General features: G+C 36.2%; 4 protein-coding genes across 6 annotated transcripts; 2 read left to right on the forward strand and 2 right to left on the reverse strand.

The window, feature by feature from the left end:
* Positions 1 to 742: 742 nt before the first annotated feature.
* On the reverse strand, positions 743 to 8,586 carry LOC149957297 (uncharacterized). Of its 2 annotated transcripts, none has more exons than XM_090164771.1 (6): positions 8,534 to 8,586; positions 6,824 to 6,933; positions 6,337 to 6,752; positions 3,717 to 3,931; positions 2,437 to 2,714; positions 743 to 975 (listed from the first exon to the last, which is right to left on the reverse strand). In XM_090164771.1, the coding sequence occupies exons 1-6, from the start codon at positions 8,582 to 8,584 to the stop codon at positions 756 to 758; spliced, it is 1,290 nt and encodes a 429-aa protein (XP_090020897.1). In that variant the 5' UTR covers positions 8,585 to 8,586; the 3' UTR covers positions 743 to 755. The 2 variants fall into 2 exon arrangements, with proteins under 2 accessions (XP_090020897.1, XP_090020898.1); XM_090164772.1 differs by lacking the exon at positions 743 to 975 and adding an exon at positions 2,184 to 2,273.
* Positions 8,587 to 17,226: 8,640 nt separating this feature from the next.
* LOC149957298 (uncharacterized) lies at positions 17,227 to 68,780 on the forward strand. 2 transcript variants are annotated; one of them, XM_090165505.1, is made up of 12 exons: positions 17,227 to 17,314; positions 17,385 to 17,421; positions 21,926 to 21,964; positions 31,102 to 31,278; positions 31,392 to 31,442; positions 39,339 to 39,518; positions 60,183 to 60,221; positions 64,155 to 64,331; positions 64,471 to 64,521; positions 65,170 to 65,349; positions 66,875 to 67,291; positions 68,297 to 68,780. In XM_090165505.1, the coding sequence occupies exons 1-12, from the start codon at positions 17,297 to 17,299 to the stop codon at positions 68,737 to 68,739; spliced, it is 1,809 nt and encodes a 602-aa protein (XP_090021631.1). In that variant the 5' UTR covers positions 17,227 to 17,296; the 3' UTR covers positions 68,740 to 68,780. The 2 variants fall into 2 exon arrangements, with proteins under 2 accessions (XP_090021631.1, XP_090021632.1); XM_090165506.1 differs by lacking the exon at positions 39,339 to 39,518.
* LOC149957299 (uncharacterized) lies at positions 32,540 to 33,915 on the forward strand. The gene is made up of 2 exons (XM_090165507.1): positions 32,540 to 33,242; positions 33,302 to 33,915. Exons 1-2 carry the CDS (start codon positions 32,900 to 32,902, stop codon positions 33,847 to 33,849), a joined length of 891 nt encoding a protein of 296 aa, XP_090021633.1. The 5' UTR covers positions 32,540 to 32,899; the 3' UTR covers positions 33,850 to 33,915.
* Positions 68,781 to 90,767: 21,987 nt separating the features above from the next.
* Positions 90,768 to 112,236, reverse strand: LOC149957300 (matrix metalloproteinase-17-like). Its single transcript, XM_090164773.1, has 9 exons — positions 112,176 to 112,236; positions 110,027 to 110,343; positions 101,491 to 101,786; positions 98,834 to 98,992; positions 98,675 to 98,766; positions 95,702 to 96,151; positions 93,972 to 94,119; positions 93,093 to 93,353; positions 90,768 to 91,060 (listed from the first exon to the last, which is right to left on the reverse strand). The coding sequence occupies exons 1-9, from the start codon at positions 112,176 to 112,178 to the stop codon at positions 90,945 to 90,947; spliced, it is 1,842 nt and encodes a 613-aa protein (XP_090020899.1). The 5' UTR covers positions 112,179 to 112,236; the 3' UTR covers positions 90,768 to 90,944.
* Positions 112,237 to 144,179: the final 31,943 nt, after the last annotated feature.

The following is a 144,179-nucleotide window of genomic DNA, read 5'->3' on the forward strand; positions in this document are numbered from 1 at the left end:
ACTTCTTTGAACTCGATTATGAAGAATAACATTAAATTTAAAAAGCTTATATGCGCTTTAATCAATGATTCGTTACTATGATCCAATAAATTATCCATCACTTATTTTAGGCCTTTGCTAGAATCACGTTGGATCTCTCACACCAAAATAAATGCGAAAAAACCTTCCAAGTTCTGCTGATAAATATCGCCAAGTGAAAACGCATTGACGCTGGGAGCGTGCGAAACGCCAAAATTCGTACCGCCGACTTCAACCTTTCTGCCGGTGATTTTCCACCAAGTGAAAACCGGGCTTAATTCATTTGATTATTAAACACGAAAGCGGAAAAATACCGCTTTATTTAATTAATCGATCACTGGACGACTGAAGTCAGTAAATAATAATAATAATAATAACCAGCTAGGCTAATACCCAAGGCACCACCTTAGGCCCAAGTCATCTAACGACTTATTATGCCTTTAAACAGAACAACCGGTAATTGTTTTTTAGTTTCTTGATATATCCCAAAACTCAAATAATATAACAAAAACTCAAATCGAAAAGTTTATAGGTGGAATATTTTGGCTTTGTGATGGTACAGAAATTATTTCTACGCCATTTGACACATTTTAAATGCATTAAACTACGCGTACAAGTAAAAACGACAAACTACTTTTGGGTGGAAACACTAGATTTTATTTGTAATTATTGGTGGTATTTTGGCTGATAGGCCTTCAAGGAAAAAAGACAACTTAAAACTCACTAACGGAAGTACCCTAACCAAATAACACGAACGGCATAATTTCCAAACAGATGGCGATGCAGGACAACGAAACACCGAGAAGCCAAACTTTGAAAACTGGGAACAAAAAGTCAATGTCCATTCGCTGGGCGGTACTGAAAGTGGCTCCCTTCAACGAGGTCAGCTTTCTGGCTCTGAACTCTTCCAATCGTTTCAATGGGCCGCTCTGTTCAGTCTCCGTGAATCTTGTAATTCTGAGACGACAAAAGACCAGGACAAAAGCGAAATTTTAATGAAAGTCTTTAAAATTTATTTTTAGTTTTATATAATAAAGGAGAAGTATGTCAACAAATCAGAGGCGTGTTCTATGGGTCCCAATGAGCAAAAAATGTTCTAAACACATAAATCAGCTTTGGCCACTTGTTACTCACTGGGAATCATGGATCACGTCCCTAATTTTTTTATATACTGAACCGTAACATCATGTACATTGCATCATTAAGAAATAAACTATTTTCCTATTTAGCGTAAAACTGTACCTTTTTAGATAATTTTCAAAGTTGGCACGTTATTTCAATAACAAGAGTGGTTAAATTTATAATTGTAATTTCCAAGACACCGCCAAAAACCAAAGTCGCAAAGCAGACGAGTATTACATATTCAATGTACCATAAGTCCAGGGTTGGCACAATTTTGACAAGGGTGGAAAAAGCTAGATTTTTCCGCGGTTTTTTCCACCTATTGTTTTCCTGTTAAAAACCGTGTGGAAAATCGTACTTCCATGGTTTTTCCACCTCTAGTGGCAAAATTCCATAAAAAAATAAATATTAAAAGCAGTATATTCTTCTATTCTATTCACTCTTCTTTTGCATTTTTTTACATATCTCCTATTTGCAATGACCAAATTAGTCACTTAATAGATATATCAATGATTAATTTAGCGTTAAAAGAGTTTTTTCCATTTTTTCCGGATTTTACCAAAAACAGGTTTTTGCCAACCCTGACCATGACGGTCAGTAAACACATTTGCGTACGTCATTATATCATGATTTATAATTGTTTTTACATGCGAATATTTATTCAATGCTCTTACAATAAAACTCGGCCATTTAATGTTTGGTATTGATATTTTATAGAAATATGGCGCAACAGCACCGATAAGATCTTAACAAAACGACATATTACACTGGCATGTGCTCCTTAACGAGGCGCTCTTGAAGACCGAAACCCCATTCTATTTGAACCCCGAATCCCCAAGGTCACTTGAACACTGAACTCCCGAGCACACTTGAAAATCAAACCCCAGCTCACTTGAAGAGTGAACCCCTAAGACCACTTGCTTAAAGGCATTAAAAGTTGATAGTTGGCTTGAGCCTTAGGTGGTCCCTTAGATATTTGCCTAGCTGATTATTATTAATTATTATAGTGAGCACCCAAGCCCACTTAAACATCAAGCCTTTTATCTTACTTGAGCACTGAAACATCTATTCCTGTTGATCTCATGTTAGAACGTCAAGTCTCCGAGCTCTTTAAGCCGCGGATTTCTGAGACTCTGAGAATCGTCAATAATTTCACAATTTTGCAATTTAATTTCCCCCTCACTTATTTCAAAGGCTCAGAGTTCTAAAAGCTTATTTGGCCCTTCCAATAATTTTAGAGACGGATCACAGTCCCATACATACAGTCCCAACGATTTTCAATTAAAAGACACTTACCGATAATCACAAATTTCTAAAATGGATCTCGAGAGATTCGGATTCAGTTGAAAGTGATACGTGGAAAAGTGAAATTCGCTGTTTCCGATGGAGATGGTCATGTTCTTGGGCAAAACACCGTCCAACTCGAAAATAGCGTTGTTGGCTTTGTTCTTTTCCAAAAGCAAAGCGCCGTTTCCATTGGTCAAGTATTCCAAGGTTTCGTCCATAGAATCGAAATACAAACCTATGGTTTCCATCCGTTCTACTAGTGCGTCATAATGATTCCCCGGGTTTCTCTTGAAAATTGACAAAAATACAAATTTTAAAAGTGCAGAAATAATATGTTATGTTGTTTTTAATAACATAGACACAAAGTGAGCCTTACACATATTTTTAATTTGAAATTTTATCTTTTAGATAACCTTTGTTCAAATTACTGTTTAATTTTATACAAATAAACTGATGGACCCGAATTATAAGCAAAGCCCCATTTATCATATGTTATTGCCAGTCAGCACTCCTACCGAGAATCCAAAACCATTTCAACCCAAATACTAACCACGTGCGTACAAATGTCACATTCATTGTATTTCAAAGAGCGGTTCTATGAAATACCTTGCCATCTTTAGGGTAAAGAGCAGGCAAATAAGGGTTTTTGAACAGGACGTGCAGTTGTAGTGTCAGGGTCGGTCAATTGCGCTAGAGGAGCCGGGTTCGATACCAGCTTGTGGCACTGGGTGAAAACTCAGAACAACTCCTACTGCGTTGAGATTTTAATTTATCTCCTTACTGGTTTAAGGGGTTGTCCCTCGAGTTCTTTGGTCTCCCATACTTTAAAAACTTGTTGATGTTAACGGTAATAGTTAGTGTAGGAAGCTGTTGGCTCGCGTGGCATGAAGGTCTTTCCACCACCCTCCTACGCATTGTAACCCGGTCACCTGAATTAATGGCTTTAAAGGCCTCTAGTTGACTTAGGCCTAAGGTGGTGCCTTGGGTACTAGCCTAACCTAGCCTACCTGAAATATATAATAGTTAGGTGGAATTCTTTAAAATAACGAACACCTTGGCTCATCAAAAAATATATTTATTTTTTAATACATATAGATATATATTTTTATACATTTATGTATTTATATATATTTATTTTATACATATATATATTTATGCATATATATTTTTATACACATATATATATATATATTTTAAACATATATATATATTTTAAACACACACATATATATATATATATATATATATATTTATATGTTTCGGTTGAAAAATAAAACGTTGTAGAATACCGTAACATGTCCCATTAGCACGCCCGAAGTGGATATCATCGGAACCATAGTTTCGTCATCAAGTAAATCGTCAAGGTTGTTGACTCTCTTGGAATCCAACATCATCAGTTTACTTTTCATGTTCCCCGAATAAGACCTCATCAGCACGAATGATGCTAACATCCAACCGCAATACAAGAACCTCAGGCATTGCAAATCGAACATATCTTGGGTTGCTATGTGATGTCGAAACAGTATTGGTTTGTGAAAAAAATAATCACTTAAGTGATCAGGTGTAAAAATCGTATGTAATTAAGAAAAATAACTAACAAGGAGACATATCCCGAAGTGTAACCCACCGATTTTGTTCAAACTCGGGGGATTGGTAGACCTTGATGTATCATGAAAAATCCTAAAGGGAATTTATTCAATGGGCAACCGTTTTGCCATGGCAACGAAAAATGTTTTTGACAACAACAAATGGAAATTTTCCCATTGAAAATAACATGGGATTTTGACCTCAAATTGATCAAAAGTTGATCAATTTTGATGTTTTTTTTTGTCAATTTTTATCGATTTTTTCTATTTTTGGCATTTTCGAAATTTTGAAATTTGTTCAAATTTTTCACAGAAGGGGTCCTAGGAATCGGTCAGAATCCCATGTTATTTTCAATGGTAAATTTCCATTTGTTGTTGTCAAAAACGTTTTTCGTTGCCGTGGCAAAACGGTTGCCCATTGAATAAATTCCCTTTAGGATTTTTCATGATACACGAAGGTCTACCAATCCCCGAGTTTGAACAAAATCGGTGGGTTACACTTCGGAATGTCTCCTTGTTAGTAAAATCATTAATCTTAAAACTTTTAAAATTATAACAAAAATATTTAATTAAATTGGTACTAGAATAATAATTTAACTTAAGCTATTACCCTACGAATGCGATGTACTATAAATATTTTTACTAAATTTTCCAATGTGGAAACTAAACTATATGCTACTGGAAAGTTGTCGAAGCTCAATTTTAATTTATCATTATGTTATTATCTAGGTTCCTTATGTGCCATTAAGAAAAAAAATGTTGGCATTCGACCGATTTGGTTGGAGGAGCACCATTTATTGTCAAGTTGCGTAATTGAGCTGCTCGCACTTAATCTGGACGTAGATGAAGGAACATCGCCTGCAATACAAACAGCCATAAGGATTGGTATCATAATAGGAATAATAGAAGACTAAAATAATTAGCGCCACCTGCCCGCTAGCGCACAGTTCTACAAAAATAAATAAGAATATTATTTTTACTTCCGGCCGGAAGCACGGGATAGACTTTTCAAAATTTAGGGATTTAGCAAATCGGCGAAATGAAACAAACATCATTGCGCCAACCACAACTGTAGATATTCGAGTGTTAATAACTCTGATATTTCGCTTTTTCGTTTTCCTAAGGGTTCTTTAAGGTCAATATTACCGTTTACGTTTTCATTCATTTCTTATGCACTATATAGAACGATATCACCAAAGCCTTTGTCACTTTAATCATTAAATGGATTGAAGTGTGCAGCGCTAGGCTCTACTTATCTGGACGATATTCAGGATTGTTAAAGCTGGGGTCGTTCGGAAATTGGAACAACAAGAACGAAATTATAAATAATTATAAGTTATTAGTCATTTATTATTTCTTTGGGCGATTCGTAAATCCCTCAATTTTAAAAACTCCGTCGGACGGCGGATCCGCCAAAACAAAATATTCGTACTTTTTTGTAGTACGGTGCACTGGCGGGTAGTTGGCGCTAATGTAACCCAGTCTATCAAATTTCCTATTAAGATGCTAATCCTTGTGGCTGTATGTATTACAGGCCATGTTCCTTCATCCATGATCTGGATTTCAGATTGATTTTATTTGGCCTTTTCTTCTACAGTTCATCTCTGGAGAATCATTTCTTGATCAAAGCCGTTTCCGTCGAAACTATCGCTTTTTCAGTTGCGATGGTTTGGCCCTGGTCCACGCGATAGTTGGTAGACTCGTAGAGGTTAACGTGGCCCGCGTTCAGTGGAGTATTTGTTGCAGAGAGTCGTTCAACGCAGCAATGTGGGCTCTGTGTTGAAAAATTTTGTTCCTAGATCTTAGGTGGAAGACTATTTGTGCTTAATGTAATTTTTCCCAATTGTTTTCTTTGTTTGTGTGTTTTATGTAAATAACTTTTCTAAATTTAAAAACCTTTACATGGCGAAGCAGCTCAAATACGAAATTTTTGCCAATTTCCAATGAGATAATCACGTATGATAAATGGATGGAACGTTATAATTTTGTAAGGTTATAAATAACGTTCTGATCCTGATACATTTACAATTTAGGACTTTCATAACTTTATAAAAAGTATCTCAGGTGGGCGTTGTAAGTGTCACTTAGCCATCATTTCCATCATTTTAATCGATACGCAAATTCTTTAAATGTCATTTATTACACTTGTAAACCTGTGATAACTGTATAATTTTTAATTTTCAGATAGGCTCAGAATTAATATTTTTAAAGTCGATGTTTCACTGGCCGTATGGAAAAATTAAATGATTTAGATAATAATTTTAAACATTCAATTATAAACAAACTAATGAAAACGTTAAATAAAATAAAATATATACTCAACGATTCTGAAGAATTTCCGCCACAAAATTCCACATTTCACGAAATAAATGTTGAAAAATGTCATACATGTATTTGTGGCTACATCCTCCATACTTCAAAACTGCTAAAAAGCCGGACAGAAGTAACATGAAAGCGGCGGTGGTCGTCCAGACATCAGGACTTAGTCCCATAATCGAGTAATGAATCTGTCCCTCTTTTTCGGTATCCACCGTGGTCAATATGACGTAACCCGTTCCCAGGCACATGGGAGATATGTGCACCCCCTCCAATTGAGGCGCTAGTCCAAAGCCCATCAGCTTCGCATAAAAATCCAACCAGCCTTTTCTGACCACTGCTTCTAACATTGTCTGTTCGGGTAGTGATGAAATGTCGGGCAAGTTTTTCGACTTGAAGTAATACGGATCAATAAGAACAACACTGAAATCGAATACTAAACCGTAAATTTATATTGCGTTATACAATTATTGAAAATTAGAAATATGGATTACCTGGTGTTTTCAATATTTAAAAGAACGTAACCAGCTATTTGAATCTCGAGTAAAGAATATGGGTTGTATTTTGAATTTTCGACAAATTGTGTTGCGCTCTCTAGTTGCTCCTGAAAAATATGGAACACTTTTATTCATGGAAGACTTTTATTCGTGGAAGACTTTTATTCATGAAAGACTTTTATTTATGGAAGACTTTAATTTATGGAAGACTTTAATTTATGGAAGACTTTTATTGATAGAAGATTTTAATTTATGGAAGACTTTTATTCATAGAAGATTTTAATTTATGGAAGACTTTTATATCATGGAAGATTTGAATGTATGGAAGACTTTAATATATGGAAGACTTTTATTCCTAGAAGATTTTATTTTATGGAAGACTTTTATTCATAGAAGATTTTAATTTATGGAAGACTTTTATATCATGGAAGATTTTAATGTATGGAAGACTTTAATATATGGAAGACTTTTATTCCTAGAAGATTTTATTTTATGGAAGACTTTTATTCATAGAAGATTTTATTTTATGGAAGACTTTTATATCATGGAAGATTTTAATATATGGAAGACTTTTATTCATAGAAGATTTTAATTTATGGAAGACGTTTATATCATGGAAGATTTTAATTTATGGAAGACTTTTATTCATAGAAGATTTTAATTTATGGTGGACTTTTATTCAGAGAAGATTTTAAATTATGGAAGACTTTTATTCAGAGAAGATTTTAATTTATGGAAGACTTTTATTCAGAGAAGATTTTAATTTATGGAAGACTTTTATTCAGAGAAGATTTTAATTTATGGAAGACTTTTATTCAGAGAAGATTTTAATTTATGGAAGACTTTTATTCAGAGAAGATTTTAATTTATGGAAGACTTTTATTCAGAGAAGATTTTAATTTGTGGAAGACTTTTATTCAGAGAAGATTTTAATTTATGGAAGACTTTTATTCATAGAAGATTTTAATTTATGGAAGACTTTTATTCATAGAACATTTTAATTTATGGAAGACTTTTATTCAGAGAAGATTTTAATTTATGGAAGACTTTTATTCAGAGAAGATTTTAATTTATGGAAGACTTTTATATCATGGAAGACTTTAATTCGTGAAATTAAGCAAGGTTTAAAGTTTTACGAGCTCACAAAGTAATTTTATAATGGTTAAGATAAACTACATGTAGCGGGTGTTTTACCAATCGCTTTGTTGTTAAGAAAAAGCGCTTTCTGAATATCTGACAAACGATAAACCAGTGGGGAAAAAGTGGCAGGATATTGCCCAATATCACGGTGTTGATATGCCGTCATACAGACTTTCTTGTATCACACAAGTCTGATATTGGTCAATTTTATGTCATCCCATTTCGTTTTTATTTCGGTCTATTGTTAGGCAAGCGCACTAAGAACAATTGACTGACTCGAGTAGCTTCACACTTATATTCACAAAACCCAATCAAGCAAAAAGTGTTTTCTTCACTACATCAAAGAATATTGGATATCAGATAACTTTGATTTCTTTACACTGAAGGTAATATGGTCAGAAAATGTATATGAAAAAATTTGTAAACCGAATGATGTTGGTTATTTTTTCATATTTTTCAAATTGATTTAAAAGTAATTAATGACTATACTTGTAATGCTTTCCCTGTCTCTCACTACAATACATATTTTTCGATTATTTAAAATTAAAAACAAATATATTTTCTTACGGATCTTACAGCAAATCTCAGTAGGGAATTGCTGTTATGCGCGACTTCCATGTTGAAACGATATCTTCAAATTTTCGACGTTGTTTTAAGACAACCTACGTATAAAATCATGATTCAAACATAATTTTCTCTAAAAAACCCAAATCTGGTTGCTTGAACAAAAATTTTACTTCCAAAGAATCACCTTGAGTTTCAAGTCGAAAATTGACCGTCGTCAAGAATGCATTCAATCCCTAATAATGAGTTTATGTCATAAGCCCGTGGTACCATGGACCAGGGTGGGAAATAAGGATTTTTTTAAAAGTGGACGGGTGACCAGTGACCCCCCTGGCCTAGAATAAATAAACTGGACCATGACCAGGGCACGTCGTATACTACATTAGAATAACGTGTTTTTACTTTTAACCGTTTTTAATAGGGTGAATTCTAGGGCTGTGATATTCATAGAAATATAAATGAGACTAGAACCACTGCGCTATCCGGTAATCTCAAGGGAAACGGGCACGCTATAAGGCTTCTATGAGAGTTGAATCGCTACTAATCCACGCAGGAGTGCGCCATCTATTTAAAAAAATGAAACTTTAAATGATTTAAATTAGATGGCGTGCTCGCTCAAAGAATAATAATATAGCGCCACCGTGTGGAGCACTATCAATCAAACCGGGTAAATAATATAATCTCTTCAATTTTTCGAACTTTAGTCAAATCTTGACGGGTCTAAAAAACATCAAATAATCGTATATAAAGCCGTTGCCGTGAATATGGAAGATTAGTCTTTCTTAGTTCTTGGCGGTGAGACGAACTACTACAGGACGGGGTCCTGGTGTCGGTCAAAAGTTATGAGGTAACTTTGCGGTTTTAATTAGTATGTTCGGTCTTCGGTCATTGGAAGAGTTAAATTGTGTTTCGCGTTTGGAACGTGAGCGAATGGACTTAAGTGTATACCCTTGAAATTATCAACTCAACCTGTGAGGCTAATTAAGTAGATTGGAAGATATTAGTAGCGAACAGCTCTCAGCTGTTAATTAAGACAAGAGTTTATAGTAAGGTAGTTTGAATTTAGTTAAAATTACTCGGTATAATTTATGATATTTACGTAAGTGTAAGTGTGTTTTGGTTTATTTTTCAATCACGATGAACTAAGACAAATCTAGTTATGGACACTTGAGTACCAGTTCTGCACAATTACGTAGGAGGGATATATATTGTTGGGTTATTGATGAAAGTTAAATCTAGAACGTTACATAGACTGTTCTGAATTAAAATAAACATTTATAATTTTGCATAATTCTGGTTGCCATTTCATTTCTAATCACTCGCCCACAACATTACAGTTCTGGCAATCCCGAATCAACTAAATTTGCGATATAACGGCGACGGGAAATTATTCTCGCAAATTTATCGCGCGGCCTTAGTTTATCGAAATTTTGTTAAAATAATATTCCCTATCGTTTAATTAAAACCGGCCCTATTCCGTTAAAATTATAAACCAAAAAGCGAACGGTTGTTATAATACCCTCTGTAGCTATTTCTTTCATTAAAATTTGCTTTGTATTATATTCAACAATTCAATTGTGCATTGTTATTGTACGTCTAACTCACTGTTGTAACTACTTATGATATTCTGAATAAATAAAAATTTGTCGTTTCGTCTCAATTATTCTAATTATAATTAAATTTTATACCGGGCGGGATAGAACTGGGATAACATTTTTAACAAATAACTCTAAATTGCGGAGATATATATTTGAGGGTTAACTCGAGAAAATAATACCACTAGGTACAATTCTTCCGAGGAGAGGTATATTTTGGCTTGCCAACTTGTTTCTGAATTACTCGACTCGACTTGAATACTCGATGAAAAAAATGTTGTACTCGATACCCGACTCGATTGCCTAAAACCACAACTAGCACAGCCCTAATGAATACACAGACCTTCAAATCCAAAGACTATTAATATAACATTTGGACCTACCAATTGCAAAATATTCAAGCAGAATCCGAGGGGCTGATCACTCCGCGTAATCGGTGTACGGAGCCGTACCTTTGACTGTACTAATGGGATTACGCGTAATCTTTTAAGTCCCTGCCTTTGGCAGTGGTAATCTAAGCGTAATCCGGTGTACAGATTTTCTAAGAGTGGTTAGCCCCTCGGCAGAATTACTTAAAACAATTAAAACTTCTCGAATTAATTAAGTGGTCCAGTAGACCACTAACCCCCCTCCAATTTAATTAATAAACTGACCCAGACCATTTTTAAACCGGTCATTTGACCACTGCCACCGCCTTATTTCCCACGCTGCCATGGACTCGGTATAATAGAGTAAAGGTGGTACCATCCCCACATAGCTCGTAGTGAAAGTTCGTCTGCTTTTCAATTACAAATAGTGAATATAGACGGCAATACTCTTGCGTGATGGAATGCTACGAAAAATTTTAAGTTTCTTTACCAGGAAAGCGATTATGGGCCTTAAAATATCGGCATATTATTAAGTGCATTAACTTTTTCATGCTATCGTGGAGAACCCAGAAATTTCAACCGTAGACCGGTTTCTCGTTTTTAGGCCTCATCAGTACTGTTTACGAATTCTGGAATACCTGGAATTGTTGCGGTGTACATTGATTTAAAGTTAATAAGAACCACCACCAACAATATTTTAATCGTTTTTAACTCTAAGGTTTATATGATCCGAGTTTCGAATCTTTATTTTATTCTCGAAGCCCTGCAGGTCCCGTTTGGTCGTTACGTTTTTAAATATCTTGTAATTCTTCTAGGTCTTGGTTTTTCTACTACTTGTATGATGGAATCCTTTACATTTTCGTGTTATACTTCAATTTAACATGATCTATATGAGGTTACAAAACAGGTTTGGGTGAAGGTTTGTCATTAATGAATTAATGAATGTTTTATTTCCTTTCCCAAATTGGGTCCCTTTTTTATCTGCATGGGAGTAACTATGCTCAGTTGCTCACAGGTTATTACAATTTTGCATTTTAAAGATTAATATATATATATATAAATTTAAAAACACAAAAGCGGGAAATTAAGAAATTTAGTCAATACTACAATTAAAAATATTATTATTATTATTATTAACATTGTATATTTTTTTGATATTTTCAGTCGGAATATTGTTTTCAGGTCTACTGCATGGCGGATTAAAATTTCCTTTATCAGAAAAATGGTCCGATTTCCTATTTAGTACTGACGAGACCCAAACGGGCCAAACTGGTATACTCTAGAAAGATCTCGTTCAATTTCTTGATTTCGACTAAAGTCTAAACTTAGAAACACGGTCAATCAAAAAAGGTAAGAAAAAATCAATTAAGTTTAACTAAGGCATCCAAGTTGTTGTGAATATGTAGGTTAGGGTTTTAGCAGGAAATTAGTAGTGTGCATGTCGTTATTATTAGTGTTGCGAGTTATAGTATAGTGTGTATGTAGTATTATTAGTGTTTCATGTTATGATAGTGTGCGTGTTATTAGTTGCTGTTGTAGTGTGTTTATCATTACCAAGTAATGGTCAAATTAAATATAGAACCTGGTTTGGCAAATCAAGTTCGCTCTTTTTTCTCTAACCATAGATTAACAATAACTCACAGGGATAGTTATCTTACATAGAACTATCATTGCCAGCCAAATATTCGTTTGCTACAAACTCTTCCGCCCCTTCAGTCCTACACTCCCCACTTTCGGGTAAACCAAAAACGATTCAAATCCAGACATAGTAACGCCATCTCGTGTCTGAAAACGACATTATGGTTTTTTAATATGGTTTTTAAAAATGGCGATTGTCAGTAAAATTGGTCCGCAGATTATTTTATTCGGAATTCAATAGGATTTGTCAATGTTTAAGCCGTAATTTTTTTATATCACATAGGTAAAAGTCATTAGCTTTACATTAATAAAAATTCAACAGTTATTGGATTCTATTATTCTTATTATAAAAAAAATTTACCCGATGAAAACATTTTAAGTACTAAAACAGAAAAAAAAATCATTAAATTTCGCGACGCCAAAAAAATTGCCCGTCTGACCGCCGAATTGAATCGTTTCCGCTTAGGCCTAGTTCTGATTTCGCTCGCTAGGACCGATGGCGTTTGAATCAAACTTATTTTCGAAGATAACTATCCCTGTGAGTTATTGTTAATCCATGCTCTAACTGAATACTAAAATATATAAGTTAAGTCTACCCACAAGCCGTCAGTTTTAGTTGAGTAGTGGTATAGAACATTGGAAACGATTTCTGAGGGGGTAGTCTGCAAAGGTAATGCCCCAAATAACGCAGTCGTAGTAGCCACCTAACAATTTCATTACAATACCTAGGCTACAATAAACATTATCGATTACATAGTGGAAATGTTTAAAAATCATCAGGGTTGGCAATTTTTTTATAAAAAAAATCAAGTAAATCAATTATTTTTATTTTAATCAGATTTTTATTAATTTTTTGATTTTTATGATTTTAATTAAAATTTCAAAGTTTTATATAATTTAGTACCATATTTTTACCTAAAACAATTTTTATTTTATTTTTACTTTACAAATAAAATTCGACGGGATCTCCACCTACAGGTAGAATCCAATGCTACATTGGGGTGGAAGTACAAGAAAGATTATATTTAAACCTAAATTATAGCAATTGGCGAGGTTTTTCCTTTTTCAAAAATATTATATAAAAATTGATTTAAATCAATGATTTTTTTGATGGCTTAGCTCTGATTCTTTAATTAGCTGATCATTTGTACTACGCCCACTCAGAACAGCTCTAATATGCAAGGACGTATATAAGGGGGGGGGGGGGGTTAGAGGGTTCAACCCCCCCCCCTTAGGACTCAATTTCTTTCTTACGAAATTAAATTTTGCAAAACAATATCAATTTTGTTCTTTGTTTTATTATCATTTTCTCGCAAATGTATTAAAAAAACTTCGTTTGATACACGTGCGGAAATGTCATTTTCACTCGTCCCGAGTCTAGCCAGTACTTTAAATATGCGTTATTGCTGACGAAAAATTTCGCGCTCGCTGCGCTCGCGATGTCATCTGGTTGTGTTATAACCCGTCCCTTCCCCCTTAGACTTTCTATATCTACGTGCTTGCTAATATGGTTGAGTCAGCCCACTGCTACTACGAATTACTGATATTAAAGTTCAGCATTTCTCGATTTAAATCAATGAGAACTCTTTGAACGCCTGGAAAGTGGAAACTATGTAAGTATAGCCCTCATCGATTGGGTTTTTAAAAGAATACAAAAGGCTGACTTTTATAGTCCACCAACGTGAGAAAAGAACATTAAAAACCGATCGATTCCATTAACGTGTTCGAACAACGAATGAAATGTAAACCATTGCTTATTTTTTCGAAGCAAAATTTTTAATTCAAAGTGTGTCGTGATGATTATGTTCAATCTTGACCCAAAAATAATAAGAAACCCCTTCAGTAAAGCACCACTCAGTAATTTAACCATTATTTGCCTTTGTATTTTCTTCCAAAAACAATCAATATCAAAATAATACACAAATCAAATTTAGAATGCTAGAAATATATTTCTTAATTATTTCCTTATTAGAAAATTCTATTAAATCACAATAACAAATCTGTAGCACGAGTTTTTTTTTAAATGTACTATAGCTTTAGAATATCTTTAGATAAATAATCCTTATGCTTTGAGTATAGCAAATTTTTAGATTGATTGGTGTCTCTGAAGGCAAAATAATATGGAGTATATCTTCAGAGCTATTATTTTCTTTAGAATAACTTGGGCATTATCTATAGAATCACTTTAGATTGACGGTCTCTGATGATGGTTTATTTGTAAATCTATAGATTCTATAAAGTCGCTGTTCTAAATAACTTTTCATAATTGCTTTGCAATAATTTATTTTTGAGTTGAAACATTTAATATAAATAAATTAAAATTTACGTACCTCAGTACATCAGTTCTTCGGAAGCAAAATCAGTAGCGTAGAAATAAACACCTGCTACTAGAGAAGGACTACCTAATAATTGCTAAATGCCAAAATTATAAATTTCTGACGGCTACATTACAATTTACTAAACTTAAAACGAGTGTAAACATACCTACAGCCTGTTGTATTTACCCTTGCACTTAAACTGTTTGCCCACCGACGGCGAGCTGTTGGTTTCGTCAATAAAAGGCTAGGAGTGAGCGAAGTCGTGACTGGATAAAATGTTTCTCATGTTCCATTGATTTGATTCTCATAAATGCTTTTACCTGCTACATTAAACGAGACTAACGTACCTAAATGAGCCGGGTATATTCTTAAATGGAACTCTCACGAAAAACTTATTTTCACCTATTTAAAGCTAATAGGATTTATATTTCGATCAAAAATTGTTTATTGAACGTCTGAGAATACCGGAACCAAATAGTATTTTTTCGATTGAGTTGAGTAAAAAAAATAAAATCTTTCGAATTTTCAATGACCACGCTATTTAAGGTGAAGTATCATTGCGAAGCTTGGCATATTTCGGAAACAATGGTACAAGATAAAAAATCTTTTTTATAGCTCGCAGTTATGACTAAAAAGTAAAGTTACTAAAACTGCAAGTGTATTCAATGTTCTACTTCAACATCTTCACGTTTATCTGTTTATCAGTTTTAAATATATTTTGTTGCTTTTATAAAATTTGCGTTTTTGGTATTCAGTTTTAAGTAGTCTGATAATTCCTTGTTTTTCGAATATTTTTATGAATTTTTAATTAACATTTCATTGTAATTAACTTTACGTAAATAAAAAATGCATTAAATGTTTATTTCCAAATATTATTAAAAATGTAATAAGCAATTTTAAAGGAATATTATCAAAATCAATACCGATATTCTTTCTTTTGACAATGACAACTAAAAACAAGTTAATTGTTGATTTCAAGGGCCACATCAAAACGATTTGAGGGTTCAACTGGCGCTAATTGGTTTACCAGTTGGGATCAATTTAATTGCTATTCCGGTCGTATCATTACACTACGCACTTTAGAAAGTGGGCGGTAACCAGCCCTTGGACCAGCCATAGGCCTCGCTGCATAGTTCGTCAAATATACTTCATACTCATTGGCAACTTTAGTCGTTCGCTCCATCCTAACTAGACGCGAGCGTTGAGGCAAAGCACCCGGTAATATGCAATGAGATCTTTCGGCAAATACTCGTGGGACTGGAAATGCATTATTCGGTTTCTCTAAAGAAATTTGGCACTTCCAGCTGTAGCGGATACTTTTTAACAAATCACGCGCTTATTATTTTATGCGAGGGGCTGATCACTATCTCTCGTAAAGCTGAATCTGTAATCAGTTACGTGATCATATTATTATATTCTAATCTATTGGTTTGTACTCCGATTATAGAGACTGCTCAGTCCCTTCAATATTTAAAAAATAAATCTGTGATAAATTAGGATTTTTATGATTTTGTTGGTTCTATATGTTTGACAGATAGTATTACAATTGCACGTACAGCACCCTTATTTCTACGTAAATATTAGGGTGTTTAAAAAAAATGCAAATATCGAAATGTTTTGGTGCACATTGATTTTCTCGTTCATTTTGGTCGGAAAATAACACCGGAAAAATTTTACGTACATTCATTAATATTTAGGACTGCCTCAACGAGCTAAAGTTTTACCATTATAAACAAACCCATTTATAAGCAAAAAATAATTATGTCACTCAAATACTTTAACTGAACGAAATATTTAATATTTATTACTTACTTAAATTTACACAGGGTTTATTATAGTAATAAGTACCGGTACACAATAAAATAATTGGCAGAAATCCCCACAAAACCAGGTCCTAACTTGTGATTTTCAGCAGTTATAACCTGGTTTAGTGGGGCTTTCTGCGAAATATTTTATTGCGTACCGGTACTTATTTCTATAATAAACCTTATAAAAACCTAAATAAGTAATAAATATTAAATTTTTCGTTCAAGTAAAGTATTTGAGTGACATAACTGATTTTTGCTTATAAATGGGTTAGTTCATAGTGGTAAAATTTAACCTCGTTGAGGCAGTCCTAAATATTAATGAAATAACCTAAAATATTTCGTGGGTCATGTTCTCATCAAAATGAACAAGAAAATCCATGTGCACCAAAACATTTCGATATTTGCATTTTTTTTAACCACCCTAGTAAATATATATATACTTTCATGTTGGACGCGAAAATTAGTTCGAAAAATAAACGCCAGGTATCCCTACATTTTGAATCCCCCTTTTTGCGCAGATATAGCTTTGCATTTTATCACCGCTAGAGCACCAGTAGCGTAGGTTTACAGTTTTTGAGTATTTAATCCAAGACTATGGCAAACATAATGTGAGGTTTCTCCAGCCCTATTTCCTGAGCTAGTACCTTCTGACACGGCATTCAAAGTGTTTATCTTTAAACACAGGTTTTACTTTTTAAACTATGCACGGGTTCTATTGAAACCCCATACAAAGGCCTACGGTATCGAACGACGTCGGTAAATTATGCTCTTTTTTATCCCCCCCAAACTCTGTTTCTGTAAGTTTCAATACGAAGCAATCCGAAAAACAATGAAACGTGAATTTGCATTGAAGGCAATTTATACGTTTATAGATTTAAAAATTATATATGAAGGCATTCAAATGCGTTTAATAACGATAAATTTTAAAATAGCTAGGGAATATTTTCAATATGTGATTATTTAGGGTTTTCTAACCATCCTCAAAGGCAGCAATCCAGACTCCAGATAAAACGAAATCTGCCATTTTAGCTTAGTTTCCATGAAATTTGAAATATTTGTGAGTAGCGATATCCAAATAATAATTAGTAACTATTGTAATTCAATAATCGGATTTGTTTTCCTTACAGACACAATGTTTTCTCGTTTTCATACTTTTCTTGGAAAGTAATAATTTTTTTTTTACTTAATCAGAAATACATGAACCGAAATTATCAGCGAGCGCTTTTTTCGGGGGATACGTTTTCTTTGTACGCCAGGGGGAGGGTAGAAAATTTACCTTCGTTTATTTCGTCCCGCCCGACCGCAGGGAATATATCCGAGTGCACCACGGGTAACTAGTTCGTTATCTAGTGAGGTAAAATGTATCGTTTTTCTTAGAAAAAACTACGCGAAACGTCGTCTGTCAACCGAGGCTTAGTGTATGTAAGCTAAACGTCTGTTAGTTAATAATAATGGAAAACGTACGAAAATTAATTCGTTATTTGGGAAACCTTACGCGTCCGTTTCTTTTGGAAAGAAGAGAGTTATTTTTAGTCTTGTTAAAGTCTGAAAATGTATGTAAATATTAAAATATCTGTTAAAGCTTCTGAAGTATACTCAATGCCGTTGGCATTTCTAGTCGTTTAATTATATTGCAAAGTACCGATTTATCTCTTAACTTCGGCTTGTTTTGTAGGAAAAAAAGCACTGTGTAAAAGCATCTATACTCGACAAGTTGAAGGTTTTCGTATTAAATTTTAACAATTTATTAAGATAAAATTATCGTGGTTTTAAATTTTTACACAGGTGGCGTATTGAAACGCTCACCCCGGAGACGGAGATTCTCGTTTTTTGAGGAGGGCGGGATGACATACTGCGTTTAAGAAGGGGGAAACAGAGAATTTGGCTCTAGCGTTAGAGGAATAGGTCGCTGATAATTTCGGTTCATGTATTTCTGACTTAATAGATTGGCCTAGAAGTAGGCATACAGATAGCCATTATCAAACTTGTAATTTTAAGCATGAAACTTTAAAATGGGCGCTGCTTAATATTTTAATATAGAAAGGCTCGTTCCATTTAGCACGCGCCTCCTGAAAGAAAAAAATGTGCGTGCGCTATCAACTTGAGCCTTACAAATAAAACTAACGGAAACACGTTACTATTTTATTCAGTGACTCGCGCACATGCGCGTAGAGTGGGAAAGAAGAAGATAGCGGCATTTATTGATACGTCTATTACATAATGAAGTTTATTTTCGATGGTAATTTAGGCAGTTTCCGAAGTATACCGGGAGGTACCTTCGACTTAATATAAGGTTTGAGCGCAAATGGTTTGAAGTTTTTTTCTAGGTTAACAGGTGGCACTAAGGTTCAAGTGTCTGGGTAGCTATCCGCTAGAGGGCGTTCAATATCATAATAGTTGCGAATGCATAAGGATTTAGAGATAGTGTTTAGTTGAAAATTTGGTGATGAGTTCGAAAACTATATTTTTCTAAGTACGAAATTAGGCAATTTTCTGCCAGAAGGCGTTCAAGGTCAAAATGCTCGATATACATGTATGTGAAATGGTTATTGGTTACACATTTCAAATGCAAATCGTTTGAAAGTGCCTTTAAGGTTAAAAGGTGGCGCTAGGTTCAAAGAAAATATTCTTGCAAGTGTCTGACTAGGCAGTTAACCGCCATAAGACCTAAATTTATTTACTCAGTCAGTAATATAATTAACAATACGTATGTCAATTAGGAAAAATTATCAGCAAACTGATTTTCTGAGCTATTGCGCAATCTAGGTTTAGTTCTCAGCACATATCGCTCTAGCTTAAAGCGAAATATACTACCAAGAACATGCTACTCTCAAGTCAGTTGGAACGTGACGAGAGTGTCAAGTCAGTGTCGAACAAAGGTTCGGTGAAGAAATTAGCATTAAAACAATAGGAAGTTACATACTTTTGGTTATTATGTTGCTTAAAGGCCGACTACATAAATCTTCGGTTTACTCTATCTTTCACTGGAAGTAGGCTGACTGCATGGCACACGTGTATTGCAGTAAGCCTACTTCCAGTAAAAGACAGAGTAAACCGAAGATTTATGTAGTCGGCCTTTAATATGCGTATATGATTTCGATTCTCTTAAGTTGGTTTGTGCGCGAAATATTGATATCACTGATAACATGTTTAACACGTAATAATCGTTCTCACTTGTTTATTTCTATATTTATCTTAATTTTCATTGGCTGGCACGCGTTTTCCCAAGCTTATTTAGTTGCGCATTTACGCGATAGGTAGTGGATATTTAATCACATTTTATCTTCACTGAAATTGCAACAGACTTATAATAATCAACTAGACTAATACCAAAGGCACCACCCCCAGGTCCAAGTCCTCAAGCGACTATTAATGCCTTTTAATATAGGTGGTCTGGTTAAATTGCGTAGGAGGAAGGTGGCAAGCTCTTCATGCCACTAAAGCCAATAGCTCCCTACACTAACTATCACTCTACAAGTAAGGGGAAAACGAAAAACTCTTAGGAAAACCCCTTTAACCAGTGGGGAGATAAATTGCAAACTCTACGCGGAAGGAGTGCACATGGTTTTGAGTTCTCACCCAGTGCCACAAGTTGCGATCGAACCCGGCTCCTCTAGCCTCGAGGCGAAAGTGCTAACCTCCCCGCCCAGCCAGAGTTGGCTTCGAATGTTTCAAGACAAAACGCCTTTCTTAATCAGAAATTCTTTAAATGTATATCTTCTTCATTTTTTTAATTATTGGGTGAAACAAATTTAAGGTATCACGTATTTCTGATTTTCTGGTTATTGTAATACTGTGGGTAATTCGCATCAAAGGATAACCGGTAAATGAATAGCTCCCGTCCAAATTTGGATCCCACAGGAACCAAAACAGAAATATTTTTCATCAAATAGAAATTTAGTTGAATTTCATACATTGTAATTGAATCAAATATAACATATTTTCAAAAATAAATAGACATAAACAGAAAGTCTCGCATTTGCGGTATTCTGTACGTTTTCCTTTGGTTTCCATGAAATCTAAGGTGCAAACCCCCAATGCCCCCCCCCCCCGTAGAGTGCCACCCAATCAGATCTCCTGTAAAGCATTTGAAGATTTTGGTCGGAAATTTGTAAAAGTAGTGTTTCGCGATGCTAAACACCCTGGCGGGATTTCCTCTAAGCTCTTTCGATCGTCCGCTTAATTTTCAGTTCTAGATGGCTCGAAAAAAAACCGCAGCAATAATACCTAAAAATGCTAAAAACCAGGCAAGTCAATGATATATTTACATAAAAGAGTTGCATACGACTGGAGTCCAAACTGAACTCGTTGAAATTGAAAACAATTAAGATATTTTTAATAAAAGCAAAGTGTTAGAGGACTTAGATAAGGTAGACCTAGGCTTAGTAACTAAATATCCAAAATCTGGGGAAGAGCAAGAAACAAACACTGAAATATTCGGATTTATAATTACTTTAAGTAAATGGAATGAAATAAATAGGTTTACGTCTTCAGCATAATTCTTAATAATAACATCCATAACTCTCCGAGAATTTACCATCATTATAACACAAAACTAAAACATTAAGTTTGGATTTTGGTACACATGTGCGCGCGGAGACTACGAGCTTAGCTGCTAGCTATTTCGCGGAGAGCGACGTTTTTAAAACGCATGTACCTCGTACAATGCCCTAAATTTGTAACGGTCCGCGGAGGGGGTCGGCACCGCCGAAAGGGGTGAAAGTAGTTTCTCAGATTACATGGCGCGAACTTTGCCTCCAATGCGAGACTTTCTGTTTATGTCTATTTATTTTTGATAATTTCGATTTCAAATTTGATCAAGGTTGATTTTGAATCTGCCCAATTTCTGACATAATATTGGAATCGAATTTGATTTTGATCTACCATATTCATAAGGGAGAATACATTAATTATCTGACTTGTGTAATGGTATTGGCGAGTAATGCGCAGCATTGTGTAATACAAGCTTGGTAGTCATAAAATTAATATTAAGTTTTGACGATGTTTTTTTCTGTTCTAATCCTTATTGTCGCCCAATAGCAGGAAAACTAGAAGATTAAAGTACTATTTAAACTTAACTGGAATTCTTTGGATTCATTATTTAATTTTAATTAGAACCAAATTTAATTTAGAAATTTTGAAATTAGAGCACCAAAAAATTGTCACGTTTAGTAAATGATATAGCATTAAGATGTTATTATCAGAAAATCACATATTACTCTCTTTCAAACAGCGTTTTTGCAATTAGTTTCTCTTCATTGCCGTTTATTTTACTCAATTTCATAACAACTCACCTTTAAAAAAAACCATTACGATGTTATTCGTGAAAAATATTAATTTACCGATTTCAATTCATTAGTTTCGAAATTACAGTTAGTTCTGAGTGTGTATATGAATAACGAACCGATACCACGTCTGGTTTATAAAAAAAAACGTGACATGCCTAATTTATTTCCGGGTTAAAGGGCGCAGTGCCAGTGCCGTATATCCAATTCTAAAGCTAAGAATTTGAGAAGTGTTGTCAGAGAATGTGGCTTAAATGGTGGCCCATGAAACGCGGATGAAATTTCATAGCGGTATCGGTTTATTGTAATAATTCAATTTCAGCGAACAGATGTTGTTTATATTAACTGGTGTGAATTTTCAATTCTTTTGGCTTTATTTTCAGGTATTTCTGCACAAACAGAGTGTCAGAAAAGGAAGGCTAGTAAGTAAATTTTTCTTTCATCTAGGATACACCGCGAAAGTTTCCATGCTGACGACGTGAGTTTTAACTTTTCCAGTTCGATTGGAATTCTGAACACGATAAAGCTTATCTCCAAATTTGAAATGGGCCCAAAAAATCAACAACTTAATATCGTTAATCTTTTAGGCTTATTATAGGCGACTATTTAACTCGCTCATTCGATGACATCTTTATAGCCTTCTTATGTTCAGTACCCTCGCGTAACTATAATCAACCCAAGCGACGACCTGCTTTTGTCTGTAGAGCCCTTTACAGTCACCACTTCCATCCGTAACGAGCAACCACTTGTCATTCTCTTTATGACAGAAATGCAGGGTCTTTTTTTGCTCTAAAAACTGTTATTCTTCGAAAACTGGTAATGCTAGAAATTTCAAAATTGGTGGGTCAATTAACTATATCGTTGGACATTGTTGTGAAATTTCACCTTTTCACCAATTGTGAAACCTTTTTTCACCACTAGGTGCTAGATCAAAACTTTCAATTTGAAACTTGTAACCCTTCATCGAAAACCAATTAAAATCATTGATTCAGTGAAAAAGACTTATTTTTTCGTTAATAACGAGACAAGTTGGCCAAGCGAAAATATACTTTTTGACGCGACAAAAATTAAAAATTGAAAATATTAATAATGTTCAATATTTACCTATAAATTAGTTTTTTTTTAATGTTTGAAAGTAATTGTAGTCAATTTTCGTCACCTTTTCGTCAATTTATACACATATTTAACAGACGGAAATGTATATATTTTAAAACCCTAGAGCCTTGAAACCGTAATAGTAAATTGAAAAAATATTAAATTGTAAAGGATTACGTGTTAAATAGCCGCATTTAACTTCGATATGTTTGCTGTTATTTTGTTGTGACTAATAACTAAAACTAATATATTTAAAACCAAAAAAAATCTAATATCCATCAGTATATGAATTTGGTGATCGAACATTTTTGGTAAAAGAGTTAATTTGTAAGATTTATTTAGGAAGGCTACACCTTAAAAAAAGTTTTCAAATGGTCGGGTATATTCAGGATCTAAAATATATGAAAAGAATGATAAAATAATGAAAAGGGGCAAAAAAGCTAAACCCTAAACTTTCGAAGTTGGCTCGGCTCATCTTAGGCCAGACTCGATATGCGCTCAGTTCATTTATGGTTCGACATCGGCTTGAATAAACGCCAGTCGCTCGAAACAGCTTCCGATTTCAATTGCTCGGTTCGACCGCTCGTTGTACTGAGCGAGTTTATGAAAATAAATAAGCACTTAACCATAGTCAATTATCTTTTTAATTCAAACAGTCTACTACAGCTTAATTTACATCATTTTGAGATTTTTTTTAACCAATACTTTAAACAAATACTTTATTTTACGACAGCAGGGAGCGTATACTGTTGCTTTATATCTTAAAGACTTGGGCCCAGAGCGCTCGGCCCAGAGAGAAAATGGACTCAACTGGGACACCCGTGCCACTGGTAGCTAGGCAGTCCCTGGCCATTTTTGAGAGATTTGGGAATTTAATTTAATTGTCCTGTGGTAAATGGAATTATTAATTTCCTTAACTTTCGATATTGCTTAATTGATTATTTCTAAAACAACCGTCCACCATCCCAAGGCTCCGTCATTTAACAACGCCTGTCGTACAATCGGGTGGCTTAAATAGGTGTCCAATTCATCGTATTCAGGAATCTCCAACATGCCAGATATTTCTAGAAATAGATCCATAGATCTTGTGGCGCCTGAATTAGTATCTTTAGTAGTCGATGGATTTAGAGTTTTGTAATGAGCAAGCCAATGTCTTCTAATCGTCCTATATAAAAAAAACAAATGTAACTGGTCTTTATCTTTTAGATATACAGTGTAAATAAATGTATGGTATTATATTATAAATATGATATAAATATATTGTATTATATTATATATGTGAAATAAATATATTGTATTATATTAAAAATATGAAATAAATATATTGTATTATATTATAAATATGAAATAAATATATTGTGTTATATTATAAATATAAAATAAATATAATGTATTATATTATAAATATTAAATAAATATATTGTACTAGCTTATAATACCCGGCTTCGCCCAGGGTCTTAGTTTTAATGAATTAGATCTGATTTGTACGTAATAAAGGTAAACGCTGTAGCAAAAACGCAACACGCGTAGCGAAAACGGTAGCAAAAACGCAACACGCGTAGCAAAAACATAACACACGTAACACGCGTAGCAAAAAGTCTTGAACTATTTAAAAATTCCATCTAAACCTCCCCTTCTGCGAAGCTCTTTCCTTTCACACTAACTCCCCTTCTACGAATTTCACACTAGCCCGTTAAAAAAGTCGGGATGGGCGAACATAGATCAGGGAAGCAAAGGGGTGGAAGTCGAGAAAATAATTAAAAGCCAGATAAGGGAAGCAAATGCGTTGGAGGTTGAGAGAAAAAATTGAAAGCCGAGACCAGCCGGAAAAATAAATAAATGATGCAAAGAGAAGAAATGCCAAAGTCGAGTAAAATAAAAAAAATGAATTAGATTTATAACCATGTCAGGTATTGGAAATTAGGCGTGTTTAGTTGGAAATCAGGCCCTGAACATTGAGTTAACATTTCAAAGCTCTAGGGCTAACCGTTCTCGAGTTTATAGTGAAAAGGAAAAACTTTAAGACATAGTTATAGATTACTACTTCGGCCGGGCCTCAGCTAGAACTAAAATCCCGTGAAGAATGAGTCATAACCCCCCCCCAGCGCAGCCGCGAAATTGGCTGATGCAGAAAAATATTGCTTGTATAGGTGTATGTAGGAATGAAGGAATTTTCTCTTCCTTCTGAACATCCAGCCTTTGCTTGTCATTACCAGATATGATCGGAGACCCACTTGTTTAATTACTGTTGCCGCTGTCCACGGAGCATGTGCTTTGTGGGGATCGACTCATACTTTTTGCCCGTTTCTCTATCATATGATTGTTTCATCTTGAGCTGTTTCTGTGCAATGGCCTCCGGGATACCCTGTATGACCTGTGGCATTAGCAATGAGTTTGACATTGGGATAAGGCCTTGTGTCCGCTTGATAAAATTCTGGGAAGGGCTTATGCCGTCTTCCTGTGGGGTATTCCTCCATTCCAAGATAGCGAGGCCAATGTCCTGTTTCGTGTAAATGGCTTTTTTTACCAGACGTTTAGCAACCTTCACCGCTGATTCTTCTTTCCCATTGGACTGGCTATGATATGGTGAGGTGGTGATATGGTTGAATCCCCATTGGCGGGAAAAAAGATCTAAGTCTTGACTTATAAAATTTGTTCCGTTGTCAATGACTAGAATTTGAAGCACGCCATGACGGGTGAAGTGTTGTTTTGTTGCCTGTACTAGTGCAGTGGATGTGGTGGACTTCAAAACTTACATCTTCCAGTAGAAACTATAGTAATCCACCGTTACTAAATAATTCTGACCATTCCAGGTGAAAACGTCTTGACCCACCATCTGCCAAGGTCGTACTGGTATATCGAATGGCGCTGTTTGGCTATAAAGGTGTTGCAGGCACTACAAACACTAACATACTTAGTTATTTCCGATGCCATACCTGGCCAATATATGACGTCTTTTGCCTTTCGGATCGTCTTCTGTGCACCCAGATGACTGTAATGAATTCGTTTCAGGATGTCCTGTTTGATTGCTTGTAGTATAATTATTCTCTGACCTTTATGTATAATCTCCTCTTGTACTACTATTTCGCCACGAAAGTCCCAGTAACATCTTATTTGTGGTGGGACTTGAGCTTTGTTTATTGGCCAACCGTTTATTGCATTCTTCTTCAGCTGTTGAAGAAGGTCATCTTTGAGTGTCACTTCTCGAATGAATTTTAATGTATCAGTACTGATGGGAAGGTACAGCGACTGCTTCGTGGTAGCTATTTCTCGCAAGATGAACTCCATTTACATATACTATTTCTTGGTGTGGTATTTCTGCTTGTACTCTGGTAGATATGCGCGACTGAGCATATCCACTACACACTCAAAACTTACTGTTGAAAAAACAGCAAATACGGTTTATAATTTACAGCAAGGTGTAGTTGAAGTGGGTTAACAGCAGTTTGTCGTAAAATTTACAGCTTTCTGCTGTATTTTGAAGAAAACAGTAGCGACTGTAAAAATTCATATTCGTACTGTTTTTAAAATGACAGTTATATTAAAATTAACAATATGAAACCGTGGTTGACGTTTTATTTCAAAAATGCGTAAAATTTACCACACGTTGCTGTTTTTTCTAACTAATTATTATTTAGTTGTGCAAACATTTTTTAAAATCGCACAAGTTTCATTTTAGTTTTAAATATAATAATATCCGATAAAAATATTTTTATATTATCTTTTGTATAAGTAGCATCCCACGCAAAATGCTATATTAATTACAACCCTTGTTCATCGTGTGCTTAATAATTTGAAACCAAGTTAATAGTTTACTTTCCTTTGGTTTTCCCTATAACTCTAAATTACAAAGGCTCGAGCTTAACATGATCAACTAGAGTAGCAGTCATTTAAAATGTTTTCGTTTAAATTATTATATTGGATTATGAAAATATTTTATCAAAGTATTTGCTATAATAATTTTAATAATTGATAAGTTTTTTATATATTTCTATCATGAATTGATTAATAAAATATTTGAAATTTTTTAATTAAACCAATGTGATAATGGTTTGATCCGTAAAATTTTTGATGAAATTTTAAGGTTGTGAATAGGTTCTGTACTAAATACGTTTGATAACTAAAACTACGGCAAACACTGGAAATTTACAGACATGGGATTTTACTGTAAAACCTGCATGCATTTACCGTATTAAATACTTCTGGAATGAAGGTTAAATAAACAGCAATACTCGGTAAATATAACTTTATCTTGCTGTATTTTTAAACAGCAGAGTGTCCAGTAAATTTAACAGGAAGCATGACAATAAAATAAAACAGTCAGAGTTGATTGTGAAATTAACAGCATTCTGCTGGCATCTATGCTGACCACAGCTTACTGTAAAATTTACAATAATATATAATTGTAGTTTTTCAGTTGTAGGATTATTCGCTGAAGCCTCTTCGTAGCGGATCGTGTTCGTTTAGCGAATATTGGGATAAGTGGCTTGTGGTCCATCGGGACCAACGATCGTGCACCAATGAAGTGGTCGAACCGGGGACAGTTAAAGAGTAGGGCTAGGCATTTCTTTTCAATCTGTGGGTAGTTACGTTCGGTGGGGGTTAATGCTCTTGACGCAAAAGCGATTGGATGACCCTCCTGATATAACACCGCTCCTAGACCGGATTCGGATGCATCACACTGGATCATGGCTTCCTTTGCGACATCATAATATGCCAGCATAGGTGTTTGTGAAATGAGTGTCTTCAGGTGCTCAAAGGCCGTAATCTGTGTTTGCTACCATGTGAAGACAATGTCCTTTTCCAGTAGTACGCGTTGTGGTTCACTAATGCCTGACATTGCCGGTAAAAAACGGGCCAAGTAGTTTACGCTTCCAAGGAAACGTTGTAGCTCCCTTTTTATCAGTTGGTGGTGGCATCTGTATGATGACTTCTACTTTGGCGGGATTCGGTCAAATGCCTTTGTCTGTAATCACATGTCACTTCCGTCATTGCCAAGCGAAGCTTTTTTTATTTAGAACAAGCTTCTTCTCTTGGGCTGTTCGCGATAGGGCAAGAAGGTTGTCGTTATATTCTCTTATATATTTTTCGGGTGTCTCGCCTCGACCTATGACTATTATGTCATCGGCAACATCTTCCACGCCATTCAGACCTTCAATGAGCTCCAAAAGCCGCCTTAGAAATTCCTCTGGTGCTGAGCAGAGTCGAAATGGAACTCTCCTATATTTTTAGCGCCCAAATGGAGTCCAGAAAGTTGTCAGATAAGAACTTTCTTCGCTCAGCACAATCTGATGGAACCCACCTTTTGCGTCCAGGACGGAAAATATTTTGGCTCCTTTTAGTCGAGGCAACACGTAATCTTACTTTGGGCATTTGATACTAGGGGCGCTGTACTGCTTTGTTGAGGTCATGTGGATCAGGGCAGACTCTGAGCTTCTCATTTCTATGCACCAATACCAAGCTGTTGTGGTTTTCGTTACCTTTTCTATAACACCTCGCTGGGTCAGTTCTTGTAATTTATCTTTTAGATGATCCAAAAGTGCGACAGGTACTCTTCTGGGTGCATGTTGCACCGGTATAGCGTTTTGGTCCAGATCTATACAATAGGGCTCTCCTATACGCCTCAGGCCTTCGAAAACTGACGGGAAGTTTTCGATGATTGCCGTGGCATAAACAGTTCTTGACAGTATCTAGACAGGGGGGAACGCCATATTGCTGCAACGGTTGGCCTGACACCGGGTGGGGTATATACGGGGGGTGGAGGCAGCTGACGTATACGCAGGTGGGTACGGAGGTGTACCATATGTCTCTGGTTGAACGATATCTTGAACTTGAGGAATTTTATTTTTATGGTCACGCTGCATCTCCTCGCAGGCAGCACGATTATAATGTAGCGTTTGGCAATACCCACATGGTTTGCCATAGGCAGGGCAGTCTTTTGGTCGGTTGGCATGATACTGATCGCTTTTGCAATATTTACACCCTCGGAATCCTTGCTGCATGTTTGGGTAAACTCCACTCCAACTTCCTCGGCCTTGGTGTGTACTGGTGCTAGAACCTCTACTTGGATGGCTCCCTCGGCATTGAGCTTGTAATCGTCCTCTTTGTCGTTGCATGTGAAATTTTTTAAATAATGAACTGACTCTGACTCATCTTTCAGCGTAGTGACCGATGTATTTGATATATTTACCTGTGCCCTGGGTGTCCAATTGTTTCAATTGAGCTCTGGCTCGCTCACTAATCCTAAGGGCATACAAAGCCTGCTCTGTTGTAACTAACTCTTCTTCGCGGTTTAGTTTATCTCGAATCTTCAGATCGGTTGTATAGAGAACCAATTTATCACGAACAAACTAGTCGGCCATAGCTATAGAGTAAATACAGTCTCTCGCCAGCTGACGTAGTCTTACTTAAAACTGATCAATCGTCTCCAGTGGTAACTGATGAGCTGCCAGAAACAAAGACCTTTCATATAGAACGTTTACTTTTGGTTTAAAATATGCTTTTAATGTGTCCAAAATTCTATTATCCTGTTTAAAATCCTTCTCTGACATTGGTAGACTTTTCATTGTTTTCTTGCACTCTTCCCCCATACATGAGCGTAACAGGGCGACTTTGAACTCGTCGCTCTTCTCCTTGAGATTTGTAAAGATGAGGTAATCTTCGCAGTTTTCTCGTAAGTCATCAAAGTTTTGAGCCAGGTTGCCTTTCATGCCCATCGGCTTTGGAAATGGGCCGTGGGCTTCCATATTTGATTGCAGCGGTCACGTGACAGGAAACCGGAAGTAAGCTGAGCGGGACTTGGCGAGGGTAGCTTGGAGAAACATAATATTTAAGCCATTACCTTCCTTCCACTAAACAGCTAAGATGTTCTCTCTTTGCCAAAATCGGTTGGTTCTAAATACTGTGGATAGAACAGTTAACGCATAACATTCTGCTCCATGAAGCGGTAATCTAAAACAACTTTTACAAAATTAACCCTAAAATCAGTACACTTAGATTAAATTTAACCAATTAAGCTCCAGTAAGCTGTGTTATAGTACAAGAAATAATAAGCTTTCTAGAAAGTTTTAAATATGTAGTCAGTAAACCTTGAGTGTATGAACTAATATAATTTTATGCGCTAATTGTTTCTACGAAAGCCGAGGCTTAAAGATTTAAGATGGATTACAATAAAATTAATAGAGGCGTTGATAATATTGATCCAAAAAATATTTAAATACGTGTAATTAAATAAATTTCTACAAAAATTACCTATAAAAAAGTGTTTTCTTCCAAAAAGTGAGAAAAACGAGGTACACTCGTAAAAGTGAAATCGAACAAAATTTTATTTTTACATTATGTGGCGGTAATGATCAGCGCAAGCGCGAGTTAAAAGCCTTCGATATCAAAAATTGTAAGCTGTGACAATGTATAGTCAAAGATTTCTCTCTACTTTCAACTAACCTTCGTTAAGTAATGTAATACTATTAGGTTTCCCTTTTACGTCGATAGGCGATAGCATAAATTGCAAGGTATACTGGGTAAAATATCTTTCGGGAAACATTAGAGCGCCATCCAACGGTAAAACCCTTTAAAAAACGTCACGTGGTTATAAAATTGCTTTAAGGTTTACCGTTTAACAGCGACTTCCAGCTTCATTAAAATATGCTCTAAAAGTTAAACTTTTAAAAAAAAGTAATACTTAAAATTTTGTGGTAAGATGTTTTTAAATTTTTTTAAATTTTTTAATAGAAAAAATTACTTACGACGTTAGTGAAACTTAATTTAACGACGACTCGGACATTAGTATAATTATTGTGATAGTGATGATAAGTCTCTGATTAAAAAAATTAACGGCTTAGACTAGAACACGTTTTTAACCTAGGCTTAGTGAAGCATTCCCGATGTTTTGACCACGGCCAACCCCGATCGCGGAAGCGCGTTACAGAAGTTGACAGTGCTATGACGAATATCCGGGAATATTTTAACAATTTATTTCAGACCAAAACAATTTACGCTATCTCCTATTGAGTTTGTTGGCTTTCCTAGTACTGAATCATGGGCATGAAAAATGTTTTGTAAAAAGTGAAAAGTCCTAATTTTTAGGCGGTCCGACTATCAACTTTCCTGTCATTGGATGTACTAATTTTTCCCATAAAAAAGTCTTATATAACTCGGTTATAAATTTTAAGCAAATATTATTATTTGTTTGAAAATGTAACTACGTAGCTCCCCAGTCATTTTAAAAATTCGAACGAATTGTAATATTTACATTAACATCGTCAGGCAGTGAAGTTAACGCCGTAATTCGGATCTCGATTTGTCGGTTTAGTTGAACATTTTATCCCATAGTGATTTAGCCGCGAACACTAGGTATAGACGAATAGTTTCTACCTACTATGTTTATGTTGTAGTTTGAGTGTTTTAGTGTTTTGTTTGCATGCATCAGAAAAATGTCATCTTTGAAGATCTTTTTAATTCACAGATTCGGAAATGGACGAATACGGATACTTAATAGATTGTGATGAAAATGGAAATTACAAGCCGTTGCGTTGCCAACCCAAAATTGATTCTCAAAATTCAGATCATTGCTATTGCATTTATCCTCCGAACGAAAGATTCGTGGCTGTCTACGTGTACGAAAACACCAATTGCCTACCTGGTACCTCAATTTTCTTATACCCGTTAGTCAAAAGTCACAAATATCTCGAATTATTCAAATTTAAATAAAAGATATCAGCGAATTATCGTCACCAACTAATTTTTTTCTAACAGAAGGTTCCGAAACACCCTGTGAGCATATGCGGAATATTTTGAAGAAAGACAGTAAATATATTTTAAATATTTGTGTGAGAAAAACGGTTGGATGGTGGTTGACACACTAGTTCAAGTTGACCCAGCTATGCACATTTTTCATGACGCCAATGTTACATGTAAGCTTGAATTGTAGCCCTGCTACTGAACGGTTGAAGCATAATGAAATAGACGTGTTTGCTAGACATAATAGTTTCTTTAAATAATCAGTTTCTATTTGAAAAATTAACTCTTTTTTTATAATTGAAAATGGTCAATAATTATGTCGTACACTTAATACAATTTTCAACGTTATGTCGCCGTATGCCAAGTTGGTAATCGTATCGAAAATAAATTATCTGCAATTGACGCTTCAATAAAAGATACTCGGTTTTTACTCCCCCTCTAAATTCGTCTGGGAACGAAATATTTCCGGTCGGTCGGTTAAACCATAGAGAAAGAAGGAAGGGGAGAGATGGGGAAGGCGAATTTCAATGTATTTCCCCTTTTCACGAATTGGCTCTTCGCGTCATATGGCTACCATGGTTACCGACTGATCTTGTACAATAACATAGTCAAGAGAGAACTTTCTCCGTTCGTTTGCGTTTTTTGGCAAAGGCTTACAAAAGTTCGGTAGAATCGGTAATAAATTTAATATAGAACTAAAAGTAAGTTATAATTTTATATGGTATGAATTGAATTTCTTGACTAGTATATCTAGTGTTGCTATTAGAATTTTTATAGCAGCACTTTGTGTGGTAAACCATTTTAATTAAAAACTCACTACCTATAGGCACGTGGCAGAACCACAGCTGTCTCTTTCACCTTGGATTATCCAAGCTTTCACTGTGGGTCAAAGTTTCAAATTCTCACATATTATGACGATGCGCAACGGCGATGCGCGTTAGTGTACGAGCTTCTCTCTACCCAACGGGTGCTGACGCTCGATTCGGAATTTTCGATTTTTATTCTCCGTCTCTCTGGGTACGTTCAGTAGAGCTCATCGACTAAAAAGCGCTGTTTCTTTAAAACTGTAACCGCTGAGCTCTGTCGTCATAATGACGTAGAAATTTGTTGAACGGGTATTGTTTAGTAATCGATTCTTTTTAAAATGGCGGCAAATAATTTTTCCGGGCAAGAAAATCGAAAAAAACGAAAACTTCTGTATTTGATCGTAAATGAACTTGTTACCGATGAAATAATTGAAAATGGTGGTGTTAATATTTGTTACACTCCTAACTATTCTAAAAAAACTAAAAATTGCGCCGCATTAATTGCAACAACATTCACTAATTCTAAGCCTCGGTCTAGACCTGTAAGAATAACAGACTATGTGGAAAGTGTAGTACCATATTATACAGAAAAAGATTTTAAATCTCATTTTCGAATGAGCAGGACCGCTGTTGATGAATAAAAGTAAACAAAACTAATTTCAATTTGTGCATTAGGAATTAATCAATATTTATGGAGGAGCTGTTGCTAATGAAAAAATGTGCGTTGCCATACCAATAGAGAAACGGGTGTTAGGTTCGTTGTGGCTTCTGTCAACACCTGAGTCATTCAGGAGCATTGGAGATCGTTTCGATCTATCAAAGGGAAACGCACATTATGTGTTCATTGAATTCGTTCGAATAGTGTCAAAATTAACACAACAATACATTACATGGCCTACTACAGAAAAAATGAACCAAACAATGACAGTCTGTGAAACAAAATATGGTTTCCCTATGACAGTTGGTGCAGTTGATGGCTGTCACATCGACATAAAGGAGCCAAATGAAGATAAAAATGCGTACTATAATCGTAAGAAGAGAACATCGATATTATTACAAGGTAATTTAATTTGGATGTGAACTTTTGTTAAAAATATTATAAATATTTATTTTTCATAGGCATTTGTAATGAAACATTAATATTCATTGATTGTTGCTGTGGATGGCCTGGTTCTGTCCACGATGCGAGAATGTGGCGTTTGAGTGCGATTTACCAGTTCCTCAAAAATGGCTTAAGGAGTGATGATAATGGGCACATTCTGGGTGACAGCGCGTACCCGCTAGACAAATTCGTAATGACTCCTTTCAAAGAAAATGGACATCGTACAATTCAGGAAAGAGCGTACAATACTTGCCATAGTTCAGCTCGCCAGATGATAGAAAGGGCATTTGCGTTGTTAAAGGGCCGTTTCCGCAGACTAAAATACTTAGACATGTCTTTAGTAGCTGAAATTTCAGAAGTGATTATGACTGCATGCATTTTGCATAATTTTATTTTGAGGCACGATGGAGATGATGATGTGGGTGATTATATAGATGAAAATTTTGAACATGTAACAGCTGAAATAATGGAAGAGGCTGATAATACTAATTCAGAAGCTGCAAAGATGAAAAGAAATGATATTGCAAGAAATATAAGGCTTCCCAGACAATTGCAAGACATTTAAAGCTGTCTTAACACCTATGTAAAATTTGGTTATGCATTTGCGAAATAAATTTTATTATTTCTTGAAGTTATTTGAGCTTTGTTAAAAATTACTTAATAAAGATAGTTATCATTTCTACATTTTCATTAACGAATCAACCATTTTAGACAAAACTTCATTTTTTTTATCTAATCTTTTCAAAAGTTCATTTTGAAAAGTTTGGGTTTGTATACCAATTGTTTTTGCTTGTTCTAAGCAAAATCTTGCAAAACTTTCGTCTAAAAAATAAAACAAAATTAATTATAACGTAGTTCCTTTCTACATCCATGATAAAATTAACCACGTGAAAGCATGCCCTATGACAGTAAACAATAACAAACGCCAAGGCTTAAAGATATACGATGGATTACATTAAAAAGACAAGTGTTATAATTAATATATCAAACAATAGAATACCTCTTAATATCCTTGCGTGATCTCCGGGTCTCACGGCAATCATATAACAATTTTTATCATTGTCAAGGAGCGCTACTTCAATTAACTGCTCTTCAGAAGAAGTCGCCATTTTCTTAGATTGGCTACGCGTTTTACGTCACACTAACTAAAAAACCGACTCTTCGAGCCGATGACTTGATGGCTCATCGATGAGCCATCGTGACGTCAAACTGGAAACGCAAAAAAGCGTACAGTGAAAAATCGATGTCAGCGCTTACTCATCGGTGTCAGCGCTGAGCTCTGCTGAACGTACCCTCTCTCATCGCGCGTGACGTCAGTCGTCGGACCTTGGGGGCTGCGGCGGCTAGCGAAGACGTAAGGTTTATGTTACGTTTACTATCAAAATTAATTTATGAGATATAAAACTGACAGACGAAAATTTAATATAAAAAGTTAATAAATGTTTAGTGGTTTACGTTTTATAATACAATTCAATACAACAATATCAATACCTAAATGGTTTTTTTTCAATCTTACATATGTAAGATGATACAAATAAACAAATTATACTAATGAAATAAAAAATAATACTTCGTGCATTTATTGCACATATAGGAACTAGCATTATTACGTAAATAAAATATTATAAGTATGTGTAATGAGAGTATGATAGAACTCAAAATATTGAGATAATGCAATAACAATTGAAAAAATTATACTAATAAAATTAAAAAATAATACATTTGATACATTTCACATATAGGAACTTACTTTTACATTACATATAATAATAACTTATGTATGATAAAACACATGGCGATAACTAACGAACAAATAACCTAATGAAATTAAAAATTAAACTTATCACAGAAAAAATTTACACATTGTAAACAATGGTTGGATATTATCACAAATTTATCACGACTAGTTTGGCAGGATAAGTTCATTTGTATAGTCAGAATATTTTAGGGTAATAAATAATTTTAATTGCCTATTTTAGTCATTTTTTTGGATCTTTTCCGCTTATCATCACTTGCTTCATTGTTCGTAATTTTAATTGAATTGAGGTATTTAATGCGTATAAAAATTCTAAGCTTAACAAAAGTGTTAACTATATTTAACGGGTATTTATCTTCAACTTCAAATATTTTGGCACTTATATTTTTAACTATATTTTCTTCATTCGACAATGACATGTTAGGTAATATGTTTTTAAAAATATCCTCATACACTTTAGTTTTTTCCAAAAATGAACTAGATGGAACGACTAGACCACCGAATGATAAAAAATTTGTCCAAGAGGGAATGTAATAATCATGATCTACCTTATTTTTGTCAATTAAATCTAATTCTGGATAGGTTTTGTAGTGTTTTTTAGCTACCCACCCACTGAAATACTCTATACCATTTTCTTCGAATTTTTTAAAATCATTATCTCCCTGACAAACATCAACAGTGGAGTTCATTTTATTAGTATTTACCGAACACGTTTGTAGAGGGGTATTAATAGGCAAATGGTCATTGACTAGTATTTCGTTTGATGTAAAAATAGGGACATCAATTTCTATTTCAGCGGTTTTTAAGATGCTATTCATAAGGTATTCATCATTATTTTTATCTGACAAACTTGAAACATTAGATGCTAAATACTCTCCATGGCTTTGATCGATTGTATTGCTACTGCAATTAAAAACGCCTGGGTTTTTTCCTAAAATGATAATTCGTATTCTGTACAATGCGTTAAGGGGTGTAGGGTGGTCATCTAGACCACCTCTTGTGCGCACTTGAGAAAAAAAATTCTCCAAACAATCCTGATTTAATTTATGGGTTAAAATGTGTCTAATATTATAATTATATTTTAAATCGAAAAATAAGTCTTTAAGTGATTTGCAAGAAATAATAATTCCCTTTTGAAAAATTTGAAGAAAGGATTTAGTTTTGCCTTTTTTGTCTATACATTGCATGTTATTAATTAATGATATCATAACATCTAAAACCTTTAATTGTTCTTTTAAGTGTACCCCGAAGCCGCTTTTATAAGGATTTGAATGGTTTTCTACGTTAGAATTAAACACATCGAACCAATTATTTACTTTCTCTATAAAATAGGCTAGTTCCATAGTTTCATCAGGATCAGATTCTAAGTTATCTTTATTTCCAGTTTTAGCCATGTATAAAAGAGCTTTAGACACTGTATTTGAAATAAGTTCTACCGCTAAAGCTACATTTTGTCTGACAGGTCCTTCGCAATCTAAATGACACTTCCTTAATTTAGGGCACATTTTAATATCACTCTTATGCGCATTTAATAACTTTTCTAGAGGCTTTTTGTTAATTTCTACATCTCCACCATCTAAGAGCCAATTTCTTATTAGTTTTAACGCATGGGGAGCATCTGCGAAACAATATACATTTTGTGAGTATTACTCGGGTGATTAAAAAATGTACGATTAATTTTCACCCCCAACTCATTCCAGAGACCCATGTTTCCCCCTCCCATATCACAAACAATAGCTACTACTAAATAACCAGATTCATATAATTTAGAAATAATGTCAAACAAGATTTTTTTTGTCATTTTCTGATCAAAATCTATATAAATGGGCTGTTTCCAATTCGCGAATAAACCTCTAACCATTGCTACTTGCATTTGACTATTCTTCCCAATTACTTGATCTGATTTCACATCGTATTCATACTGACTTTTGATTTTCATTTCGTCAAACGTTAAAACTGAGAGTTTATCTAATTCAGACATATTAATTCCAGAGCTTTTCATAATTTTTAAAATATCATCTAAAACACCTTTTCCTAGTTTTATTTTTGAGGCGTATCCTCTTAAAGTTGAGAGTCCTGGCAAGGGAATTCTAAGCTCATTTTTAACAAATAAATATGCCCGTTTACTAAAGTATCGCAGCGTAAATGCTTTGGTTAAGTCTTCTGTTGACCAGACAACCATTTTGTTACCCATTAATCGATTAACCTGACTAGCTGTAAAGACTGTGCTTAGTATATCAGAACATTTACGGTTTAACAGCTCTTTTTTATCTTTCTGGGTTTTAAGGCGCTTAAGATCTTTCTTTAATTGTTTGTGAGAAATGTCTTGGGCAAATTTTTCCATTTTTAAAGAGTTATTTTTTTTAATTTGCTTCATATATTTCAGTTTCATATTTGCATACCTTGTTTGCCAAATGTTAATTAGCTTCTTTTGCTTTTCTAAAGAATCACAACTGCAGCACCTCTGTTTCTTTATAATGCTTTCAGTACGTTCAACAGCCTCAGGAATTATGTCATTGGAAACAGTCGGCTCCGAATCAGTATTAGAAGAAACTACATCAGAGTTTTTCACAACTGTAGCAACTTTTTTTCTTTCTCTTTTTCTGGCTCGCTCTTGCCTATCATTTCCTAAAACACTGCAGGCTGAAGACGTTACTCCTAGGTTTTGAGTGGGAATTGCACATTTTTTTAATTGCTTCGCATTTTTTTTTGGAATATAATTCAGTAATTCTGCTTTAAGGTTGCGCTCGTAATCCTCTTGAAGAAAATTATTTGAGCAAATAACGCTTGTAGACGGGTTAAATTTATCCTTCCTTCTACATTTGTTGATCCAAATACTTCTACGGTCGGCATCATCTTTCGGGAAGGCGTGATAAACAATATGGCATTTTTCTGGGTCTTTTTTAGTGACAAATAAACTATTGTTGCACAAAGCCACTGCACACCTAGCTCCTGGCATCTTGTTTTAAAATTATTGTACCTATAAAAACAAAGGCATTTGAGTCTTTAAAATAATGGCATTTGTTAAATTCCATCTGAAAGGCCTAGGCTTAACAGAAACGTAGTAATTTACATGTTAAAAGCCTACACGTGGTTTTTATGTCTAAAATCTCTACGGTTTGGCCTTTCAAACAGCTTAAATTTTACTTAATATATTTGGTATTTAAATTAAAATTGTTCTTACCTTGTCATTTATCATCCTCAAAACAAATAGAAACCGTAGCGACCCGGCGAGCCGCGAGCGAATGGGCGCCAAAATAATCCCGCTCGCTTCTTGACTTTTCTCTTCTGGTCCGACGCTGACGTCACTAAAAACTCTCTTTCCGCCGCGAATTTTCGGTCTCAAAAAACGCTAGCGCTGGCACACCTATTATAGCGTATCTGTATTCACCTTGCTCTCTACCGTCGAGTTTACGTCGCCCCCTTTTTAAATATCTCTCCCCTTCCTTCTTTCTCTATGGTTAAACGGTTAGTATGGCTGCCAAAATGTCATATTTAAGCCAATTCGAGACGCGTTTTCGCCCTCATGAGAATTTTGCGTCAGAAACGCGTCGGCTCACGTGTATAAGGAACATACTAATGTTAATTTTCGATCATATATTTTAATGTAAAATATATAACTAAGTATAAGAAGATAATTTTTATTATTATTATCATCCTCTTATGGTATAAATCATTAAAATTAAACGGAATATTTTTATATTACTGGGCAATTTTAAGGCTTCTCATGGAGGCAGAATTAATTCATTTCGTATAAAATTATCTTTTGGAAAAAGATAAAAGCTAATTCCTTTAGAACTAAACGTAATACTTTTGCAGTACGGTATGGAACAAGTGTTTCCGTTTAACCAAGTAACTTTTTTGGCATGTTAAGGCATAGCAAAAAACCGATGTTACGTTCGAGAAAGTTTCCAGCTTTCTAATATTTCAACAAGCACTATATAAATAATAACTTACGAGTCCTGGCTGTCGGAAATACTACTTCTTGGCAATTTCTGAGAAGATGTTTTATTTAAGTGCCTATTTCAAAGCTTTTGTTCCGTTTATGTCAAATTCTAACTGATAGAGTACAATTGTAACTTATTTCTCTGCGCTTAATAATGGACTAGTCTTATTTTCATTTGATCGATGCTTAATGCCGCATTTGATTTAAGACATGAGCGAAATGCTGACAAATAATGTTTACTATTTTTTAAATGTTTTTTTTTTATTTTGATAAATATATATGATCGGTCGGGAACATATGAAATATTTTGGTTGATCGATAAATTTGGGTGAATAATTTTTATTATATTTAGATAGGCAAGATGAAAATGTATGCGACAAAAATGGTCGTTTCTTGGTTAAACAAAGACGCTTGTATGTTAAGTACAATAGTACCAATGGTGAAATTCTTAGTTCTCCAATCTACAATTGGGTTTGTGTGGATCCTGAAAATGGATGGCTCATCAAAATCGCTGATTCAGAGTCGGATAATTGTGAGTAATTTAAATATTTTTACCTCTCCGAGGGGACAAAGTCCCCTAGTAGGGGTTATACAATCACCGTGTCTGTCTGTTAGTCTGTGGGTCTGTCTGTCAGGCCTGCGAACGCGTTCGCATTTTCGGGGCCAAGGGTAATCACTGCGTACGCAGTTTCTCGAAGGGTTGGCAAAACCAACGGTTGGGTGTGGCTTGGTTGGTCTTTTTTCGTCAACGCTCGCCGGATATTTCGTTATTGTTATTTTGCAGGTCGTGAATGTTGAGTTCGTGTTGTGACCGTGGTGGGTGTTGAGTTTGTGTTATGATTGTTGAGTTTGTGCTATGATGGTTGTGGATGTTGAGTCTGTTGTGTTTGTATGGGCGTTTTCTCTCCAACTTCTTCTTAATGACTTTGGGACGGACCGAGTGCTGAGTGTAATGCTACCTCTCAACGTCCAATGGCAGGGTTTCCAACAGTTGTACACGGTATTCGTCTTAGTATCAATTTGCGATTTTTTGGTGCCGGCCGCGAATCGAACCCGGGTCTGCCTCGTGCAAGAGATGTACTCTAACCACTCAGCCACCAACGCTTGTTAAGTTACGGTGTTTTTCTAAAAAACAGCTTTGACGAATGTCCTTTACAAAGTTATAAAGTTAGGTACTATAATTTATTCTACATCATTTTAAATATTTATAAATTATATTAATCTTATATTTTATTAAATATTTATAAATTAAATTAATCTTATATTTAATTAAATATTTATAAATGATATTAATCTTATATTTAATTAAATATTTATAGATTATATTAATCTTATATTTAATTAAATATTTATAGATTATATTAATCTTATATTTAATTAAATATTTATAGATTATATTAATCTTATATTTAATTAAATTTTTATAGATTATATTAATCTTATATTTAATTAAATATTTATAGATTATATTAATCTTATATTTAATTAAATATTTTAGTATTTTAATGTAAAATTTGATCGCGATCAGGAATTGAACTCGGGTTGCATTGTTACAATGCGGATAGTTCACCGCCGAGCCATTGACTTCTTTAGGGAAAATATTCAAGTAAAGGAACGATTATGATATGGTGGGTTTTTTTACTAAACGGATTAATACAATATCTGTATATATTGTTTTTTGAATGATAATTAATCAAAACTCCCGCGGAAACTATATCAAAGTAATAATATAGCGCCACCGTGTGGAGAACTATCAATCAAACCGGGTAAAAATATAATCTCTTCAATTTTTCGAACTTTAGTCAAATCTTGACGGGTCATAAAAACGCCAAATAAAAGTATATAAAAAGTTATGAGGTAACTTTGCGGTTTTAATTAGTATGTTCGGTCTTCGGTCAAGAAAAGAGTTAAATTGTGTTTCGCGTTTGGAACGTGAGTGAATGGACTTAAGTGTATGAACAGTGCGTGTTTAAGACAAAGTGTTAAAGTAATTGTGAACTAACTCAAGTCAGCTTTAAGATAAAATTGATTGTTTTTATTTTTTGAATTGGAATAACCTAATTATACCCTTGAAATTATAAACTCAACCTGTGAGGCTAATTAAGTAGATTGGAAGTAATTAGTAGCGAACAGCTCTCAGCTGTTAATTAAGACAAGAGTTTATAGTAAGGTAGTTTGAATTTAGTAAAATTACTCAGTATAATTTCTGATATTTACTTAAGTGTAAGTATGTTTTGGTTTATTTTTCAATAACGATGAACTAAGACTTGAGTACCAGTTCTGTACAATTACGTAGGAGGGATATATATTGTTGGGTTATTGATGAAAGTTAAACCTAGAACGTTCCATAGACTGTTCTGAATAAAAATACACATTTATAATTTTGCATAATTCTGGTTGCCATTTTATTAACGTTCTGGCAATCCCGAATCAACTAAATTGTCCATATAACGGCGACGGGAAATTATTCTCGTAAATTTATCGCGCGGCCTTAGGGAATATTCTTTTAACAAAATTTCGATAAACTATCGTTTAATTAAAATCGGCCCGATTCCGTTAAAATTATAAACCAAAAAGCGAACGGTCGTTATAAAACCCTCTGTAGATATTTATTTCATCAAAATTTGCTTTGTATTATATTCAACTGACAAACTTGTACTGTAAAAAGGGTTTAATTCAATTGTGCATTGTTATAGTACGTCTAACTCGCTGGTGTAACTACTTTACTTATGATATTCTGAATAAATTAAAATTGGTCGTTTCGTCTCAATTATTTTAATTATAATTAAAATTTCATACCGGGCGGGATAGAACTGGGATAACATTTTTAACAAATAACTCTAAATTGCGGAGATATCTTTAAGGGTTATCTCGAGAAATTAATACCACTAGCGAAAATTCTTCCGAGGAGAGGTATATTTTGGCTGGCCAACTTGTTATTATTTATATTAATATAGAACAACATAAAAGGGTTATTGAACGAAATTTTACACACCGATTGCAAAAATACCAGAGTTTTAAAATAAACCTTCAGCAGCGTCTTAATGTAGAAGCACACAATTATATCCAAACCATAACAAGCTTTAAATGAAACACCATTACGAGGTTATAAAAAAAAGTAGGCACTACTATAGGCTCCTGTTTTTGAAACCGGAACAGTGCGGTGTTGTTATAATACAGTTCTTTCTGAGTGTTTTTAAAAATCGAGTAGCTTATTTATTTAAAACTAAATGGTCCGTGACAGACGTAGGGCAGTTCCCTTACTAGTTTGATGAAATTAGTTTAGTCTACATTGATATCGTTTAATCATTTAATATGCATTATTATTATTATTTAAATGAAGCGCAATGTGCCGAAAAATAACTTTGAAAGAGACGCGTCAAATGGTTTCAACCCTTGATTTAATTTATTTCAAAATCCAACAATTCGGAAGAACTTATTCTTCGGGTATATACAGGGTGTCCACAAAAAAATTAGCCATGGCGAATATCTCAAAATATGTTTTAGATACTAATTGGAAATTTCCAGGTCGCATAGAGCGTGTAGGAGGAACACCTACTATGAAAATGCTGATGACCTTGACCCATGCCTTCAAGTTCATCCAAAATTTATCTCGAGAACCGTAAGAGTTAGAGAGCTGATTCTAAATCGATTAAAAAATCATTGTGAATTGAAGGAGATTTGCATTTAAGTTCAGTGTTTATTTTTTGTACTTCTTTTCTTTATATTTGTGTAATTTATAACTTTATAAGGAAAGTGTTGACCCCTTTTTTCTTCAAAAATAGCCTAAAATCCAAGAGATAAACCGTTCTTTGGCCGAATTCTGAAGCCCCTTTCTTAATCCCCTCTTAACAGGTACTTCCCCCTAGCTCCCCACTATATACCCGCTCCAGCACGACCTAGTCCCTCTTACCTTTAACTAGCGTAAAATAAAACCCCTTTTTATTCTGTTTCTACTGTGTATTGTGTTGTATTGTGGAAAGCGAAGTTTTCCACGTTTTTTGTTTGCCTCCTTTCGGGCAGAATTCTCCAGTAGCCCGACGAGAAGGGTCACTATTTTCAACCCGCAATAAATCAATTTTTATTATAACATCGTATCTTTATTTCAAATTTCAATTAGGATTTATCTACAAATCGAAAAATTACGAGACTAAACCCAACAAATTTTTCTTTCGGTTTGGGGCTTTAATTATTCATAGCTCTCCCTTCAAGTTAATTTAATATTTATTTCGCGGAAATAAAGAAAAGTCCCTAAGTATTCTTCAATAGAAAAGTATTCCACGTCACGTTTTATGTCTAAATTGCTTTGACCCGATCAGATTTGACCAATAGGAAGTCGAGAAATGTTTTACTAAAATCACAACGGTCGTAAAAAGGAAAAATGCAAGAAAGCGTTAATAACTTGAAAACAAGTCGTGTTACATTATTGAAATTTGCTAGACAAACTCACCATGAGAGATTCTTTAAAGTTTGTAAAATTGGAGGAACTTGAAAACGTGGTTCAAGGTCGTGAAAAAAATTGCTCGAGATCCATTGGTTTTAGAAACCAGGTTTCAATTACATTTTGGTTGTCCGGGGAGCAATATGTTTAGACACGGGTGGCGGTTTAAATATTTATTTTATGGTTCGCACATATTTCGTTCTAACTCGGACACGATTCATCCTACGAAATTGCGGTTGGTCTCATTCGATTCGGCAAAAAAATAATACGTAAGATCCGAAAGTATGGTTGCTTGGTTGGTAATGGTCAAATGGTTGATATACATGTTCGACATTTAGTGAAATTTCGAAAAATATATTTTTTTGTGTACTTTTGGTCATAGCTCCGCGGTGGGTCTCATTCGACTCAGTGTCAAAACATACTACAGAAACGATACCCAGCCTGACCCGATTGCTAAATTTAACATTTGGGGATTTGTTTTTCATATTAGAGAAAAAACCACGTGATTCAGTACAAATTCGGCCATAACTCGGAAACGGTTCATGTGGTTGGTCGCATTCGACTCAGGGTTAAATTTACCATCGGGAACAACACCAAACACGGCCCAATTCGGTGAAATCAAATTTCGGGGCAACTGCCCGCTCCTGCCCCCCTTGCCCTTGCAAGTCGGGATGAATTTTGCCAGTGAGCCACCCTCTTTTACACGTACTATATGGGTAAAACCTAAACATAATAATAAATTTCATCATGGCCTAGAATAAAGTTATAATCCATTTCCTCTTGCTCAAGCTCTAACACCTCGGGAAAGAACTTATTTACATCCAGTTCCAGACATTGTTGGCAAATTCTTCATAAGGCATTGATAAGTCTTTTGAACTTTGATCTAGAAAAAATTCTTAAAGGAAAAGTCCAGGTTCGGTAAAACTTGGGTCTATTTGAAAGATCATGTTTAAATAAACTCAAAAATATCAGTCAGAAATAGCAGAGTTTCGAAAGTATATTTATGTCATACAATTGCATAGGTTTAGTTTGATTCTAGGGTTAAGCAACGTTGCTGCCACCAAACTATCGTCTTCAAAATATTTTCTTGGATTTTTAAGCAGTGCTGATTTTAATTTTAAAAATGTGCCTACAGCAACTACGTTTATGCTGTTATGAGCAAAAGCCACTGTTGAAAGCGCAATTGGTGATGTTGGCTTTTTATTTGTTTGAATTCGGTCCGTCGCTTCTGCAATCGGTCGTAGCCAATTTTACAGCTCCGATATTAGTCCCCTAAATACAAACGATGATTTTCAAATACCATAGTACAACACATTTTAAACCTATATACATAATTTGTTAAATTTTGATGTATTTCGAACTTTAATTCCTTCGGACGCAAAATCGGATGGGGACGCGTTTCTCTCAGCCGACGACGCGGCTCTCGTGCGCGGCATGAGCCATTTTCCCGGGACTCCAAACGGGCGACTGCCTCCCCTCCCGCTTGGAGCACCTTCCTCTACTACCGCTTCGACAAACATCGGTGACGCCGGCGTTCTACTAAAGAGCGTCCCCCCTCCAACTGTCTCATCTACGAGCGCTGCCGTTGTTTTAATGATCGCTTCATCTGCAACTTCAACCGTCTCTTCGGGTATGGCCGCTGTTATGTCAACGGACGTCACCCCTACCGCCTCTCTAACCGGTAACGTCGCCGTTCAAACACCGATCGGCGCCTGGAATACTTCATACGCAAACGTCACCGCTTCGGCTTCTATCACCTGAACCAAGCCTAAGGTTCGTCACTTTCAACCCAAAACCGCACATGTCAAATCGTGGATGTCGCGTGCCGTATGGTTTAAGGACGCGCATCAAAACACTAATTTAAACGAATATCTCAAAGCTATTTCCGCCCCTATACCCGCTGACCAAATAGCCGATTTGGCACGTATCTGCGGAACTATTCAAGTTTAGTTCAAAGACGCTAGCTGGCAGTAACAGCTGTTCGCGAGTGGTTTGGATTTTCGCGGACAACATATTGACGTGTTAACAATTATCATGGCCCCCAAGTGGGTAAAGATCTCAAACATCCCAATTTCCTTCTTAGACTCCGATCTTAAGATGCTTATGTCCGATTTCGGACAGGTTCAAGGCCGCGTTGAAAGACTGCCCGCCTCGGTAGACCCTGCAGTTTTCGGTTCCCTAATAAGTTTCCGCCGTGTCGTGTCCCTACAGTTCGCGTCGAAAGCGGACTTTAAGAACCTACCTTCCTCGGTGGACTGCTTCTTACGCACCAAGAAGCTTACCTTTTACCTAAACTACCCCCTTTAAATGTCACCTTTGCAAGGAAATTGAACATCAACAACACGCCTGCCACAATTAGCCGGTACCTAAACCTGAGGCAGCCAAAGTTACTAGTACGGAAACAACTCGGTTACAACCAATTAGTAACTGATTTACAAAATACATCTAATAACGCGGAAAACGTAGCTCCCGTTGTTTCCTACTGAAAACCTCGTTAAAACAATGGATGATAACACTGCAAATGATTCTTCCGTGGGTTTCGTAAAACCTAAAAAAGGCAGTCGCAATTGCCAGCCAACGATGCGACAAATGGACCTCCGTCCAAAATCACTTCCGGAAAAACCGCGTAGGCTTCTTCTGATAAATACGCTTTCATGTCGTCCGCGCATTTAGAGCTATAAACCATACGCTCCGGGCTTTCACCTGGCACTCTTCTACTCGCGATAACGGACTAGTGTGAGCGCGTCTCGATCGCGTTGACGTTTCGTCCAACACTCATCTGCGGGACAAGAGGTCCAGTATATTTTTGAAACACTACATATCCAAGTACCACAAGCAGCCCGGGCTCAACCAGCAGCGGGTCAACAAGAAGCGGGCGCAAAACAACAACTTGACGGATATGTTGTAGCAACAAATGAGCTGAATAATTACCTTCTCCCAATACAGTCGTGGAAGAATTCAAATTTCGCCAAACAACGCAATTACACTGTGAGTCGATCGATGAATATACAATCGAATAACAATCAGACTAAAAGCTCTCGCTGTGTCTTGCGATTTCCCTTGACTTTAACAAAGCAATCTTGGGGCGTCTCATAAACACGTGCTCTAGGGAATCACTTCGCCGCAGATCATTAAGGGAACCAGTGATAACTTTGGACGAATTTCTTACAATCGCTAAGTCCTACGAACTTTATCGAAACTACATCGGACCACCTACCGTCTGCAAATGCCCTTAGAAATACTATAACCCAACAAACAAGCCAAAACTTTAAAATTCCAAACAAACACAAAAACAAACTCAACGAAACTACGATAACAATTTTCAACGAACATCCAATCAATTAACAAAACGTCAACCAACTAATCAACAAACAAATTATCCACAGCAACAGTCTTACCAACAACAACGTTACCAATCGCCATTTCCATCTTTTCAATGGGGTTATCGTCGATCTCAATTTCCTATTCCGCAACAAATACCGCGACATCCATCACCGATCATGGGCAGTAGGTTTCAATTATCGGGAACATGTTATAACTGTGGGAGCACAAAACCCCATCTTCAAGGTCGACAGGGCAAGGTGCGGAAAACTAGGACACATTGAAAATATGTGTCAATCGAAATCAAACAACTGTGGGATAACCTCAGCCGCAATGATTACAACGGATGAATTCCCGGAAGAATCACGACGAATCTAACCATTCCTGTCAACCTGACGACGAAACGTTTTGTGTTTGTACATTAACTCCATCGTGTGAATCTACAATCAACGCTTCTGACCAAACAGTAACACCAAGCGTTAAAAATCGTATGATGAAAATCTCCAACATAAATGGATTTAAGGTAACCGCGCTCCAAGATTCAGGAGCGTGTATCAATATTTTGGATTTTGAAACATTTTCAAAAATGCAACCACGACCTAACCTCGAGGCTTCTCATTGGCAAATTTTCAAAAACCATCAATAGTATCCATGGTATCTTCCACGTTTTACACCCCAGTAAATCGGCGTACAACATTGTCGGTGCTCCAGCATTAGAAAAATTTAATTTAATCTCGAAAAATCTTCAATCAACGAAGCAACTCAAGACAATCACGGCGATATTTACTGTCGGTATCCACACCTTTTCAAAAGAATTGGCAAACTTCCAAGCACATATCCATATCAACCATTCCATGCCACCAATCGCTATACACCACCAGCGAATTCCATTCCACATGCGACCACAAGTGAAAAAAGAACTTGACTATCTACTCGAAAACGATATCATAGAACCTGCCATGGGTCCTACAACTTGGCTTTCTCCCTAGGCAATTATACCAAAGCCGAAAACCCAATATCAGATACGTATGTGTCGATATGCGTGAACCAAACCGGGCGATACTCCGCGAACGCCATACCCCACCTAAACTTGATGACATCATCTACGCTATGACTGGAATGAGAGTGTTCAGTCGATTGGATCTAAATAAGGGATACCACCAGCTTGAACTCAACGAGGAGTCTCGTAACGTTACAACTTTTTCAACGCACATTGGACTAGTTAGTTACAAGCGTTTGAATTTTGGATTCAGCAGCGCAGCGGAGATCTTCCAAAAGGCATTCGAAAATGTTATAAGCGGAATCCCCAACCCCACTAACACCAGTGACGACATACTGGTAGGAGGTTCGGATATGAAAGATCACGATAACAAACTTAAAATGATATAAAACCGTCTGACTGAAAATAATCTCACTGTCAACGGCGACAAATGCAAGTTTTGAAAGAATTCACTGGGTTTTTATGGACACATTTTTTTCCAGTGAAGGAATTAAACCAGATCGGAAAAAATAGAGGCACTAGAATCACTAGCAGCCCCTAAAAATCAACAAGAAATCAGAAGTTTCCTTGGACTTGCCAATTATGGCGCTCGTTTCATACCAAACTTTGCAACCATCACTGAGCCTCTAAGACACTTGACAAGAAAAAACTGCGACTGGATTTGGACTACACACCATGAAAATTCCCTACAACTCATAAAAAATAACTTGAAGGCCGCGACGAGCTTAAATTACTACGATCCAACAAAATTAACTACCATCCACGTCGATGCAAGTCCGTTCGGGTTAGGCGCCATGCTTACACAACTCGATTCTCTCGGACAAGAAACAATTGTGGCATTCTCTAGCCGAACATTAACTTCAACAGAAAATAAATACTCGCAGATCAAGAGAGAGGCCCTAGCTATCGTTTTTGGGTGTGGACATTATCATATATTTATCTCTGGCTCGAAGTTTGTCGTGCTAACGAATCATAAACCGTAAGTGGCAATTTTTGGTAACCCTAGATCGTTAACATCCATTCGAATTCAGCGACGGATTTTACGGCTTCAACAGTATGACTTCGAAGTCCACTATCAACCTGGCAAAACAAACCCAGTCGATTACCTATCTCGACACCCCATATCAAAATCCGACGATAGTCACAAGGATGAAGACCGCTTAGCAGCTCTTGTAAAACCATTTCTGGAAGCCGTCACCCTAAACGACGTGAAAGAGGAAACTGTAAAGGACCGGGTTCTACTTTCGGTTCAACAAGTCATTCGCGACGAGATCAAATGGGACACAATTAAGCCCACCGAAGAAGACGTGAAACGATGGACAGCTTTCAAAAAATAAGGCACAAAATATCTGAGATCGATGGCTTACTTCTCAAAGGACACCAAATACTATTACCATCGCTCGAAATCTACGCCATTGCCATAACACATGAGGGACATCCTGGTATTGTTAGGACAAAACAGGCATTAAGGGACAGACTTTGGTTCCCAAAAATCTATGAACGCGTAAAGAAAGTCGTTGAAGACTGTATTCCACGCCAAGCAACAACACCAAACCCACAATTTCAACCAGTTCAAATGACGCCTGTACCAATTTACTCGTGGCATTCCGTCGCGATGGACTATTTCGGACCTACCCCTACGGGGGAATATATTTTGATCATGGCTGACGAATACAGCAGATTTCCCATCATAATAACGCTTGCATCCACAGACGCTTTCACCGCTGTCAACGCTTTAAAACATATCTTTTCAATCTTCGGAATACCCTAAAAAATCAAGACGGACCACGGATCTCCATTCAACGCCATGGAGTTTTCAAACTTCGCTAAAGAATACGGGTCCACTCATCATAGAGTGACACCTCGATGGCCACAGGCCAATGAATTAATCGAACGGCAAAAAGCATAAGAACTGCGCTTTTAGATGGAAATTCTTGGAAGACAACTATGCCTAAATACCTTCTAAACTTCCGTGCCACTAGACATCCCACAACGGCGAAACCACCAGCATTCTTATTCTTCAATCGAAATATCCATACACGCCTCCCAACAATAACATCAACTCCACTTTGTGATGCCGAAGTAAGGGAACGTGACGAATCAAAAAAAGGCAAAATGAAGGACCAAGCGCACATCAAACATCATGTCCAAACCCATAGCATCAAAATTGGACACGTACTCATGAAAATCATCAAAAGATCCAATTTGATCCAATATTTGACCCAAATCCTTAGGAAGTAATTGACATCCATGGATTCCAAATACCAATTCGTAACAGTGAAGGTAAAATACGGTCTCGAAATTGTTATTGTCCATCGGCGACGGCTTTGTCGGCGTAAAGACGTGGAACCGTTTGTACATTATAACAGATTTTTTTAACTGATAAAGTTTAATTTTTATTAAATTCACTCGCACTCGCAAAACTCGATCGCATTTTCCACCTTATGTTTCTTAGAATTTCTGTTGTGTTTTTAATATGTTAAGTTTAAGTTAAATAAACAAGTTCCATTTTAACTTGACTTGCCTTGGATCTTTAATCGCGCTATGTTGGTAATGATGAAACTTCATCAGGTTATGGGCCCAGAACTCTTCCACTGCGCCACGTTGGTCTAAGCAAGTTTTGATTCTGCACGCTGTTCCTTTTGCCGAAGCGATGTAGGGTCTGCTTACAGTTAGAGAGGTCTTCCTTGGAGAATGAGTCAAACGACTACATCATTACCAACTAAATACACGGTTGAGTTGAAGAAGTATTGAATTGCTTTCAGTACTGCACGCACCACTAGCTGGTTTGCTCTGTCGAATTAGGTCCAGAACCTGATTATGAATTGCGACACGCCGCAAGAGATGTGGGATTAGTTATTGGATATTTTAGAGCAGAAATCATCAAACCGTCTTCAGAAGATTATCGCTTAACTGATAAGTGCATTGAAGTTCTCAGAAATAAACATGGCCACTTATCTTGCCCAAATGCGGTCACTATGGATTGACATTCAGATGGCAGCGAAGAAGGAAAAGTATGTGGATTTTGATGACTGCCTTCTTATTGCCTGCATCTTCGAGTCACAACCACAAGACGAATATCGAGAGTTCATAATGCTTTGGGAATTGGGATACGTTGGCCAAAGGGAAACAGACTGTGAAAAATCTGGAGCGTCTATCGATTGGCCGTGCGACGCGAGACGAAAATGACGTTGGAGATTCTTCTGGTTTGGTAGCTCGACGCGGCGGAGATTAATCTGGCAACGGCATGCATTCGTCGAAAGCGATCGGGAGTAATCTGAAGCAACCCGTAGAACCCGGTTTAAATGTTACAATTGCAACAAGTACGGACATATGGCTAAAGACTGTCCTGAACCGAAGAGAGCGTTCAAGTGTGGAAGAAACAGAGGCAGTAATGGCAGCCGCGGCAACGTCAACGGCGGTAGGGCGAAGGTCTTTTAGCCGCAAATGGCTTGGTTGCACACAAATCTGGTGAAGCTGTTTGGTACTTCAATTCCGGAGCAACAGATCATGCCACGAATGACGCCAATAAGTATATCCGATTTCAGAAGTTTGATATACCAAAGTCTTTTGATGTTGGAAATAAAGGGGTGATGTCTGCAGACGGCGAAGCCAACATCACGATGAAGTTCCGCATTGGGAAACAATGGCACCAAGAGGTAATTCATAATTTATGACTCATTAGAAGCTTCGCTAGCAACGTTTTTTCATTGAAGAACGCCTTGAATCATAACAGCAGCCTGGAAATCGAAGCTACGGCCTGTACGAGGATATCAATGGCAGCCGGAAGTTCCGTCTACCCGGAAAGGTTGAAAGTCAGAGGTACGCCAAGGTTGAACAGCCAAAGAATTCGTTCCATCTCGCAACCGATCCGAGATTCGTTAAAGCAGATCTCCAGACTTGGTACGAACGCCGGGTCATCAAGACAACCACCAGCGACAACTTTGAAGAGACTCGGGTATCAAGTTTCCGATCAGAAGGCTGAGAAGCTCTGCGAAGGTTGCATTTTCGAAAAGATGACGACGCACACCTTTGACAGTCGTGTGGAGAGAGTTACGAAACCGTGAGACCGTATTCATTCCGAGCTCTGTGGACCCTTGCCGACACCATTTATGAAGGGTAGACGGTAATACTCGCTCTTTAAGGACGAATATTCGGTAATACGAGTGGCATATTTCCTGACCAAGAAATAAGAATTCGTCAATCGATTCAAGGAATTCTTTGCTATGTGCCAGAATTACAAACATTCTGTTCGAGAACTGGAAACCGGCAATGGATCGGAATATGTCAATGAAGAATTCCGTCGTTAAAAAGTTTAATTTATTGTTTCATTGCTTTGGGGGGCGGTGCCCCCCGTATGACTACCCTTAATCTACTTAGTTAATAGCATCTGTGCACCGTATATTTAATTATGCATAATGCATGGTAATTTCTTTGATAATCCTTCACTCTACAGACCAAGAAGTGATGTGGAAATGTTTTCGATTCCGACATTGTCCAAAAATATATTTTTGGGTGCTTTGCCCAAGGCAGGGATTGACTAAACTTTGACTTTATCTATTAATGATAGACTGATGATATGTTTTGTGGTTATAGCCATCCATTTTCGGCCTCAAATGGTTTTAATTAAATAATAATTAAAACGTTATACAAATTGTACGAAATAAATAAGAAAAATGAATAAATATAAAAACAGTGAGATAACCACACTGGGGATAATGTTCAATGCTGATAACTCTACGACTATCGTACCATCCTGCGACGCCGACTATGCAGGCTGTGGAAAGACGAGACGATCAACGTCTGGGTTCGTTTATCTCTAGGGGTCAAACGCCAACCATTTGGGCCAGCAGGAAGCCACACTCGGTTGCTCTCTCTACGACAGAAGCCGAGCTGGTAGCAGTAACAGAGGCCTCAAAAGATATCGTTTGTGTAAGAGTCATCCTCTCCGATATTCAAGGAGACAGATACACCGATGTACCAGAAACCCGCAACGACAACTCTGGGACTATCAAACTAATCAGGAATCCAGAATTCCACCGTCGCACGAAGTACATCAGCATCCGGCACTATTACGGGCTGGAGCTGGTAGAAGGAGGCATAATCGATGTCATGCATGTTCCAAGTGAAGATCAGTTGGCTGATATCTTCACCGAGTCACTTGGAAACGAAATGTTATTTCGTCTACTCCAGAGGTTAAATCCCCACACGCAGGAAAATTCTTCTTCTAGGGCGTGTGTTGGAAAAAAATGAGGGGACGTTCACTCCCATGATTATTAGAACACCTTCGTATGATTAAAATATGATTAGATTAGATGGAAATTATATCTGTAGCTTTGACTGTACAATGATTAAAAATGATTAAATCATAATTAAAATAACAAAGTGATCTGCCCCTCGGGAAAAAACGATTTCGACTTTCACCTTCCCCCCTCGCTTTAATTGTTCGTACATTGTTATAGAGTTAACTGATAAAGTGTAATTTATAACAGTGTAAATATACAAGTATAATCACTCGCACTCGCAAAGCTCACTCGCAGTCTCCACCTTGTATTATCATTATCATATCAATTTTTCTAGTGTTTTTAATATTTTTCGTTTAAATCTAATAAACCAGTTCCTTTTTTTTATTAAATAAACTAATTTAAGAGACAAAATACTTCATGACTGGTATATAAAACTAATTTAATTGGTATAAAAATAAATAAGTCTGACAAGCTTTCGAACCGCAAATTTCTTTTCAAGTCGAGGTTTAAAACAATACTCCTTTTAACTTGACTTGCCTTGGATATTTGATCGCGCTCTGCTGGTATTGAAACTTCATCACATATTTTATTGGATTAAGATCCCTCTAAACCTATTAGTGCCGAGACTCTCATATTATCAATCAACAAGTCGGCCAAGGCCGTAATATTAGATCCACATTTAAAGGATAAATTTTACATGGGAAAAGGTTATTTCCTGCCCACAACCCAACATGAGGCAGGTCCGTCAACAACCATGTATAGAAATATAATTTCTTCTCTGCCACACAGCCCTCAGCCTCGCCTTGAAGTTCCCTGAAAGACGAGCAAAAATATGTATATCCCCCCACCAGGATCCCTTCCGCGGCTTGAGCCAAAAGTGTGGTAGAAAACACAGTGTTCGCATGCTTTATTTGCGGCAGCGTCGGTGAAACGGGTAAAAATCTTAAATAAAACTGTACATAAATCACTAAGAATATTTTAATCACCCCGTACAGAAATCACGAAGAATATTTCACACTTATATATTACTTATGGCCATATTTTGTTAGAAATATTTTTCAATTATTTAGTTTCACAGTTATTTATAACTCTCCTGGTAAAACTTTATTTTTATGGCCATATTTTGTTAGAATTAAAAAAAATTGTGTCACACATATTCATTTTTTATCGTCACACTAATTCTAACCCGCGGAACTTGGTTTCGCAGGTAGCGGTAACCCTATTAAGTGTTCCTAGAAAACTCGGCGTTGCTATGTCACTCCAATAAAAAGATATGGAAGTTGTTGCACTTTTTTACGACGACAACAACAACAACAACATTTACGATTGCAATAGATACCCCTCGATATATATATATCGATGTGGATCTAAAATCGGGTTTTCGTCCACCAAATAAGAAATTCGAGTTTTATGGGTCCGAATAGGTCCCCGTGAAACGTGGATTTCTTGCGAATATATTTAAATAAAGCTTCCTTTGACGCGTCGGGTGATCGGTATTAGTTTATTTCTGTGAAACCACTTTAGAATAATTTGATCATGATACATGAGTTGAGACCGAATATAATGTATTCGCAGGCCGAAAACCAATTTAGCACTTCATTTATCTGAGCCCATTAAGTCAAGAAATATTTAGAATATCAGTCGATAGAAGAATCGAGCTATTACAATTGCACTATAAATTTGGCAACAAAATTGAGTATTTTATCTGAAACTGTTTGGGTCAAAATTCTAAATGATACATGTTACGTTCGTGTAATTATCCCTACTAATTTAAAACTGTCCCTCCAAAACGTTGGACTTCTAAATTATTTGGATTTTAACCGTTTTATTCGACTCAATAATAAATTTGATTATTCTTATAAATGGAAATTTCAATTATATTATTGCTCTTACACTGTTAAGAATTGCTGTTAAAATTTACAGGAATTTACCTGGCAGAAAATTACCAGGAAAATTCCTGTAAAATTACAGGTATTTTTTCCTGTAACCGTAGCAAGTTCTAGACACGAGAAATATAAAGTACCATTAACAGTAAATTTTAAATTGCTGTTGTCCAACATGAAATTTCCCATTACGTTTACGGTAATTTAACAATAGAACTTTATTATCCGGTTGTCGCAAAAATTATGCTGGGGCTATAGGCCTACCCAAAATTAATTCCAAATATTAATTACTACATGATAATTGTACATGAATGGCAATTTTAAATTTAAATAGATAAAACTAAATTATTGATGAACTTTTTTATTTGAAAAACATGATACAGCAATTGAATCAAATCAGGTTATGTGAGCAAAATTTTTAAAACATCAAAAAGTGCATAAACCTCACCAAGATTGTTTTTACTAAAAATACTTATACAATTTATAAAATTTAAAGTTCACATTTTCAAATCAATTAATAAAATAAAATCTGTCAAAGTTCGTTAACACTTGTATTTCGGTGAAATTAAATTATAAACGTGAATTTTCTGCTATTTAATACTCTAAGGGTTAGGTTTTCTTCTTCCTGTCACCCTTTAAATTTACTTTCCTGCCACACAAATATACTGGTGGTAGGCCAACTGCAGAAAACGTTGGCCTACCACCAGGGTATTTGTGCGGCAGGTAAGTAAATTTAAAGGGTAACAGGCAGAAAAAAAGACCTTTAATTTAATTTAACAATTGATGTTTTTTGAAATTATCAGCTTCAGCTTTCTTGTTTGATTGCCATTGATGGAGATACTCGAAATGAAACTTTAGTCAAATCATGGAATCCAGCTGTTTCCATTTCTCAATCTTGATTTTAATAAATTCAGCCAAAATATTTTTCAATTTGAATTAAACTCTTTATCAGTGTTCAATGTCTTCTATGAGTGTACTGCAGCTAAACAATATAAAAATTTTAATAACTGGAAATTCTTCATACAAAATCACAATTATTGAACCAAAAACATATGCACATTAAGCATAGTCATTAAGATTTTAGGCAGGTTCTTTCAGCGGTAGTGATTAAAATACAATTCCAATTATTTTTAGTAAAAAAGTTTAAATAGATAACCAAATTTCAAACTCAATTTTAAAAAGGGAGCTAAATGGATTTTTTTTTCACCTACATGTAGCTTACTCAATGGGTGACCACAGACTAAGATAGATAATTTTTGAAGATATTTAAAGGCAACTTCTCTTACATTTCACCCAGAATCACATTTATTGAATAAAGAAAATGTAATCCCCTACTTCAAGACTTGGGCAAGGTGGTTTTTTAGAGGTGTTAAAACAATAACTTAAATTTTAAAATAAGTGAAATTTTGGTGGTATACACGCTTGAGCTTTTTTTTTTCAATTTGATACCATCACTTAAAAACAACTTTGCCAAAGTCTGAATAACTATGTAAAGTAATAAAAGGGTGGTTAAATATTTTTGGATTCAATAATTTTGTTTTAAGGCAAAACAAATTGAATATATTAAAGTTATCGTAGTGAAATAAAATAGTTTCCTTTAAATGCAGCTGAAAAGAAACATCATTAGTTTGTGTTCACACATTGAATACGGTAGCAGGTGTAAAATTTTCACTTCGCCAACTTTTTAAAATAAAAAAGGGGTTAAATATCTTTTGGTCCAATAATTGTGGTTCTGGGTTAAAAAAAATCTTATAGATAACAGTATTAAGTTGATTTAAAATAAATAAAATATAACCACTATTGCACAGTAAAAACATATTTATTGCTACTACAGCTGTTTCGGCTCCCTACCTGACGACGGCTCCGGTAAGAGAGCCGAAACAGCTGTAGTAGCAATAAATATGTTTTTACTGTGCAATAGTGGTTAAATTTTATTTATTTTAAATTAGTACATGTACAGGAAGTCCGTCCACAAATAATTAGTATTAAGTTGGTTAAATAAAATTTTTCATCTGCTACCATACCCAATGGTCACACATAGACTAACAAAGATAATTTTTAACTATATTTAAAGGCAACTTCCCTTACATTTCACTGTAAAAACATTGAAACTTCCTTCACTGCCATAACTTTATTATATGCAGTTTTATTTTCCAGAATCACAATTATTGAAGAGAAAAAAATACGTAACCACCTTAAAATTACCAACACAGGTATTCAGACTTTGGCAAGGTTGTTTTTAAGTTATGGTGTTCAATTTTAAAAAAATTACTTCAGCTTTTAAATAAGATTTTATTTTGTATCCACCCTATATCATTTACATATCATTTTTTTTTATTCTAATTTAACCATCACTTTAAAAACTTTGCAAGTCTGAATAGCTGTGTAGAGTACTATTAACAGAGATAATTATTTCTTGGTTCAGTTAATGTGATGATTCGAGTGAAAAATTTGCATATGTTAAAGTTATTGGATTGAAGGAAACTTCAGTGTTTTCAGGGTGATAATTAAGGGAAGTTGCCTTTCAATATAGTTGAAAATTATCTTTTTCAGTCTGTGGTCACCCATTGAATATGTAAGGAAGTGAAAAAAATTCATTTAGCAAGCTTTTCTTAAATTTTGGTATCCACCCTGTATCATTTAAAAGCTCGAGCATTTTTTTTTCAAATTAATTTTAACCATATCTTAAAACAAGCTTCCCTAAGTCTGACTAGCTTTGTAAGGTAATAATAAAATAGCGAAATATTTTTTGGGTTTAATAATTGTGATTCTTATTGAAAATTTTGCATATATTACAGAATTAGGCTGGCTAATTTTATTTTCACCTGCTACCATTCTCAATGGGTGAACATAGAATAACAAAGGTAATTTTCCACTATATGTAAAGCCAACTTTCCTTACATTTCACTATGAAAACACTGAAGCTTCTTTCAATGCGATAACTTTATAACATGCAATTTTTTTCCCCAGAATTACAATTATTGAATCGAAAAAAATATGTAACCACCTTTGATTTACCCAACACAGGTATTCAGACTTGGGCATGGTTGTTTTTTAAGTGATGATGTTCAATTTAAAAAAAATTACTTCAGCTTTTAAATAAGATTTTTTTTTGGATCCACCCTATATCATTTATATAAAACCTGAAATAATTTATTTTTTTTTATTCTAATTTAACCATCACTTTAAAAACCTTGTGCAAGTCAGAGTAGTTGTGTAGAGTACTAATAACGTAGATAAAAATTTCTTGGTTCAGTTATGTAGGGAAGCTTGTTTTAAGATTTGGTTAAAATGAATTTGGAAAAAAAATGCTTGAGCTTTTAAATATATGATAAAGGGTGGATACCAAAATTTCAAAATAAAATTTAATAAAAGCTTGCTATATGAAATTTTTTAACTTCCTAACATTTTAATTGGGTGAACACAGACTTAAAAAGATAACTATATTTAACGGCAACTTCCCTTAAATTTCACCCTGAAAACACTAGTTTCCTGCAATGCAATAACTTTGACTTATGCAAATTTTTCACTCAGAATCATCACATTAAATGTGATCCAATCTGTATCGTAAATTTAAAAGCTCAAGCAATTTTTTTTTCCAAATTCATTTTTAACTTATCTTAAAACAAGCTTCCCTAAGTCTGACTAGCTCTGTAGGGTAATAATAAAATAGCTAAATATTTTTTGGATTCAATAATTTTGATTCTGAGTGAAAACTTTGCATATATTACAGTATTAGTTTGGCTAATTAATTTTGTTTCATCTGCTACCATAATCAATGGGTGAACATAGAATAACAAAGGTAATTTTCCACTATATTTAAAGCCAACTTCCCTTACATTTCACTATGAAAACACTGAAGCTTCTTTCAATGTGATAACTTAATTGCATGCAATTTTTTTCCCAGAATTACAATTATTGAATCGAAAAATTACCCAACGCAGCTTATCAGACTTGGGCAAGGTTGTTTTTAAGTGATGGTGTTAAATAAAAAAATATACTTCAGCTTTTGAATAAGATTTTTTTCTATCCTACCTATATAATTTATATAAAAGCTGAAGTAATTTATCCATTCAATCCAACAAGCATTAAAAAACCAGGTTCAAGTCAGAATAGCTGTGCAAAGTACTAATAACGTCGAAAATGTTTTTGGTTCAATTGACCTGATGAAAAATTTTCATATGGTAAAGTTACTGGACTGATGGAAGCTTCAGTGTTTTCAGAGCGAAGTCTTCTGTTCACCCACTGAATATGTTAACGAGTGAAAAAATTTAATTTAGCCAGCTTTTACTAAATTTAAGTTTGAAATTTTGGTATCCATCATCGTGTAAAATATACTTAAAAGCTATAGCAAATCATAACTTAAAACAACCTTCCCTAAGTCTGACTAGGGTAATAATATAATATAATATAATATAATAGCTATGCTAAATATTTTTAGTTTCAATAATTGAGATTCTGGGTGAAATATTTGTATATATTACAGTATTAAGTTGGCTAAGTGTTTTTTTAACTGCTATTTTGCTTCAAAGTGATAACTATAATATATACAAATTTATCACTCAGAATCATAATAAAAGTTTTAAATTATAGCGTTTAACGGGATAATTTAAAAATTGACGCGTTATTGAGTTAAGCCTAGGCGATTTGTTTATACCAATCAGCATAAATAAATACATTCTTGACGAAATACACTATACAAATATCTACTTAACTAAAATGGCCCTATTATTAACTTAATTATTACTTTAAAATAATGAAATTTAAAATTCTACTCACTATTTTGTATTTGATGATAATTTGTGTTCCGTGATATGATCATCTTCAATTGCACCACAGCAAAGCCGTTACACTTTGAAACTAGTGAAAACTGCAACCTCCACAAGATGGCGGGCTCAAGCCGTCGGTTACACGGTATTACCGAAAATTTACTGTTAATATAACGGTTAATCGACGAACAGGACTGTAGCTGTTGCGTACAGCAACTATCTAGTAACTCTAACGGTAAAAGTTGGTACTGGAATTTACCTGTTAAAATTTAACAGGAATTTAACAGGAAGCTACAGTAATTTTTAACAGTGTACGCCAATAACGGACAAGCGTTTAAGATTTATAAGTTCAATGACTCAGTTCCGGATAGCTTTAAAGTTGCTTAAATGTAAGCGTGGTTGTGAACCGTGAAACGATGATAAAATTTCATCCATTAATTCGGTTCATTTGTTTTATATAACAATTTAATTTAAGGTCACGAATGCTCTTTTCCTTAAATGCTGTGTATTTACAAATCAAATTACTTTATTTTCAGGCATTGCAGCGCAAACGGAGTGTCAGAAAAGGAAGGCTAGTAAGTAAACTTTTATTTTCGCAAATTTCTTTTATAAAGGATCCAAAGCGGAAGTTTCCATGCCATAGGGAGTTTAGGGACTGAGTAAATTCCGTTAACCTCGGGCCATTCCGATTGCAATTCTCAACACGATAAAGCTTATCTCCGAATGAGCACTGGCTGCAAGGCATCAACCACTCAATGTTCATCTTTAAAGCTTATCATAGGCGTCTGTTTTACTCGCTCCTCCGGTTACAACTTTTCAGCATTCAGTGTTGTAAACTCTCGCATAACCAGCAATGACCTGGTTTTGTCTGTAGAGCCCTTTACAGCCACCACTTCCATCCGTAATTATTATTTTTAGTAGGGGTTGGGTGTTTGGGTCAAGCCCAACCTAGCTCTTCAACCAGAGGTTCATTGTGCCTTTTAGACATGGAAAAGCCCAGTCTCCGAAACGAAATGCAAGATTTGCTTCGCCGAGATATTGGAAAGCTCGCTCGTTTCCAGCATGTGCATACCAAGATGCTCAAATCTTAGAGCCGCAAAAAATCACAGACACAAAGGACATGAGATAAAATTTCCTTCTCTACAAGACGTGCCCTGCACATAGGACTCAGGGGCGTACCGAAGAGAGTACGTTTGGGGGGGGAGGTAAGTGAAAAACAAAGTTTGTCAAGTCGTCCAAGTTTGGATTATTACGATAGATTTCAATTTAAATAATTTATTAAAATTATAATCGGTGGTGCCATCCGCTGTTAGCGGCGGGAACTATATACTATACAAATGTATTACTTTGAAAGTGATAGATGGCGTATAATGATAGATTTGACGGCTGAGTGCGCCGACTCGAAATTTCAGAATTTGTTTCGCGAAACCACGACTACTGAACGCGCCTATGTCATTCTAGCGGTACTATTCCCAATTCAATGGCGAAAACGGCTCGGCGTCTAGTTAAAGAGAGTAAGCAAATGCTTCACTCCCCCAGTAGCACATAGGCGCCGAAATACAGTTGGTTAAGAGTCCATGTGTCGGGTAAGAGTCCAAAGTTTGTAGACGGTAAATATTACAATTGGACGACTGTTCAAATTACTGTCGGTGGTATACTGGTTTCGGGCCTGATTACCGACAGTCGGCCGACCGTTGCATTAAAGGTCTCTTTGTAGACGGTAAAAATTACAATTGGACGACTGTTCAAATAACTGTCGGTGGTATACTTGTTTCGGGCCTGATTACCGACAGTTGGCCGACCATTGCATTAAAGGTCTCTTTGTAGACGGTAAAAATTACAATTGGCCGACTGTTCAAATAACTGTCGGTGGTATACTTGTTTCGGGCCTGATTACCGAAATGTTGGAAATCTGAACATAATTAAAAAATTAAAAAAAAATTAATTTTGATATAAATATCTTAACGTTGGAATTCAACAGAAGCCCGAGCGTAAAAGATGTCTGCTGAATAGCGACCGCCGTGCATTAATTGGTGAAGAATTTCACTATAAATTGCAATGGACTGCTCACATATAGGGCACTCTGAATGTTTATTAGTTTTACTGATATCGGCAGATTTCCGAGTTCAGCCAGAGTTCCTGCACAGTACTGATGAGCCCCAAGAAAAGCGAAAGCGGTCTACTGTTGGAATCTCTGGCTTAAATTTTGAATTTTGATTATATTGCACTGTTTAAATTCTGGATGTATTAATATAATACGTTTTTATAGGTTCATACCAGAATTATACGTCTAGAGACATCTTAATATTCCAAAGAGTTCGTGTTGGGTATGAGACCGAAACGGGGTCGGGTGGATATCCGAAACGCGGTCGGGCATGTATCGGAAACGGGGTCGTGTATGAATCCGAAACGGGGTCGGTTATGAACCAGAAATGGAGTTGGGTATCATTGCAATATTGAGTCGTAATACCTACCCATTGTTAGTCGGAAAGTAATTTCTTTGCCGTAAAAATAGTTTGCCCGACTCTAATTCGGGCGGACATAGTACCAGTCAAAAGAGTAGTTTCCCGACTGTATTTTGGCTACGAAATAGTCGCCGTCAGACAGTCGGCCCAACCGAAGATCGGTGCCGTCGGGCAGGTGACAATTGCTACTGGGGTCACTATATATATAAACGATACACACGAAGAAGAAAAAAGAGATTGTACGCTGCTACAGCAATTTAAAAATCCTATCAATCCCGCGTACTATTGTCTCGTCGTGTATCCCGCTGTAGTAAAAAATAGATACATTTCATCCTGACGAATACTAGTTGTTGTTTAACGGAACTGCTTTGAATAACTGGAATTATTCATACCCTAATATAACATAAACAATTCAAACACTTAAATATTAACGTAAGAACAACCGACAATGTATCACACGTTCTCTTTACCCAACGCAACTTAAGGAATATTGGCTTGTAAAATTTTCACTTTAATAAAGAATATCACTATAATATTAACGACTTACCTAATTTACCTTAAGTAAAAAAAACTGTAACATCTCCTATAGAAATAAAAACTACGTATTTTTATAAATTTTATACAGATTGCCAAATTTAACGTAGAAAATTAACACTGAAATAATAACGAACAACCGATATTCTCTGTCACGCCTTTGAATTTTATAAGGTGCTGCAGGAAAAATGACTATTTAAAAAGGTTTTAAGTTATACATAAGGAGAAGCCACTACATAGAAATCTCAAACATAGTTAATGACTTAAGGGAAGTAAATTGCTGGGAAATTCTAAATGATTTGTTGCAACATCGTTTACAATCAATTTAGTAGTTATTTAATTAACTAATATGCTTCATAATATTCATTTTGCCAAGTCCACCTCGATTTGCCAACTCTACAAAGCCTTTGGGGGGGAGCCTAGACCCGATCCCCTCCCAAAGGTACGTCCCTGAATTAATTAGGACTGTCACTGATGCCAATCAGATGCGGGTGTCTATTAAGCTCCAGTGACCTAAAAGTAGAACCGTAACCAAACTGATTCTACTTTACCATGACGCTTATGACCAGGCACCCAGTAGAGTTGAAAACCCTATCATGGGTACCCAGAACAACTCCTTCCGCGTTGAGTTTGCAAGTTCTCTCCCCACTGGTTTAAGGGGTTTTCCCCCGAGCTCTTCGGTTTCCCCTTTCATAAAAACTGGTTGAGGTTAACGGTATTAGATAGTGTAGGGAGCTGTTGGCTTGAAAGGCTTGCCAACACCATCCTACGCATTGATACCCACCCACCTAAATTAAAGGCTTTAAAAGTATCTTGATGACTTAGGCCTAAGGCGGTGCCTTGGATATTATTGTAGCTGATTATTATTATTATTATTAACCACCACCCACCAAACCACTTCCATCCGCAACGAATGACCACTTGTCAATCTCTTTATGATAGTGATGTGGAAAACGCAATTATAAATTCAGCTTAGTATTAGATCTGGCAAATTCTCGGATTTCTGTCATTTCTCAATGTGTAGAAAGAATGATTAATTACAATCGATGGTATATTCAATCACCTAAAGATTCACAGGTAGATTGAAGTTAATAATTTTAAGCGATTTCAGCATCACCACTTACGACGTTAGTGCAATTTTTATTACATACTACATAGTCAAGCAGTAATTAAGTGAAATCCATGATTCCATTTTCAATTTGTTGGTTTAGTGGAACATTTTCTCCCATAGGAAACTTCCCCAGACCAGTGAATGCACGTGTTAAAATTTTAGTACATTTTAATCATATTACGGAACAATAGATTTCATCCAGTTTTGACCAATTTTCCAAAGCTACGTGTACTGAAAAGCATTTGAACGCTGAGTACGTACAGACGAATAGTTTCTACTTAATATGTTTATTTGGTAGTATGATGATCACTTAAAACCTAGTCAGTCACGGAGTGTTTTAGTGTTTTGTTTGCATGAATCAGAAAGATGCCATCTTTGAAGATCTTTTTAATGCACAGATTCGGAAAAGGATGAATACGGATACTTAATAGATTGTGATGAAAATGGAAATTACAAGCCGTTGCGTTGCCAACCCAAAACTGATTCTCAAAATTCAGATCATTGCTATTGCATTTATCCTCCGAACGAAAGATTTGTGGCTGTCTACGTGTACGAAAACACCAATTGCCTACCTGGTACCTCTATTTCCTTTTATTTGTGCCCCAATTGTCACACATATCTCGAATTATTCAAATTTAAATCAAAGATATCAGCGAGGTATCGTCACGAGTGAAGTTCATGACTCATAGCATTAAATACATTAATTTTTAACAGAAGGTTCAGAAACACCATGTGAACACATGCGGAATGTTTTGAAGAAAGACAGTAAATATATTTTAAATATTTTGGTTATGTAAGTAAAATCAGTGAGGTGGTGGTTTAAACACTAGTTAATATTTCATATTTTTCATGGCGCCAAATTTTACATGAGAGCTTCATTCAGGCAAAATATTTGAATTGGACTTCGTGGTGCAAAACGTTCTAAGCGTGCTTGCGGAACATAAAAGTCCCTTCAAATAATTCTAGTTTAAAATTAACATATTAAATGGTTTTGTTATTAAAAAGGTCAAAAATATTCAATATTATGTCGCCATTTTCCACCATATAATCGAATCGAAAAGAAACCTTTAATTTGGTGTTATTTCAAATAATTTTTGTTTTTTGTGTTTAATTATAAATGAGATAATACAATGAAATGCATTATTTCTGATAGATGTTACAATTATACATTTGTTACTTAATTCTTGCGGTTTTTTTAGAATCTCAGTTTTCGTTTTTAAAGTGTTCAAATGTTTTGCTGTATTGCCACTGAAATAAAACTACCCAACATATGTTTTTGATATAAAATTTCACTTTAACTCTTTAGTTATTTTTGTAAATTTCGAAAAAAACGATATGCTGAAAAAAAAGGAACGAATAAAAGCATTGTTTTGGTAGACCGGAATAAAATCAACGGCTTTTCGTTTTATTCAGACAGGCAAGATGAAAACGTTTGCGACAATAATGGGCGTTTCTTGGTTAAACAAAGACGCTTGTATGTTAAGTACAATAGTACCAATGGTGAAATTCTGAGCTCTCCAATCTATAATTGGGTTTGTGTTGATCCTGAAAATGGATGGCTCATCAAAATCGCTGATTCAGAGTCGGATACTTGTGAGTAGCTGTCGTTTTTTTATCAGCTTAAACCAATATCAAAGCCCTGGGTGTTATCATTTTTGTTGATTTTAAAACCGTAGCTCATCTGCTAGTCTGTAGTGTTATCTGATTTATGGATTTTAATAACTTTATTTGTGAAATGCTTATGATGCACGTGTGGAGTAAACACCCAATTTTATTTTAGTTGTATTAATCGAAGGGAGAAAGAAAAATAAGATTTGTGGTCAATTTGACGAAAACTATGTCTGCTAATATTTGGTTTTGTCAGGAATGTAATAATATTAATAAGAATAATAAACAGCTAGGCTAATACCCCCATAGTAAATTCTCGCGGAACTTTTCTATACCCCATATGAAACGTCATACTGCAGTTGGGTTATTGTTTATTACTTATTTAACATTTGTTAATTTACCGGGTAAATATTGACTAGGTCAAAGGTTTAGACTCTCTTGCGGCCTCACCTTCAATTTCATTTCCGTAGTTTCCCGCACTTTCCCTCTCTCATTGTGGCTGACGGGATTTTCGTAGATGTTTTCTTAGCCAATGGAATGACCAAGAACAAAACGTATAGGCTCCACGTCAGAATGCCAAAAAAAATTAGTCTCAGATAACAAGACGTAATCAGTGTTGCCGAAACTGGTACATTTGTACTTTTTCCGTACGATTTGAAATAACCTAGTACAAAAGAACATTTTAAAAATTTTGAGGATAATTTTAGATCGTTTCAAAATTTCTGGAAATTATCCATCGAGGTCTTTCAAAACCGTAATATTATGAGAAAAATGACCGTTAAGAAGCTCCTGACTAAGTTAGATTTACAATAATATACAAAATTAAGCTTTTAAGACTCACATGTTCAAAGTTACCAAAATTTGGTTGTACCACATTTAAATTTAAAATTGAAACATTTCCGAGAAAAATAAAGTTCAGCTAAAACTTGTTGGCATAAAAATATACAGAAAGTTGTGGCGCCCTGTTTTTTATAGCAAAAATACAAAAAGTACGTTTCCCTAATCTATAAAGGTGCATTCAGAAAATACCTAGCGGCAAAACTCGACGTAATCAAGCCGTGATAATCATTCTTAGGTCGCGGTATTAATTCCTGGTTTCGCAAATATCAACAAACATAAATTTTATAAACTCACTGTAATGGATTTTTAAAATTGCTTAAACTATGAGGGAAATATGAAATATTCAGCCTAAATTTCAGGCAAATTTGAACCATCTAATCCTCCAATTTTTGTAAACTTATTTCTCGAAACAAGCATTGGAAATTATCGAACTTCAAAAGATCTTGTTTATCTTTATTAAAAGGATTTTCATCTTTATCGATAAATTAAAATTTTAACATTTGAACTAAGCTTTGGTCCTTCATAAATTTATCTTCATGGGTCTATTTCTTCTATTTTTGGAATGCACAGAAAGCGAATTGACTCTAGAAAGTTATACACGTTTTAGTCAGATGTCAGGTCTTATAGTATATTGCCTAATCTAAAATTATCTATAAATACGTTGTTATAGGCTTTCCAAACACCACACCAACTCCTACGATCCCACCAACTCCTACGACCACACCAACTCCTACGACCACACCAACTCCTACGACCACACCAACTCCTACGACCACACCAACTCCTACGACCACACCAACTCCTACGACCACACCAGCTCCTACGACCACACCAGCTCCTACGACCACACCAACTCCTACGACCACACCAACTCCTACGACCACACCAACTCCTACGACCACACCAACTCCTACGACCGCACCACCTCCTACGACCACAAGCAATCCAAGTTTTCCTGAAGATGAAGAAAAAAGTGCTAATAAAGACGAGAAAAAAGAAGACAAAACAAAAGGAGACGAAGCAGACGGAAAAAAAATAGATGTAATTTGTAACAAGATCAGAAAGAAAATGGAAACTCGGAAGAACTGTAAGATATCGAAATTTATTAGTTGGCTCGCGTGCCATGAAAGTCTCGCCCTTAACCCTCTTATGCAGTATCATCCGGCCTCCTGAATTAATTGCATTGACATTAGCTCGATGAAAGGGCTTATGGTGTAATAATCCTAGCTGATTACTATAATAAATGATAGTCTATTGAATCCAACCATAACGGCCCTTAGCGCCTATACAGTGTACCATATGGTAATTAATTGGTATAAAGCCGGCTTTGTTTCAGCGAAAGAGCTTCGCTTAGCTGTAGTATTTCCACTTTGAAGGGGCTACATTTTAAATCGAAAATCGTCTCCTAGGACGCACTTCGAATTATTATTAATGTAACCAGGGCCAGTTGAGTGTTTTTATATATATTGTTCAAGACTGATGCCTCAAATTCGATAGTAATCACTCAATCTCGTGAGCAAATATCACGATGTTCAAATCAGAGGTTTCCGTCCAGTTTTAAGTCGTTGTCAATCTTCATATGATTTTTGAGTGAACAGTATGTCAAATGTGAGGTGGTTATTAAAAAACTTAAACAATATCAAAAATTAAGATCACAATTTAATATTATATAATTTATAAATTACCCAGAGGTTTTTCTTTTCTTTTTCCAAATATCAAACTGGCTGCCCATAATCAACGTTTTTTCGCCCGTTTTCATTTAGATAAAGAACCACTTGGAAATTTAGTACCTGCCGTGGCCTAGCTAGGGGGCGGGCCGCATTAGGGTGCCACCCATTTGTGGATGTTTGGGGATTACAACCGACCGTGAAAAAATAAAAACTTACACAAACTAGGGAAATTCTAAAAAACTTTTGTACACGTTTTGACTAGTAAGTAGCACACCATGATATCCGCACCGGGTGCTACCCAGGCTAGCTGCGACACTGTGTACCTGTAGAGATTCCCTGGTGAACCTGTATTAGTTTTCAAAATGTATTTTTAATTTAAATTGATAATGAGTAAATTTAAAGTTATGATCTACCTTTCGTAGGGAGAGGATATTTTCCGGCGTGTAACAGCAAAGGAGAGTTTTCCGAAGTCCAGTGCAGGCTGGTGCAGAAAATGACGAAGTGCTACTGCGTATCGGCGAAGGGATCTGTTTTGGGAGAAGTGGCTGGAATATCGAGAAAGGACATTAAGAAATGTCGAAAGACACGGATGAGAACGGATTCGATTTCGAAATGGTTGGCCTACGAAGACGACTACGAATCAGCCACAGATGATTACTGGTATCAGGATTACGGTTACTCTTCTCTACAAAGGCGCAATGGCAACAGTGGTGGTGACCAATTCCAGTGGACAGACGAAGAGTTCTTTGATTACTACACCGGCGGCCAAAGCAATCACCGTTCAGATTACGTTGTGAATGATTCCGATTATGATGTACCCTGGTGGTTTAAAAGCTACTTTAATCGATACTTCAGTAAACATTGATGTAAAATAGATTTTTCTCTTTAATAAATTAAGACCATCAATTTAATTTATTTATTTCTAAGCAAAAAATTATATATTATTTTTATTTAGGTTGGAGGAATACAGAAATGGAACAACTAACGGGTCCCAAACAAGTCACATGATCGCTTTCTCGTTTTTTACGTATTTTGCTAATCTACTTAAGTATAATTTATGTCATTTTCACAAAACTCTATTATAGTGTTTTTTAAAAAGGTTTGCGATTACAGAGCTTAGGTTTAATATGAATTATCATCTAAATAACCTTTTTCAAGACGGGTTTTGGCGTTTCTCCCAATCAGCCTCAAGGGCTTCCAATATGTATGCTCCTCCCTTTAAAAGCAAATCAAATTGCTTCGGTTGCTTAGTGATTCCCTTAATTGGATGGCCCACAAGGGGTCAGAGTGTGCAATAACTGGCGGCTTTACCGGGGAGTCGGGGTCCGGCTCTTGTAACCCATCACGGGTGGTAGCGCACTGGGAGAAGTTAGCTCCGTCCAAATGGTCCTATCTCCACCACCGACTTCGGTCCGGTGTGGGCTGGTAACTGGGCTTCGGCCCAGGCTAACGGAGAGGGTCCAGGCAAACTGGCCGCTTCGGCGGATTGAGTATCCTGCAGTGGGGCTGCGGGCCTCCGTATGAGGGCACGGCGGTCCTGTTTCCCGGCCTTTTGGGCTCCCGCCGGGATATCCGGTGCCAGCTGTGCCGGGTTACTTGGACTGCTGTGTGCCCGCCGTTCCCGTTTAGGAACTCTTTCCAAAGGGCTTGGCTCTCTACCTTTCTAGGTAGGGTGTCGGCCGGCGTTTCCAGAGCATTCGCTCTTATTCCCACTGGTGTGTGCGAAGTGGGGGCTTGTCGACCCATTGCTGCACCTTCTGCTGGGTTGAGCGGCTTGCGTCGAGGGTGCGACCGTCAGTAGTAGGGTTCTGCTACCCATGCTTGTTTTGTCACCTGTCCGGGCTTGCGGACGCTGGGGTAGGGCATAATGATGACAGACCTCCGGTGTTCTGGTTTAAATCTTACTGTGTACACCGGGCTATAAATCTGACACATGTCCCTTAAACTGATGTTTTTCAACGCTGAAAATTCAGAATTGTATTAAACCAAGGTTCGAAACATTTGCGGTGTTGTTGGTCAGGTAGGACCATGTTATATTGAAATCCCATAATTGGATTTCAGAGCCCTTTTCATTCAGCTTCAAAATTTTATATTCAGTGCTTCTTGTAATTAATTTAAGTATAATTTTAGGTAATTTAAAGTAACTTCAAAATTTTTTCCTAATGGATATCGCCCAAAACTGTCCGCCAGTGTACAAAACAAATCAAAAACCTTAATTGGGATGAAATTATTTTATTTTTCCAAAATAATAGATGGAAACTATTTATCTACTCTAAGATACTTGCCGCAATTAAACTTCCAACTTCTTCCGTTAACTCTTCATCAAAAACGGACGAGCGAAATAGTTTGATTTCTTTACCTAGCTTTTCCCAATAAAATATTAGGTTTCCAATAGTAAAGCTTCTTTTATTCGCGACGTTTTGAGTTTTTTAAATCTCCGAGGGGACTTTATACCCTAGGAGGGGTTATACAACGACCGTGTCTGTCTGTCTGTCTGTGGGTCTGTCTGTGGGTCTGTCTGTCAGGCCTGCGAACGCGTTCGCATTTTCTTAGAATCAGGGAAAAGGTTTTTCCAAAAGCGCCCTCTTTTTGTCATTGGGTGTAGTATAATACTTTGATCGGCCGGGATTCGAACCCGAGCCGTCAAGAAAAGCCAAACTTCGTAACGCCAAAAGGCGATTGAGCCGAGAATAAGCTCTATTTTTCCCGTAAAAAATACAGTACTCGCGCAATGCAACTTTTAACGCGTCATACCACTAAAAAATATCAGCCCCATACTGCGGTCGTAAACGACTACGACATATTATTCGGCCAACGGCGGTGCGAAAAACGTCATCCGTTAAAAATTGGCATTAAAACTCCACGTACCAGGCCCTTTTCGAAGACCCTCAAAATCAAAGGTCCTAGCTACACTCTTATGGTCAGATAACGAACAAACATTTTGAACACACCGTGTAATATTGCCTAAATCAGCGGTTTTACAAAAAAAAAGTCTAGTCGTGAACAAACATAATGACCAAAAACAAACCCGGCCCACGTACAGTCAAAACAGCCTTTGTGCGTTTCCCGCCACACGTCCGAAAAAAGCAAACTATGAGCCCATTGAGATAAGGGTGAAAAACCCTGGGGAAAACCTTGAGAATGGGACCTACGATCAAAAAGTCTGGACATAACGTCGTTAAAATCACCTCCAATAATAGGGCGTTTTAATTGACGACAAATTGGCAATAACCCCGACATAAACGTAACACGCTCTTTGGCGTCGGTAGGCGCATAAATTGATCCAAAAATCAACCCAATTACTATCAATCTCCCCTGAGACAAAAATAGAAAGCCCGACAAGAGAAACCTGGACCGATTTAATTTTAAAATTTACCTCCCTAGAAATACAAATGGCAACTCCCCGAAACCCCGTGATCGGGTTATTGTCGACGAAAACATGTCCCTTAAAAATAATATTAAAAACCCCTACATGCTCCCCAACCCAATGTGTTTCTTGTAATAATAAAATGTCAGTGTCTTTAGCCAATAAACACAAAGCCTTCATCTTATACTTGTCACGGAGACCGCGAACATTTAGAGTTTGAACCCGTAACGGCATGGGAAGCCTGGGAAGAAGAATCGAACAGCTTACCACCAACTACCGAACCCGAAGCAGCCGACACACCTTGCAAGTTCTCTGATAGTTTACCAGGACGAATTAGACGCGCCGAACCACCTCGTGGAGCCGACTCAGACAAAGAAACGTGACCCACCGTCGGAGGATCTTCACCACTTCCAGTTGACTGGGACATCGGACGCTTCCCAGCGCCAGTGACCTGCATCAACGCCGAAAGAACGTTATCAATATCCATTGGGTGGACACCGTGCGAGGACTGCGGATCCACCTCCTCGACAGTCGGGCCTGCTGGCAAGACGGCATCAGCCAGGTCTGACCCCACCACCTTGGAGACAAAATTTGCAACAGCACCTTCCTGTCCTTCCGATTAGCGGCACGTCGGGCACTCTCCTCAGCCCGAAGACGAGCCGCTTCCGCATCTTCCTCTCCCTCCTGATTAGCAACACGTCGAGCACCCTCCTCAGCACGAAGACGAGCCGCCACCTCCCAGTCAGGACAACGTCGAATAACGTGTCCTTGTTTCCCACACTTGTGACAACGAAACTCCGGACATTGTTTGTACAAATGTCCGGGAGCCAAGCACTTGTTACAAACTCTAGATTGAGACTCGATTGTCACGCGATAAAATTTGTCTCGTCCCATGGCATCAGCAATACGTATACTCTACGGCAGCGAGAACACCCCATCGGGAAGTCCAACTTGAACCACACTGATCCCGCAAAAAAACCCAGCTCGTTTCCTCCAGACGGCCGCCCCCTTAACTTCGCAATTCATCGAACGCAGCTTATCCATCCAAGTATCATCTGAGACATATTCAGGTAAGTCAAAAAATGTCGCCAGTACAGTTTTCCGCATCACATCACAAACTTCATAATTAACTCCACCATCCTCCAATCCGCCTTGTACCGCTTCTTCCACATCTTCCACATGAATAAACGTCAGTATATACCCACAATCCGATGGTATAATAGACGAAACAGCCTCCAGACCATAACTTTTCTTGATAGAATCTGCAACGTCCTCGAATTTCGGCAATAACTTGGTTTTAAAATCGACGAAAACCGAACGCCGTAGGATATCCATCCTGGATCAAAGCCCCAGGAGGAAGCGGTAAAAAGTAATATAAACTCGGTATTAGTAAAAACGACAAAAATTTAAACAATTAAAATAAAACGAAAAATGACAAAATCCAAAAAACTAAGCTTCGCGCACGGAGCGAAAAAAAGAACAACCGCTCCTGACCGAGGCAAAAACCAAACTCCGGCATACGTCGAGCAGAGTGGTGCAGTGGAAGCGTGCTAGGCCCATAACCCAGAGGTCCGTGGATCGAAACCACGCTCTACTAGCTTCATATTGTAGTTTTTTATTAAAGTATTTTTATTTTTATGAATTATCACTTTGTAATTTGAGTTTACATTGAGCAAAGTGACGCATTGGAAGCGTGCTGGGCCCATAACCCAGAGGTCCGTGGATCGAAACAACGCTCTACTAGCTTCATATTGTAGTTTTTTATGAAAGTATTTTTATTTTTATGAATTTTCACTTTGTAATAGGGGAAGACATCGAGCAGAGTGGCGCAGTAGAAGCGTGCTGGGCCCATAACCCAGAGGTCCGTGGATCGAAACAACGCTCTACTAGCTTCATATTGTAGTTTTTTATGAAAGTATTTTTATTTTTATGAATTTTCACTTTGTAATAGGGGAAGACATCGAGCAGAGTGGCGCAGTAGAAGCGTGCTGGGCCCATAACCCAGAGGTCCGTGGATCGAAACAACGCTCTACTAGCTTCATATTGTAGTTTTTTATGAAAGTATTTTTATTTTTATGAATTTTCACTTTGTAATAGGGGAAGACATCGAGCAGAGTGGCGCAGTAGAAGCGTGCTGGGCCCATAACCCAGAGGTCCGTGGATCGAAACAACGCTCTACTAGCTTCATATTGTGGTTTTTTATGAAAGTATTTTTATTTTTATGAATTTTCACTTTGTAATAGGGGAAGACATCGAGCAGAGTGGCGCAGTAGAAGCGTGCTGGGCCCATAACCCAGAGGTCCGTGGATCGAAACAACGCTCTACTAGCTTCATATTGTAGTTTTTTATGAAAGTATTTTTATTTTTATGAATTTTCACTTTGTAATAGGGGAAGATATCGAGCAGAGTGGCGCAGTAGAAGCGTGCTGGGCCCATAACCGAGAGGTCCGTGGATCGAAACAACGCTCTACTAGCTTCATATTGTAGTTTTTTATGAAAGTATTTTTATTTTTATGAATTTTCACTTTGTAATAGGGGAAGACATCGAGCAGAGTGGCGCAGTAGAAGCGTGCTGGGCCCATAACCCAGAGGTCCGTGGATCGAAACAACGCTCTACTAGCTTCATATTGTAGTTTTTTATGAAAGTATTTTATTTTTATGAATTTTCACTTTGTAATAGGGGAAGACATCGAGCAGAGTGGCGCCGTAGAAGCGTGCAGGGCCCATAACCCAGAGGTCCGTGAATCGAAATAACGCTCTACTAGCTTCATATTGTAGTTTTTTATGAAAGTATTTTTATTTTTATGAATTTTCACTTTGTAATAGGGGAAGACATCGAGCAGAGTGGCGCAGTAGAAGCGTGCTGGGCCCATAACCCAGAGGTCCGTGGATCGAAACAACGCTCTACTAGCTTCATATTGTAGTTTTTTATGAAAGTATTTTTATTTTTATGAATTTTCACTTTGTAATAGGGGAAGACATCGAGCAGAGTGGCGCAGTGGAAGCGTGCTGGCCCCATAATCGAGAGGTCCGTGGATCGAAGCCACGCTCTACTAGCTTAATATTGTAGTTTTTTATTAAAGTATTTTTATTTTTATGAATTATCACTTTGTAATTTGAGTTTACATTGAGCAAAGTGACGCATTGGAAGCGTGCTGGGCCCATAACCCAGAGGTCCGTGGATCGAAACAACGCTCTACTAGCTTCATATTGTAGTTTTTTATGAAAGTATTTTTATTTTTATGAATTTTCACTTTGTAATAGGGGAAGACATCGAGCAGAGTGGCGCAGTAGAAGCGTGCTGGGCCCATAACCGAGAGGTCCGTGGATCGAAACAACGCTCTACTAGCTTCATATTGTAGTTTTTTATGAAAGTATTTTTATTTTTATGAATTTTCACTTTGTAATAGGGGAAGACATCGAGCAGAGTGGCGCAGTAGAAGCGTGCTGGGCCCATAACCCAGAGGTCCGTGGATCGAAACAACGCTCTACTAGCTTCATATTGTAGTTTTTTATGAAAGTATTTTTATTTTTATGAATTTTCACTTTGTAATAGGGGAAGACATCGAGCAGAGTGGCGCAGTGAAAGCGTGTTGGCCCCATAATCGAGAGGTCCGTGGATCGAAGCCACGCTCTACTAGCTTAATATTGTAGTTTTTTATGAAAGTATTTTTATTTTTATGAATTTTCACTTTGTAATAGGGGAAGACATCGAGCAGAGTGGCGCAGTAGAAGCGTGCTGGGCCCATAACCCAGAGGTCCGTGGATCGAAACAACGCTCTACTAGCTTCATATTGTAGTTTTTTATGAAAGTATTTTTATTTTTATGAATTTTCACTTTGTAATAGTGGAAGACATCGAGCAGAGTGGCGCAGTAGAAGCGTGCTGGGCCCATAACCCAGAGGTCCGTGGATCGAAACAACGCTCTACTAGCTTCATATTGTAGTTTTTTATGAAAGTATTTTTATTTTTATGAATTTTCACTTTGTAATAGGGGAAGACATCGAGCAGAGTGGCGCAGTGGAAGCGTGCTGGCCCCATAATCGAGAGGTCCGTGGATCGAAACCACGCTCTGCTAGCTTAATATTGTAGTTTTTTATTAAAGTATTTTTATTTTTATGAATTATCACTTTGTAATACGGAAACACTTAGAGCAGGGTGGCGCAGTGTAAGCGTGCTGGGCCCATAACCCAGAGGTCCGTGGATCGAAACAACGCTCTACTAGCTTCATATTGTAGTTTTTTATGAAAGTATTTTTATTTTTATGAATTTTCACTTTGTAATAGGGGAAGACATCGAGCAGAGTGGCGCAGTAGAAGCGTGCTGGGCCCGTAACCCAGAGGTCCGTGGATCGAAACAACGCTCTACTAGCTTCATATTGTAGTTTTTTATGAAAGTATTTTTATTTTTATGAATTTTCACTTTGTAATAGGGGAAGACATCGAGCAGAGTGGCGCAGTAGAAGCGTGCTGGGCCCATAACCCAGAGGTCCGTGGATCGAAACAACGCTCTACTAGCTTCATATTGTAGTTTTTTATGAAAGTATTTTTATTTTTATGAATTTTCACTTTGTAATAGGGGAAGACATCGATCAGAGTGGCGCCGTAGAAGCGTGCAGGGCCCATAACCCAGAGGTCCGTGAATCGAAATAACGCTCTACTAGCTTCATATTGTAGTTTTTTATGAAAGTATTTTTATTTTTATGAATTTTCACTTTGTAATAGGGGAAGACATCGAGCAGAGTGGCGCAGTAGAAGCGTGCTGGGCCCATAACCCAGAGGTCCGTGGATCGAAACAACGCTCTACTAGCTTCATATTGTAGTTTTTTATGAAAGTATTTTTATTTTTATGAATTTTCACTTTGTAATAGGGGAAGACATCGAGCAGAGTGGCGCAGTGGAAGCGTGCTGGCCCCATAATCGAGAGGTCCGTGGATCGAAGCCACGCTCTACTAGCTTAATATTGTAGTTTTTTATTAAAGTATTTTTATTTTTATGAATTATCACTTTGTAATTTGAGTTTACATTGAGCAAAGTGACGCATTGGAAGCGTGCTGGGCCCATAACCCAGAGGTCCGTGGATCGAAACAACGCTCTACTAGCTTCATATTGTAGTTTTTTATGAAAGTATTTTTATTTTTATGAATTTTCACTTTGTAATAGGGGAAGACATCGAGCAGAGTGGCGCAGTAGAAGCGTGCTGGGCCCATAACCGAGAGGTCCGTGGATCGAAACAACGCTCTACTAGCTTCATATTGTAGTTTTTTATGAAAGTATTTTTATTTTTATGAATTTTCACTTTGTAATAGGGGAAGACATCGAGCAGAGTGGCGCAGTAGAAGCGTGCTGGGCCCATAACCCAGAGGTCCGTGGATCGAAACAACGCTCTACTAGCTTCATATTGTAGTTTTTTATGAAAGTATTTTTATTTTTATGAATTTTCACTTTGTAATAGGGGAAGACATCGAGCAGAGTGGCGCAGTGAAAGCGTGTTGGCCCCATAATCGAGAGGTCCGTGGATCGAAGCCACGCTCTACTAGCTTAATATTGTAGTTTTTTATGAAAGTATTTTTATTTTTATGAATTTTCACTTTGTAATAGGGGAAGACATCGAGCAGAGTGGCGCAGTAGAAGCGTGCTGGGCCCATAACCCAGAGGTCCGTGGATCGAAACAACGCTCTACTAGCTTCATATTGTAGTTTTTTATGAAAGTATTTTTATTTTTATGAATTTTCACTTTGTAATAGTGGAAGACATCGAGCAGAGTGGCGCAGTAGAAGCGTGCTGGGCCCATAACCCAGAGGTCCGTGGATCGAAACAACGCTCTACTAGCTTCATATTGTAGTTTTTTATGAAAGTATTTTTATTTTTATGAATTTTCACTTTGTAATAGGGGAAGACATCGAGCAGAGTGGCGCAGTGGAAGCGTGCTGGCCCCATAATCGAGAGGTCCGTGGATCGAAACCACGCTCTGCTAGCTTAATATTGTAGTTTTTTATTAAAGTATTTTTATTTTTATGAATTATCACTTTGTAATACGGAAACACTTAGAGCAGGGTGGCGCAGTGTAAGCGTGCTGGGCCCATAACCCAGAGGTCCGTGGATCGAAACAACGCTCTACTAGCTTCATATTGTAGTTTTTTATGAAAGTATTTTTATTTTTATGAATTTTCACTTTGTAATAGGGGAAGACATCGAGCAGAGTGGCGCAGTAGAAGCGTGCTGGGCCCGTAACCCAGAGGTCCGTGGATCGAAACAACGCTCTACTAGCTTCATATTGTAGTTTTTTATGAAAGTATTTTTATTTTTATGAATTTTCACTTTGTAATAGGGGAAGACATCGAGCAGAGTGGCGCAGTAGAAGCGTGCTGGGCCCATAACCCAGAGGTCCGTTGATCGAAACAACGCTCTACTAGCTTCATATTGTAGTTTTTTATGAAAGTATTTTTATTTTTATGAATTTTCACTTTGTAATAGGGGAAGACATCGAGCAGAGTGGCGCAGTGAAAGCGTGTTGGCCCCATAATCGAGAGGTCCGTGGATCGAAGCCACGCTCTACTAGCTTAATATTGTAGTTTTTTATGAAAGTATTTTTATTTTTATGAATTTTCACTTTGTAATAGGGGAAGACATCGAGCAGAGTGGCGCAGTACAAGCGTGCTGGGCCCATAACCTAGAGGTCCGTGGATCGAAACCACGCTCTGCTAGCTTAATATTGTAGTTTTTTATTAAAGTATTTTTATTTTTATGAATTTTCACTTTGTAATAGGACAAGACATCGAGCAGAGTGGCGCAGTAGAAGCGTGCTGGGCCCATAACCCAGAGGTCCGTGGATCGAAACCACACTCTGCTAGCTTAATACTGTAGTTTTTATTAAAGTATTTTTATTTTTATGAATTATCACTTTGTAATACGGAAACACTTAGAGCAGAGTGGCGCAGTGTAAGCGTGCTGGGCCCATAACCCAGAGGTCCGTGGATCGAAACCACGCTCTACTAGCTTCATATTGTAGTTTTTTATGAAAGTATTTTAATTTTTATGAATTTTCACTTGGTAATAGGGTAAGACATCGAGCAGAGTGGCGCAGTAGAAGCGTGCTGGGCCCATAACCCAGAGGTCCGTGGATCGAAACAACGCTCTACTAGCTTCATATTGTAGTTTTTTATGAAATTATTTTTATTTTTATGAATTTTCACTTTGTAATAGGGGAAGACATCGAGCAGAGTGGCGCAGTAGAAGCGTGCTGGGCCCATAACCCAGAGGTCCGTGGATCGAAACAACGCTCTACTAGCTTCATATTGTAGTTTTTTATGAAAGTATTTTTATTTTTATGAATTTTCACTTTGTAATAGGGGAAGACATCGAGCAGAGTGGCGCAGTAGAAGCGTGCTGGGCCCATAACCCAGAGGTCCGTGGATCGAAACAACGCTCTACTAGCTTCATATTGTAGTTTTTTATGAAAGTATTTTTATTTTTATGAATTTTCACTTTGTAATAGGGGAAGACATCGAGCAGAGTGGCGCAGTGAAAGCGTGTTGGCTCCATAATCGAGAGGTCCGTGGATCGAAGCCACGCTCTACTAGCTTAATATTGTAGTTTTTTATGAAAGTATTTTTATTTTTATGAATTTTCACTTTGTAATAGGGGAATATATCGAGCAGAGTGGCGCAGTACAAGCGTGCTGGGCCCATAACCCAGAGGTCCGTGGATCGAAACCACGCTCTGCTAGCTTAATATTGTAGTTTTTTATTAAAGTATTTTTATTTTTATGAATTATCACTTTGTAATACGGAAACACTTAGAGCAGGGTGGCGCAGTGTAAGCGTGCTGGGCCCATAACTCAGAGGTCCGTGGATCGAATCACGCTCTACTAGCTTCATATTGTAGTTTTTTATGAAAATATTTTAATTTTTATGAATTTTCACTTTGTAATAGGGGAAGACATCGAGCAGAGTGGCGCAGTAGAAGCGTGCTGGGCCCATAACCCAGAGGTCCGTGGAACGAAACAACGCTCTACTAGCTTCATATTGTAGTTTTTTATGAAAGTATTTTTATTTTTATGAATTTTCACTTTGTAATAGGGGAAGACATCGAGCAGAGTGGCGCAGTAGAATCGTGCTGGGCCCATAACCCAGAGGTCCGTGGATCGAAACAACGCTCTACTAGCTTCATATTGTAGTTTTTTATGAAAGTATTTTTATTTTTATGAATTTTCACTTTGTAATAGGGGAAGACATCGAGCAGAGTGGCGCAGTAGAAGCGTGCTGGGCCCATAACCCAGAGGTCCGTGGATCGAAACAACGCTCTACTAGCTTCATATTGTAGTTTTTTATGAAAGTATTTTTATTTTTATGAATTTTCACTTTGTAATAGGGGAAGACATCGAGCAGAGTGGCGCAGTGAAAGCGTGTTGGCCCCATAATCGAGAGGTCCGTGGATCGAAGCCACGCTCTACTAGCTTAATATTGTAGTTTTTTATGAAAGTATTTTTATTTTTATGAATTTTCACTTTGTAATAGGGGAATATATCGAGCAGAGTGGCGCAGTACAAGCGTGCTGGGCCCATAACCCAGAGGTCCGTGGATCGAAACCACGCTCTGCTAGCTTAATATTGTAGTTTTTTATTAAAGTATTTTTATTTTTATGAATTATCACTTTGTAATACGGAAACACTTAGAGCAGGGTGGCGCAGTGTAAGCGTGCTGGGCCCATAACACAGAGGTCCGTGGATCGAAACCACGCTCTACTAGCTTCATATTGTAGTTTTTTATGAAAGTATTTTAATTTTTATGAATTTTCACTTTGTAATAGGGGAAGACATCGAGCAGAGTGGCGCAGTGGAAGCGTGGTGGCCCCATAATCGAGAGGTCCGTGGATCGAAGCCACGCTCTACTAGCTTCATAATGTAGTTTTTTATGAAAGTATTTTTATTTTTATGAATTTTCACTTTGTAATAGGGGAAGACATCGGGCAGAGTGGCGCAGTAGAAGCATGCTGGGCCCATAACCCAGAGGTCCGTGGATCGAAACAACGCTCTACTAGCTTCATATTGTAGTTTTTTATGAAAGTATTTTTATTTTTATGAATTTTCACTTTGTAATAGGGGAAGACTTCGAGCAGAGTGGCGCAGTAGAAGCGTGCTGGGCCCATAACCCAGAGGTCCGTGGATCGAAACAACGCTCTACTAGCTTCATATTGTAGTTTTTTATGAAAGTATTTTTATTTTTATGAATTTTCACTTTGTAATAGGGGCAGACATCAAGCAGAGTGGCGCAGTGAAAGCGTGTTGGCCCCATAATCGAGAGGTCCGTGGATCGAAGCCACGCTCTACAAGCTTCATATTCTAGTTTATTTTTAAAGTGTTTGAATTTTTATGAATCATCCCTTTTTAATTGGAGTTCACATTGAGCAGAGTGGCGCAGTGGAAGTGTGCTGGGCCATTTACCAAGATGTCCGTGGATCGAAACCACTCTCTGCTAGCTTAGTGTTGTAGTTTTTTATTAAAGTGTTTTTATTTCAATGATTCTTCACTTTTCAATACGAGGACACAGCGAGTAGAGTGGCGCAGTGCAAGCGTGCAGGGCTCATAACCCAGTGGTCCGTGGATCGAAACCACGGTCTGCTAGCTTAATATTGTAGTTTTTTATTAAAGTATTTTTATTTTCATGAATTATCACTTTGTAATATGGGAACACATAGAGCAGAGTGGCGCAGTGGAAGCGTGCTGGGCCCATAACCCAGAGGTCCGTGGATCGAAACCACGCTCTGCTAGCGTAATATTGTAGTTTTTTATTAAAGTATTTTTATTTTTATGATTCGCCACTTTTTAATTAGAGTTCAAATCGAGCAGAGTGGCGCAGTGGAAGCGTGCTGGGCCCATAACCCAGAGGTCCGTGGATCGAAACCACGCTCTGCTAGCTTTTATGTAGTTTTTTATTAAAGTGTTTTTAGTTTTATGATTCGTCACTTTTTAATTAGAGTTCACATTGAGCAGAGTGGCGCAGTGGAAGCGTGCTGGGCCCATAACCCACAGGTCCGTGGATCGAAACCAAGATCTGCTAGTGGAATATTGTAGGTTTTTATTTAATTATTTTTATTTTTATGAATCGTCACTTTGTAATAAGGGTATACATCGAGCAGAGTGGCGCTGTCGAAGCGTCCTGGGCCCATAACCCAGAGGTCCGTGGATCGAAACCACGCTCTGCTAGCATAATATTGTAGTTTTTTATTTAATTATTTTTATTTTTATGATTCGTCACTTTTTAATACGGGCACACACCGAGCAGAGAGGCGCAGTGGAAGGGTGCTGTGCCCATAACCCAGAGTTCCGTGTATCGAAACCACGCGCTGCTAGCTTAATAATATAGTTTTTTATTAATGTATTTTTATTTTTATGATTCGTCACTTTTTAATTAGATTTCACTTTGAGCAGAGTGGCGCAGTGGAAGCGTGCTGGGCCCATAACCCACAGGTCCGTGGATCGAAACCACGTTCTGCTAGCATAATTTTGTAGTTTTTTATTAAAGTATTTTTATTTTTATGATTCGCCACTTTTTAATACGGGCACACACCGAGCAGAGTGGCGCAGTGGAAGCGTGCTGGGCCCATAACCCACAGGTCCGTGGATCGAAACCACGCTCTGCTAGCGTACTATTGTAGTCTTTTATTAAAGTATTTTTATTTTTATGAATCGTCACTTTTTATTAACGGCACATATCGAGCAGAGTGGCGCAGTGGAAGCGTGCTGGGCCCATACCCCACAGGTTCGTGGATCGAAACCACACTGTGCTAGCGTAATATTGTAGTTTTTTATTAAAGTATTTTTATTTTTATGAATCGTCACTTTTTAATTAGAGTCTACATCGCGCAGACTGGCGCAGTAGAAGCGTGCTTGGCCCGAAACCTAGAGGTCCATGGATCGAAACCACGCTCTGCTAGCTTAATGATGTAGTTTTTTATTAAAGTATTTTTAATTTTATGATTCGTCACTTTTTAATACGGGCACATACCGAGCAGAGTGGCGCAGTGGAAGCGTGCTGGGCCCATAACCCACAGGTCCGTGGATCGAAACCACGCTCTGCTAGCGTACTATTGTAGTTTTTTATTAAAGTATTTTTATTTTTATGAATCGTCACTTTTTATTAACGGCACATATCGAGCAGAGTGGCGCAGAGGAAGCGTGCTGGGCCCATAACCCACAGGTCCGTGGATCGAAACCACGCTCTGCTAGCGTAATATTGTAGTTTTTTATTAAAGTATTTTTATTTTTATGAATTCTCACTTTTTAATAACGGCACATATCGAGCAGAGTGGCGCAGTGGAAGCGTGCTGGGCCCATAACCCACAGGTCCGTAGATCGAAACCACGCTGTGCTAGCGTAATATTGTAGTTTTTTATTAAAGTATTTTTATTTTTATGAATCGTCACTTTTTAATAACGGCACACATCGAGCAGAGTGGCGCAGTGGAAGCGTGCTGGGCCCTTAATCCAGAGGTCCGTGGATCGTAACCACGCTGTGCTAGCTTAATAATATAGTTTTTTATTAAAGTATTTTTAATTTTATGATTCGTCACTTTTTATTTAAAGCTCACATTGCGCAGAGTGGCGTAGTGACAGCGTGCTGGACCCATAACCTACAGGTCCGTGGATCGAAACCACGCTCTGCTAGCGTAATATTGTAGTTTTTTATTAAATTTTTTTAATTTTTATGAATCGTCACTTTTTAATTAGAGTTTTGAGCAGAGTGGCGCAGTGGAAGCGTGCTGGGCCCATAACCCACAGATCCGTGGATCGAAACCACGCTCTAATAGCTTAATAATATAGTTTTTTATTAAAGTATTTTTATTTTTATGATTCGTCACTTTTTATTACCAGCACACATCGTGCAGAGTGGCGCAGTGGAAGCGTGCTGGGCCCATAACCCAGAGTTCCGTGGATCGAAACCACGCGCTGCTAGCTTAATAATATAGTTTTTTATTAAAGTATTTTTATTTTTATGATTCGTCACTTTTTAATAAGAGATCACATCGAGCAGAGTGGTGCAGTGGAAGCGTGCTGGGCCCATAACCCAGAGGTCCGTGGATCGAAACCACGCGCTGCTAGCTTAATAGTATAGTTTTTTATTAAAGTATTTTTATTTTTATGATTCGTCACTTTTTAATAAGAGATCACATCGAGCAGAGTGGTGCAGTGGAAGCGTGCTGGGCCCATAACCCAGAGGTCCGTGGATCGAAACAACGCTCTGCTAGCTTAATGATGTAGTTTTTCAATAAAGTATTTTTAGTTTTATGATTCGTCACTTTTTAATTAGAGTTTTGAGCAGAGTGGCGCAGTGGAAGCGTGCTGGGCCCATAACCCACAGATCCGTGGATCGAAACCACGCTCTGCTAGCGTAATATTGTAGTTTTTTATTAAAGTATTTTTATTTTTATGAATTGTCACTTTTTAATAACGGCACATATCGAGCAGAGTGGCGCAGTGGAAGCGTGCTGGGCCCATAACCCACAGGTCCGTGGATCGAAACCACGCTGTGCTAGCGTAATATTGTAGTTTTTTATTAAAGTATTTTTATTTTTATGAATCGTCACTTTTTAATAACGGCACACGTCGAGCAGAGTGTCGCAGTGGAAGCGTGCTGGGCCCATAACCCAGAGGTCCGTGGATCGAAACCACGATCTAATAGCTTGATATTGTAGTTTTTTATTAAAGTATTTTTATTATTATGAATCGTCATTTTTAAATAATGGCACACATCGAGCAGAGTGGCGCAGTGGAAGCGTGCTTGGCCCATAACCTAGAGGTCCGTCGATCGAAACCACGCTCTGCTAGCTTAATGATGTAGTTTTTTATTTAAGTATTTTTAGTTTTATGATTCGTCACTTTTTAATTAGAGCGCACATTGAGCAGAGTGGCGCAGTGGAAGCGTGCTGGGCCCATAACCCACAGGTCCGTGGATCGAAAACCCGCTCTGCTAGCGTAATATTGTAGTTTTTTTATTAAAGTATTTTTAATTTTATGATTCGTCACTTTTTAATTAAAGCTGATATTGAGCAGAGTGGCTTAGTGGAAGCGTGCTGGGCCCATAACCCACAGGTCCGTGGATCGAAACCACGCTCTGCTAGCGTAATATTGTAGTTTTTTATTAAAGTATTTTTATTTTTATGAATCGTCACTTTTTATTAACGGCACATATCGAGCAGAGTGGCGCAGTGGAAGCGTGCTGGGCCCATAACCCACAGGTCCGTGGATCGAAACCACGCGCTGCTAGCTTAATAGTATAGTTTTTTATTAAAGTATTTTTATTTTTATGATTCGTCACTTTTTAATAAGAGATTACATCTAGCAGAGTGGTGCAGTGGAAGCGTGCTGGGCCCATAACCCAGAGGTCCGTGGATCGAAACCACGCTCTGCTAGCTTAATGATGTAGTTTTTTAATAAAGTATTTTTAGTTTTATGATTCGTCACTTTTTAATTAGAGTTTTGAGCAGAGTGGCGCAGTGGAAGCGTGCTGGGCCCATAACCTACAGGTCCGTGGATCGAAACCACGCTCTGCTAGCGTAATATTGTAGTTTTTTATTAAAGTCTTTTTATTTTTATGAATTGTCACTTTTTAATAACGGCATATATCGAGCACAGTGGCGCAGTGGAAGCGTGCTGGGCCCATAACCCACAGGTCCGTGGATCGAAACCACGCTGTGCTAGCGTAATATTGTAGTTTTTTATTAAAGTATTTTTAGTTTTATGATTCGTCACTTTTTAATTAGAGCGCACTTTGAGCAGAGTGGCGCAGTGGAAGCGTGCTAGGCCCATAACCCACAGGTCCGTGGATCGAAAACCCGCTCTGCTAGCGTAATATTGTAGTTTTTTATTAAAGTATTTTTAATTTTATGATTCGTCACTTTTTAATTAAAGCTCATATTGAGCAGAGTGGCGTAGTGGAAGCGTGCTGGGCACATAACCCACAGGTCCGTGGATCGAATCACGCTGTGCTAGCGTAATATTGTAGTTTTTTATTAAAGTATTTTTATTTTTAAGAATCGTCACTTTTTAATAACGGCACATATCGAGCAGAGTGGCGCAGTGGAAGCGTGCTGGGCCCATAACCCACAGGTCCGTGGATCGAAACCACGCTGTGCTAGCGTAATATTGTAGTTTTTTATTAAAGTATTTTTATTTTTATGAATCGTCACTTTTTAATTTAAATGTACATTGAGCAGAGTGGCGCAGTGGAAGCGTGCTGGGCCCATAACCCACAGGTCCGTGGATCGAAACCACGCTGTGCTAGCGTAATATTGTAGTTTTTTTTAAAGTATTTTTAATTTTATGATTCGTCACTTTTTAATTAAAGCTCATTTGAGCAGAGTGGCGTAGTGGAAGCGTGCTGGGCCCATAACCCACAGATCCGTGGATCGAATCACGCTCTGCTAGCGTAATATTGTAGTTTTTTATTAAAGTATTTTTATTTTTATGAATCGTCACTTTTTAATAAAGGCACATATCGAGCAGAGTGGCGCAGTGGAAGCGTGCTGGGCCCATAACCCACAGGTCCGTGGATCGAAACCACGCTGTGCTAGCGTAATATTGTAGTTTTTTAATAAAGTATTTTTATTTTTATGAATCGTCACTTTTTAATTTAAATGTACATTGAGCAGAGTGGCGCAGTGGAAGCGTGCTGGGCCCATAACTTACAGGTCCGTGGATCGAAACCACGCTGTGCTAGCTTAATATTGAAGTTTTTTATTAAAGTATTTTTATTTTTATGAATCGTCACTTTTTAATTTAAATGTACATTGAGCAGAGTGGCGCAGTGGAAGCGTGCTGGGCCCATAACCCACAGGTCCGTGGATCGAAACCACGCTGTGCTAGCGTAATATTGTAGTTTTTTATTAAAGTATTTTTATTTTTATGAATCGTCACTTTTAAATAATGGCACACATCGAGCAGTGTGGCGCAGTGGTAGCTTGCTGGGCCCTTAACCCAGAGGTCTGTGGATCGAAAACACGCTATGCTAGCTTAATATTGTAGTTTTTTATTAAAGTATTTTTATTTTTATGAATCGTCACTTTTTAATTTTAATGTATATTGAGCAGAGTGGCGCAGTGGAAGCGTGCTGGGCCCATAACCCAGAGGTCCGTGGATCGAAACCACGCTCTAATAGCTTAATATTGTAGTTTTTTATTAAATTATTTTCATTTTTATGAATTGTCACTTTTTAATTAGCGTGTACATTGAGCAGAGTGGCGCAGTGGAAGCGTGCTGGGCCCATAACCCAGAGGTCCGTGGATCGAACCACGCTCCATTAGCTTAATATTGTAGTTTTTTATTAAAGTATTTTTATTTTTATGAATCGTCACTTTGTAATAAGGGCACACATCGAGCAGAGTGGCGCAGTGGAAGCGTGCTGGGCCCTTAAACCAGAGGTACGTGGATCTAAACCACGCTCTGCTTCCTTAATATTGTAGTTTTTTATTAAAGTATTTTTATTTATATGAATCGTCACTTTATAATAACAGGACATATTGAGCAGAGTGGCGCAGTGGAAGCGTGCTGGAGATATTTAAATAGATAATGATAATAATAATAGTAATGACGATTTAACTTAAAAAATAAATATTCACGAGTAAATAGAAGTTTTTAAATGGAAGGGTAGGATTCCCTGCTTATCTTGGGTGCCTATTATTGACATCATTTCCGAGTAGATGTTTATATTAGTTTATGGGTCATTCCACGCAGGTTCGTACACTCGTGTTACCATGGGTTACCAGATCATAATGAAATTTTACTCAATACCAATAGTGATCATGGCACGACCAAATGCGAAATATTAGCCAAAAATTTTAAAGGGTATCAAAATACACGCGTTTGAAAATACCCCACGTTTTAACGAAATTTGTACCCCTAAAGGATTTTGTTAATACCGGTTCTCCAGATGCACTGAGTAGCTTACAATTTTCAGACTCAAGGCAATTGGTAGAGCCGATTTCAGAAATGCTAACGAAAATTTTATACTGTTAACGGGTTTTATTTAATTTAGGTCAGCTTTTAAATTTTGAACGCGCGGGTCGTCACGCTTGACGAGTAACCCCGAAAAAGGTCCATTTTCGTATTTAAATTTTGTTACATTATATAATAGCCCTAATGCTAGGCTTTTGTACGTTATATGATTTGTTTGGAGTATTTTGGTTGTAAGTTTAAAAATACGTGAAAAATCGTTTATCCACAGCAACACAGCTATCTCCTTTTTTACTTCTCCGTGCTAGCTTTTGATAAACGTTCTTCCAGAGCTGTTTTATGGAACTTAACATCGTCTTTTGAAAATAATAGGAATTTAATTCCAGCAAAATTTCTAGCCGACCGTTCATAGAATTGCAAAGGAGTTACAATTTGGTCTTCTTCGCAGTTTTGAAGCGATGCTCGAGAAACCAAACGTTAAGCGGGTCCAAGTACAATGCCGTCGCAAGGTCTTTTACCACGCGAAGTGGCGAAGAAATTCCACTCTGCGGTCAGACCAAAGTCCAAATTGTTATGACATAAATTTAGGAGATTTTTACAATTTCTATATCGCGAAGCAGTGCCGTCGCTAAAGTAGTGCAAATGTGTGACGTGTGGTAGTATATTCTTAAGGTACGAAATCATAGACTTCATAAATCAGTTAACAATTTCGGCACTGAGGCTCATTTCATCGCTGACTATACAGCAGCTTTGGGTTCGAATTTCATTTTCTTCATTTTTAGAATAAATTACGAAGGGATGAAGGGTACATTGGGTATTCTCCCAATGAATTACCCTGAACGGTATCCTGGACAATGAAGGAGTTATTATTAGCAAAGTCAAGAAGAATAATGTAGAGCTCGGTGAAGCAGGTAAATTAACCGCTTGAGTTTTGATTAACCATAAAAATTACGATTAACTGTTTATCCATGGATATTATCCACGGCTATATAGCAATTTAATATGTAAAATAATCGGGCTTTTTTTTTCGGATAATTTTCGTTTGTGGATAGAAATAAATGAAGTGATCATTTCTTATCCAAACGCCGAGCTCTAGAATAATGGCATGGGTTGGTGATAAGTATTCTTTCAAAAAATTCACAAACAAAAACTACTTATTCTATCAAAGGTCAGGGACGTGTATTAAAGAGGCAAACACGGATGTTAAAATTGTTTTTTCCAAGTTTGGTTCGTTGCGACCGGATTTGTGCATTCCAGTGGTGTGCGCAATGTTTGTATTTGCGAAATACATCAGAACCTAAAACTTATTTCATTGGCGCTGCCATCGAAAAAATAATATGAAACAATTATGCGGGAGTTCGTATGCTCGACAGAAAATCGACAATGTATGTTACACCGTTGTGATCATTGTCCCTCAGAATTTAGTTTCAAAAACTACGTTAATTCTTTATTCGATGAAATGGAAATTGATCTTGATGATAACTTTCGATACAAATAGTGGATTCTTAAAGAAAGTCGAACGAGATTACTTAATTGATGTACACGAATCTGTTTCAGACTTCATGTTGAATCTAGCGAATATGATGGACAAATAGTGGTACAACCCCATTTTATGGCGAAATCACATGCGGAATAATCCACAGTTAAGGTAAACTTTTATTTCAAGAAATTTCAGTTGGCAATTTATGACGTCCACAATGGGTAAGATTTCTGCGAAGTTAATTGGTTTTAAGTGCCATAACATATAGTTTAGAATTCTGGATATACAAATCTATCTTATGACGAACTCTAAATCACGAAATTCTAATTGTGAGCAACCTGACACTATCTCTTTTAATCAGAAAGGTTTTTATAGAAAACAGTTAAAAGGAAAAATTAAGTTGAGTCGGAACTTCCAAGATTTAGATATTACAATTTTTTAGATTTAGAATATTTCGGATCCCTTGGAGAGTTTTTAATTTTTCTGCAAATCGATTGAAAATGATTTCTTTTAAAACGTTTTACTTAATTTTAGATATTTAGGTAAATTAAAAGTATATTTAAACGAAAAGGCAGGCAAAGAAGTGCAGCTAAACAATACAGAAAGATGTAAACTATATTGAAAATTAGTAGAAAACATGATTCACGAGCAGAATTTAGTATTATTCTTAGATTATCTTCTAAACGCCGTCAAAGATATTCAATCAGAAGTTAAGTCTAGTCATTAAAATCTCATGTAGATGAACTCCTAGCTCCATTTCCCGATTTACTTAATGTTACAATAATAATTTTTAGTTTAACAGCGTAAAAATACTCACAGTTTTTGGTTTAGATTTTTTGCTCATCTTCATTGTCTGCCTTATTAAAATAATATAGCACTCGATTGAAGCATCAGTTTCGAAAACAGAAGATTGTTTTTGGTTATTGTTATTAAAAGTGATAGTGCATTTAGGGCAAGGCTTAATGGGAGTTTCAAAATTAAAGCCACCAAATTGGTTTTCTTCTTGTAATTTATCTTTATTCCCCAGGTAGTGATGGCAATGAATAGTTTTACTTTCCTTTTCTTAATTATATTTAAATTTTTGGACATTTTAATAAATTTACTCAAGAAAGTATGGAGCTGCTTTCGCTAGACCGCCGCCATTAACCGAAAACTCAAACTTTCAAGGCAACTTTCAAGGCAACTTCCGAAAAAAAGCCACCTCCGAGCTGACTATATGGCGCTCTAATTGTACCCGGAGTTCTTTTTTGAATTTAAATTTCTCCATACGAGTACCATGCCGGTAATATGGGACCTTATGCCGGAAACATACTTATAGCGACTCATGATTGACTTATGTACATGAAAATCTCGAAAGTTTTCGATCGAAAATTGGATTTATCGATAATTTACATAGTATAAAGCTCTCCTGGAGTAAATCAGTGATGTTTAAACGGTCGACTTTTAGTTAATTATGATCTAGATCTTCAAAACCTAAACCTCAAATTACTATAAAAAATATTATAACGCAAAATTCTTATTTCATGAAACATTTATTTTACAGTAGATAAAACTATTTACAAAGTATAATAAAATAAATAATTGGCATAAGAATGGAAACATAATTTTTTAGTTTAACACAACTGTAAAAACTGCACACACTCTTACAAATGTCTTCGTATTTATTTAATTAATTAATTAATTAATTAATATAATTAGTTTTAATAAATTTAACTAATAGATTTTAATTAAATTACTTTTAATAAATTTAATTAATGGATTTAAATTTAATTAAAAGATTTTAATTTAATTAATAATTTAAATTTAGTTAAAAGATTTAAATTTAATTAATCTATTAAATTTTATTAATCCATTAAATTTAATTAATCCATTAAATTTAATTAATCCATTAAATTTAATTAATCCATTAAATTTAATTAAACCATTAAATTTAATTAAACCATAAAATTTCATTAATCCATTAAATTTAAATAGTTTAATATAATTAATCATTTTAATTTAAATAATCGTTTTAAACTTTAAATTAATTAATGACCATTAAAAATATTTTTTTTAATAATGTGTTTAACAAAGGACTCATCTGACGATACCCTGCCTTTACATGTACAATAGTCACCATTCCTTAAGTTATGGCAATGAGGTTCTATTTATCATTAGAAAAGCTGAACTAGTTGAAGATGCTTTTTCTTCGCCTAGAGGATTCAGCCGTCAACTGGGAGCGAATTTAAGTGAAGGCCTTTAGTTTTTCTTATAAGTATATTGTTGCAAGCCGTTCACAAGCCACACGCGAGCCAGTCCTGCAACCCGTTTCTGGGGAAATGTCTATCCACGGACACGGCCTGGTTATTGAACCTCCAGTACTGACTCCCTTTGAAGAAATACGTTTGCCCTGAAAAATGACAAAACCAATATTTAAGGACGAAAATCTAGTAACACAATGCTGAACAATTTTTCACAAGATGGACACTTTTCGCTCATTCTAAAACTAAAATTGTTAACTTGTTACCCCAACTCAAGTCATTTAATTCTGTTTCGGGGTAAATTACTGAACACCTTAAACAATTGGTCCAGAGCAGGGATTTGAGCAACACCTTCTGCCACTATTCAAAAACATGTGGTCAGAAGTTATATACCGGATGCTCCCAGTGCAAAGCCACCTAAAACACCGGTGGTCTTTCATCATGCCCTTCACCAGCGTCCACAAGCCCCGACAGGTGACAAATCCGGCATGGGTAGTAGTACCCTACTACCGATGGTCACACCTTTGACGCAAGTCACTCATACTAACAAAAGGCGCAGCTGTGGGATAGAGAGTGGATGCTATAGCAACTCCAGCCGACACCCTACCTACGTAGGTAGAGAGCCATACCCTTCAGAAAGAGCTCATAAAGGGGAACGACAGGCACACAGCGGTCCACATAAGCTGACACAGCTGGCCCCCAATCCTCCGAGGCGACCAGTTTACCTGGACCCTCTCCGTTAGCCGGAGCCGAAACTCAGTTTCCAGCCCATACCTGACCGAAGTCGGAGGGGGAGATAGGACCATTTGATCAGAGTGAACATGCCCTAGTGCGCGACCGCCCTTATGGGTTACAAGAGCCGGAACCCGACTCCCCAGTAAAGCCACCAGTTATTGCACACTTCGACCCATTAAGGGACACTCTTCAAAAACAAGAGGAAGCGGATGTAATGTGACTGATTTGGATTATTGGCGTGAAACGAATAAATTTTAAATTCTGTTGAGGCTCTTATCTTTCAGTTTCAATAATTCCCAAAAGCAGTAGTGTGAACTAGACTATCAGCGGAAGTAATTAATACTTATCTCCTACGAGATAAATATGCATTTTCTTGAAACATGTACCGTCCCAGGCTATAGCTGATTTTTCAAAATGTTTTTGGAAGAAAACAAACTGAGGAGCGAAATTCATCATTTAGCGAGTTTCTAACACTTTTAGAGAGGGAAAATGATTTATTGATTAGTACAGTGTAATGTTAACATATACTTACATGGTTAAGAAATTTAATACACGCGGATTGATCGGGAAATTCGAACCCAGCCTCATATTTCTAAGGCCTAGTTAGATACTTCCCTCGTAAGAGATACAATATAAACTTATCTGCTACTAACGTAATTAACAAAATAACAATAAGTATGGCAATTAGGAAAAATTATCACCGAACTGATATTCAGAGCTATGGCGCAATCTAGGTTTGGTTCTCAGCACAGAGCCCCCTAGTGTTTAAAAACGCCTAAGGTTAAATATACTACTACCAAGGACGATAACATGCTACTCAGTTCGAATGCAAGTCCAAGTCGAAGCTTGATGAGCATGTCAGTGTCGAAAAAATGTTGGGTCCGGAAATTAGCATTAAAACCATACTTATTGAACGGTGAGTATCAAGAGGTGACTGACATGTAAAAGCGGAAGTAATCGATAACTTTAAGGAAGTGAACAACAACTTTACGGAAGTGATCGACAACTAAAAGGAATTGAGTACAAGTAAAAGGAAGTGATCGAAAAGCGAGAGAAAGTGAGCCACAAGTAACTTTTTTTGCAGACAGGCTAATAGCCAAGGTACCACCTTAGGCCTAAGTCATCAAGCGTGTTTTAAAGCTATTAATTCAGGTGGCCGGGTTAAAATGCGTACGAGGGTGGTGCCACGCGAGCTAGCAGATCCCTACACTAGCTATTACCCTAACAAGTTTTTATCGAATGGGAAACCGAAGATCTCGGGGGAAGAAGGAGTTGTTTCGAGTTTTCACCAAGTGCCACAAGCTGGGATCAAACCCAGTTCCTTTTGCTGCGAGGCGAAAGTTCTAACCACTCCGCCACCCCACCATACACTTATGGTTATTACATAACTTATTGTTATTATGTTACTTATGACATTTATAAATTGAAATTAAAATCTGTTCTCACCGTCCGTCCAAGTAAATACGGCATCGAGCTTGATCGGGAGTCCTTGCCATCGGCTTTTGATGAGCATTGGATAACCCGGTTCCACGGCCCGTTTGCTTTCGTCGTACTTCCAATAATGCTCCCCCGAAAAGAAATACGTTTTGCCGTTCTTGGCCCAAACCATCGCCGCGTCGAGACGGTCGGTTGAGAGTCCCAGCTCCCTTATCGGCCTAGGACTATCTCCAGTGAAGTTGTTACCCGAAAACGTCCAATATTTGTCCCCTAAAACACGTCAAAGAAAGAAGGCGCTGTAATTAAACCTCTTCAGCATTCGCTGGAAGTAATAGTACACAGATTCTGGAAGAACAAGATGCTCTTTATATGACCCTTGCGGCTTGGGCATAAAACCAGACACGAACTTAGGGCTGGTTTTCAAAAGGAAATACTATGATGCAAAGATATTGAATTATTCCTAAAAGTGGGGTAACTCAAAGCTTATTTAAGAGAAATGCATAGGCCTAACGGCGTAAACCTAGGTTATGATGCATTTTCCTTTACGCTCGTGAAAACGGGTGTACGCCCGAAAATTTAATGACGTGCGTTAGTGGAAACCATTGCTTAAAATTTAAAACCAGGTATTAAGAGAAACCGTTTCAAAGTCCGTGGCTCTAGCTTAAGTGAAAAATCAGGGCTAATGGTTTCTCGTTGGTAATTTCAACGCACATATTATACAAAATAACGACCTAAACCAATGCTAATTCGAAAATTGTAATACTAAAAATTATATATTTTGCCACCTCTGATTTAACAGATAAATTAAATTTAAATAGGCCTAATTGATTATGAAACTCACGTTTAAAATACGAGTCTAGATATTTTGTAGTGTATATGTGGACTTACCGCTGAATAAAACGATATTGTAATCGGTTTTCCTTTCGTAAATTGCGTCAATCTTCTTAACTGATTTGGGAAGCCCCACGAAAAAGCTGTGAATTTGTACCGGGTATCCCGTATTCACGATTCCACGCTCTAATAATCGCCACATAAACTGAAAATCAAAACGGATATTTAAACAAAATAGGATTGAAACCGATATTTCAAACGTTGAACGTTTTGGCAACTAATTATTTAGACTTTATTCTAAGAAAGAAAGGTTTAATTAGAACTAAGGATCACGCGTGACAATTTTGCATTCGGTTATTGAAGAACCAATCAGCGGCGAAATCGTGCAATCAAAGGGCCTACTTTATACATAGGTCAACGTTAAAACAGAGCCCGAGCTGAGGTATTGTGGAACGCATACTGTAACTAGTGAGCCTGAGCTTGAGCCCCAGCCCCTGTTTATATGCAAATTACTCCAAGCTCGAGCTTGAGCCCTGGTTAAAATACAAATTACTTCGAGTTTGAGCTTGAACCCATTTCATGATTCACATTACTTGGAGCCAAAGCCCGAGCCCGTATCAAAAGTTAACGTACTAGAGTTCAACCTTGAGCCCCACATAATAATGGAGCCCGAGCTCGAGATTGATTTTAGTAGTTTTCATATCTGAGGTGAGCCCGAGCTCAACTCACGGTTACGATTGAGCCCGAGACCAATTGGAATACTGTTTTCGTATCTGAGGATGAGCTCGATCTCCTTCCAATTCGCGATATTGTTTAGCCCTAAGCCCACGTTCGAAATTTATTTTGGCAAAAAAAAAAGCTTTAGAAGCTAGCGCGGCCAGCGCCATCTGGATTCCTGGATTCCTGGGCTCAGGGCTGTCTGACCGTCTTCGTCTATCTTCCCGGTGTGCCAGTGATGCCGGAATGGAGCTCTAAAACCTTTATTGGGCTATTTAATAAATAATTGACAAGAAATCGGGTTGAGCCACTTGAGCAACTCTAGACTCCAGAGCTGTCGAAAGGATTTAATTATATAATGTTGAGAAAAGCTACAATATACTGATCCTGAGCTTGAGCTTCTCTGAGTATTTTGAAACATCGAGCTCGAGCTTGAGCCTTTAGTAGTTTTAAAACATAGTGAGAACGAGCTCGAGGCCAACATTTTATTTGTAAGTAACTATAGTGAGCATGAGCCAGAGTTCACATGTCGAATTGTAATTATTGGGAGCCCGAGCTCAAGACCACCCGTCGATTTGTAAATATAGTGAGCGCGAGCCCGAGACTGCCCGTATATTTATAACTACAGTGAGTCCGAGCTCAAGACGGTATGTAGGTTTTAAATCTACTGAGCTTGCGACCTCACATCGGCGAGGAAATTTAGATTGCGAGCTCAAGTCCAAGACCCGGGCAATAAGTGGTGAGACCAAGGTGAGCTCATATACTTATTCAGTGAGGTGACCTCGAGCCCAGCTCTTGGCGTTGACCTATGACTTTATATACTCACCTTAAGAGTTGGCTAAACAAAAACAAGAAATCGAATAGAGATCAGGGCTTTAACAAACGAGCAAAGTATTTGCTAGGTGGCAGTCTGAACTCAGTTCTTACCCAATGTGAAAAGGTGTGATTGACCAACCACCTCTGTCCTCTTGTTTTTTGTCTCAACTATTCCTTAGAAGAGGACAGTGGTGGTAAGTCTAGATGTTGAAAATCGACCCCATTTTTATTTTGACGATAATCACAATCTTTACCTCTTTGTAGAAGATAAACACTTCTCCTCTAAGAGTTGCAATAGCGTCGAATTTCCCTCGACACAAATCCGGAGCTCTGGCTGGCATGGTATTTACAAAGTCCTTCATGCGGTCCCGTCCGTTCGTTCGAGTGGGATCGACGACTGGGCGCCTCGTTCGCTCTCTGTTGGGTCTATGAGTAGGGGCGCTTGTAGGACTGGGTCGATCGTAAGAGGTGGTATCTCTAGGCAATGAAGTAGTAGAAGTCGTCGTTGGTCTTTCGGGTCTGGGCCTCGGCCTCGGCGCCCTGGTGGGGATCACTGGAATCGTCGGCCGCGGACGTGGCGCTCTCGTGGTCACTTCGGGTGATCTGGTGGGTGCTCTCGTCCTCGGCGTTGGACGTCTATCCCTTGGCATTGGGTACTGCCTAGGTGCTGTGGTACTTGGAGTATTTCGAGGTGAATATGATGGCTAAGAACATCAAAGTCAAAACTTAATTTAACCAAACACCGTTGAGAAAGAAAATCCGTGAAATTTCGTATTGCTTTTGGAATTAATTAAGACTAGTCTGAGACTTTACGAATGTAAATATGTAAAGTGTTAAGATATGTTGCATAGGTTGTTAGTTTCTCGAAATAGTTAATAATAACTCTGTGTTCAGTGACGTAGAATTGACGTCATATTTAAAGCGAAAAGCACCTAGAGCAACAAAAATACGCAACTGATAAAAATGTCAAGCGCTCACTCTGACGACTAGACAAAAAGCGATATATTAATAATAATAAAAGTAATCAGCTAGGCTAATTTCCAAGGCACCACCTTATGCCCAAGTCATCTAGCGACTTATAACCCAGGTAGCACGAGCACGTGTATATTAGGTTGATATTTAGTATTCATCGTTTATATTCCGTGTTGAGTAAAATATATACGTCGTTTCAAGGTGTTAAGTTAGAATATAAGACACTTATTCAGTCATGTGTTTCACTACACGTGTTTCCTACGTATAGATATGGTGATTATATCACTAGATTGGCAGACAGGTAGTTTCAACGTATTTAAATAGTAGATAAATAACTAGGTTGGAAAAGTGTTAGGCTTTACGTTGTGCTCACGTGGATATATGCCTAATTACACGTGCTCCTTCTATACCGGATATATCTGCAAAATATATCAGTAGATTGGTAATTGAGGTTTCAAAACGTGGACAAATAACCAGTGGCGTAGACAAGTGAATGGTTCCTTTTAAAAACCCTCCCTTGGGCGTATCTTTGACTATGCAAAATTTTTATCACCTTCCTTACACCCTCTTAACTTTCACCAGGTATTTTTAAGTGTTAAATTATGCTTACTTACCGATTATACAATGCGCTTATTAAGTTTAAATTACATTAAATCATACGGTATTAAGCTGGTATTGGCGTGTAGTAAGGAGTTATTTTTCGTGTATTTAGTGGTTAAATTTCATGCATTAAGAGATTATTTCGAGTACATTAATTTGCTATTTTTCGTGCAGTAATTGGTTATTTTTCACGTAGTTAGGGATATTTGCCGTGCATTAATAAGTTACTTTCGTGCACTAATTCGTTATTTTGCGTGAACTTATTGGTTATTTTCCTTGTATTAAGCGATATTTTCCGTGTATTTATAGGTTATTTGGCGTAAATTATGCTGTTAGTTTTCGTGTATTAAGCGGCAATTTGGCATACAATAAGAGGTTATTTTTCGAGTAATAAGCACTTATTTTGCGTGCACGAAGAAATTATTTCGAATACATTAATCTATTATTTTGCATGCATTAAGCTTTTTTTTCGTGTATAAAGCGGTTTTTTATTTATGGCCTACTGTCAAAGGATTGTTTGACTTTCAAACGCTGAAAAGGTCTCCATTTCAAGATTTCAAAAGCGATTTATAAATATATTTTTGAAAACTTCTTTTCAGAGGTCTATTCATTAATTTAATGAAATTAACTATAAGTATATCTTAATTTTTAAAATACAATTTCGTGGCGTTTATCCTTCACATACATTTTGTTAGATAATTGGGCAGAATTATAGAGAATGGAGATCTATTGAAGAAATACTGCATTGAAGAGGTAGTAGTTGTTTCATAAGTATATGTTTTTGATATTCACTAAACTATCTTTTACTCTGTTATGCATTCTAGTCCTAAAGATAATGAATGTTAAGATATGCACTATTGAAAAATTATTTATCAATATAACACATAATCAATAAATGTATTGTATCCCAAAAACTTCATTCTATCTAGTATTAGACGAAAACTCATCGTGAAATGTGTACCTATGCATCACATAAATAAAGAAATTAGACCATTAATGCACGCAAAATAATAAATAAGTGCACGCAAAATAGCCAATTAATGCACCCGAAATAGCCAACTATTGCCCAAAAACCTACTAATTAATGTACACAAAATAACCAATTAATGCAACCAAAATAGGCAACTAATGCACAGAAACGAACTTACTATTGCACACAAAATAACCAATTATGTACATAAAATATACAATTAATGCTCGCAAAATAACCGATTGACACACAAAAAAATTGCAATTAATGTACGCGAAATAATACCTGAATTCACGGAAACTAACCGCTAAATACACAAAAAAATAACTCTTAATACCCGCTAAGTCGCTGATATAATTTAAATAAAAAACACGGTTATTGTTTTCAAACTTAATGCTATTTGAACTTCATATGCGCCTTTTTTATCTAAATGTACGCGTAATTTAACACTTCAAAACTACGTGGTGAAACACGTGGTAACTGGTGACATGATCAACGTTTACCAAACGTGTTTCATATACGTTTTAAAAACCTCGATACAACACGTTATATGTACGTGATGGGGCTACCTGGGAATACCTTTAATGACAATAGTCTGGTCATTCTAGAAATAGCTATCAGAAAATATTTAGCACACGGAAGTAATAAACTTATGGTTAAAAGTAGAGACCAACTTGAAATCTACCTGAGTTGGGTAAGGATTTCTTCTGGTAGGTTCGGTGGGTCGTGTTGGATTGTAACTTTCTACGTGCCCATCTTCGAACGCTCCATTTTTTACTGCAATGAGACAACGTTAAAATGTTGATGGTGAATTTCAGAACGGAGTAGAATTTCAAGATAATACCATAAAGGTCGTACAGTCCCAGAACGTCGTCGTAACCGATTCGAAAATTTTGGTCGAAACCTTTGTAATAGGGGAACATAATCGACGATGGGTTCGCCGAGTGGGCCAGTCCCAGACTGTGTCCGATCTCGTGAGTCGCCACCATGAAGAAGTCCACGCCTAGGCATTAAACAAAAGACGAAAATGTTAAACGTTGAAGGAACGACGAAACCACATTTTTCAGCTACTTGGAACGAGCTAATAGGTTATCCCTTTTTGTTGCCAGAATGATTATAACAGGTTACGTTGATGGCGATAAATATCAGTGAAAACGTGTTTCTTATGTCAAATTTCAAGAAGAAAGATCTTCAGAAGCGAAGCGAGTTCTAACTTGTAATAGTAAAATATATGTTGTAATTTAATAAATTGTCATTATTTCTTCGAAGTAAGTGCCAGTTTGACTAATGAAAACGGTTTGATTTTCTTAACTACTCGTTCTCAAGAAAGCAATTAGCTGGCGAAAAAGGTTCCCCGCTTTTGTTACCCGCAGGTTACACACAGTGCCAAGTTTTGCTTGCGGGTTCCACGTGAGCCTCATAATCAGGTCTATGATATTTTTAGGTGTTAAAGCGGTTTATACATGCATAGCCTTTAGATAAATAAAATCTGCAAGGTTTGTTTTAAGAATGAATTTGTTTTGAGAGAGATTAAGCCCTATCTATTAAACCGTGTATTTAGAACAGTTAGACTGTGTCAAATTGTTTCCAAATTTTGTTTTATTGGGAAAAATTAAGCATTATCAAGAGTCATGAGGAATGAAATAATACCAAGAATGTATTTATTTATACTCAGGGAGAATGAATATGTCGAGATTATTTTTAGCGTTTCTCCAATTCCATCCGTTGGGGCCCCCGGTATGCTCCTCCGCTTTAATAAAATTAAATAATACTGCAATCTCATTGGTTCTTAAAAATTACGTTTTTCGGCGCGATTAACGCTGCTGCGAGGCCGCAAAAAATAAGACCGCCTCCATTTTTCCTCCCCCCCCCCCTTAGCGTGATGGGGTTAGGGCCTCAACGTGTCCGTCGATAGTCTCGACATATTCATTCTCCCTGAGTATAAATAAATACATTCTTGATAATACTAAGAAACTTATATTATTTGTTGTTCGGGGATGTGACCGGGGAGCTCTCAACTTTCAATAGTAAGACCCGAAGTATATAAAATCTCTCTTACTAGAGAAGTATTCAGACTTATCAACTCCAGTATCTAGACTATGTAATTGAAGCATGTGACTTCGCAGGCTCTAGTCAGTTTCCAATAGGGGTGCTTTTGCCGCCATGTAAAATGGAGGAATTAAACTGACAAGGAGACTACCCGAGGTGGTTATCTCCGATTTGGTTCAAACTCGGGTGGTAAGTAGACCTTCATGTAACTTGAAAATCCTTAAAAGGGTGGACAAGAATGGGCTTTCGTTTTGCCATGGCAACCAAAAATGTTTTTCACAACTTAAAAACTGATTTTCTCTATGAAAATTAATCAATATTTTTCAAAAAATTAAAAAAGGTTCATCAATTAGATACATTATTCAGATCATGGCTAAATCCGGTACATTTGGACCAATATACGTCAATTTTGGTAAATATGAGTAAATATACATATATTGGGTGAAAACTCGGAACAACTCCTGCGTTGAGTTTGCAAGTTCTCTCCCCACTGGTTTAAGGGGTTTTCCCCCGAGTTCTTCGGTTTCCCCTTCCATAAAAACTTGTCTAGGTTAACGGTAATAGTTAGTGTAGGGAGCTGTTGGCTCGATCTCGTGGCATGCAGGGCTTGCCACCACCCTCCTACGCATTGTAACCCGGCCACCTGATTTAAGGGCTTCAAAAGTCGCATGATGACTTAGGCCTAAGGTGGTGCCTTGGGTATTAGCCTAGCTGATTATTATTATACGAGTAATCAGTTTTTAAGTTGTGAAAAACATTTTTGGTTGCCATGGCAAAACGAAAGCCCATTCTTGTCCACCCTTTTAGGGATTTTCAAGTTACATGAAGGTCTACTTACCACCCGAGTTTGAACAAAATTGGAGATAAACACCTCGGGTAGTCTCCTCGTGAGTAAATATATATGTGTAACTATTTAAAGCAAGTGGCGGCTCTATCATTGCCACCTGTGTTATGAAAAGGCCCCTGTTATTAGAGATGGCCATGAATCTATACGATGCTCCGAAAAACGCGACTTTACTGGAGAGCGTTTTGCCATCTATTTATGGCAAAGGAAGCTAAAATTAAAAACAGCCAAATGATAATGCCGTCATTGAGCCATTGTAGAGTATCATAAAAAAAATATTGTTTACATTTTCTGAAATTTATGTTGACCAATTTACAAACAATCTTATCAACGCGAGGGGTACCGCCTTTTGGAAATCGACGCTAGAGACATCTATGGAAAAAAGAGCTACTTCACGTCGAGCTGCCACTTGCTTTAAAAGTAACATTTTGCAGATTTAAATCATTAAATAAGTAACTATATGACGTATTTCACCTAGCGAGATCCAGCGAAGGTACATCTTTCAAGCGAATAACTAACAATGATATGAAGATGGATACTTAATTATAAGGACACCGTTATATGCTTTTAATAGAATGGTAGAAACCAGTGAGAAGCGTACGCATTACCGTCGGGATTGTGGTTGCCTTTGGATTCATCGACCCAGCTTTCGTCGTCGTCAAAATGAATGTCCCCGCCGAATGGCTGTTGGTACGGGAAGAAGGCGTGAGCCAACGTGTTTCCCCGTCCGTCGAAAGGGTAACTGTCCCCGTGGTAGCTGCGCCCGAAGGCGATGATCAGGTCGGCGTCCATGCTGTGCTTGTAGCTGAAGCTCAGTGGACTGGCGTCCGACCACACTTTGAACGCCGCTTCTAATTTCTTCAGCACTTCCTCTCGATCCAAATTAGAATTCCAGTTTGATAAGCTGTTTTTAAAGAATAAAAAGATTATTTTATAATAATTTCTATTATAAAATTATTTTTTATTTCTTATTATTTTCTCTTTCCAAAAAGGTACAACGGCTGAGTAAAATATATCTGTAAAAGATTTGGCAAAGATTCCAATTGGTAATTTTATTCTTACTAGCGGAAACATCACGATTCCTGGAAGAAATTTTGTGAGATGGTGGCATTATAAAGTATAAAATAGTAGCTGTTGCGTGTTGTAGCATATTTAACTCGGGTCTTCGCAACTTATATTCACGCTCAGTTTAAATGACAAAACGATAAATATTAAAACTCAATACTGTTAAAAAGACATGGTTTTTTTACAAGAACTAAAAAATGTGTTTCTCTTTTCAAAAGTATGGAGTTAAAATCCTGTAGTATTTACGATAACGTTTAGAGATTTGAGTATCATAACTTGAATCCTATAGTTCATTTCACCCTTTAGATTTGTAAGTATGAAATTTAAAATATTTTTGATTAATTTAATTAAGTACTATAAATAAAATCTTATAGCATTATTAAGATAACTGAATTTGAAGAATCGAAATTAAAATCTTGATAACAATTTCTATTTAAAAGTCATACTTTAAATAATTTATTATTTTTAAGATAATTAAATTTTAAGTTATAGCTAAAATCCTATTTCAATGGAAGTTTATTCAAACATCAAGTAAGTTGTACATATACTTTGTTATGTTTTCTTGATTTCCGGAAAAGAATTTTAATTAGGCGATTAATATGGTAGCAATGTATTTTTCGTGTAGCTTATCAGAGAAAGCGACAATTACTTGTCTTTTTATAAGCTTGATTACGCTATTTTAATTAGTAGACGAGCAAATCAAAGTTGTGACAACGCTGGAGTGCTAAAATTCATTAGTTAAAAGCGCCTTGTCCGAAGAACCAAAACTGTGTGCGTTAATAGATATATCAGACCATCACTCATTACGAACTAAGGCTCATATCCTGCGAAACTGAAAGCGCAAAAATCTATCTAAGCACCTATAAGTAATGGTTGAAACATATAAGGATTATAATTTGCGTCATTGGTACCGATACATTCGGAGATGAAGCCAACAATAAAGATCCCTGCTTGTCTGATTTTGACAGCCTCCTTCGTTGTTGGTAAGTGGCACTGTACAAATCCACTGGAGGGGGTATTCACTTACGTAACCAGGTGTACAAATCATAGGTAATCACGGCAATTCACTTATAATCACCGGAAATCACCGAAAATTATGAGAAATCATTGGTTATCACCGAATATTTTACGAAAATCAGAAATCAGGTGTACAAAATATTTATAAGTGACTACCCCCTAGTTTCCCGTATGTCGTGAAGGATTTATTATAAAATTACGGTCAGTAAAGCGATTAAAACTAGCAATTGAAAATGGTTTCAATGCTAGTATATTCTAAGTAGGTAACAGGAGCCTTAGAAAACAATTGGTTTTCTTCCGGACGGTCTGCTATTATTTTCCGCTGAAGCAGGGTACACGACGACGAACTAGTAAGCATGAATTGCTTTTTATCTTTTCTATAAACTTTGTTTCCTGCCAAACCCTGTGCATCACCTTTTCCGCCATTGCTCCTCACTAAATCCGCCATTCTTACTCACCTAGCAGTTATTGTAAGTGTCGAAATTAGGAGATTTTCCTTATACTATCATCCTCTAGAGGTCAGACATTTGAATTTTTGGCAACGGGTTTTGGGATTTTTCACAAAATCCGGGAATTTCTTTAAAGGATTTTCCATATAGGATTTTTAGTACTATAAATAAATAAATAAATATTTAGTATATTGGAAGGAAATTCTTGGATTTCGGATTTTTAAATTTGATCTAAATTTTCTATGGTATTTTGGACAATATCCGACCCCTCGGCGTTTGACTATATTTTAAATATGCAGATAAGTGTGACAATCTTATAATTAATCGGTAAACTTCTCAAAATCAAACCATTTTTGGCAATAAATTGATCATGTATCAATATCACTATTTCAGTTGAAATATATTGTATTTACGTCGTTCAATTTATTTATACATAAAAAAACCATTGTCTGGCTAGTGATTTAGAAACTAAAAAATTGGGTAATACACACCTACTGTACCTATTTATACTACCAACTATAAACAACCATGATAGTTTTGTTGGTGGTCATAGTTTGTACAAAACAGTAGAGCCCACATTTATGTGCGAAACAATGTCTATAGATCGTCCAATCACTTTTTTCTTCTTCGTGTACTCTGCTCGACCAAAACGTTGCCTTTTTATGACTTAATAAGACTATGTTCCTCGCTATGCTCCCTCTTCGCGCAGCTAAGCGAATGGTGTGAAATTAATTTGAGCTTTGATTAATCTATGACTTTTAGACAAACCTATTGACCAGGGTGTAATTAATATAAATTTCTTTACCGTGTAGTGTCAGGGGGGCGATTCTGTAAAAATTCGATCTCGATACCGTATACCATGTCGAGATCGACTTCGACAATTTGCATTGATTTATGCTTATTCGAAATCTTTAACGAATACCATTCGTCGAGATCTCGAAGTTCGAAATGTAGTTTTCGATCAAAAATTGGATTTCGAATATTTACAGAATAGGCCCCCAGTTTCTTTAAATTGTTTTAGCTTTTTCTAATCTTTTAGCAAAAAATAAACGCTTTTTAAAACCAGATTATTTCTGTAGATTCTACACCAGATGCCGAACATCCAGAAACGCGCAAAAATCCGGGACCGTTTGAGTGGGCTGTAGAAACGACGAGTATGATATGGGAAACGCGCAGAAATTCCGGATTGTAACATTTGGGGCTTAAGACGTTTCGATGTCAACAAAATGACCCTGTCTCTCTTAATTGGAACGAAGTTTATCGTTTTAAATGACGTGCTTTGTTGCCTTTTTTATTTTCAAAATGTTAATTTACTTTTTAAATTCTCAGAATTATCTAATTTCGGCTACCTTTTGGGATTGAAAAATTAATTTATAATTAATGTAACAGTATCTGAAAATAGTAGCATCTAATCTATGTTTCGAGTAATGTAAATAAACATGTTGTGAAGGAACACCATAACTGGACTTGTTTTTAAAAACCTTAAAATATGCAATTCTATAAAGGAAGTGGCGGCTCGACGTGAAGTAGCTTTTATTTTCAATAGAAGTCGCTAGCGTCGAAATTAAAAAGTTGGTACTTATAGGTACCACTCGCGTTAATTGGATATTTTGTAAATTGGTCAATAACATAAATTACCGCAATTATAAACAAATTTTTAATTTTGGTTAAATAGAGCATACGTTGTGTAACTATAATACTCTACAATTAATGGCTCTCTGACGACGTAACCATTTGGCTATTTTTAATTATAGCTTCCTTTACCATACATAGATGGCACCACGCTCTCCAGAAAAGTCTCGTTTTTCGAAGAATCGACTAGATTCATGGCCTTCTCTAATAACAAGGGCCCTTTTCATAATACAGATGGCAATGATAGAGCCGCCACTTGCTTTAATCAATTCGTCTTATTTGTTTTCCCTTCTCCCCATAGGCACGAAAAGTAGCAATTGGAAAGATCCTACGGCGTTAGATTTAGAAACGCCCATTTATACTCATCCATACTATTAATTCATGGTTTGACATAGGATAAAATCCGTCAAAGAATTTTTATAGCAACGGTCGGTTTTATCATTGCCACCTGTATTATGATAAGTTCCTTGTTATTAGAGATGAATAAACGACTTTACTGGAGAGCCTGTTTCCATCTATTAATGATAAAGGAATATAAAATTCAAAATATCGAAACAACTATGTCTTCAGAGAACCATTGTAGAGTATTATAATTAGACAACTTTACTTACAACTTGTTAGTGTACTTTAACCTAAATTATATAAAATATATTGTAAAACATTACTATAATTTAAGATAATGTTGAATTTAAAAACGAGCCAATCAACGCGAGGGATATTTATGTCCCGTCTTTTGGGTCAAAATGTAGCTTAAGTATCTTGTTTTGATTTAGACGCTAGCGACATCTGTTGAAAAAGAGCTACTTCACGTCGAGCCAAAACTTGCTTTGTTATACATAAAATAGTGGCTTTCTTTAATTATTACATCGGGAAAATATGGTTTATAAAATTATAAAAATCCCTACCAGTGTAATTTTAACATAATACAACGTTAGAAGCGCGAATACACGCGTTAATGTTGAATCGGGATACGGTGTACACATCCGAGGTTTGCTGGGCCATCTATTTTATTTCATGTTAACTAAACTTATCAGAAAATAGCAATTGACTTTTGGAATAAAATCTCTCTTGACAGATACTTTCAGCTTTTGCACAGGAAGAATTTTGAATGTGCGATCAGCTTTGACACATTCAATTTAAAATCTGTCGGTAAACGGCTATCTTTCTGATCAAAATTTAAACTGAACATGGAGCTTATGGTGAATTGCATAATTTACTCGCAGGGCTGTTGTCTATTTTAATCACAGAAAGGGCTCTCAAAATACGCCGTTTGGAATGAGGTATGTACAGCGAGACTCCGATTTAGGCTTATTAATAGGTGTTTGCAATTATTGCCCATGAACGTATTTCGCAGTCTCGACCCACTCGACATCCCCAAAGAAATTCCGAGCGCTGTCTGCCAGTCAGAGACATATTTTACACGTCCACTAATATAGATCGAGCTAGGGTAACTTTTAAGGGAACAGGGCTGGCAGTAAAAAGGCTTTATAGCGTCCAGTTTTTAGGTACAACTTCCCTAGAGTACAAGAATCGTGACCAAGTCATTGTTTCAAACTCGGCAGTGAAATTGAAGAGAATGAAAACAAGCGCGGGAGAAGGTTAATTGAATTCGTTTTCGTGAAAATTGTGTCATTAATTTAAGAGACACGGACTGGGCGGGTCACACTAGGGTCTGGTAATTACCGCGTGGGCTGGCGGCTCCTGGCAGTCTGCGTCTCGGAATAATTTAATCCCAGTGTCACCGAACACACTGTTGTCGGGCCACAGTCGAAGGCCACCGCAATTAAAACCGTTTAATCTTGTATTAATAGTAAGTAGACTTTCGGAATAAATGCATTTTAGTTTTGCCTGCGAAAAGTTACAACAAAACAAAAGCTCTCATTAATCGTCACGTACCATTAAATCCATAGACTAATAAAGCTACATAGACAGGAACGTCAAAGTTAAAAAAGTGTTGATCGTTTTGGGCGGTGGCGCCATCTAGTGGTCAGACCTAGACAACTTTTATAGAGCTTGTCACGGCTTTCAGATCAGAGTATTTTTATATTTTAGACATTTTATAGTCACATGATGGATTTAACATTTTTATTTCTACTTATTTTAAACTTTCTTAGCATTTTTAAACCTAAAAAGGACCTAATTTTTTATATAAACATTTTAAATTAAAGAAGCATAAATCTAGGATAGTCTTACATTTTTATTTATTAATATGCCTAAACAATTAATTCTTTTTTTAAAATCAACATTTATAACCGCAAAAAATCATTTTGTTGTACTTTAGGCAGGTAAATCATGCGTGCACAACACTCTCCGAAAGAGAAAAAAAAACTTATAATGTCCAGGTCTACACACTGGGAACGCTGCCGTCGCAGCGAACGATTCGCCGTATTCGACGTTCCTATCTATATAGAGTAGCTTTGTTAGTCTATGATTAAATAGTTGGCTAATGCACGGGATCTTCTGTTTTACATTTCACAAATTGTAATTTTTGGAGGGCTTCTATTTTTTAGCATGTTACTCCGAACCGTAGCAGCAGTATTGGTTCCTTGCAAACCGTTTATTTTTTTCGTTTACAAATTTTAGGATCTCATCCAGTGTTTCCAACAGGAAATTTATTATCTAAAAGTCCATGTCAGTTGCCAATAATTTTGACACATTTAGAACCAGAAAAGGCCAAGCCACGGATTAACAATAACTGTGAGTTATAAGCAAAGATGATTAACAAACGCTCAACAGTGGCCAAGTTAGCTTTCTATCTAATGAATTTAATGTTTTATTTGATGGTATTCGATATACTTTTAGCGACTGCTACGCGAATAAAAAATAGACCATTTCTAAGCACCATCTTCAAGCACCGTCTTTAACTAAGAAGCCATTAGTGGAAGCGAATGCTTGCAACGTTTGTTATTAAAAATTCTCATAATTCCAATTGAAATTTTTACTAATAGAATTTCTAAATATTCTCGGTAACCACTCGCTTCTTCTAGAATAAAAAATGTCAACTTGATTTCGGTTTCATTTTCCCAACATAAGCCAAGAATATATCTACGGCGGGAGAATAACTATGCTGAACCCAGTCTATCATTGGTTCCCTAAAATTGACTTCTTATGACGCTATAATTGAAGCGCACCCCGATGACGTTTTTCCTGATAACCGAAGATCGATTAAACATATTCATTTTCTATAAATTGATAATATTCTTGCATAAACCTAAGTGTAAAGTCAGTGAGCTGACACAAGTACAATATGGGTCGCGTTGTTTATTATTTAGCCGATTTTAGATTAACCCTTTTAAAATATTCTAATCATGGACGAAGGTTTGAGTAACGCAAAATTTGTCATTTGTGAGAGCGGTTTGCGAGTTAATACTTCGGGACACCCGTAAAAGGTCAACACGTCAATGCTCTAAAAAGAAATTCTTTATTTTACGAGGCTCGATTTACGATGCTCCGGAAGATAAGCCGCCCAGCGAACGAAATAATTTGCATAATAAAAGGTCCGCTTGTCTCCCAAACGAACACGACGTAATCTACTTGGTTCAAGAAAATGAAAAAGAAGCCGAATAAACAGGAGCTACAGCCTAATTGATGATCGTAATCTATTACGACACAAATTGGCTTCTGACGCTCTACCAGAAGTAAACTAACTTAAGTTAAAGGATAAGATTCATTGTTACCGACTTAAATGGTGATTTGTTTGCAATCGTCGTAGGCAGAGTATAGGTAAGCCGATTTGAATGAAATTTTGAAAGTACACTCTTAAAAAAGGGTTTCTTTTCAAACCTTTAAGGGTGTTTTATTCTCCCATATTTAACACCTTAACAGGTTTTTAAAGGATGTTATTCTTCACCTTAAAAAGCAGTTTTCCTGCTAGGGTGTTTATTTACACTGTTTGGGGTGCTTATGTCCTCCGTTTTGGTTCCTTTGTTAACAGTTTGTGGTATAAAACTATTCCATTCAGGGTTATTATCTACTCCCTCTAGGGTGCAAGACGATTCCTTTTAGGGTACCAAACGACTCCCTTCAGGGTGTTACACTACCCCCTTCAGGGTTCTACAATACTCCCTTAAGGGTTCTATAATACTCCCTTTAAAGTTTTATCACTACTCCCTTTAAGGTTCTAAACTACTGCCTTAAGGGTGCTACAATACTCCCTTTAAAGTGTTAAAATACTCCTTTTAGGGTACTAAACTACTGCCTTAAGGGAGCTACACCCTTACCAGTTGTTAAATCACTCAATTTACGGGGTAATATAACACCCTTTATACACCTTTTCAGGTTTTTAATTTGGGACAATAAAAATCCCTTTAGGGCGTTTAAATTAACATTCAAGAGTGTTTTTTACAGACATTACACCCTTAATATACGATTAAAACACCCTTTTTTTAAGAGTGTAGCTAGATGAATCCAGCGGCGTAGCAACCAGGGAGACAAGCGGACATTGTCCCCTCCTAAATTTCCTACTAGGGGACAACACCTGTGTTTGCCCCCCCCCCCCCCTTTGAAATATTGTGAACTTGTTTTTACATTATGAAAAAGATAAATTTGTCGTTTAAAACTTTTAACAACAAAGTAAGAGCGAATTCAAATTCAACTTTCAATTTAAAATTTACAAATATTGGTCCACTTTTATAATATTATATATATGTGAGGCTTGCTTCGCTCGCAATGTACCCCCCAAACCCAAAAACGTTCCTACGCCCCTGGATGTATCGACTTATGGTTTTGTAATCGGGCCCAGAGTTATTTCAAGTTAAATTTTAGAACACTCAAATCGATGGGATGCTACGAACGCGTGAAAACGTAATTACAACGACATATATTTGAGCATTAATTGCTTGGAAATTAAACATGCCTTTAGCTAGAGGGAGCAACCAATTTGTCGTTGGTACTTTTGAACCAACGCTAGCTTTTGGGGACTACAATCTGGTAGTCGAGGACTAGCGAATGACGTATTTTGTAATGAAACTACACGACTCACAAGTAAGTCAAGTGCCTCTTCGTCCATCCCTTCGAAGCGATGGCGTAGCGCTTTCGCCGAGACAGATGCCCGGAAGTTGAGTTCGTCAAATCGGACGTAATGGTTTCATTGTCCCTTATGATATCCGGCACCCCACACCGAGGAGTGTCCATCAGTTGGAGGGTGGCGTCGTCCAGTTGCCCCGTTTCCGGTAGACCTCCGAACCTTTGCACCTTCTTGACGATCTCCGTGAAGCCCTCTTTCGTGATCAAAGTCTCCGAATCAGGACTTCCAGATGGCGGTTGGGGTAAGTATCCGAATTGCTTCATATATTTCACCTGTACGAAGGTTAAGTATACATTTTATATTAAATAAAATTATGTAAGGAACATTCGATAGTAACTGCATTCGAAGTTCAAAATAATAAAATTTCTGCCAATATATTATAGATTTCAATTTTTTTTTCGTTTTAGTGAATATGATTGAAAGTTTGGCCAATCAAGTATAATTTTAAATTTAATTTCTGTGGAAATCAATGTTTTGTCATTATTAATTGCTTTTTAAAATTTAAATACCCGTAAATGTTATTTACGTTTTGTTTCAATGAAAATATCAGGAATAAAGTATAGTTTACAAACTTTTGTTTTTCTAAATGTTATTCACTTTTGGTTACAACTAAATTACGGTATATAGTGTTGTGATAGAAGTTTATCGATTTTCTTATTACGCAATTGAATGCTTAAAACAAAATTATATCAATGGTTTCACGTTTAAATAATATATCATTAACTGCCATGTTTAATAACGCAAATATTGATATTATTTTCTAATTTTTAATTAAATTATTTATTATTTGCAAAAAAAGAGTTAAATTAAATGTAGTATTATTTACTGAATTGTAGTTAAATTAAATGTAATATTATTTACTGAATTGTAGTTAAATTAAATGTAATATTATTTTCAAAATTTTAGTTAAATAAAATGTAATATTATTTTCTAAATTTTAGTTTAATTAAATTTAATATTATTTTCTAAACTTTAGTTAAATAAAATGTAATATTATTTTATAGATTTTTAGTTAAATTAAATTTAATATTATTTTCCAAATTTAAGTTAAAGTAAAATGTAATATTATTTTGTTATTTCTCAAATTTTAATTCAATTAAATGATAAATTTATTTTCTACATTTTAGTGAAATTAAATGTAAATAATGCTGTCTAACATTTTAGTGAAATTAAATGTAAATAATGCTGTCTAACATTTCATTAATTTACATGCAAATAATGCTGTCTAAAATTTCATAAATTTACATACAAATAATGCTGTTTAAAATTTCATTAATTTACATGCAAATAATGCTGTCTAAAATTTCATTAATTTACATGCAAATAATGCTGTCTAAAATTTCATAAATTTACATACAAATAATGCTGTTTAAAATTTCATTAATTTGCATGCAAATAATGCTGTCTAAAATTTCATTAATTTATATGCAAATAATGCTGTCTAAAATTTCATTAATTTATATGAGAATAATGCTGTCTAAAATTTAATTAATTTACATATAAATATCTAAAGATCTTAACATTTTAGTGAAATTAAATGTAAATAATGCTGTCTAACATTTCATTAATTTACATACAAATAATGCTGTCTAAAATTTCATTAATTTACATGCAAATAATGCTGTCTAAAATTTCATTAATTTACATGCAAATAATGCTGTTTAAAATTTCATTAATTGACATGCAAATAATGCTGTCTAAAATTTCATTAATTTATATGCAAATAATGCTGTCTAAAATTTCATTAATTTATATGAGAATAATGCTGTCTAAAATTTAATTAATTTACATATAAATATCTAAAGATCTTAACATTTTAGTGAAATTAAATGTAAATAATGCTGTCTAACATTTCATTAATTTACATACAAATAATGCTGTCTAAAATTTCATTAATTTACATGCAAATAATGCTGTCTAAAATTTCATTAATTTACATGCAAATAATGCTGTTTAAAATTTCATTAATTGACATGCAAATAATGCTGTCTAAAATTTCATTAATTTATATGCAAATAATGCTGTCTAAAATTTCATTAAATTATATGACAATAATGCTGTCTAAAATTTAATTAATTTACATATAAATATCTAAAGATCTTACCATTTCTTTTGGAGGGGCGTCATTAACGGGGGCAGAATCGATGGTCGCCAAAAACAAACAAGAAACAAGACACAAACTAAACCAAGTAATTATTAAATAACACATTGCTGTCATTCCTTCGAACGCGGATAAACGACTGGATAAACTCGTCTTTCAATTTTCAAGGAGAGACCTTCACCGTCGAATTTAAATGAGCGAGATCTGTTGGCGCAGGGTCTGGCGAATCCACTTTTTATACATGACGATTTCGACGAATACGTTCGAAATTGCGGAAAGTGTCCGGCGGGCTGGAACTGGGGAATCCCCTTTTGGTTTTGCCTAATCACGAGACTAGCCGATTCCCGGAGATGATTCTAATTGAAAACCGCTTTTATCAAAGAAAATTTCGTTCTTGTTATTCGGTATACCACGAAATAAGTCATCCTCAGGGCGATGTTACATTGGCCCACTCGGAAACGCTGCTTCACGAAATAGCGAACGTACTGGCCCTACCTTCAGGGATTGCCCCCCCTTACGGCCATGTACCCCCCCCCCCAGTGGCGTTTTTCATTGCATCTCACTCTTGTCTTCCACATTTAGTCTTACCTTTGGGCGAAAATGTATTAAGTACAAATTGTTTGTTTGCGAGGAAACTCGGTTTCAAGGTTTCCGTGTTTTGATAAATTTATCTAGAAAGGAAATAAATTTGTTTTTTTTATTTCCAGATAAAGTAAATTTAAGTGTAAAAATATTCTAGTTATATACAGATTTTGGGAAATTTGCTATGCAAAAGTTGGGTAACTTGAATTTGTATTGCCTAGCTTTTTGGAAATATATAAACTTTTCGTTGCTTTAATAAATTCGAAGTGAGGTTTTGGAATATTTATATCAAGATATGCAACATTTTTTTAATTAAATTTCAAAGCAAGAATATATTAAGCTTAATTTAAGGATTGCAATATTCTAGTTAAATTCAGATTTTGGTAATTTACAATGGAATTGGTAGTTTATTATAATGTAATAACTTATAAAGGGTGGCGCCGTACCAAAGGTAGAGCATTCCAGTAGCCTGATTTTATACGCTCTGTCCAATATTTTCCAAGTTCAATTATAATGAAACAATTTGGTTTAAAAATGGACGTAAAATGTTTCATTTTACCAAAAGCGACCTAAGATTTTGATTTTACCTACTAAAAATATTTTAAACAGATAAAGTTTAATTTTCAATCATTTTTATTTTGTGTTTGTGTAGTTTGAGTAACCAATCTAAATAGATTTTGGCTCAATGTAACTTCCAGGAAAGCTTTGTTTTCTGTACAAAATAATAATTATTATATTTAAATTGGTATTATTATTTCATTTTTAAAATTTTTTGTTTTCAATCTGTTTTTATTTATTTATCTTTTTATTTATTTATTTATTTACTACTCTATTTATATATTTTTTATTTTTAGTTGTTTATTTTTATTTTTTTATTTTTTTTACTTTTTTACTTATTTATTTATGTATAGATTTATATATTTATTTATATATTTCTTTAATATTATTTTATTTTATTTTATTTTATTTTATTTTATTTTATTTTATTTTATTTTATTTTATTTTATTTTATTTTTTATTTTTAAGATCCCAAAACGTGCACAAAACAACCGCTAGTTATCCCTTTCCACTTTTATATTTTATGCATTTCTTATTATGAATCAAAATTCCCCCGAAAAAGGTTAGAAGAGTTTTCCGTTGAAAACCAAATGTTTTGGAGCAATTTCATAAAATGTGGAGATACGGCGTTTTCCCCCTCACGCGTCGATTTCGCATTCGCAGCCGAAAGCGAGAGTGGCGTCTGCTTGGCTGTGCTGGGAGGTGCTGCTGATGGCGAAAGTTTTGATGCGGAGCCCGTGTCACTCTCAGAGCAGCGACTAATACAATCGCTTTCAGTCACTAATAAAGACTTTTCTCCAGTCGAGTTCGTACTGGATGCTGTGTTTCTCGTGTAATCCGTCTCGACTTGCAATACATATTTCCACGAGGTTTAATGACCCGCACCAGGTCGATTTCAATTTCTTTCGAGAAATGTATTCTGTCAATGGTGAAACTTTCATCTTTGAAATTGTTACAGAAAATTGACCTTTTTAATGATGAATAAGGTTTACGCGAAACTAATGCGTTGTGATATCTTCGAACAGCGCACCCCGGAAGTAGATAAGAGTTTCAGAAAGGTCCCGCAAAATGTCGAAAAAGAAATCTTGTTCTTTCACAACGATTTATAAATCCTGCCTTTAACAAATGTTTGAATGTGTTTATTTACTATTCCCACTAAGATATTTTTTTATTAACTGTTATTTTAATTTAATTATCTGTAAATATTTTTTATAAATATTCTTGATTAAACTAAATGAAATGAATATACATGTTTAAAATTTAACTAAATAAAATATATATATATATATATATATATATATATAGTTTTCAAAAATTAATTAAATTAAGTGAATAATTAAAATATAATTATTAATCTGTAAATATTTTTTAATTTCAAATAGGTGTTTCCATAAAATGTAACAAAAAAAATTAAAGTATAAAATGTTTTTCTCCGCGTCATGGGCTTAAGCTTTTTTGTATTTTATTGGCACGCGTGTTTCCCACGTGGCCTTCAAAATGCAATATTTTATCGACTTGAGCGCGCGCTCTCTATCTTTCATAACTATAGCTAGTGACGTAGAAAAACATTTACACGTGACCTCCCGTATTTTAAAGAAACACCTTTTGAATTAAATGTAGATATCGCTTCAACTTTTATTAAATTTTATAAAAGTCATCGGATTGAAATACGATGAACCCGTATCAAATAAATTTTAAATCATTTGTAATTTAAGTGCGTGTAAATGATATAGATTAGAGTTTAATTAAATAACTGGTTTTAAATATATTGGTTTACTTTTAATCAAATTGAATGTAATTATTGTTCTTTAAAATTTAGTAAAATTGCGTAAATATTAGCGGATTTAAATACATTTGATTGATCTCATAGCGAATATTTTTTTTTAAATTTTAATTAAATTATACGAAGACATATTGTTTGACTCTTAATTGCGTGCTATTGTAAAAATTTTAATTAAATAAAAGAATGAAAGATTAAATTTTTCAAATTGCTACTTTAAATCAACACTATTTTTTTCGAGGTTAACAAAAAGAAATTTTGTTAAATACATTTTTATAGAGATTTTATTTAAAATACTTATTAATTATTAATTTTTCCTTAAAAATTACATCAACCATAAGAAACCTAGTTTAAAACGTGTTTCATCATAATTTCAACGGAATTGGAAATTAAGATTTCTAATAAAAATATTCTTGAAAAATTATCATAAAATAAAGTCGCGTTTATAATTCAAATTAAATTAAACAAATTGTATTTTTTAAATATTTTTAAATTTGCAATGTAACCTAGTTTCATAAATAACGCATTTAGCATTACGATCAACACCGGTTTAAATGAAAGAGCCAGCGAAATTATAATCAATTATTTAAGACTACAGTGTTGTTCAACAGATGGCAGAAGTGCACCGGTAGAGCCATTAGGAACATTAATATCAGTTCCCGCGCGAGGGCTTCTCCTCGAGTCTACCTACGGGGACGTTCGTAAATTACGTGGCAGCTAGGAGCAACAAACAACCAAGGAGAACCCAGCTAGCCTTAAACACGCTAACGCAGTTTTGTGAACAAATTTCATGGGACGAACCTTTACGCTGAACGTTTTACGGGCGGAGGGGAAGACAATTTCCGAATTTTCCCCTTCCAGCGGCAGCCAGCGCTAAAGCGTCTAACCAATGAAAACTGTACACGACTTTCGACGGGTTGCGTTCTCCTTGTGTGGGGTGCTGTGTATGTTGCTCCTAGACGGCAGTAAGTGATAGCGAGTTACAATTTGAATTAACCCATAAGCGCATCTTAAGGTGATACCCTAAGACCGTGTAGAAACGTTTTATGACACCAGATGGGGTAAGCTTGAAGAAGAGAAGGTGCAAGCTTAATAATAATAATATAAATAATCAGCTAGGATAATACCCCAGGCACCACCTTAAGGTCCCAGTCATCGAGCCTGGGGGAGTATTTTTTTTAGTCCGACGTACGATTTTAAAGACATCTAGTGGTCACAGTGGTGCACCCAGGTGGGGTTTGGGGGTACAACCCCACCCCCCGATAGAAAAGTTCAAATATTTTAAATAAAGTTTAAAATGTTACAATTTACAACAAAGATTTTTATTTTCAGCGTTTTTAGCGATGTTTTTGAACGACTTTGATTTTCCAACTCTCTAACAACGCGGCTCTATTTCATTGTAATGCGGAGAAGTAGTAACACATTCATAAGGGCCACAAAGCAACATTTATATTCGTCACGGAATTGTTTAAATCTATACGATGGAAATAAGTCGGCCAACCATCTCTCTAAAATCTACTATTGTTTAATATTTAATGGGAATATAACCTGAAAAGCAATCTTTATGGAAGACCCCTTCAATTTTACAAATTTCCCTGTACCAAAAATTTCTAAAGCCAAAGGCAGAAGCGGCCAGAGCTGCAAACGTTGGTGTTTCCATGGATTAACAATATCTCACGGGGATAGTTCTCTTCAAAAATAAGTTTGATTCCAACGCCATCGGTCCTAGCGGGCGAAATCAGAACTAGGCCTAAGCGGAAACGATTCAATTCGGCGAGCAAACGGGCAGTTTTTTTGGCGCCGCGAAATCTAATGAATTTTTTGCATCGCGTTTCTGTTTTTAGTACTTAAAATGTTTTCATCGGGTAAATTTTTTTTCGATAATAATAATAATAGAATCCAATTACTGTTGAATTTTTATTAATGTAAAGCTAATTACTATTTACCTATGCGATATAAAAATACTTACGGCTTAAACAATGACAAATCCTATTGAATTCCGAATAAAATAATCTACGAACCAATTTTACTGACAATAGCCATTTTTAAAAACCATATTCAAAAACCATAGTGTCGATTTGAGACACGAGATGGCGTTACTATTTCAGGATTTGAATCGTTTTTGGGGCGGAAAGGTGGGAGTGTAGGACTGTAAGAGGGGACGAGTTTGTAGCAAACGTATTTTTGGCTGGCAATGATAGTTCTATGTAAGAGAACTATCCCTGTGAGTTATTGTTTATCCATGGTGTTCCACACCCAATAGCTGAGGTTATATTCCCTTTAACTTTTTTCTTCCCCCCCCCCCCCCGAAAAAAAACCGCGTGCGCCACTGAGTGGTCAAGGTTAAATAAGACAAAACTAACATTGCTATTTTCAAACTCCTCTACATGATGGCAGCACTGAACGAGTCCTGACCAAAATAAAATTCGCTTCCTGAGCTGAGGTCAAGAATCTGTCCCCTCCAGAAACACCCTCAGAATCTCTTCTCCAAGGGCCATCACTCTGTATTGACTAGTGTGAGGCTCTAATAAATAGTATTTAGCAAGAGGTTTGCTTTCTATCCGAGTGAACACTTTGGCAAAACATTGTTGACAAACACTAGTAGCAAACCGAGTTGTGAATATAATAAATATTTCCACAACTTTACGTGACGCGTTTAGGGGAGAGGGGGGGGGGGTTTCGGCAAATATCACGTAATATTTTTATCGCAAGAAACAGTGTAAAATTGCGATAAATACTAGTCTTAACTAGTCTTAAATATAAATAATTAAGCAAATAATGTTTTTTTTTTAATAAATCCAACGCAATCAAACACAGATTAACGTATTTACACTAAAAATACGCATTTTGAAAAATATACGTGATATTAGGGGGGAGGGAGGGGGTCGAGCCAAATCTCACGACATCTCACCTAGGGGGGAGGAGGTGTTTAAAAATCGCCAAAATCGACTCACGTAATTAATGGACGCTCCCTTTTTGGTCACAAACGCTTTTGTTTGCCAAGTTTTGAAGAACTGTCGCTTTTTCTGACCAAGGCTTACTTTCCAATATTTAAATCTAGTAATTTTCGTACACATAACAATAGTTTTATTAAAAACCTTTATTAATGTAATTTGACATATTTTGTGGTAGGTAAGGTGTTTTATTTAGAAATAACGATAAATTTTCTTCGTCGGTTAACGCGCGAAATCTCGTAAATATTTTCTGGAGCGTGTGATTCGAAATTCAACATGTTTTCAAACTCGACTCAGCAAAAATGTTGGACAAAAACGTTCGCAAAATCCAATTTAGGAATAGAAGACATTGGATCCAGCGCAGAGGCATAGTTTTTATTTTGTTGTAGTTATACCATTTTGTTTTTATTTTTGTAAGAGTAAGATGGCGTCATCTAGTGAGCGGAATCGAAAGTATTAATGGCAACTTTCACATATACAAAATTTTCGAAATTTAAAGCGAATTATAAATATACCTTTAGAAAATGCTGTAAAGATAGTTTCTTTTATAAAATGAGTTATTTTTAAAATGTTAATTAATTATGAGTAAAATTACATTTTAACTAAAAAACTACGAAATAATTCATAATTTTAAATTATAAATTTAATTTTTACGCGATATGCAAATATTATAAAATATAACGTATTTATAAAAAATAATATGATTTTAACAAGAATGTATTTATTTATACTTAGGGAGAATGTCTATGTCGAGACGGTTTTTAGCCTTTCTCTCAATCCACCCGTTGGTCCCCCCAGTACGCTCCTCCGCTTCAAATAAAACGAATAGTCGCGGTATGTCATTGGCTGCTTAAAATTTACGTCACCTTATGCGATGGAAATCAAACGCCGGTGACGTTTTGTCTTTCCCCCCGCGCGAGACGGGGGAAAGGCGTTCAACGTGCCCGGCGATTGTCGCAACATAATCATTCTTCCTAAATATAATTAAATACATTCTTGATTATAATAATTACAATAATAATTCTTATAAAAAAAGTCTGGCGTTCCGTTCAAGAGATGACGCTCTAGACGTAAAATCAAGATGAACCCAGAGACATGACAGGGCGTCGCGTCGGTATAACAGTATATTACCCACAGACTTTATAAGCTATCGCTATAGGGATAGCTTTTATAGTCTTTGATAATACCAAAAGTAACATAAGACCCGAAAAGTGTTTCTGAACGGTATAGTAGTTAATGAGAGTTTGTCGCAAAGTAAAAGTGGGAAACGAAGTGGGGTCGGAAAATGCGTCATCAAAACCGAGGTACTCCAGCGCCACCGAGTGAGGCGTTTTAGAACGTATGTCTACGGGTGAGTAAATCGAAGAGAGAAAATCGCGCCACACTATAGACTAAATATAATTCGAACTAGTAGGTTATGTAGTCTATAGTGTGACTAGGTCTCACTAGAAATTTTAATAGGCGCGAAGGTACAGCTGACACTTTTTTGTGTCTTATGCTACTTTTGATAATAGCGATGCTATAAGCTACAGTCCCAGTTCTTCGTCGTGTAAAACGGTTCTTGACGTTCGCCCATTTGAATAAGCTTTCAGAACCCGCACGCTTTCAAACATCGTCTCAGCCAGAAAGAAATTAAATTAAAAATTATGGTTTTTCCATATTTAGAATCGATGAAATGGTCAATTTTAAATAATTTGATTAAAATAAAAAAGTTTAAATTGGAAATGTGCTCTGAACAAAATAAAACAAAAACTATAGACCACATTATTATAAAGAAACAAGCATTAAAGATACAATAGCCTTAACAGGGAAGATCGAGCTTCCATCAGTACTAACTCGTGGTGCGATAATTTATAATGTAGTAGAAAATGCTGCCGTGAGCATATATCTCGCAACGATATTACTCTGCACCTTGTAGCAATGGCGTAATATTTTCGTTTTGAGGCCCGACGCGCATTTTTCTCATAAGGTGCTTTTACGTAAAAGTGGTTTGAAATATTTTTTATTTTGTGTTTTGCTATGAGTCCCCCCAAGACAATGAGTGGATAACCCGTCATTGACTCGTAGTAGCCGCACGACCGAGTATGGAAGCTTGAAGTACTATGGTTAATTGGTTAGGTTATACTTACAACTGTCATCATATCTGGTTTTGCGTTGGTTGGTAGGTTGGCGCCTCAAGCTTAAAATGTATTAAACAACTTGAAGATTCTTGATTTAAACATTAATCTGGGAAAATTCTACAATAAATATCATGGGTTCAACTCCCAATAAATAACTGATCCGAAAATGTCAGAAATGATTGGATTGCCACATTCAATAACGATAATGACGGGATTTATGCATGCCCCTCTTTGAAATCCAATTTGCAAACGATATTTGTACAATATCAAAAGGGCTTGTCATGATTTATTCATTTGGGAAGGTAAAGTAGAAGTATGTAGAATATTGAGTCGCTTGGAAAAAGCTTTACGCCAGGAAGTGAGTTGAGAAGTATAGACGCGATTTACAAGCAAGATCGATGAATTTAATTGAGTGCGGTAACACGCTTGTAACTGGATGAAAACCAAAATATTGGAATACAAGACGAATGTGTTTGCAGTATTCCCATGGTTTTTGTTGAAATGGAAAATTGAACAAATTGGCGTTACACTTTCTAATTTCAACTTTAAACGAAGGACAAAACCGCAATGCTTCAATCATAATCTTTCGACCGTTTCCTGGGTTTCTAGAGCGACTCGTTCGCCAGTTTCAGGCCCAGAATAAAATCTCCATCGATACCGGTAGCCCAAAGCATTTAAGAAATAATATAGAGAAAATTTTTTGTTATACCAATTTAATTATTTGTCTCTTTAATAATATTTAAATATGCTAATATTTAAACAGAAAAATAAAGTATAATGAAATGTTATAATTTAATAGATTTACATTGTACTAGTGTGCAGCCTTTATTTATTCTACTCTAAATCTTTTTTTTTATTCAAAGAAGGAAGAAAGAAGGGCGGATTGAGTCTGAGAAGACCGCGAGCCCGGCGAAGATACCATCTGATTAATCACGGTGATATGTGTAACGGCCACGCCAACGGGGGGATACGTGGGGACAGTGGTGGGGACACCCGTGGCGGAAGTATACCCGTTGGTCGTCCTCACACGGCCATCCACAAACTCAGCCTCCCGGACGCTTGGGGTTACAGGAGTGTGCCACTACTCCCAGCTACTCTAAATCTTCTATAATAACTACTCTAAACAATATATTAGTTGTATAAATGGCCGTTAGATGGCACGACGTGGCACCACGTTATTTTCCCTTCATTGTTCTTGCCTTTTATCCAAATGGTAAACATTTTCTCCTAAGACACGTGATTTCCGATTTTCAGAGATTCACGCATTTTACAATCATAAAGTTTTTTTCATGTTTTAAAAGGTTACCAAGAGAAGGTCTGAAATAAAGACATTTCCCCCAGAGAGTGCTAAATCGAAGCAGGGACGAATTTGAAATTTTAAGAGTGTTTAAACAATGTAAATTTAAAGTTTATTTAAAGATCATCTCGAGAACCATTATGCGTAGGGAAATGGTTCCAATTTAGAAAAATGAACGCCAACGTTTCTTGAGTCAAATTATCTTTGTCCCGATGCAAATTGACAAAAAACAACCCAAATTAAAAATTAAATTAAAAACCTGTAATATCTATTAATTTCATAATTCTTCAATGGCTCTCCTGTAATAACTAAGAATTTAATAGTTCTTTAATGGTTCTCGAGATACATTTTGAATGACCTTGACGACATGCTCAAGGTCATTGAAATTTTATCGTTACACGCTTCATACACCCTTAAAATTTCCAATTCGCACCTAAAACCCGTTTTGAGTAATAAGCTCTGTATCGATTTTAAGTTAACGCCCTGTATGTCTAAATAAGTATAAATTTCAACAGAATACAAGTATTCGACCAGTATTTTTATGTTCGCAAATTACAGTACTGGTTGCCTATAAAACACGAAAACAAACAGGTATGATATGTAAAAAAGTCTGTCTTTATTTACATTACTAGTCTTATGATGATCGCTTTGAAGAAATAATTTACGAATATTACGCGATACGCTGTACCGCTAAAGTATCTTTTTATTTACACACGAACATATTATATCATTATTTTCTGTACTTTTGCGTGTTGTAAGTCACGATCATGTTTGCCCAAACGGTCGATCTGTAACAAATGCCGATTTAGCCTTCAAAATGTATGGAGAGGAAATAACTACGTCGTTGGCAGGGGTGTTCAAAGGTGTAATTTAATGCATCATTAAAACGTAAAACTAGAAACTTAGTATTGCTGCTAAGGCTATACTCCCTTAAATATAAATTTAAACTGCTGCTTAAAGGAGGTATATTTTAAACGATCGATTTTAAATCGGAAAAAGTCTGATAACACGCGCTACAACGCGTTTTTATTGTACGCAGTGCCAGATATCCAAAGCTTCTTTTAAACCAGGTGGCTGAAATGAGGATTTCGGTGATAAACCATATATATGGAACTTCCTTTCCAAGATCTAAATTTTAAGAAACCAATGATTTGTACGACTGTTAAGGTGAGGAACATACTTGCAGAACGTTTAAGGTGGATTGGGAGAAACGCTTAAAATCGACATCGTCTGAACGTAGTCATACCGCCATTAAAGGGGCTCCAAAGTTCGGTGGCAAAAACAAATTGAGCATGCTTTTTATTCCCCCCAACCCCTCACTCAGCCTTGGCAGAGGCGGGCAGAGTCAACCGTATATTTCGCCCTTTACTGACTTTACACACATTTGGCCACCGAACTTTGGAGCCCCTTTAAGAATTAAATGTTTGACCTCCTGTTTTGTTCCAGCCGATCCTAATACAGTCGAAGTCAGGGAGCTAGTTTTACTCTACAGGGGGTCTTAGGACGATAAGCCAGGACACTTTTCTCCAAAACTATTTTATCTAGAGTTAAAAAATTTTTAGGATATATTTATTGGAAAGTAAACGTTTTCATTTGTAAATTAATTTTTTATCGATAGGTGTCAGACAAAACATTTCAAAGATGAAGTTGTAGAACATACTCTCGAACCTACTAATAAAATTTGTTCCATTGAAAAGTTCAATTTTCACTTAGATATTACCTCATGAACAAAAACCAGTTGGCACTACACTACCTAAAGTAGCTTTTGCGGGGCCATTTCTAAATTAACTTATAAGCACAACACTATTAAGTGTACCAAATAACAAATCTTATATTCAATCAAACAATTAGACATATTTAAGACGGGATTAAGACAACTAGTCTCGTTGAAAAATCGCATTAGGTGGACGTCACATTTGGTAGCGCGAAAAAAAACAAAAATTTATTTTTTCTAAAAAATCTGCTGGAGTTTTCGCAGATTTTATTTAAAAAACCTTAACAAAACTTTTTACCTGCTTTGCATTTTTTTGCTGTACAGAAGTTGTGTTTAAATTAATTTGTTGGTAGAGATGGGAATATCATTGAAAGAAGTTCTCAGTGGGTAAGAATATTTATTGCAATGGAGGATTTACCTATGCGGAAAATAAACGAAATTTGGTCAGTGTAAAATTATATTAGATATGTTGCAAGGCACGAGTGCACACCAAACATGGAGTCATTGTTCACTAATTTGGGGGACACACTCATGGAGAAGACGAAGTGCTGATTGAAGGAGTTAAAGCCAGAGCGTCGATGAAAAGAAAGGCTTTACCTTTCCGTATTTTCCCGATAAAAGAGGTTTTCATTAACGATTCATATTGTTGAATTAAAAAGTAAAACTAAAGCTCTAGACAAGTCTAGAAAAAAAACCCTTAAAGGTATAAATTTTTATTTTACCATTAATTTGCTGAAACGTTTCTGTAGATCTTTCAGGAAATTTTCCCACATTTCATTATTCTCTAGATTCAATTGACTGTTTTCTTTACCAGTTCCGTGACTGTCGTTCAAATAAATGTAAAACTACTTAAGCGGGCTTTTACGAAAGGTCTACAAGTGTTAATATTATCAAATGCTTTAAAATAACCCGCTACTCTCGACGTTCCTATATTGATGATTTTTTCTCAAACTCAACCTTCCAAAATAGCATTTCGATCTAGTACTATAACACATTTACAGAAGGGGTGCCAAAATGGATGATTTATAGTGAATGGTTCTCGACCTTGGAAATAATGATATCGACTTTTAAAATGGTAATCACCACCTTGGGTATCGCTATCTCTGCCTTAGGTATGACTATCTCGACCTTAGGTATTGCTATCGCGGCCTTAGGTATGGCTATCTCGGCCTTAGGTATGGATATCTCGACCTTAGGTATGACTATCTCGAGCTTAGGTATGGCTATCTCAGCCTTAAGTATGGCTATCGTGGCCTTATATAGGGCTATCTTGGCCTTAAATATGGCTATCTCGCCCTTAAGTATGGCTATCTCGACATTAGGTGTGGCTATCTCGGCCTAAGGTGTGGCTATCTCGGCCTTAAGTATGGCTATCTCGGCCTTAGGTATGGCTATCTCGACCTTAAGTATGGTTATCTCGTCCTTTAATATGGCTAACTCGACCTTAGGTATGGCTATCTTGACCTTAAGTATGACTATCTAGATCTTAAGCATGGCTATCTCAGCCTTAACTATGGCTATCTCGGCCTTAAGTATGGCTATCTCGGCCTTAAGTATGGCTATCTCGGCCTTAAGTATGACTATCTCGGCCTTAAGTATGACTATCTCGGCCTTAGGCATGGCTATCTCAGCCTTAAGTATGGCTATCTGGGTCTTATGTATGGCTATCTTGGCCTTGAGTATGGCTATCTTGGCCTTGAGTATGGCTATCTCAGCCTTAAGTATGGCTATCTTGACCTTAGGTGTGGCTATCTCGGCCTAAGGTGTTGCTATCTCGGCCTTAAGTATGGCTATCTGTGGCTTAGGTATGGCTATCTCGACTTTAAGTATGGTTATTTCAGCCTTAGGTATGGCTATCTTGACCTTAGGTATGGCTATCTTGACCTTAGGTATGGCTATCTTGACCTTAAGTATGACTATCTCGATCTTAAGCATGGCTATATCAGCCTTAACTATGGCTATCTCAGCCTTAAGTATGGCTATCTCGGCCTTAAGTATGGCTATCTCGGCCTTAAGTATGACTATCTCGGACTTAAGTATGACTATCTCGGCCTTAGGTATGGCTATCTCAGCCTTAAGTATGGCTATCTGGGTCTTATGTATGGCTATCTGGGTCTTATGTATGGCTATCTGGGTCTTATGTATGGCTATCTTGGCCTTGAGTATGGCTATCTCGGCCTTAAGTATGGCTATCTCGACCTTAGGTGTGGCTATCTCGACCTAAGGTGTTGCTATCTCGGCCTTAAGTATGGCTATCTGTGCCTTAGGTATGGCTATCTCGACTTTAAGTATGGTTATCTCAGCCTTAAATTTGGCTATCTCGACCTTAGGTATGGCTATCTTGACCTTGAGTATGACTATCTCGACCTTAGGCATGACTATCTCGGCCTTAAGTATGGCTATCTCGGCCTTAAGTATGGCTATCTCGGCCTTAAGTGTGGCTATCTCGGCCTTAAGTGTGGCTATCTCGGCCTTAAGTATGGCTATCTCGACCTTAGGTAGGGCTATCTCAACCTTAAGTATGGCTATCTCGGCCTTAAATATGGCTATATCGACCTTAGGTATGGCTATCTTGACCTTAGGTATGGCTATCTTGACCTTAAGTATGACTATCTCGATCTTAAGCATGGCTATCTCAGCCTTAACTATGGCTATCTCAGCCTTAAGTATGGCTATATCAGCCTTAAGTATGGCTATCTCGGCCTTAAGTATGACTATGTCGGCCTTAAGTATGACTATCTCGGCCTTAGGTATGGCTATCTCAGCCTTAAGTATGGCTATCTGGGTCTTATGTATGTCTATCTGGGTCTTATGTATGGCTATCTTGGCCTTGAGTATGGCTATCTCGGCCTTAAGTATGGCTATCTCGACCTTAGGTGTGGCTATCTCGACCTAAGTTGTTGCTATCTCGGCCTTAAGTATGGCTATCTGTGCCTTAGGTATGGCTATCTCGACTTTAAGTATGGTTATCTCAGCCTTAAATTTGGCTATCTCGACCTTAGGTATGGCTATCTTGACCTTAGGCATGACTATCTCGGCCTTAAGTATGGCTATCTCGGCCTTAAGTATGGCTATCTCAGCCTAAACTTTGGTTATCTCGGCCTTAAGTATGGCTATCTCGGCCTTAAGTATGGCTATCTCAGCCTTAAGTATGGCTATCTCAGCCTTAAGTATGGCTATCTCGGCCTTAAGTATGGCTATCTCAGCCTTAAGTATGGCTATCTCGGCCTTAAGTATGGCTTTCTCGGCCTCAGGTATGGATATCTCGACCTTAGGTATGACTATCTTGACCTTAGGTATGGCTATATCAGCCTTAAGTATGGCTATCTTGGCCTTAAGTATGGCTATCTCGGCCTTAGGTATGGATATCTCGACCTTAAGTATGTCTATCTCTACCTTAGTTATGGCTATCTCAACCTTAAGTATGGCTATCTAGGCCTTAAGTATGGCTATCTCGGTATTAATTATGACTATCTCGGCCTAAGGTATGGCTTTCTCGGCTTTAGGTATGGCTATCTCGGCCTTAAGTATGGCTATCTCGGTCTTAAGTATGGCTATCTCGGCCTTAAGTATGGCTATCTCGGCCTTAAGTTGGGCTATCTCAAACTTATGTATGGCAATCTCAACCTAAGTTATGGCAATCTTAGACTTAAGTATTGCTATCTCGGCCTTAAGTATGGCAATCTCGGCCTTAGCGATAACAATCTCAGACTTAAGTATGGCTATCTCGGCCTTAGGTATGGCAATCTCGGCCTAAGGTATGGCAATCTCAGACTTAAGTTTTGGCTATATCGGCCTTAAGTATGGCAATCTCGGCCTTAAGTATGGCTATCTCGGCCTTAGGTATGGATATCTCGACCTAAAGTATTGCTATCTCGGCCTTAAATGTGGCTATCTCAGCCTTAAGTATGGCTATCTCGACCTTAGGTAGGGCTATCTCGACCTTAAGTATGGCTATCTCGGCCTTAAATATGGCTATCTCGACCTTAGGTATGGCTATCTTGAACTTAGGAATGACTATCTCGACCTTAGTTATGGCTATCTCGGACTTAAGTATGGCTATCTCGGCCTTAAATATGGCTATCTCGGCCTTAAATATGGCTATCTCGGCCTTAAATATGGCTATCTCGGCCTTAAGTATGGCTATCTCGGCCTTAAGTATGGCTATCTCGGCCTTAAGTATGGCTATCTCGGCCTTAAGTATGGCTATCTCGGCCTTAAGTATGGCTATCTCGGCCTTAGGTATGGCAATCTCGGCCTTAGGTATGGCAATCTCAGACTTAAGTATGGCTATCCCGGCCTTAAGTATGGCTATCTCAGCCTAAAGTATGGCTATCTCGGCCTTAGGTATGGCAATCTCAGACTTAAGTATGGATATTTTGGCCTTAGGTATGGCTATCTCAGCCTTAGGTATAACAATCTCGGCCTTAGGTATGGCAATCTCTGCCTTAAGTTTGGCTATCTCGGCCTTAAGTATGGCCATCTCGGCCTTAAGTATGGCTATCTCGGCCTTAAGTATGGCTATCTCGGCCTTAGGTATGGCAATCTCAGCCTTAGGTATGGCAATCTCAGACTTAAGTATGGCTATCTCGGCCTTAAGTATGGCTATCTCAGCCTTAAGTATGGCTATCTCAGCCTTAAGTATGGCTATCTCGGCCTTAGGTATGGCAATCTCGGCCTTAGGTATGGCAATCTCAGACTTAAGTATGGCTATTTTGGCCTTAAGTATGGCTATCTCGGCCTTAGTTATGGCAATCTCGGCCTTAGGTATTGCAATCTCGGCCTTAAGTATGGCTATCTCGGCCTTAGGTATGTCAATCTCGGCCTTGGGTATGGCAATCTCAGACTTAAGTTTTGGCTATATCGGCCTTAAGTATGGCAATCTCGGCCTTAAGTATGGCTATCTCGGCCTTAGGTATGGATATCTCGACCTAAAGTATTGCTATCTCGGCCTTAAATGTGGCTATCTCAGCCTTAAGTATGGCTATCTCGACCTTAGGTAGGGCTATCTCGACCTTAGGTAGGGCTATCTCGACCTTAAGTATGGCTATCTCGGCCTTAAATATGGCTATCTCGACCTTAGGTATGACTATCTCGACCTTAGTTATGGCTATCTCGGACTTAAGTATGGCTATCTCGGCCTTAAATATGGCTATCTCGGCCTTAAATATGGCTATCTCGGCCTTAAATATGGCTATCTCGGCCTTAAGTATGGCTATCTCGGCCTTAAGTATGGCTATCTCGGCCTTAAGTATGGCTATCTCGGCCTTAAGTATGGCTATCTCGGCCTTAGGTATGGCAATCTCGGCCTTAGGTATGGCAATCTCAGACTTAAGTATGGCTATCCCGGCCTTAAGTATGGCTATCTCAGCCTAAAGTATGGCTATCTCGGCCTTAGGTATGGCAATCTCGGCCTTAGGTATGGCAATCTCAGACTTAAGTATGGATATTTTGGCCTTAGGTATGGCTATCTCAGCCTTAGGTATAACAATCTCGGCCTTAGGTATGGCAATCTCAGCCTTAAGTTTGGCTATCTCGGCCTTAAGTAGGGCCATCTCGGCCTTAAGTATGGCTATCTCGGCCTTAAGTATGGCTATCTCGGCCTTAGGTATGGCAATCTCAGCCTTAGGTATGGCAATCTCAGACTTAACTATGGCTATCTCGGCCTTAAGTATGGCTATCTCAGCCTTAAGTATGACTATCTCGGCCTTAGGTATGGCAATCTCGGCCTTAGTTATGGCAATCTCAGACTTAAGTATGGCTATTTTGGCCTTAAGTATGGCTATCTCGGCCTTAGTTATGGCAATCTCGGCCTTAGGTATTGCAATCTCGGCCTTAAGTATGGCTATCTCGGCCTTAGGTATGTCAATCTCGGCCTTGGGTATGGCAATCTCAGACTTAAGTATGGCTATCTCGGCCTTAGGTATGGCTATCTCGGCCTTAAGTATGGCTATCTCAGCCTTAGGTATGGATATCTCGACCTAAGCTATGACTATCTCAGCCTTAGGTATGGCTATCTCGGCCTTAGGTATGGCAGTCTCGGCCTTAGGTATGGCAATCTCAGACTTAAGTATGGCTATCTCGGCCTTAAGTATGGCTATCTCGGCCTTAATATGGCTATCTCGGCCTTAGGTATGGCAGTCTCGGCCTTAGGTATGGCAATCTCAGACTTAAGTATGGCTATCTAGGCCTTAAGTATGGCAATCTCGGCCTTAAATATGGCAGTCTCGGCCTTAGGTATGGCAATCTCAGACTTAAGTATGGCTATCTCGGCCTTAAGTATGGCTATCTCGGCCTTAAATATGGCAATCTTGGCATTAAGTATGGCTATCTCGTCCTTAAGTTTGGCTATCTTGGCACTAAGTATGGCTATCTCGGCCTTTAGTATGGCTATCTCGGCCTTAAGTATGGTTATATCGGCCTTAAGTATGGCTATCTCGGCCTTAAATATGGTTATCTCTGCCTTAATTATGGCAATATCGGCCTTAAGTATGGCTATCTCGACCTTAAGTATGGCTATCTCGGCCTTAAATATGGCTATCTCGACCTTAGGTATAGCTATCTCAGCCTTAAGTATGGCTATCTCGACCTTAAGTATGGCTCTCTCGGCCTTAAAGGTGGCTATCTCGGCCTTAAGTATGGCTATCTCGGCCTTAAGTATGGCTATATCAGCCTTAAATATGACTATCTCAACCTTAGGTATGGCTATCTTGACCTTAGGAATGACTATCTCGACCTTAGGTATGGCTATCTCGACCTTAGGTATGGCTATCTCGGTCTTAAGTATGGCTATCTCGGCCTTAAATATGGCTATCTCGGCCTTAAGTATGGCTATCTCGGCCTTAAGTATGGCTATCTCGGCCTTAAGTATGGCTATCTCGGTCTTAAGTATGGCTATCTCGGCCTTAGGTATGGCTATCTCGGTCTTAAGTATGGCTATCTCGGCCTTAAATATGGCTATATCGGCTAATTATTATTATTATTATTATTATTATTATTATTATTATTATTATTATGTTGGTACGCCGTTGGTTTTTATGACGATGGCTTTTGCGATGAGGCGTTTACGCCGATGCGTCTTGGCCGTCGGTTGGTACGTCGTTAGTCGTTGCATCTACGGCGATTGGTGCTTACGGCAACGGCTTTTGCGCCGATACTTTTATGCCGACGGGTATCTCCGCCCGCGGTCTTTGGCCGAGGTGTTTTTTTTTGCCGACGGGTTACTGCTTTCGTCTGGTTTTTATTTCTGGTCTGAGCGTATAGGAAATAATATTTGGAACGAACTGCCTAGGTCTAAAAAAAAGGACGCGTTTCATGTTTGGTGTAGATCGTTAAAATAGCGAAATGGTCGTTTCTGCTTATTCTAGTTTTCTTTAGCGATATTAAAATTTAATCGAATATTATTGTTATTTTTATTCTATTTTGGGGCAATGTCGCTTGTGTTTGTTTACTGTTTTTTTCCGTTGTTGAATAAATTGTTTGGCATTAATTGTTCCTTCTTTAGAGATTTCACTGTTTTTCTTAATGTTTTATCTGCCTGGCGCCCAATAGGTCGCCAAACAATATGCTCGGCTTAAATTATACGGCGGTGTTTTGACCGTCGGCTTAGAATACCATTGGCTAAACTCAGTACCTGATTTACTGAAGGTGGGGTCCTAGACAGATTTTGATGGGAGCCTATGATGATTTATTTTCATTTTTATTCATGTCCACAAAAAAGCCTTCTGTTGTTGAGGGTCCATAGGCCAGTGCCTATTTGGCCTAGTGTTTAATCTGGTACCGGCTAAACTGCCATCGGCGGAGGTGCGTCGGCGTAGTTGCGCTGCGGCCTAAAATCCTTCGGCGTAGACATTTGTTTGCCGTATCGACCGTCAGCCTAGGTCGGCGTTGCTGCGACGGCGTTATTGTCCAACGGCGGTGGGTTTGTCGACGTAAAGACGTGGAACCGGGCTTGCCACCGCCCTCCTACGCATTTTAACTCTATCACCTGTTTAGGGCATTAAAATTCGGTAGACGACTTGGGCCTAGGGTAGTGCCTTGTGTATTAGCCTAACTGATTACTATTTCAAATATCAACCTTCAAAATGGTAATCAATATCTTGAGTATGGAGATCTCGACCTTCCAAATAGTCATCTCGACCTTCAAAAAGCCGATCTTTAGGAATGAAAACTTGGTAACCCTTTAAATTAGCCAATAATTATTAATTTCGAAATTATATTATATGCTTGGCAGTCAATCATAATCATTTGAGTGTAGTATGTCGATCTGATTTTCAAAGTTTCATTAATCCATGTTTCTTTAACGGCTGTAGCAAAACAAATATCGACTTCTCCAAGAAAATATTTTCCAATTTTTGTGATGCGCCAGAACGCTTCTTTTATCGCATCGCAAAACGTTGTTGGGAAATACATTAAATATTTTAAACCGAATAATTTGACGTTCTACAACACTTGTAATGTGAAAGACCAATCAATAACTAAGAAACGTGGAGACCCGCGAACTCGGAAAGGGAACGAATAGACTTCAGACTGAATTCGCGGGCATTTCGTGAAGTTAAGTTGACAGCGGTACCACGAACAGGATTTAATTAGAGTTGAATAAGTATGGTGGACTACCTAGTTTAACATTTCATCCACTCGGTGTAACAGTAGTTAGGATTAACTGACTAGTGCTAACCGACAATTTCTCTATTTAGAAAATATATCCTCTTAAAATCTTTTTCAAAACGTAAATGTTTTCTGCGATTTAAAATTCAACGTCAGACTTCAAACTAGATAATATTAATGAATACATTTTTTAAAATGGCGTCTGAAAAACACACGTAGACCTGCGGTAACACTTTAATTTGTACTGTATATTGGTTGACGGTGAATGGAGGATATTTTTTGACCGAATATGTTAAAAACTATTCAGTTCACTTAATCGTCGTGTTGACGTTTCAGTTTCGTTTTCTGTGAAATTTTTGGTATGTGTTCTGATCTTTATTAAAAGTTATTTTGATGGTTAGACATAAAGAGGTTGTTGCAGCCGTAGATGATTTAAAAAATGTTTAAATCGAGAAGTTTTGAAGCAAAACATTTTTATCGACGCGTTATCGACCATCTGAGCCCTCACGCTGAAAAATTTCACCAAACAGTATCAGAGAGAAAAGTTACTTGTGACCGGCGATAGAGTATTCTTCATAAAGCAAATTATTTTGTATCCAGAGGCCAAGATTTCTCCAGAGATATGATTGGCTTTGGAAAACCATTTCTTTTCTTGAACTTACATAGAAAATAAGGATTTTTATAATTTTTGTACCTTCCCAAAAATACGAAAATAATCATAGGGGTCAAATTTAAACAAATAAAAAATGGAAATGGAAGTCAATTTAGTTTACAATTTAGTTTACCTACTAAAAGACGCGGAGTTGTTAGTTTCGCTGTCAGTGAAGAAGACTGCGATCAAGGGCTTTAAGCAGGAGCTTAAGCTGTGCATCGCTTTTAGTACAATTTCTACCACCAAACCCCTTAAAAATACGCCCTTGACTTTTCCTAATAGTTTTAACCTCCCAAATCTATTTTAATACAAATCCAGAAAGGCTAGCATACTTTGAAGAAGACGGTATATACTTAAGGAGAAGATTCACCGGAATATTAGGACGAGGGGAGTGTTAAAAGCATCACCGGCTTTCGCTTCAGTGGCGGTGGAAGACACAGTTTTATGGAACCAATGAGATACCGGTTGTATTTGATTTTATTAGGGGGGGGGGCATTGCCATTCACATTTCGTTCGAATTGACATAACGAATATGATGAGAGCAGAAAGCTAATAAGCATAATATTATTGTGTCTGTATAAGTGCGTTCATTGCTCAAAATTTTAACCCATTCACGACTCATCTAGTTTGAATCGAGTTTTGTCTGAAGCAAAAAAAGATTTAGAAAGTTGAATTTGAAGGTGCCAATTTTCGATCAAAGTTGAATTTGAAGGTGCCAATTTTCGATCAAAGTTGAATTTGAAGGTGCCAATTTTCGATCAAAGTTGAATTTGAAGGTGCCAATTTTCGATCAAAGTTGAATTTGAAGATGCCAATTTTCGATCAAAGTTGAATTTGAAGGTGCCAATTTTCGATCAAAGTTGAATTTGAAGATGCCAATTTTCGATCAAAGTTGAATTTGAAGATGCCAATTTTCGAACAAAGATGAATTTGAAGATGCCAATTTTCGATCAAAGTTGAATTTGAAGATGCCAATTTTCGAACAAAGATGAATTTGAAGATGCCAATTTTCGATATAATTTAGGAATCAAATTTCTTCCAAAATTTTTGTAAGAGTGTATATTATTATTCTAGAAGGCTACACGAAATCTCAAGAGTTCTGGCCTTAAGTGCGCCAACCAATGGCATTCAGGAGAAGCTCCACTCAAAATGCCTAATTCCAAATTCTATACAATTGACTGAGTTTTCTTATTCATATATGCTAATGGCCCCTCAATCAATTGCTTTTAATTAGAATAATAATGGAAAAATTTATCACACGTTCGTGATACGAATGAGATAGATACATAATTATATAGATATTATATTCAGGGCGAGGGTGCCGACTAGTTGACTACAATTCCTAAAGTTAGGGGCCTCTAAAATGAAAATTAAGGACCCATGAGCAATCCAAACTCCGAAAATATTAGATTTCGAACATTTTAGATAACAGGTTATTATTTTTTATTCATTAACGCTGTCTGCTTATAACAGGGCTCTCATCTCGTTTCATTTTTAAGTAAAGCAGAGTACACAAAGACGAAATACGCTGTTTGGACAGAAGAGCCAACCGTCTTGGTCTTAGGCTTACTATTTCGTCTTTGTATTCGAAATGCTAATACTATAACGCAAGAAAATTTACAATACAGTTGCCGCATTTCGTTGAGATGTAAATAAGGGTCTAACAATTAATGTATATATATTATCTGAGTGGATGTATATTAAAAATTATCTATTTAATAAGAAGAAACACCTTTCTATAAAATAATACGTCATAACGACGCTTAAATTGGCCATCAAATCTTGCATTTTAATTTCGGTAGTGACCGCGCTTTACAAGTGAAATCAATTGGTCGATCGTTATAAGAGAAAACATTGCTGGGACATGTTCAAACGAAATTAGCTTTTATTTTTGCAGCAAGGTTGCTGTTCCTCAAATACTAGATTCCCAATGAAGGAAGTTTATTCAAAGATCTCGTACATATTCCGTGATGGCTGAACGATCTTTTTGTTGAACTACAACTGACTATGATTAAAAAAAAATGGCATTCGGTATTATATTGACGTTGTATGAGTAAAATTCGGAATATCTGCTTACGGGGAAATGAGGTTATAACACGCCACCCGAAAGTCTCCGTAGAAGCGGAAGTACACAACATTTATCTTACGACCGAAGTGTCCCTTTCTCTATTACGCAATTCCTTTACATTTCGGAATAAAAATATATCATAGGGGACTCAGTAAAGCTATTATATCGGCAAAATATCCCTTTGCAGTTTCATTTCTACATTTAATTTTGTTAACTGGAGCAATACTCAAATTTTGAGCCATGATGCGTGGTATACATTCTCACCAATTGGTAAACTAACAAGAGCCAACGAAGGAACCGGTTTCATTAGCAACAACCAAAAATCAACGAAGGACCATGTTTAATTAGGAACTACCTAGAGCCAACGAAGGATCATGTTTAATTGGGAATAACCAAGAGTCAACGAAGGACTATGTTTATTTGGGAACTACCAAGAGCCAACGAAGGCCCATATTTGTTTGGGACCTACCAAGAGCCAACGAAGGACCATGTTAATTTGGGAACTACCAAGAGCCAACGAAGGACCATATTTATTTGGGAACTACCAAGAGCCAACGAAGGACCATGTTTATTTGGGAACTACCGAGAGCCAACGAAGGACCACGTTTATTTGGGAACTACCGAGAGCCAACGAAGGACCATGTTTATTTGGGAACTACCAAGAGCCAACGAAAGACCATGTTTATTTGGGAACTACCGAGAGCCAACGAATGACCATGTTTATTTGGGAACTACCGAGAGCCAACGAAGGACCATGTTTATTTGGGAACTACCGAGAGCCAACGAAAGACCATGTTTATTTGGGAACTACCGAGAGCCAACGAAGGACCATGTTTATTTGGGAACTACCAAGAGCCAACGAAGGACCATGTTTATTTGGGAACTACCGAGAGCCAACGAAGGACCATGTTTATTTGGGAACTACCGAGAACCAACGAAGGACCATGTTTATTTGGGAGCTACCAAGAGCCAACGAAGGACCATGTTTATTTGGGAACTACCGAGAGCCAACGAAAGACCATGTTTATTTGGGAACTACCGAGAGCCAACGAAGGACCATGTTTATTTGGGAACTACCGAGAGCCAACGAAAGACCATGTTTATTTGGGAACTACCGAGAGCCAACGAAGGACCATGTTTAATTGGGAACTACCGAGAGCCAACGAAAGACCATGTTTATTTGGGAACTACCGAGAGCCAACGAAGGACCATGTTTATTTGGGAACTACCGAGAGCCAACGAAAGACCATGTTTATTTGGGAACTACCGAGAGCCAACGAAGGACCATGTTTATTTGGGGACTACCGAGAGCCAACGAAGGACCATGTTTATTTGGGGACTACCGAGAGCCAACGAAGGACCATGTTTATTTGGGAACTACCAAGAGCCAACGAAGGACCATGTTTATTTGGGAACTACCGAGAGCCAACGAAGGACCATGTTTATTTGGGAACTACCGAGAGCCAACGAAAGACCATGTTTATTTGGGAACTACCGAGAGCCAACGAAGGACCATGTTTATTTGGGGACTACCGAGAGCCAACGAAGGACCATGTTTATTTGGGAACTACCGAGAGCCAACGAAGGACCATGTTTATTTGGGAACTACCGAGAGCCAACGAAAGACCATGTTTATTTGGGAACTACCGAGAGCCAACGAAGGACCATGTTTATTTGGGAACTACCGAGAGCCAACGAAAGACCATGTTTATTTGGGAACTACCGAGAGCCAACGAAGGACCATGTTTATTTGGGGACTACCGAGAGCCAACGAAGGACCATGTTTATTTGGGGACTACCGAGAGCCAACGAAGGACCATGTTTATTTGGGAACTACCAAGAGCCAACAAAGGACCATGTTTATTTGGGAACTACCGAGAACCAACGAAGGACCATGTTTATTTGGGAGCTACAAAGAGCCAACGAAGGACCATGTTTATTTGGGAACTACCGAGAGCCAACGAAAGACCATGTTTATTTGGGAACTACCGAGAGCCAACGAAGGACCATGTTTATTTGGGAACTACCGAGAGCCAACGAAAGACCATGTTTATTTGGGAACTACCGAGAGCCAACGAAGGACCATGTTTATTTGGGAACTACCGAGAGCCAACGAAAGACCATGTTTATTTGGGAACTACCGAGAGCCAACGAAGGACCATGTTTATTTGGGGACTACCGAGAGCCAACGAAGGACCATGTTTATTTGGGGACTACCGAGAGCCAACGAAGGACCATGTTTATTTGGGAACTACCGAGAGCCAACGAAGGACCATGTTTATTTGGGAGCTACCGAGAGCCAACGAAGGATCATGTTTATTTGGGAACTACCAAGAGCCAACGAAGGACCATTTTTATTTGGGAGCTACCAAGAGCCAACGAAGGACCATGATTATTTGGGAACAATCAAGAGCCAACGAAGGAACGAGTTTATTCGGGGACTACCGAGAGCCAACGAAGGACCATGTTTATTTGGGAACTACCGAGAGCCAACGAAGGACCATGTTTATTTGGGAGCTACCGAGAGCCAACGAAGGATCATGTTTATTTGGGAACTACCAAGAGCCAACGAAGGACCATTTTTATTTGGGAGCTACCAAGAGCCAACGAAGGACCATGATTATTTGGGAACAATCAAGAGCCAACGAAGGAACGAGTTTATTCGGAAACTACCAGTTGCTAACTAAGGAAAATGTTTAATTTCAAACTACCAAGAGCAAACGAAGGACCATGTTTAATTAGGATCTACTAAGAGCCAACGAAGGAACATGTGTAATATGTATAGCGTAGATTTTACTTATCTCGTAAGAAATAAATTATATACTTTTGGTAATTGTGTTGAAATCGAAATGACTGAAGTTGGTAATTTATTTCGCTCTGCGACTGCTCCCCTTCTCAACATGAACACGGTCGACGTTCTGTCCGTTGGCGCGAGGAGCATTGCCGGAGTGACGAAGGCGCAATCAATACCGCGAATGTCCCAGATTCGAGCATTTCACTCGATGTGCACTTGTTGCGCTATTTGAAGCCAGCTTCCGCTGATACGAAGGACACAAGCTGTGGCGTTGCGCGTTACCACAATTTCCGCGCGTGCTCTTCTGACATCGATGCGTTTTTAAGCCAAGAAAAAAGACACTTGACAGCTTCTAGTTTAAGCGTCTGAAGACATGAAATTAAACCACGCTTTTTTTGCTAATCTCATAGTCATTGGAAGTTATCTGTTCATGAAGCCAGGTAATATATTGTTTAAAATTTGACACTTTCACGAGTTCACTTGATCATTTACATTTTCAATCGGTGTCATTTTGCACAAAGCGGCGTAACGTAACTCCTTCCGGAACGGGGACTTTAAATATACAATTTTTGCACTTGGCGGTACACGTTGACAATTTCGAAATCAAATTTGATACGTTTGTCTAATCGTAGCACTGGTTGCTAATTTTGAAAGCTTACAATGTTGAAGAAATTTTTCAAAATCCAGTTTACCTTTAAGTGGTAATTTCTATTAATATTTAATCTTGAAATCAACTGGTTATTAATTCTAATATCTCAAAATTGGCGTTAAAAAAAGCAAACCACAAGAAAATCCTATTTAAAAATCTAAAAATCAGTTTAAAATTTCCCTTACACAAAATTAGCAAGTGATCTTCTGCTTGAAAAATCATCTTACAACGCAAAGTAATCATTCAAGTAAAAGAGTCACGACCTGATGTTAGAGGCTGTCCAGAAATTAGGTGACGCAAGTAAATCGACATTTTCACTACCCATATCCCATAGTAACTAAGAATAATAATTGTAAGGACCCGCCTAAGTTACGTAAAACTTATTCAAGTCCTCCTAAATTATTATTTCAACATAAACCATAAAACTATTCAAATTCTTTCAAAATAAAACAAATTTATTTATGGTTTTACCTCTAAAAAACTCATCATACTAATAAAGCAATTGATAATTTAGGATACGGTATAGAAGTTATTTTTTTGTGACGTCACATTTGAGAGTCCCCACCCCTCTGTCACATTTAGTAACGCTAGTAAGAACGGCTCCTTAGTACTACTTAATCTAATGAACTTACCTTAACTTTCCCCAAAACACTGCCGAAAAGCAGACCTAGGAATGGGATCCCGCAGCAAATTAAACGAGGCTAAGTTCGGTCTCTTCAAATAAGATTAGCTTTTAAAAAAAAATGGGTGTTCCAACTTGGTATACGTGGCAGGAGAGAAGTAAAAATTATAGCAGTTGTAATCCTGCTTCGGTATAACGGTATTGAACTAACCGTGCCTTTATGAGAAGTTTTCATCATAATTACTTTCCCGAATTATGTAAATTAAAATATTGCACTATCCAGCCCCCCCCCCCCCCCAGTCTCCATTCTCCAAGTGACGATGACGCAGCCGCGAAATTGACTGAGGCAGAAAAATATTGGTTGTATAGGTGTATGTAGGTTGCAGCTAGATTCACGGCACCTTTTCAGGAGCAAAAATACAATTTCGACTCGCTTTTTAACATTATTTAATAAATTAACTTAACCCAAATTGTAAATCGATGAAAATAGCGCGACTCGCTGCCTTTGCGCAATAAGAATAGCTGTGAGAAATTTGGAGGTCCTAGGTTGAACGGCTCGGACGTCTATAGAGAAACAAATGCAAAACAGACAGACAGACAGACAGAAGACACTTAGGAATATAGTGTAGATAAAAAGTTTTATAAAATCATGATATTTTCCTAAAGAAAGCGATGTGATGTATCTTTAAGGGGAAAACGTGATAAAGTAAAGATTTCCGTCACTTTGGTTTCGTAGCTACGGATTCTGGTTTAAAACAACGGTTTTGCTTTTGATTGATTTTCGTTAATATTTAAACTAGCACTTTTTTCATAGTTTATAACAATTATAGCGAATACTTAATTTGGTATTAATTTAATCTCATAAACCTAGTTTCCAACTCGATTTACAATACGATATTTTAGTGAGGCGCGAAAATCATTTGTAAATGTTAAAGTTTAGCAAACCAAGCATTTCCCTTTTGATTCACGGAAGAAAATAGACTAATCGTTAATTTCAGGACTGAACACCCTTGGGGAGTAAACGGAAGCTTTCGTTTCACTAATTGTTTTCTATGTAATAGTTACCTATTTAAATTAAGTATAAGTGAAATTTATTAAAAGTGAAAAGTGAAATTCATTAAAATGAAGTTTATTAAAAGTAAAAAGTGAAATTCATTAAAATGAAGTTTATTAAAAGTAAAAAGTGAAATTCATTAAAATGAAGTTTATTAAAAGTAAAAAGTGAAATTCATTAAAATGAAGTTTATTAAAAGTGAAAAGTGAAATTCATTAAAATGAAGTTTATTAAAAGTAAAAAGTGAAATTCATTAAAATGAAGTTTATTAAAAGTGAAAAGTGAAATTCATTAAAATGAAGTTTATTAAAAGTAAAAAGTGAAATTCATTAAAATGAAGTTTATTAAAAGTGAAAAGTGAAATTCATTAAAATGAAGTGTATTAAAAGTAAAAAGTGAAATTCATTAAAATGAAGTTTATTAAAAGTAAAAAGTGAAATTCATTAAAATGAAGTTTATTAAAAGTAAAAAGTGAAATTCATTAAAATTAAATTTATTAAAAGTAAAAAGTGAAATTCATTAAAATGAAGTTTATTAAAAGTAAAAAGTGAAATTCATTAAAATGAAGTTTATTAAAAGTGAAAAGTGAAATTCATTAAAATGAAGTTTATTAAAAGTAAAAAGTGAAATTCATTAAAATGAAGATTATTAAAAGTAAAAAGTGAAATTCATTAAAATGAAGTTTATTAAAAGTAAAAAGTGAAATTCATTAAAATGAAGTTTATTAAAAGTGAAAAGTGAAATTCATTAAAATGAAGTTTATTAAAAGTAAAAAGTGAAATTCATTAAAATGAAGTTTATTAAAAGTGAAAAGTGAAATTCATTAAAATGAAGTTTATTAAAAGTTAAAAGTGAAATTCATTAAAATGAAGTTTATTAAAAGTAAAAAGTGAAATTCATTAAAATGAAGTTTATTAAAAGTGAAAAGTGAAATTCATTAAAATGAAGTTTATTAAAAGTAAAAAGTGAAATTCATTAAAATGAAGTTTATTAAAAGTAAAAAGTGAAATTCATTAAAATGAAGTTTATTAAAAGTAAAAAGTGAAATTCATTAAAATGAAGTTTATTAAAAGTAAAAAGTGAAATTCATTAAAATGAAGTTTATTAAAAGTAAAAAGTGAAATTCATTAAAATTAAATTTATTAAAAGTAAAAAGTGAAATTCATTAAAATGAAGTTTATTAAAAGTAAAAAGTGAAATTCATTAAAATGAAGTTTATTAAAAGTAAAAAGTGAAATTCATTAAAATGAAGTTTATTAAAAGTGAAAAGTGAAATTCATTAAAATGAAGTTTATTAAAAGTGAAAAGTGAAATTCATTAAAATGAAGTTTATTAAAAGTAAAAAGTGAATTTCATTAAAATGAAGTTTATTAAAAGTGAAAAGTGAAATTCAATTAAATGAAGTTTATTAAAAGTAAAAAGTGAAATTCATTAAAATGAAGTTTATTAAAAGTAAAAAGTGAAATTCATTAAAATGAAGTTTATTAAAAGTAAAAAGTGAAATTCATTAAAATGAAGTTTATTAAAAGTGAAAAGTGAAATTCATTAAAATGAAGTTTATTAAAAGTGAAAAGTGAAATTCATTAAAATGAAGTTTATTAAAAGTAAAAAGTGAAATTCATTAAAATGAAGTTTATTAAAAGTGAAAAGTGAAATTCATTGAAATGAAGTTTATTAAAAGTAAAAAGTGAAATTCATTAAAATGAAGTTTATTAAAAGTGAAAAGTGAAATTCATTAAAATGAAGTTTATTAAAAGTAAAAAGTGAAATTCATTAAAATGAAGTTTATTAAAAGTAAAAAGTGAAATTCATTAAAATGAAGTTTATTAAAAGTAAAAAGTGAAATTCATTAAAATTAAATTTATTAAAAGTAAAAAGTGAAATTCATTAAAATGAAGTTTATTAAAAGTAAAAAGTGAAATTCATTAAAATGAAGTTTATTAAAAGTGAAAAGTGAAATTCATTAAAATGAAGTTTATTAAAAGTAAAAAGTGAAATTCATTAAAATGAAGTTTATTAAAAGTAAAAAGTGAAATTCATTAAAATGAAGTTTATTAAAAGTAAAAAGTGAAATTCATTAAAATGAAGTTTATTAAAAGTAAAAAGTGAAATTCATTAAAATGAAGTTTATTAAAAGTGAAAAGTGAAATTCATTAAAATGAAGTTTATTAAAAGTAAAAAGTGAAATTCATTAAAATGAAGTTTATTAAAAGTAAAAAGTGAAATTCATTAAAATGAAGTTTATTAAAAGTAAAAAGTGAAATTCATTAAAATGAAGTTTATTAAAAGTAAAAAGTGAAATTCATTAAAATGGTTTATTAAAAGTAAAAAGTGAAATTCATTAAAATGAAGTGTATTAAAAGTGAAAAGTGAAATTCATTAAAATGAAGGTTATTAAAAGTAAAAAGTGAAATTCATTAAAATGAAGTTTATTAAAAGTAAAAAGTGAAATTCATTAAAATGAAGTTTATTAAAAGTGAAAAGTGAAATTCATTAAAATGAAGTTTATTAAAAGTAAAAAGTGAAATTCATTAAAATGAAGTTTATTAAAAGTAAAAAGTGAAATTCATTAAAATGAAGTTTATTAAAAGTAAAAAGTGAAATTCATTAAAATGAAGTTTATTAAAAGTGAAAAGTGAAATTCATTAAAATGAAGTTTATTAAAAGTAAAAAGTGAAAAGTGAAATTCATTAAAATGAAGGTTATTAAAAGTAAAAAGTGAAATTCATTAAAATGAAGTTTATTAAAAGTAAAAAGTGAAATTCATTAAAATGAAGTTTATTAAAAGTGAAAAGTGAAATTCATTAAAATGAAGTTTATTAAAAGTAAAAAGTGAAATTCATTAAAATGAAGTTTATTAAAAGTAAAAAGTGAAATTCATTAAAATGAAGTTTATTAAAAGTAAAAAGTGAAATTCATTAAAATGAAGTTTATTAAAAGTGAAAAGTGAAATTCATTAAAATGAAGTTTATTAAAAGTGAAAAGTGAAATTCATTAAAATGAAGTTTATTAAAAGTGAAAAGTGAAATTCATTAAAATGAAGTTTATTAAAAGTGAAAAGTGAAATTCAATTAAATGAAGTTTATTAAAAGTAAAAAGTGAAATTCATTAAAATGAAGTTTATTAAAAGTAAAAAGTGAAATTCATTAAAATGAAGTTTATTAAAAGTAAAAAGTGAAATTCATTAAAATGAAGTTTATTAAAAGTGAAAAGTGAAATTCATTAAAATGAAGTTTATTAAAAGTGAAAAGTGAAATTCATTAAAATGAAGTTTATTAAAAGTAAAAAGTGAAATTCATTAAAATGAAGTTTATTAAAAGTGAAAAGTGAAATTCATTGAAATGAAGTTTATTAAAAGTAAAAAGTGAAATTCATTAAAATGAAGTTTATTAAAAGTGAAAAGTGAAATTCATTAAAATGAAGTTTATTAAAAGTAAAAAGTGAAATTCATTAAAATGAAGTTTATTAAAAGTAAAAAGTGAAATTCATTAAAATGAAGTTTATTAAAAGTAAAAAGTGAAATTCATTAAAATTAAATTTATTAAAATTAAAAAGTGAAATTCATTAAAATGAAGTTTATTAAAAGTAAAAAGTGAAATTCATTAAAATGAAGTTTATTAAAAGTGAAAAGTGAAATTCATTAAAATGAAGTTTATTAAAAGTAAAAAGTGAAATTCATTAAAATGAAGTTTATTAAAAGTAAAAAGTGAAATTCATTAAAATGAAGTTTATTAAAAGTAAAAAGTGAAATTCATTAAAATGAAGTTTATTAAAAGTGAAAAGTGAAATTCATTAAAATGAAGTTTATTAAAAGTAAAAAGTGAAATTCATTAAAATGAAGTTTATTAAAAGTGAAAAGTGAAATTCATTAAAATGAAGTTTATTAAAAGTGAAAAGTGAAATTCATTAAAATGAAGTTTATTAAAAGTAAAAAGTGAAATTCATTAAAATGAAGTTTATTAAAAGTAAAAAGTGAAATTCATTAAAATGAAGTTTATTAAAAGTAAAAAGTGAAATTCATTAAAATGAAGTTTATTAAAAGTGAAAAGTGAAATTCATTAAAATGAAGTTTATTAAAAGTAAAAAGTGAAATTCATTAAAATGAAGTTTATTAAAAGTAAAAAGTGAAATTCATTAAAATGAAGTTTATTAAAAGTAAAAAGTGAAATTCATTAAAATGAAGTTTATTAAAAGTAAAAAGTGAAATTCATTAAAATGAAGTTTATTAAAAGTAAAAAGTGAAATTCATTAAAATGAAGTTTATTAAAAGTAAAAAGTGAAATTCATTAAAATGAAGTTTATTAAAAGTAAAAAGTGAAATTCATTAAAATGAAGTTTATTAAAAGTGAAAAGTGAAATTCATTAAAATGAAGTTTATTAAAAGTAAAAAGTGAAATTCATTAAAATGAAGTTTATTAAAAGTAAAAAGTGAAATTCATTAAAATGAAGTTTATTAAAAGTAAAAAGTGAAATTCATTAAAATGAAGTTTATTAAAAGTAAAAAGTGAAATTCATTAAAATGAAGTTTATTAAAAGTAAAAAGTGAAATTCATTAA

This window comes from Leiobunum rupestre, chromosome 2 (assembly GCF_980474605.1).
Source record: "Leiobunum rupestre chromosome 2, qqLeiRupe1.1.hap1, whole genome shotgun sequence".
NCBI lineage: Eukaryota > Metazoa > Arthropoda > Arachnida > Opiliones > Sclerosomatidae > Leiobunum > Leiobunum rupestre.

What these genes read in the sequence shown, in the direction of transcription:
- LOC149957297 (XM_090164771.1), bottom strand. Translation starts at nt 8,584, where the DNA reads ATGGAAGTCGCGCATAACAGCAATTCCCTACTGAGATTTGCTGTAAGA. An exon ending in GGCGGAAATTCTTCAGAATC is followed by an intron (nt 3,932 to 6,336) that starts GTTGAGTATATA and finishes GACATCACATAG; the next exon opens with CAACCCAAGATATGTTCGAT. An exon ending in TTAGAAATTTGTGATTATCG is followed by an intron (nt 976 to 2,436) that starts GTAAGTGTCTTT and finishes TTGTCGTCTCAG; the next exon opens with AATTACAAGATTCACGGAGA.
- LOC149957298 (XM_090165505.1), top strand. An exon ending in TGATTCAGAGTCGGATACTT is followed by an intron (nt 65,350 to 66,874) that starts GTGAGTAGCTGT and finishes ACGTTGTTATAG; the next exon opens with GCTTTCCAAACACCACACCA. An exon ending in AATGGAAACTCGGAAGAACT is followed by an intron (nt 67,292 to 68,296) that starts GTAAGATATCGA and finishes TACCTTTCGTAG; the next exon opens with GGAGAGGATATTTTCCGGCG.
- LOC149957299 (XM_090165507.1), top strand. Translation starts at nt 32,900, where the DNA reads ATGTGCGTTGCCATACCAATAGAGAAACGGGTGTTAGGTTCGTTGTGG. An exon ending in AACATCGATATTATTACAAG is followed by an intron (nt 33,243 to 33,301) that starts GTAATTTAATTT and finishes TATTTTTCATAG; the next exon opens with GCATTTGTAATGAAACATTA.
- LOC149957300 (XM_090164773.1), bottom strand. An exon ending in GAAATCCTTACCCAACTCAG is followed by an intron (nt 96,152 to 98,674) that starts GTAGATTTCAAG and finishes TGATGTTCTTAG; the next exon opens with CCATCATATTCACCTCGAAA. An exon ending in TGTTTATCTTCTACAAAGAG is followed by an intron (nt 94,120 to 95,701) that starts GTAAAGATTGTG and finishes TTTGATTTTCAG; the next exon opens with TTTATGTGGCGATTATTAGA.